At 41.3% G+C, this 143277-nt stretch overlaps 9 protein-coding genes and 1 long non-coding RNA gene across 13 annotated transcripts; 8 read left to right on the top strand and 2 right to left on the bottom strand.

Moving 5' to 3' along the window:
* Positions 7150-8124, bottom strand: LOC102175911 (putative olfactory receptor 2B8). Its single transcript, XM_013974062.2, is given in 1 exon segment — positions 7150-8124. A coding segment is annotated over 1 exon segment (975 nt).
* On the top strand, positions 11179-15091 carry LOC102175817 (patr class I histocompatibility antigen, alpha chain G-like). Its single transcript, XM_018038641.1, has 5 exons — positions 11179-11196; positions 13212-13413; positions 14029-14301; positions 14944-15011; positions 15071-15091. The coding sequence occupies exons 1-5, from the start codon at positions 11179-11181 to the stop codon at positions 15089-15091; spliced, it is 582 nt and encodes a 193-aa protein (XP_017894130.1).
* On the top strand, positions 21811-29027 carry LOC102175539 (olfactory receptor 1F12-like). The gene is made up of 2 exons (XM_005696801.2): positions 21811-21825; positions 28077-29027. The coding sequence occupies exon 2, from the start codon at positions 28086-28088 to the stop codon at positions 29025-29027; it is 942 nt and encodes a 313-aa protein (XP_005696858.1). The 5' UTR covers positions 21811-21825; positions 28077-28085.
* On the top strand, positions 34661-47919 carry ZNF165 (zinc finger protein 165). The gene is made up of 4 exons (XM_018038520.1): positions 34661-34738; positions 41848-42332; positions 42859-42997; positions 46931-47919. Exons 2-4 carry the CDS (start codon positions 41922-41924, stop codon positions 47836-47838), a joined length of 1458 nt encoding a protein of 485 aa, XP_017894009.1. The 5' UTR covers positions 34661-34738; positions 41848-41921; the 3' UTR covers positions 47839-47919.
* On the top strand, positions 54747-62528 carry LOC108633410 (zinc finger protein 239-like). Of its 3 annotated transcripts, none has more exons than XM_018038527.1 (3): positions 54747-54998; positions 59168-59303; positions 61007-62528. In XM_018038527.1, the coding sequence occupies exons 1-3, from the start codon at positions 54960-54962 to the stop codon at positions 62029-62031; spliced, it is 1200 nt and encodes a 399-aa protein (XP_017894016.1). In that variant the 5' UTR covers positions 54747-54959; the 3' UTR covers positions 62032-62528. The 3 variants fall into 3 exon arrangements, with proteins under 3 accessions (XP_017894016.1, XP_017894017.1, XP_017894018.1); XM_018038528.1 differs by lacking the exon at positions 54747-54998 and adding an exon at positions 55303-55418; XM_018038529.1 differs by lacking the exon at positions 54747-54998 and adding an exon at positions 55328-55343.
* Positions 61983-80564, bottom strand: LOC108633417. Its single transcript, XR_001917054.1, has 3 exons — positions 80464-80564; positions 65918-66137; positions 61983-62070 (listed from the first exon to the last, which is right to left on the bottom strand). It is a non-coding gene; the product is annotated as an uncharacterized LOC108633417 (long non-coding RNA).
* ZSCAN16 (zinc finger and SCAN domain containing 16) lies at positions 67321-76171 on the top strand. The gene is made up of 4 exons (XM_005696721.3): positions 67321-68867; positions 69635-70104; positions 71591-71729; positions 75511-76171. Exons 2-4 carry the CDS (start codon positions 69718-69720, stop codon positions 76029-76031), a joined length of 1047 nt encoding a protein of 348 aa, XP_005696778.2. The 5' UTR covers positions 67321-68867; positions 69635-69717; the 3' UTR covers positions 76032-76171.
* ZKSCAN8 (zinc finger with KRAB and SCAN domains 8) lies at positions 87226-128747 on the top strand. The gene is given in 13 exon segments (XM_018038550.1): positions 87226-87563; positions 94850-95361; positions 96008-96149; positions 99810-99901; positions 100240-100363; positions 101864-102793; positions 110926-110931; positions 116092-116767; positions 120851-120911; positions 120979-121133; positions 121135-121251; positions 121253-121323; positions 127204-128747. Coding segments are annotated over 12 exon segments (3393 nt in total). The 5' UTR covers positions 87226-87563; positions 94850-94944; the 3' UTR covers positions 127806-128747.
* On the top strand, positions 123345-135405 carry LOC108633266 (zinc finger and SCAN domain-containing protein 23-like). 2 transcript variants are annotated; one of them, XM_018038540.1, is made up of 4 exons: positions 123345-123533; positions 124385-124904; positions 125182-125311; positions 135326-135405. In XM_018038540.1, the coding sequence occupies exons 2-3, from the start codon at positions 124465-124467 to the stop codon at positions 125228-125230; spliced, it is 489 nt and encodes a 162-aa protein (XP_017894029.1). In that variant the 5' UTR covers positions 123345-123533; positions 124385-124464; the 3' UTR covers positions 125231-125311; positions 135326-135405. The 2 variants fall into 2 exon arrangements, with proteins under 2 accessions (XP_017894029.1, XP_017894028.1); XM_018038539.1 differs by lacking the exon at positions 135326-135405 and adding an exon at positions 127045-127126.
* On the top strand, positions 135799-143203 carry LOC102177207 (zinc finger protein OZF). The gene is made up of 2 exons (XM_018038530.1): positions 135799-136438; positions 139778-143203. The coding sequence occupies exon 2, from the start codon at positions 139932-139934 to the stop codon at positions 141126-141128; it is 1197 nt and encodes a 398-aa protein (XP_017894019.1). The 5' UTR covers positions 135799-136438; positions 139778-139931; the 3' UTR covers positions 141129-143203.

Consider the following 143277-nt stretch of genomic DNA (forward strand, 5'->3'; position numbering starts at 1 on the left):
AGTATTCCAGCCTAGAGAATTAAATAGACTGTATAGTTTGGTTCAGTTCAGTCATTCAGTCCGACTCTTTGTGACCCCAGGAATTGCAGCACGCCAGGCCTCCCTGTCCATCACCAACTCCCAGAGTTCACTCAAACTCATGCCCATCGAGTCAGTGATGCCATCCAGCCATCTCATCCTCTGTCATCCCCTTCTCCTCCTGCCTCCAATCCCTCCCAGCATCAGAGTCTTTTCTAATGAGTCAGCTCTTCCCATGAGGTGGCCAAAGTATTGAAGTTTCAGCTTTAGTTCTTTCCTTCCAAAGAACACCCAGGATTGATCTCCTTTAGAATGGACTGGTTGGATCTCCTTGCAGTCCAAGGGACTCTCAAGAGTCTTCTCCAACACCACAGTTCAAAATCATCAATTCTTCAGCACTCAGCTTTCTTCACAGTCCAACTCTCACATCCATACATGACTACTGGAAAAACAATAGCCTTGACTATTTAGTTGAGTTCAGTTCAGTTCAGTCACTCAGTCGTGTCCGACTCTTTGCGACCCCATGAATCGCAGCACGCCAGGCCTCCCTGTCCATCACCAACTCCCGGAGTTCACTCAGACTCACGTCCATCAAGTCAGTGATGCTATCCAGCCATCTCATCCTTTGTCGTCCCCTTCTTCTCCTGACCCCAATCCTTCCCAGCATCAGAGTCTTTTCCAATGAGTCAACTCTTCGCATGAGGTGGCCAAAGTACTGGAGTTTCAGCTCTAGCATCATTCCTTCCAAAGAAATCCTAGGGTTCATCTCCTTCAAAATGGACTGGTTGGATCTCCTTGCAGTCCAGGGGATTCTCAAGAGTCTTCTCCAACACCACAGTTCAAAAGCATCAATTCTTCGGCGCTCAGCTTTCTTCACAGTCCAAGTCTCACATCCATACATGACTACAGGAAAAACCATAGCCTTGACTAGATGGACCTTTGTTGGCAAAGTAATGTCTCTGCTTTTGAATGTACTATCTAGGTTGCTCATAATTTTTCTTCCAAGGAGTAAGCGTCTTTTAATTTCATGGCTGCAATCACCATCTGCAGTGACTTTGGAGCCCAAAAAAATAAAGTCTGACACTGTTTCCACTGTTTCCCCATCTATTTCCCATGAAGTGATGGAACTGGATGTCATGATCTTCGTTTTCTCAATGTTGAGCTTTAAGCCAACTTTTTCGCTCTCCTCTTTCACTTTCATCAAGAGGCTTTTTAGCTCCTCTTCACTTTCTGCCATAAGAGTGGTGTCATCTGCATATCTGAGGTGATTGATATTTCTCCCGGCAATCTTGATTCCAGCTTGTGTTTCTTCCAGCCCAGCGTTTCTCATGATGTACTCTGCATATAAGTTAAATAAGCAGGGTGGCAATATACAGCCTTGATGTGCTCCTTTTCCTGTTTGGAACCAGTCTGTTGTTCCGCGTCCAGTTCTAACTGTTGCTTCCTGACCTGCATACAGATTTCTCAAGAGGCAGGTCAGGTGGTCTGGTATTCCCATCTCTTTCAGAATTTTCCACAGTTTATTGTGATCCACACAGTCAAAGGCTTTGGCATAGTAGAGGAGGTCAAAAGGAGTCGGATGCTGACTGAGTGACTTTGACTTTCACTTTCAGGGGAAGGGAGGGACTAGAAGTTATTCTAAAGGGGTAGCACAAAGGATATGTGTGTGGTAATAGGATAAATCCATATCTTGATTGTGATGGTACATACAGGAAACTAAACAGGGAAAAAATTACATAGACTTAAACACACATATTGTACCTATGTCAGTTTCCTAGTTTTTAAATGGTTTTATAGTTGTATAATATATATACATAGGAGCTTCCCCAGTGGCTCAGAGGTTAAAGCATCTGCCCGCAATGCAGGAGGCCCAGGTTCAATCCCTGGGTCGGTAAGATCCCCTGGAGAAGGAAATAGCAACCCACTCCAGTATTCTTGCCTAGAGAATCCCATGGAGGGAGGAGCCTGGTGGGCTACAGTCCACGGGGTCTCAAAGAGTCGGACACAACTGAGCAACTTCACTTCACTTCACTTCATAGTTGTATAATGGGCTTCCCTGGTAGCTCAGCTGGTAAAGAATCCACCTTCAATGGAGGAGACTCTGGTTCAACTGCTGAGTCAGGAAGATCCCCTGGAGAAGGGATAGGCTACCCACTCCAGTATTCTTGGGCTTCCCTGGTGGCTCAGATGGTACAGAATATGCCTGAAGTGCATGAGACCTCAGTTTGATCACTGGGTTGGGGAGATTCCCTGGAAGAGGGCATGGCAACCACTCGAGTATTCTTGCCTGGAGAATCCCTGTGGACAGAGGTGCCTGGCGGGCTACAGTCCGTGGGGTGGCAAAGAGTCAGACATGACTGAGCAACTAAGCACAGCACAGCATAGTTATATAATATAAAATCACTGGGAGAAAATAGATCAAATTTATCCAAGACTTCTCTCTACTAACTTTGGACTTTCCTGTCAATCTGTATTTATTTCAAAATAAAAAGTATAAAAAGAAAAAAGACTTGAATAGAAAAAGAATTAGAGAATGAGAAAAAGAGGGACAGACAGAGACACAAAACAGCAAGAATGGCAAAGAGAGAGAAAAGGAGAGAGGAAGCTGTTCAAAAGGGTAGAAGTTTCCTCAGTCATGACATACTGGCTCCAGATCTTCTCCCCTCCCATAAACACAATGAATCTACACTTTTACACAGAAAAACTTCTTCAAAAAGAAATGTGGAAACTAGCTGGATGAATCCTATACACAAGGTGAATAGGACAAGCCCAAACTAAAATCATTAGAAGACAAAAAAATAAATAAATCATTAGAAGAAGCAGAGACAAAATCTCTATATAAAACCCACCCTTGGAGCCACAATAAAGAAGCAGGTGGGAAGACACCACTGTCAGTTTCTCCTGGAGGAACAAAGTGCCCCACATCAGGGACCCTAACTTTGAAGACTTAACACCTGGGACATGACCCTCCAAAACATAGAGCTCTGAAAGCCATGAAGCTTGTGTCCATGAAATCCATGAGGCTATAAAGAACTGAGAAACAGTTCTTAACAGGCTCACCCAGACTCACTGTGGCTGTCTCTCCAGGGAACAGCACACAGACACAGACTGAAACCTCCAGCTTCTCCCTGAAAGAAGCCTATTTCCTTATCCTAAAAGCTAAGACTTCTAACACATATCTAGGGGTCAACTGCAATCCTCACCAAAACCTGAGATGCCAACAGGTGCCATCATCATGCTCTCCCTCTGTCCCACCCCAGGTCACCAGTGTCTCTGTGAAAGGAGCTTGTGCACCTCTGTGGCCACCCAGGTTTTGTGGCTGCTGCCAGAGGACACACTCCTTATCGTGTAGCCCAGGCCCCTGCCAGGGCTTGCATTCCTGAGTCCAACAGGACAGTAGCAAACTAAAGAAAAGCTCCTAACTCTCTGCCTGTGCCCCGCAACTCCCCCCTGTCCTCCCACTTAGGTCTAAATGTGGAAGGAACTGACAGAAACTCGCATCTCCCAGTCTTCTGAAACAGGTAAGAGGGTAACAAGTAGGAAGGCCAGGAGTCTCCAATTGGAGGAAATAGGCTGCAAGTGCCAGACATTTTTTCTCACTCCCTTAAGAGGGAGAGGAAACAAACTAAAAGTGTCAGACTTTTTTCTCTTAAAATTCTCTGTTGCCATGACGACACCTTTTTCCACCTAAATTTAACTTTTCTCAAACCTTGAGCTAACGCACGCATTTTTCTTATGGAAATGTTTTTCTTAAGCTATGTTCATGAAACCATGTTATCTTGCTTTGGAATTTGCCTTTCTTCAAAATGGTTCCACCTAACACTAACTTTTGGCTGATAATCACTCAACAAACCGGTATTCATATCAATTGTTCTATGGCTGGGGCATGACACACCTCCTGCCACCCTATCTCCAAAATGCATATTGCGGGAGAGGGGCCTGGTGAAACTCCATCAGCCTTCAGGTGTCTCTCTTATCTGATCAATACCTTTCTAACAGACAAAAAGCATCCTGCTAAACACTAGCAGGGGGGCACTCTCCATCCCCCTTCTGATGTCTATGTCAGAAGCTTTCTCTGTCCCTTGTTATACTTTAATAAAACTCTGCTATACAAAAGCTCTTGAGTGATCAAGCCTGGTCCCTGGTCCTGAAGTTAAATCTTCCTCGGAGATCACAAATCTCACATCATTCACCATTTCCCATCATTCATAAGTGGTATACTTACATATTTGAAGTTATTACCTGATGGTCCAACTTCCAATCAGACTCTATCTAGATTCTGACTGAGATCCTCCGCTTTAGAACACTAAGAGGTCTTAACAAACCTTCAAATGTTGGGAGCCACTAAGAATAAGGTGGAGCAGACATATTCCACAACTGTTGACAAGCTACGCCCCTGCCTGAGAGAGAAAGCGGGGGACAGAGACAGTGGTAGACAGAGAAGGACTCTTCTTTAAGCTACTGGATTTTCAGGGTCATCTTCTTATAGCAGCTTAGCCTTTAATTCAACTAATAGAGTTTTCCTCTCACATCTCTGGATTTTCCTCCCAATCTCATGAAGAGTCTTAAAATTCTCTACTACCCAATCATTAAATGTTGAGCTGCCTCAACCTTGGTCTTCAGTCTTCTTTCTCTAAAATCTCTCCTCATGTAATGTCCTTCATTCTTTTGGTTCCCAGGAGTAATGACCATTAGCAGTTGCCAGAAAATGAAAATAGAATCTGGGTAATAAACTCTAACCTTCTTTTTGTCTCTTCCTTGGTGCTTAGTCTTGTTTCGCTTTCTCATAGGGTACCTGGTACAGAGGCATTGTGCCCTAAACTTCAGCTCATTGTTTCCTAAACTGTGTGCAGAAGGGCTGTGAATGACAAATTCTAGATGGCGGCAGGAGGCCGTGTGCAGAGACACTGCACGTGGCACTGGGGTGTGGAGCCACAGGCAGGGCAGCTGCGCCTGCCCAGGGAGAACCCTGTGACCTGCTTCCCAGTGATGAGAGACCCCAATCATGCAACCTGAGGATGGGTTGTCCAGCAGAGGGCATATTCTAGATGGTGAGCTCCCATTTCTCATTTTATGACTAAAGGATAAAACTTCCTTTTGCTTCTACTTTTTTTAAATAGTATTTATTTTTATGTATTTAATTGACTGTGGCAGATCTTAGTTGTGGCAAGCAGGACCTAGTTGCCCAAGCAAGGATCAAACCCAGGTCCCCTGCACTGAGAGTGCAGAGTCTTAGCCACTGGGCCACCAGGGAAGTTCCTTCCTTTGCTTCTGAGCTGACCTGTCTTGTTCTATTGGCACAATCAACACCCAGCAGAAGGACCATTTTTAGGGCCCAATTTCGAAGGGTTGGTAACAGTTGCAAATGTCTTTGACAGTCAAAAACTACAAAATTCTTATTTATGATCCAGAACATTTTTATAGGACCCCAGACTCTTGGTCATAGCCTAGGCTTTCCCAGAAAAGAGAATTTGAAACAAAGGTTTATGCACAAGCACTTAATGCAGAATGAGATACAGCATCAGGAGTGAAAGAAAGGGAACACAAGCAGAAGAAAAGCGGACTTGTCAAGGATACATTATCAAATTTGCTGTTAGTATGAAGTAACTAGGTGTTCAATCACGTTTGTCCCCCTGAAGCACGTCTTAGGAGACATCCAACAGATCCCCATCCCAGGAGAAAAAAGGAGAAATTATCTGCTCATCAGCCCCCATTTCCCCTTAGTCAAATCTTCACTCTGAATCTGAGCAGTTCCATGTAGGGCACTTGCTGGTGACAGACCCCTCTGTGTCCCCACTTACTGCTTTGTTCTCTGTTTTTTAACGTTTGGCCATGCTTCATGGCATGCGGATCTTAGTTTCCTGAGCTGGGATGGAATCCTCCACCTCTGCGGTGAAAGTGAGGACTCTTAACCACCGGGCCAACAGGAAAGACCTCCCACTGATTGGACTTTTTCTTTTGTTTTTGCTATGCTCAGTCTTTGTTGCGGCTCTTCCTTGCTCCATACAGGCTTTGTCTAGCTGCGGTGCAAGGGCTTCTCATTGCTGTGGCTTCTCTTGTTGGGGACCACAGGCTCTAGGGCATGCCGGCTTCAGTAGTTGTGGCTCATGGGATCTAGAGAGCTGGCTGGGTAGCTGTGGTGCACGGCCTTAGTTGCTCCACCCCATGTAGGAACTTCCTGGACCAGGAATGTAACTTGTGTTCACTGCATTGGCAGCAGGGTTCTACCACTAGACCACCAGGGAAGGCCTTACTTATTGTTGACTGGGAAAAGAGGAAATACACTGTGACCTCCTAGACCCTTCAAGCAGAACAAAGAACAGACCCTAACAGTTACTATTTATGGAGGTAAACAATGCACAAAGAAAGACAGGACAGGCAAGCCGGAGTAGCCATATCTTAAACAATAAATCATTCACAAGGACTTGGAAATTGGCCTTCCCCATATGAACATTCCAGGCCATCGTACTGGAAGATAAGAGACCACATCAAAGAGATGGAAGCCATGACAACTGTAGCAATCTAGATCAGGAAGCCCTAAGTAGACCCAGAAGCCTACTGCAGGCATTTGAGTGAGTCCAGCCGAGACCAGAAGAACTGTCCAGCTAAACTTAGCCCAAATGCTGACACACATAATGGTGAGATAAATTAATGGTTGGTGTTTTAAGCAACTAAGTTTCGAAGTGATGCGTTATACAGAAGAAGCTAACTGATATCTACCCTTTGACATCTGAACACATGTGTTGGAGCAGCAACAATTCTTAGGAAATGATAAAATGTTAATATTCCTTACATCATTTCAGTGGTTTCCTGTTCTTATTTTGGCTGTGATTTCATGTAATATATTCATATGTCATTTTGCAAATAGATGTGGAAATATGTACCTAAAAGGGAGTGCAAACAAGAAAAACCCTAGAACTTTAAAAACAATAACTACAAAGCAGATGCTGTCGGAACACTGAATCAGTGTCTCTGGAAACTGAAATGAATACATGAACCTAGAATTTGAACACTCACTTTTCAAAAGGAATGAAATAAACAAATTCTATTCAGAGTTGCCAAAGGAAATTTTAGATGACTCATGGGACACACATATATATCTGAATAGTTCTGGTGTTCAAAGTCTTTCCATTAAACTGTCCTCCTCAGCCATCTTCTGGAGTCAGAGTCCTTCCAAAGCACCTTCTTCATCGCTCCCTTCACATCCCTGTTCCTCAGCGTATATATGAGGGGGTTGGTCATGGGGATAATGACAGTGTAGAAGAGAGACATAAACTTGTCCTGATCCTGAGAGTTGTTGCTGCTGGGCTGAAAATACACATAGATGGCTGTGCCAAAGAACAGGGAGACCACCGTGAGGTGCGATCCACATGTGCCAAATGCTTTTCTCTGCCCTGCAGTGGACTTTATTCTTAAGACCGCCCTGACAATCTGAACATAGGAGAACATGATTAATGAAACAGGTGTGAGAAGAATGATGACACTGCCAATGAAGGTCACATACACATTCATAGTGGTGTCAACACAGGCAAGTTTGAGAAAAGGAGGGATCTCACAAAAGAAGTGGGCTAATTTATTTCTCCCACAACGAGGTAAAAGGAAGACAAGCGCTGTCTGCAACAAGGAGTTGGCAAAACCAGTGATCCATGAAGCAGAAGCCATCAGGGCACACAGACGAGGGTGCATGATTACTGTGTAGTGAAGGGGCTTGCAAACAGCTGCATAGCGGTCAAATGCCATAACTCCTAGGAGAATACATTCTGTACATCCCAATGCCAGAGAGATATACATTTGAACTACACAGCCACCAAAGGAGATGGATTTGTCTGCTCCGCTGAGATTAACTAGGAGCTGTGGAACAATGCTAGTTGTGTAGCACATGTCCAGAAAGCTCAAGTTAGACAGGAAAAAGTACATTGGGGTGTGAAGATGTGGGTCCAAGTAGGACAATGCAATGATGGTTGTGTTTCCCAGCAAAGTGAAGATGTAGAAGATCAAAAGGACCACAAAGAGGACTGACTCAAGTTGAAGCCTGTCAGAGAAGCCCAGTAAGATAAATCCAGTGAAGGAACTTCCATTTTTCTGTTCCATCCTTTGTTAGCACATGGTTCCTGTCAAATCAAGCGTTTAGCAATGTATTAAAGGTATCTTCCAAAAAAGCGAAGAGATGAAGAGGAAAATCTATCATGTTCAAAGACATGGTCATGTGATTTTATATGCAACTATTTGAATAAATGTATTCATTGAAATTGATGTATCATAAATCAATTAGTTCTTTACTATTCACAAAAATTACATATTGAATTGAATATAAGAAAATAATAATAATAAAATCAAGTCATGAACCTTGGTTTGCATCAATCATAAATATAAAATGCCTGTTTTGGATTGAGTTTAAAGGATGAAAGTATGATGATTATTTATGTACATCTTAGAGAAAGTGGGAATGAGGGAAAATCAAGGGAGAGTGATTAGAAAGAGTAAGAAAATGTAGACAAAGGGAGAAACTTTATTTTAAATATGTATCTCATAATTCTACATAACTTGATTTGCACATACCTCGCATGTAATAGAACAATACAAAATGATCTCTAAAATGCATTCAGATATAGAAATTTATGAGCTAGAATGTACTTTTACAAAGGATTGTATTACATTCAATGTATCACTAAGATACTTTCTCATAGATACATTCTGGGAAAAGTTATCTCTACTCCTAATGCATTATATTTGTGAATGCTATATCCTTGTCTTTTTGTATAGTAGTAAAAAATTAATTGCTCAGAGCCTGAAAATAGTGCTTAAATTTTGTCCTTGAGATACCTAAGATTTCTATACCAATTCAACAAGAACTCCAAAAATTTATTCACTGTGCATAATCAGTTCATGGGCTTCCCTGTTGGTTCAGTGGTAAAGAAACCGCTGCCAATGCAAGAGATGCAGGAAAGGCAGGTTCAGTCCCTGGATCGGGAAGATAACTTGAAGAAGAAAATGGAAACCCACTTCAGTACAGAGAATCCTTTCAGGCTACAATCCATGAGGTCAAAATGAGTTGGACTTTACTTAGTGACTAAACAACAAAAGTAGTCACTTCACAACAGAATTTCAAACTCCAGCGACCAGAACTTACCTCTTCTTTCTGCTGATTTCAGTTTCATATATTGCCGACAACTAAAATGCCTGCAATTCCTATAGGAGATAGGATTATTCACTATCAACATTCTAATGACAATGAAGAACACATAAATGAGGAGGCAATGGATCTATCACAGCCTCAGAAATAACACTTCTAATCACTATGGACAGAGTTTGGCCAGGTTGGGGAAAAGAGGCTGAAATGGGAATTCCTTTGCATGCTGTTTATTGAGTGAATAAACAAGACAAAGAGAATCAGGGAAGCAAAACAGAGCAGACAAATATGTTAAGCAAGGATGTGATCTCAAATGGAATACATGAACATGATCCCATAGAAAGCTGGAAAATGAGCTTTTTCAGAGCTATCTGCTGATAAAAATACTGCGTCTTCACTTACACAATCACTGCTATCCACATGCTGCTACCTGAGTGTTTCAAGTGGGGCAGAAAAGAACTGAATTTTAAATTTAATTTTAATTCAGATAAATTTAAATACCTATTTATATAGATGTGACTAGTTACTACTATACAGAATAACAAGCTGTGGAGCATGCGTTGTGTCAGATTTGGTTCCACCTTGACAAAAAGGCAGCCTTTTATAAATCTCACTAGTCTGTCATTGACTACAAGCTGCCCCAACCATATTCAGAACTTCTAGCAATGTGGCTCCATTCAACTGATGGCAATTTTCTAAAGAAGGAAAGGGCTGTGAAGCTGTCAGTCAATACTCATGACACATATGGTGTGGATCAGTGCAGCAGCCAGTAGAAAATATCTGAGCTGGACACTGAAACATTCACAAAAAATGAGGGTCCATTCATACAAAATGTACAGTCCATTCATAAATGTGTGCAAGGAGGAAGGACGGTCACCAGCGTACATTACACATCACCTTGTCATTTGCCTAATTTACCAATAAATTAAACCTTCAGATCACCTTTGCTGACCCATGTTTCTCCTCTCAAATTGGTGTTTCTCCTCAACTGAAGAATGATCATTTTTCATTAACAATAAATTTTAAAATGCGTTGACACAATAACCATGAAATGGACATTCATTGTTGTAACTGCAAAACTAGTGTGTGGAAAAGTACACATGTTCATTTCTTTAAGAAAATGAACATTTTAAAATGATAGATATTGACAATACACTTAAAGAAACCTTCTGTAATTCCAGAGAAAATAGGAGCTGAGGAAAAAATGAAAGTGTATAGTCTAATATGTTCACATTCACATATATGCTATTACTCAATTACTGAAGGACATGTTTTATGACAGCCAAATATCCTGAATTTAAATTGCTCCATATATGCATACTGAGACATAATGAATACACTACAATAGGATGAAATGTCTAAGAAAAAAATGTTGCCTTCCATAAGGAACAGTTAAGTTCTTAAAGTTGGTGAATTTCTATAGGAATTTCTGTTTCTTTTACCAACTGACATGTACATTACTCAGTGTAACCTTTAAAGAACACTTGCAACTGAAAACAAGCTAACTTACCAATTCCTAAAGTGCTACAGAGATCAAGTTCCAGTCCTCTCAGTGTTATTCACTTTATGTGAGTGTCCTAAGCTGGTTCCCTACCTCATTTCCAGTTCCTGCCTTTAATACAGTACTGGGCATTGGAACCTGGGTATGTAGACTAAGGATGCAGGTTGCATGCAGTGAGCACATAAGTTGACTCTATCAGCATTGGAATATCCTTAAGTTTTCCTTAAGTAAGAAGATGCTTTCTCTTGATAACTTCAAATACCTTCACAAGGTACTGAAGATGAGCATTGTGTCTAGCTGGTAGGATGACATAGGAAGGCAATTTCAAACTCTCAGGATTCCTTCTGAATATAATGTTTGGCTCTATGATGGAGAGCTCATTATGAAAGCATGAGATTGGCATGAAACTGCAGCAAAACTAGTCTGGTGAAAATGGTTTACCTGGCTGAAGTCTCTGGGGAATGTTTGTCCTGTACCATTAATTAGCTGATGTTGCCTAGATGCCCAGAGATGACAATCCTCAGGGAAAATGAATATCAAGGAGAAAGTAAGAGGAAACTTAAACTGCCTCTTTTATAACTTCTCATAAATGACAGAGCTCAGATAATTCACTAAACTTCCCAGTTATCTTAGCTCTCCTCTTTTAATGGCCTAGATATTTTACTAAACACTTTAGACTTTTTTATACAATTGCAAAAAAAAAATTCTCCATATATAAATAAGAACTCATCGGTCACTTAATTTTAGATGCAAATTAATTTTTATCTAATATTCATAACCAACTTTTAGGGGTCACAGAGTTACCAATTCAGTTCAGTACAGTTTAGTCGCTCACTTGTGTCCGACTCCTTGCTACCCCATGAACTGCAGCACACCAGGCCTCCCTGTCCATCATCAACTCACAGATCTTACCCAAACTCATGTGCACAGAGTCAGCGATGCCATCCAGCCATCTCATCCTCTGTCATCCCCCTCTTCTGCTTCAATCTTTCCCAACATCAGGGTCTTTTAAAATGAGTCAGCTGTTCGCATCAGGTAGCCAAAATACTGGAGCTTCAATATCACTCTTTCCAATGAACACCCAGGGTAGATCTCCTTTAGGATGGACTGGTTGGATCTCCTTGCAGTCCAAGGGGCTCTCAAGAGTCTTCTCCAACACCACAGTTCAAAAGCATCAGTTCTTCTGTGCTCAGCTGTCTTTACAGTGCAACTCTCACATCCATACATGACTACTGGGAAAACCATAGCCTTGACTAGACGGACCTTTGTTGACAAAGTAATGTCTCTGCTTTTAATATGCTATCTAGGCTGGTCATAACTTTCCTTCCAAGGAGTAAGTGTCTTTTAACCAATTAGGCAGTGTCTACCTAATCTTTAAGGTAAATATATTAAAGGTCAACCTCTTGAGAAACCTGTATGCAGGTCAGGAAGCAACAGTTAGAACTGGACATGGAACAACAGACTGGTTCCAAATAGGAAAAGGAGTACATCAAGGCTGTATATTGTCACCCTGCTTATTTAACTTCTATGCAGAGTACATCATAAGAAACGCTGGACTGGAAGAAACACAAGCTGGAATCAAGATTGCCAGGAGAAATATCAATAACCTCAGATATGCAGATGACACCACCCTTATGGCAGAAAGTGAAGAACTAAAGAGTCTCTTAATGAAAGTGAAAGAGGATAGTGAAAAAGTTGGCTTAAAGCTCAACATTCAGAAAACGAAGATCATGGCATCCGGTCCCATCACTCCATGGGAAATAGATGGAGAAAAAGTGGAAACAGGGGCTGACTTTATTTTTCTGGACTCCAAAATCACTACAGATGGTGATTGCAGCCATGAAATTAAAAGACACTTACTCCTTGGAAGGAAAGTTATGACCATCATAGACAGCATATTAAAAAGCAGAGACATTACTTTGTCAACAAAAGTCTGTCTAGTCAAAGCTACTGTTTCTCCAGTGGTCATGTATGTATGTGAGAGTTGGAGACATGGGCCTCCAAAACATACCTCTGAAAGTCAATGCAGTTTGTGTCCATGAAATCCATGAGGCTATAAGGAACTGAGAAATAGGCTCACCCAGACTCACTGTGGCTGTCTCTCCAGGGAACAGCACACAGACACAGACTGAAACCTCCAGCTTCTCCCTGAAAGAAGCCTATTTCCTTATCTTCAAAGCTAAGACTTCTACCACATATCTAGGGGTCAACTGCAATCCTCACCAAATACCTGAGAAGCCAACAGGTGCCATCATCATGCTCTCCCTCTGTCCCACCCCAGGTCACTGGTGTCTCTGTGAAAAGAGTTTGTGCACACATATGGCAGCCCAGGTGTTGTGGTTGCTGCTAGAGGGCACACTCCTTGATCACCTGGTTCAGTGGCCTGCGCTCCTGGGTCCAACAGGACAGTAGCAAAAAAAGAAATAGCCTGTAACTGGCTACCTGCACCTGCCCACCCAGGGCTCAATGTGGAGGGAACAGAGAGAAACACCCATCTCCCAGTCTTCTCCTGAAACAGGTATCATTGCGTATTTGAAAAGCTATTGTCTCAGGTTTTGGTAGATTGCCTATGATGGCAATGATTACCTTGCCCTGAATGAGGACCTGTGCTCCTGGACCGCAGCGGACAGGGTGGCTCAAATCTCCAAGCTCAAGCTTGAGCAGGGCGGTGCTGCGGGTCACAGTAGGAACTACCTGGACGGGGACTGCAGAGGGTGGCTCCACAGACACCTGGAGAACAGGAAGGACACACTGCAGCATGCAAGTACAGGGGGCGCGAGGCCTCCCTGATCCCCCCTAGGGCTGGACCTGGGTTCCAAGGAGAAGAAAGTGGGTCCTTGTAGAAACAGGGCCCTGGCTTCTCGTCGGGAGAGGGAGAAATCCACCCAGGTTTTCATATTCTGTACAAGAGAGTGACTCACCAGTGGCCCCACTTCGCTGAAGGACAATTAAGGAATCCAGTCTCTTTAGGGAAGAAGCAGGAACCCATCCCTGAGATAACTGGTCAGCGGTGTGCCTTCCCCCTGTGTGCCATCTTGTGAACCATGACTGTCTCTCAGGGCCAGGTCTCACCCTAAGAACATGTTTGGAGGCCTGACTCCAGCTTTTCTGAGTCATTCAGCCTCCACCCAAGTCAGGACCATGACTCTGTATTCACTCCCTTACATGGTACCTCATACCTTGGCTCTCACCGTGACTCCAGAACTTTCCAAGGACTCCAGAACATGCCCAGACCTCCGAGTTCAGGCTGGTATCTGGTGTTTGTGCTGCTTCTTTTCAAACCCACTGTCCTGTTTATTCTCAGGATGGTCACAGGATGCTGCTTCAGGGACCCATGGAGGTAACACTAAGTGGGAATTTTCTGATTCATCCTCCATAGACCCTCCAAAGACACATGTGACCCAGCACCCCATCTCTGACCATGAGGTCCCCCTGAGATTCTGGGCTCTGGGCTTCTACCCTGAGATCTCACTGACCTGGCAGCATGACATGGAGGACCAGACCCAGGACATGGAGCTTGTAGAGCCCAGGCCTTCAGAGAATGGAACCTTCCAGAAATGGGCAGCTCTAGTAGGCCCTTCTGGAGAGGAGAAGAGATATACATGCAATGTGCAGCACAAGGGGCTTCAGGAAACCCTCATGCTGAGATGGGGTAAGGAGGAGGCTGGGGTGGAGCTTCTTCTCAGATAAAGCTGGAGCCTTTCTGGACCCCTTCAGCAAGGTCTGGACTCAAACCTGAGGTCTGGGGCCCTTCTCTTTCCTCCACAGAACCTCCTCAGCTCGCCGTCCCCAACATAGGCAACCTTGTTAGTCTGTTCTTCTCGTGGTCACTGGAGCTGGGATCTGGGGGAAGAAACGCTCAGGTAGGGAAGGGATGGAGGGATCTGAGTTTTCTTGTATCACTGGGAGTTTCAAACTCAGGTAAAAGTTTACCTGCCTGGTTTTTGGAAAGTACCCTCCACACACACATGTGGATTCTGAACTAATGCTAACACTGACCCTTTTGTAAAGTACATGTGAAAATGTAAGACAGATTTTTCACCTTGTAATTCCAATTGGGGGCCTGTCTCTCAGCACATGAAGATCAGAGGCTAGGGTCCCTGCTGAGGACAGACCTCCAGGAGGGCAGTTGGTCCAGTCATCCCAACAGCACCTTTCTTCAGTCTCCTGATTTTGTCCTGGATTTTGGCCACATTTCCAGAAAGTTCTGTGGGTTCCAGGATTAGGGGGTTCCTCTAGGATCTCATGACTCAGTCTTCTCCATGGCCTCTCATGAGATATTTTCTTCTTGCAGGTGAAAAAGCAGGGAGCTACACTCAGGCTGCAGATAAGTATAGAGGGGATGTGATTCCTGAGACCCGTGTGAGAGTGCAGACAGGAGGCCATGGGGGACAGACCCTCCTCAAAATTCCTTCTCTAAGTTTCTCTCCTGTGGATTCTGACCACATCCTGGTTTTGTTCTCCTCCAGGCACTGACGGTGCCTAGGGCTCTGATGTGTCTCTCACGGTTCCTAAAGGTGAGACCCTGGGGCAGCTAAATTGGGAGAGGAGTTGGGGCAGAGGGGACACACTGGGTGGCGGGGGTCTCTGAGTGGGACATGTGAGCGTGTGGGGGGCTGTGGAGAATGTCAGCCCTTACATGACCAACCTGAACTGGTTCCTGATTATTTTCTCTCACAGTGTGAGACAGCTGTCTTGTGGGGACTGAGTGATGCTCTGTCCCATTCTGTGACATCAGATTCCGGGACCCCTCTTTCTGCAGCAGCATCTGAATGTGTCTGTGCTCCTATTAGCATAACATGAGGAGTTGGGGAGACTGGTCACCCCTGCCCACCACACCCCCTCCCCACCCTGACCTGTGTTCTCCTCCCTGATCCACTGTCCTGTTCTAGCAGAGACAGAGCTGGACCCTCTCCATCGCTGTCTTCACTTCGTGTGCACTGAGTAATTGTGTCATATTTCCTTTGAAAATAAAATCTATTTATATGAAAGTTTTTTCTAACTGGTGCTGTGAAGGTTTGTAGGGATAACAAATGAGAGGCTTCTAAAGTTTGAGAGAGAAAGTACATGGAAGCGATGAGAACCTTCCAGAATTTTTATGCTTGCTGTGCTCAGTCTGTTGCAGGAGGGACAGGAGGAGGCTGTGAGGAGCTGAGCATGGTCAGGGCCTGTGCCCAGCCAGTGGTCAGTGTATCGTGGCTTTATGTGGTCAGTCTTGGCTGGGTCATCTTCTCAGCTGCTTTGTCTTTGTCCTTTCAGTGGCTCCCTGTCCCACCAGGACCTGTGTTCTTGTGAACTCGAACTCACCTGGGCCTTGTTCTGTCTCTAGGACCATAGGCAGTCAAGATTTCCCATAACCAGGTCAGCCTAGCTCATGCTAGGTCCTGCCTGCATGCCTTTCTTTGTGTTTATGTGTTTATATTTTGCTTATTTCATTTATTTTTGAATAATGACTGTTCTTTTTCATGTGTAGAGTTCTGGTCTCATTCTGCCTTGGGTGTCCTCATCTCTGACTGCAGCAGGAGTCATTTTCACTAATGATTATCCTCACAAGACAAAGAGGTCCCTGCGCACAGGATCTCAGTGGTATCAAGAGAGAAATTCTCATCTCTCCCAACTCTAAGAGTGTTTCCTGGATTCCTCTTTCCATTCTTTCTGCATCCTTTATAAGGAACCAGATTTGGGGATTAGCATAGAGGACGGACCCAGTTGTTTCACATTTTGTCTTAATTCTTGCTGGATTTCTACCTCCTCTGCATCTTGGTCCTCCCTCTCTGCCCTTAGATCTAGTAATCCTAGTGCTGGCTCCAATCCAAGCTCATGGGGATTTATAAAGCAGCATCTAATAGATTCACAGTAGGTTGGAATATAGGACATACAAACCTGATATCATCTTTTCTGAAGAGAAATTATCATTATGTGTAGAGTGCAGACTGATCTGTGTGGGAGGGATGGGAGATCAGCCCTTGTGGGGAAAATACAAGCAGCACTGACATCAATGCGAATGGATGTTGTGTTGTAGCGGCCAAGAGGGAGCAAGTGGCCTGAGGTCACAGTAATAAAGACACAGTCTCTAGAATAGGGAGGCACTCCACACTGATCATTCATTCAACTGATATTTGTTGTGTGCCAGAGAAATGACACACTATTTTTGCATCTAGAAAACCTCAGTGGACTAACAACAGACACACCTTGTTGGCCTTGTGAAGTGTGTTCTGGTGAGAAGGGGCAGAGTGAGCCTAGTAAGTGAGGGAATGTTTACCTTAGAGGTTAGTAAGTGTTTTGAGGAAGCATATGTGTGTAGGAACAAGGAAGGTGGCTCTTTTAATCATGTGGTTAGTGTGGGCCTTATTGAGAAAGTGACTATTGAATAAAGATGTGAAGGACATGAAGGAATGTCCACACAGATGTCAGAGGAAGTTCTCTCTGGGCAGAGCAATCTCCTGTGCAAATACACGAGGGAGGAGAGTGTCTGTGTTCAAGAAAGAGCCAGGAGGCAAGTGCAGCTGGAGGAATGAGGAATTGAGATCAGATCCCATGTTTCACCAGATCATATAGACCTAGATGATATTACAAGGGTGTTGATGTTGTCTGAGTAAGATGTGGATTTCATAAGATGCTTTTCACAGAACACAATCCATTGTGACTACTCTTTAGAAGCTTCAGTCTGGCTGCTGTACATAATCAGGAGGTGACAGGTGAGTGATGCACTAAAGGAAACTGTAGGAAATGGTGAAGTGACCAAGCTGGAGATGCTGGTGCTCAACTAGACTTCTCATTAAATCTAGACATTTGGGAGTAGAGCCTGAGAATCTATATTCATAACAAGTTTGTGGCTGATGCTGCTATCAGATCACAGATTTAGTAGTAAGGATATAGACAAGGATTCCCACATGGCTGTGCACCAGCCTCCCCTGTAGGACTTGTTCATAAGGGAATCCTGGACTCCATGCCCAACACTCTGAAAAGCTGGGTCTAGGAGGAGACCTGAGTATTTTGTAAGAAGCCTGACAAGCAGTCCTCATGCTTACTCAGGTTTGGATCTACTGAGGCTTGTGATCAGAGAGTGATCAGGATGGGGAAGGGCTTAAATCCACATTTAAATGGGAAGAAAAAGTCAAGACATTTTCTGGGTGATACATGTTTTCTCTTCTAAGCAGTATAGGGATCTGGACATTTTAGAAAGTAGTCTGATGTCTTAAAGTCTCTGAGTTGCTAAGAGAGCAGATCTAAATGACGGACTCTGAGATGCACATAAGTGTCCCTTCCTCCTGGGTTCACACCTTGTGGACTCTCCTCCCCTGAGTGTGGGTGGAAGCTGTGACCTTCTTCTGACCAGTAGAATATGGCAACAGGGACATCACTCCTGAGATTAGATCACAGAAGAGCAAAACCCCATCTTGCTGGCTGATTTTCTACTTGTCTTCCCTGCTTGCAATCTCTGATGAAGGAAGCAGCTGGGCTGGAATCATAATTGTTTCACAAAACTGAGGTCAGCCCCCTACCAACATCCAGCAGAATACTAAGGCCTCCAGTCTAACAGCTCAGAGGAAGCCACTTAGTGTTCTCCCTTCAGGCAGCCCTTGCCTTTCTTGAAGACAGACACGCTGCTTTCTCTTTACAACATAATGTCAAGTTCTCTGGCGATCCTAGTTACTTTCCTCTAGCTCCATCCAGGAGGCCCCGGAAGGGAGCAGCAGGCAGGGTGGGAGGAAGTGCTGGTGAGCAGGGGTGTGGCCAGACCCCTCCCTGGAGAGATGTTCCCAGGGAGTCAGTTGGAAGAAGAGCAGTCAGGGCAGTGAGACGAGAAGGAGAAGAGTGAACACCCCTGGGACCTCAGGTCAACATGAGGCTGTGTTTCAGGCTGTGAAATATCACAGTGATGAGGAAACCCTGCACGGCCCCTGCTGGTCATCCCCCTTCAGCATCTGGAAAGTCCAACTCACACCCCGGATGCAAACACCCCTGATGCCCCACAGCCCTGATGTGAGCCCCTCTTCCCCCACCTCCAGTGAACACACTCCATCAGCCAACATAGGCCCAACTCTCCTGTCACTTCAGACCCTGAGACCACCTGTAGTGAGTGTGGGAAACACAACAGACTCCCTGCAGGTCTCAGAGCCCAGAGGGGAAGGAAAGTTGTCAAAGCCCAGAGGAGATGACCCTTAGTGAGGCAGGTGGACAGTCTACGGGAGTCAACACAGCAGAATAAGTACACACTTGGGCTCAGTGGTCAGACTGTTTCATTCGAATCGTGGCTCAGCCAACTGACAGTAAGTCAAGCTCCCAGAGATCCATTTCCTTGTCTGCAAAATGGGCTTGAGAGCTGTCCCTATCTCATGGACTCTTATGAGATTTAAATTAATTTATGTAAATACTTGAAAACAGTACCTGACATGTTTATTAAGGGAGAATCCTGGGAAGGAAGAGAGCCCAGGCATGTGGCTCCTGTTTCTTTCTCCAAAGAGGATGAGGATAACTTCTCCCAACACTCATTATCTCAGCCTCTTCTTACTTGTGTGCAGAGAGAGAGCAGTCCTGTCTCTTATATCCCCTGAGGAGAGGGGCACCAGGAGAGGCCAGGATGGGCCAGAATGAGAAAGCATCAGAGCAATGGACAGCCACATACATTACAGCAGTGGGAAAACACAGCTGTATATTGGTCATTTTTCAGTGCATATACAGCTCTTGGAGTACAGCATCCACACATTTCTGAGTGTTACCTCTAAGCTCACACATTACCTGAGGCTTTAAGAGGTCCTTCCAGGAGCTTCCCTAGTGGTCCAGTACTTGGGAATCCATCTGCCGATGCAGGAGATACCAGTTCAGTCCCTGGTCTGGGAAGATCTCATATGCCACGGGGCAGCTAAGCCTGTGGTCACAACTGCTGAGCCTGCTTATTCTGGAGCCCTGTTCCGTGACAAGAGAAACAACTGCAGTGAGCAGCCCGCATCAGTTCAGTTCAGTTCAGTTCAGTCGCTCAGTCGTGTTCGACTCTTTGCGACCCCATGAATTGCAGCACACCAGGCCTCCCTGTCCATCACCATCTCCAAGAGTTCACTCAGACTCACATCCATTGAGTCCATGATGCCATCCAGCCATCTCATCCTCTGTCGTCCCCTTCTCCTCCTGGCCCCCAATCCCTCCCAGCATCAGAGTCTTTTCCAATGAGGCAACTCTTCACATGAGGTGGCCAAAGTATTGGAGTTTCAGCTTTAGCATCATTCCTTCCAAAGAAATCCCAGGGCTGATCTCCTTCAGAATGGACTGGTTGGATCTCCTTGCAGTCCAAGGGACTCTCAACAGTCTTCTCCAACATCACAGTTCAAAAGCATCAATTCTTCGGCGCTCAGCTTTCTTCACAGTCCAACTCTCACATCCATACATGACCACAGGAAAAACCATAGGCTTGACTAGACGGACCTTAGTCGGCAAAGTAATGTCTCTGCTTTTGAATATACTATCTAGGTTGGTCATAACTTTTCTTCCAAGGAGTAAGCATCTTTTAATTTCATGGCTGCAATCACCATCTGCAGTGATTTTGGAGCCCCCAAAAATAAAGTCTGACACTGTTTCCACTGTTTCCCATCTATTTCCCATGAAGTGATGAGACCGGATGCCATGATCTTCATTTTCTGAATGTTGAGCTTTAAGCCAACTTTTTCACTCTCCTCTTTCACTTTCATCAAGAGGCTTTTTAGTTCCTCTTCACTTTCTGCCATAAGAGTGGTGTCATCTGCATATCTGAAATTGATATTTCTCCCGGCAATCTGATTCCAGCTTGTGTTTCTTCCAGTCCAGCATTTCTCATGATGTACTCTGCATAGAAGTTAAATAAGCAGGGTGACAATATACAGCCTTGGCGTACTCCTTTTCCTATTTGGAACCAGTCTGTTGTTCCATGTCCAGTTCTAACTGTTGCTTCCTGACCTGCATACAGATTTCTCAAGAGACAGGTTAGGTGGTCTGGTTTTCCCATCTCTTTCAGAATTTTCCACAGTTGATTGTGATCCACACAGTCAAAGGCTTTGGCATAGTCAATAAAGCAGAAATAGATGTTTTTTTGGAACTCTCTTGCTTTTTCCATGATCCAGCGGATGTTGGCAATTTGATCTCTGGTTCCTCTGCCTTTTCTAAAACCAGCTTGAACATCAGGGAGTTCACAGTTCACATACTGCTGAAGCCTGGCTTGGAGAATTTTGAGCATTACTTTACTAGCACGTGAAATGAGTGCAATTGTGCGGTAGTTTGAGCATTCTTAGCCCACATACGTACATACGTACATACAGCTAGAGAGTATCCCCTGCTCTCTGAAACTAGAGAAAGCCCATGTGCAGCAACAAAGACCCAGCACAGCCAAAAATACACAAAATTCAAAAGAGAGAGAGACCATTCCACTGTTACATTAGCTGAGTGCTTCACAGGGATGGATATCTGATAAGACAAGTGAGTCCTGACCATGTGATGTCTCACCTCCTTTGCCCCAAATGGGTCCTTTTTTATCTCAGGCAACACTGATAGATCACAAATTTTAAGTCCAAGGACAGCCAGTATTGCTGACAGAGTGTTGCAGGCAGGGAAGATAAAGCTTATATTTAGTGAATGTCAACTCATGCCAGAAAAGGTTATTTGTTATTCATGTAATAGTTGATATTTGTTGTCTCAGGGCCTCTTGGGGGAATAATGTGTTCAATCCTTCTTGAAAGGCTATTAACAACTTCCACATCTTATAATTCCCTGAATCTCCTAGAGAATTGTCTGTCAGGTACATTATCCCCATGGTTGCCACTGGGAAACCCACAAGGGGATGAAGTAACTATTACTAGAGTGGAGGGAGCTTGTCAAGATTGGGTTCCCAGAGGCTACAAAGAGCTATAAATTTCAATGTAGGGAAGCCGACATTGTGGTCACTCCAGTTCTTACTAAGCCAGCCATATGTTCTGCAAGAACCATTCCATCTCTCATCCTTGTATATCTAGGGGGTGGGAAATGCAATATGCTCCTGTTTTTGTTTTCCCCATTAGCCTGGAGGCTGACTTGGAAGAGAAAGTCTCATCCCAGAAGGTTACTAATATGAGCTTCTGGTAAGTGCGATAACCTTTAATTGGTCAAAGCCACTAAGAAATGAGTCAGACTTGGAAATGAGCACTATGTGACTCTCTATCTCTTTCTGCAAATCTACTTTTTCCTTCCCAAGCTGCAGACAGGTTTCCTTTGCTATTCAGTCCACACAGCTTGAAGTGGCAATAGATTAAATTCTCAATTTTCGTATCTTCTCTGCCCAAGAACTAACCCTACTTCACCTGGCCATCCCCCACCACCCCTCAAAGACCCCTGAGTGAAAGGGCAGGGACTTTGATGGAAAGATGGAGATAATCACAGGGCCATTTTCTCTTGGAGATTTTTCTTTAAGCTGAAGAAAAGGATCTACACACTAGAAGTAGCTACTGACAAGGTAGAGAGGCCTTCTACATTTTAAATGCAAAGTGGTGAAAGTCATTGGTATTTTGGGACCCAGAAAACTCAGGGCTGCATCAACACTAGTCACACTGGCAGCTCTGAGAGCACTGGTGCCTGACATAGCATCATTTTTGTCAAAGCAAGCACTGGCAGAACAGTAGTGATGAGTGACTTAGATCAGAAGGGGAAGAAAATAGAGGGTTCTATCCACCAGGCTGAGGGAAAAGAGTTCATGTGAGAACTTTCTGGGGACTCTAAATATAAAAGGTGGCAAATGATAGAAGCAGAAATTTCTTTTGTGCCAGCCTGATGTAGAGGTGAGGGAAATTACAGAGAGAAGAAACTTCCCAGGAAAGACTTTTAATAATTTTCCCCCTTCTGCTTCTTGCAAAGCTCAGAGCCTGCCTTCCCCTCCATCTTTGCCCACTTGATATTCCATGGTGAAATGTTGTAGTCTCCACAGATATTAGAGAACACTTTTCCAGTGAACATTTTTGAATGCCCTCTATGTGGGAAGAGCAATGCCAAGTGATATGATACAACTCTATCCTGTGTTTCCTGAAACTGTATCAGCCTGAAGCCCAAGAGTGATAATAAACAACAGGCTGTTTTTTCATCTACTATTACAATCCCTGCAGTCTAAGGAAAATTGCTTTAATTATTTCTGGCAATTCCCCAGAAGTTCTTGCATGAGCTCTGTGTTCTCTGGAGTCCAAAGAACCAATGCCTTTCTCCATTTTGCCTATCTGTATGTAGAACACCTCTCTCTTTCCATTAAGTTTTATTAATCAATCATTTAAAAATTAGTTGAACAGAATCCCTCCATTTTCTTTAGTTTCTGCCACAGACTCTCCATCTTTTTGGCTAAGACATAAGATAATGGGACGGGTTAAAAACCAATAGTAGAATCAAAGATGTGTTGTCTTGCATTCTCTGGCATGCAGCTCATTCTACCCCAGAATCAGTCTGTCTTTATAGGCAAGTATAAGTATTGGCTTATAAAACTGAGTTTCCCTATACAAATATAAAATCTGAATAAAATCCAGTCCATGTGCTCTCCAAAGTATCTTACAAGTGAAAAAGAATCATGAAAACGAAAGAACAAATACATAATTATTTATATTTATAGATCTTCCCTGGTGGCTCAGACAGTAAAGAATCCACCTGCAGTGTGGAAGATCTGGGTTCCATCCTTGAGTTGGGAAGATCCCCTGGAGGATGGCATGGCAACCCACTCCAGTATTCTTACCTGGAGAATCCCCATGGACAGAGGAGCTTGGTGGGCTACAGTCCATGAGATCACAAAGAGCCAGACATGACTGAGCAACTAAGTACTACACATATATATTTACATGTGCGTGTTGGTCACTCATGTTCAACTCTTCAGGACCCCATGGACTGCAGCCCATCAGTCTTCTCTGTCCATGAGATTGTGCAGGCGGGAATACTGGAGCAGGTTGCCATTTCCTCCTCCAGAGGATCTGTCCGACCCAGGGATCCGACCCACATCTCCTGCATTGGCAGGCAGATTCTTTACTACTGAATCACCTTGGAAGCCCGTATATATTTGAATAGTGTATATTTTATATATTTATTATGTATATTTTATATATAGTCTCAATGGCTACTTAGCTTAGAATAAAAGTCACTATAAAATATGCATTGAAAACACATACTTCTATATGATATAAGAAAGAACTTCTTAAGTTTTTAAGAAGTATATTCATTCACTCAACCAATACATGTTGATTGCCTCCAGTATGTCAGGAGGCGTAGTGATTAAAAAAAAAAAAAGACAGACAAATGTCCTGATCTTATAAATCATCTATTTTATTGATGCAGATTAGAAAATAAAGAAGAAATTATTTTTTAAGAAATAAGAAAATTCTTGATAGTAATGAATGACATGAAGAAAAATGCAGGGCAATGCAATAGAGAATACCTTGAGGAAAAATTCAACTGAGGCAGTCAGAGAATTTCAAGACAAGAAAAGCCAGATAGACATAAACTTTCAGTGTATGTTAGGAAATTCTAAGGACGAGAAATTGAGCATGGCAAGAGAGAATGCTAGAGAGGTAAGAAAAGGATTATGAAGAATCTTTTATGCCATCATAAGGAATTTGGAATTGGAGTTGAAGGTAATCGAAAACAACTAGAAGTTCTTAAGAAGGGAAAGGGAGGAAATTTTTGTTTTAGAAAGATAATTCTTTTGTTGTTGTTCAGTCAGCAAGTTGTTTCCAGCTCTTTGTGACTGCATGGACTCCTCTATCCTCTGCTATCTCTGGAGTTTGCTTGGACTCATGTCCATTGAGTCAGTGATGCCATCCAACCATCTCATCCTCTGTCAATCCCTTCTCCTCCTGTCCTCAATCTTTCCCCAAATCAGGGTCTTTTCCAGTGAGTCGGCTCTTCACATCCAGTGGCCAAAAGTTTGGAGCTTCAGCACCAGTCCTTCCAATGAATATTGAGAGTTAATTTCCTTTAGGATTGACTGGTTGATCTCCTTGCAGTCCAAAGGACTCTCAAGAATATTCTCCAGCACCACAATTCAAAAGCATCAATTCTTTGGTGCTCAGCCTTCTTTAAGATCCATCTCTCACATCTGTACATGACTATTGGAAAAACCATAGCTTTGACTATTTGGCCTTTGTCAGCAAAGTGAGGTCTCTGCTTTTTAATCCGCCATCTAGGTTTGTCATAGCTTTCTTTCGAAGGAGCAAGCATCTTTTAAATTCATGGCTGCAGTCAACATCCACGGTGATTTTGGGGCCCAGGAAAAGAAAATCTGTCACTATTTCAACTTTTCCCCTCCTGTTTGCCAGGAAATGATGTAACCGGATGCCATGATCTTAATTTTTTCACTCTCCTCTTTTACCCTGATCAAGAGGCTCTTTAGTTCCTCTTCACTTTCTGCCATTAGAGTGGTATTCTTTACAAAATATGAAAGAAAACTTGAAAGGAGGAAGACTACAGGAAGTAAAATGAATTTTAAGTTTATTACAAGTATTCAGATGAGAGATGATGAAAGTCTGACATAGACAGTATAATTAGGAATGAAGAAAAGGAATATGAGTGTGAGAAAAGTGAGAATCAATGGAGCTTGGTGATGCACTGGATGAGTCAAGGATAATTCTAAATTTTCTGGCTTTTATTGAAAGCTCCTTAAGGGTAGAGACCATGCCTTTCTTGTCACCACTGTTTTTCAGTGCCTAAAACAGTGTGTTAATTTGTGGTAGATGTAAATATATATTTATTTAATAATAAGATTCTTCTTCCCAAAAAGCAATATCAACAAGACTTAAGAATTGATTAGATGTACAGGTTAACGAAAGGTAGAAGTCCTGGGATGAGTGCCAAGTTTTCTTTTCTTGAATAACTGGATACACTGTGGTGCTATTTATTGATAAAGGATACATGAAGAGAGGAACAGTCTTCAAGCAGGGAGGAGAATTTAATGGATTCAGTTTGGGAAATCTTAGATACAAGTGTCTATGATATCCAAGTTGACATTCAAAGAGCACTGGGAATATGAGCCTGAATATGAAAGAAAGTTGCACTAGAGAAACAAATTTGGGAGAGATTGGCATACAGATAGTATGAAACCCAGGGGATGAATAGACTCATCCACAAATATCTGTAGGATGAAAAGAAAACAAGGCGTAAGATGAAAACCAAAGAAATGTCAACATTTCAGGGATTGTCAAAAGAAGTAAATTCTGCAAAACAACTGGAAAGAAATAGCCAGAAAGATTAGAGGAAATCTGAGAATAAATCCAGAGAGGAATAGAATTTCTCTAGGAAAGAATCCTAAGAGGTCTAAAAACACAAGGACTGAGAAGTGTCCACTGAATTCTTTCAAGAAGACTTGGCAGAGCAATTTATTGGAATTCCTGGGGCAGTAGACAGAATGACATGTGATGGGAAATAAGTAGGATGTGGGGAAGTCAGTTCTGTGAGGGGTTGTGTCATGGAAGAGAGAGTCAGGAAGAAGCCAGAAGTAGTCACGAATCTGGAAAGGGATGTTGAAGATGGAAGATACTGAAGCTGAAAGTATGGGTCCAACAGAGCAGGAGAACATTCAAGTTATAGAAGAGAGAAGGGAGTTTTAAGAGAAGTGGGAAAGGGGGGGAGGGACATATGTGGAGGTGTCAATCTTTTCAGGAAAGAAAGATAATGCTTTTTTGTAAAAGGAGGGAAGGGGGAAAGGAAGGATAAATGGAGATGCAGACAAGTTTTCTGCATCATGTCAAGAAGTCAGGCACATCCATCTTGCAGTGGTTTCTATTTTCTATGAAACTACCATAAGTGAAGTAATTGATGTGAAGGGACGTGCTGGAGTAAAAAATTTGAGAAGATTTAAAACAGTCATTGTAAAGACAAGAAAGAAACCTGCTTTACCCCTAGTCTGGTTTTGTCAACCATAGTTTGCATTTTTTGAGTAATCATTATTTGCTAAAACCTTTGCATACACCAACTCATTTCATTTTCACAACAACCTTTAAGGCAGGTGCCATTATTATATATGAGAAAATTAAGATTTAGAGAGGTTAAGTGACCTGGGGTCTCGTTTCACTGTGGCCGGCCTCAGAGCCCACACTTTCCAGGATTTTTTCTGTCTCTTGGAGAGTACTCCATTCTTCTGAAATTATTCACATGTATATGTGAACATTTGTCCTCTGAATTATTTTCTATGACAATTATTTAATTTTCTTAATTATTTAATTACAGTATTTTCCGTCCACAACCTGATTTCAAGTTTCTTGCATTAGGAGCTTTGTCTTCTATTATTTCGTGTTTTCTATAACTCCAAGAAATGCAGGAGCACAAGTATTAACAACATTTTATAAACATGAAGCCTTTTTTTGTAGTTATAGTTAAAATATTACTAAACTATTAAAAGAGAATCTTTTAAATCAGCCATATTTGGACATAACTTTCTGTATGTGTTCCTCTTTACCCTTATCTACTAAAGAAGAACACACAGTGTATTATATAACTACATGTGCTATATAACTTTTAAAATTATTTATAAATATTTTCCTGTTTCTCACAGTGTTCAAGTAAAATAATTTTTGGAGGTTTAACTTTTTAAACTTGTCAGGCACATTACTATGTTTTTTCTTTTTATCTTAAAAATATAAAATAGTTTGTTTACATCTTATGAATCCTAAATGGTAGATGTCTGACTTATTTCCAAGAACAATGGTTCATATGGGGTTGGACAAAAACCTGTAAAATAATCATCATTTAAATCTCCATGTTTGGCATAGAGTCCTTTAGTGTGTCAGACTCACAGATATGTTCCAACACACAGCTGACAGGCAGCCACACAAAATGGAGAATGTGCAACAGTTGGTATCAACATGGAAAATAGGAAGAGAGTCTTTGCCTACTGTGGGGAGATATACAGAGACCCTCCGAAACCTCACAGGAGGAAATGTTCCAATAAGTAAATCAACTAAAGAAATGGATGGTCATGCCTAAGGTCCACTGACCTTGGGCTTCCCTCGTGACTCAGACAGTAAAGAATCTGCCTGCAATTGAAGAGACACGAGTTCAATCCCTGGGTTGGGAAGATCCCCTGGAGAAGGGAATGGCAACCCACTCCAGTATTCTTGCCTGTAGAAATCCATGGACAAAGAAGCCTGGCAGGCCACAGTCCATGAGGTCACAAAGAGTCGGACATGACTGTGACTAACACACAAGGTCCACTGAGGCTTGGTAGAGAGCATCAGAGAGAAAATAGCATGGCCTAAAGAGAAAATATTTAGTAAATGAGACAAGACTAGGTGAGCATGTAAAAAATGAGAAGGAAACATTTTTTTTTTCTGTCAAAAATATTTCATCCTCCAGGACTTCCCTGGTGGTCCAGTTGCAGGGGGCACAGGTTTGCTCTCTGTCGGGGAAGTCCACTTGCCACAAGTTGCAGCCAAAAACAGAGTCATCCTCTGGTCTTCATGCAGATACATTCAAGTAATGGAAAGGCAAAACCAAACCAGCATCTCTGAATTTCTCCTCCTGGGTTTCTCAAGTTGGCCAGAGCAACAAGAGCTATTTTTTGCACTTTTCCTGTGTCTTTACTTAGCAGGGCTGTTTGGAAACATACTCATCTTGCTGGCCATTTCCTCAGACCATCGCCTCCACTCTCCCATGTATTTCTTCCTCGCCAATTTGTCGGTGGTGGACCTCTGCCTTCCTTCATCTACAGTACCCAAGATGCTCCTGGACATCCAAACACACACTCAGTCCATCTCCTATCCTGGCTGCCTGGTTCAGATGTATTTCTGTATGATGTTTGCCAATATGGACAATTTCCTTCTCACGGTGATGGCCTATGACCGTTATGTGGCCATCTGTCACCCTTTGCGTTACTCCACCATTATGACCCAGCACCTCTGCATCTCCCTCGTGGGTGGACCTTGGGTGATTGCCTTTTTGAACCCCCTCTTGCACACCCTTATGATGACCCATCTGCATTTCTGCTCTAACAATGTCATCCACCATTTCTTCTGTGATATCAATGCTCTCCTCCCTCTATCCTGTTCTGACACCAGTCTTAATCAGTTCTTGGTTCTTGCTGTGGTGGGGCTAATCTTTGTGGTACCCTCAGTGTGTATCCTGGCATCCTACAGCCTCATTATCTCTGCTGTGATGAAAATTCCTTCTGTCAAAGGAAAATTCAAGGTGTTCTCCACCTGTGGATCTCACCTTGCCTTGGTCATTCTTTTCTATGGAGCAATCACAGGGGTCTATATGAGTTCCTCATCTAACAGTTCAACCGAAAAAGACACAGCAGCATCAATAATTTTCATGGTCATAGTCCCTGTGGTCAATCCCTTCATTTACAGCCTAAGGAACAATGAGCTAAAGAGGGCTTTAAAGGAGATTTTAGGCCAGAGCAAAATCTTCTCCCAGTGATTCATTCTGGCTGAGTTCAATAGGCGGTGAATCCTAATGAGATCATTATTTTCATTCTCATCATAATTGAAAAACTGTGACAAAATACCTACTTTTGCTTTATTGACTACTCCAAAGCCTTTGACTGTGTGGATCACAACAAACTGTGGAAAATTCTTCAAGAGATGAGAATAACAGACCACCTGACCTGCATCCTGAGAAATCTGTGTGCAGGTCAAGAAGCAACAGTTAGAACTGGACATGGAACAATAAACTGGTTCCAAATCAGGAAAGGAATACATCAAGGCTGTATATTGTCACCTTGCTTATTTAACTTATATGAAGAGTATATCATGCAAAATGCTGGGCTGGATGAAGCACAAGCTGGAATCAAGACTGCTGGGAGAAATATCAATAACCTCAGATATGCAGATGACACCACCCTTATGGCAGAAAGCAAAGAAGAACTAAAGAGCCTCTTGCTGAAAGTGGAAGAGAAGAGTGAAAAAGTTGGCTTAAAACCCAACATTCAGAAAACTAAGATCATGGCATCTGGTCCCATCACTGCATGGCAAATAGATGGGGAAAGAGTGGAAACAGTGACAGACTATTTTGGGGGGCTCCAAAATCACTGCAGATGGTGACTGCATCCATGAAATTAAAAGATGCTTGCTCCTTGGAAGAAAAGTTATGACCAACCTAGATGGCATATTAAAAAGCAGAGACATTACTTTACCAACAAAGGTCCATCTAGTCAAAGCTATGGCTTTTCCAGTAGTCATGCATGGATGTGAGACTTGGACTATAAAAAAAGCTGAGCACTGAAGAATTGATGCTTTTGAACTGTGGTGTTGGAGAAGACTCTTGAGGGTTCCTTGGACTGCAAGGAGATACAACCTGTCAATCCTAGAGGAAATCAGTCCTGAATATTCATTGGAAGGACTGATGCTGAAGCTGAAACTCCCAATACTTTAGCCACCTGAGGCAAAGAGGAGAAGGCAATGGCATTCCACTCCAGTACTCTTGCCTGGAAAATCCCATGGATGGAGGAATCTGGTAGGCTGCAGTCCATGGGGTCGCTAAGAGTCGGACACGACTGAGCGACTTCACTTTCACTTTTCACTTTCATGCATTGGAGAAGGAAATGGCAACCCACTCCAGGGGACGGGGGAGCCTGGTGGGCTGCTGTCTATGGGGTCACACAGAGTGGGACACGACTGAAGTGACTTAGCAAGATGCAAAGAACTGACTCATTTAAAAAGACACTGATGCTGGGAAAGATTGATGGCAGGAGGGAAAGGGGTCAACAGAGGATGAGATGTTTGGATGGCATCACCGATGCAATGGACATGAGTTTGAGCAGGATCCGGGAGTTGGTGATGGACAGGGAAGCCTGGTGTACTGAAGTCCATGGGGCTGCAAAGAGTCAGACACAACTGAGCGACTGAACTGAACTACAAAATACCTAATTAAGCTTGACACCTACCTCACTTTGCTACAAACTCTAGGAATGACATGATCATAGGACTTATCCACTTGAGTTCCCTAAGATATTAATAATGTGGCAAATATTTAAGTCTCTGAAAATCACAATACAAATATGCAATCAGCAGTAAAGTGCATCATTAAGACATCCCATATGGCTAGGATTAATGCAGGAATATGGGGAAAACATAAAAGATAATTTTCCTAGGACTGCCTAGAGTAGACAGGAATAGGTAATTACATTGTCATTCATGAAAAACAGTAGAGAATAAATGGGCTATGTAATGAAAGTTTCAAACCATGACTACAAGTTGAGGTAAGAAAAACAAAGATATTAGTAAAGGCTTAAGAGGTCAAGTAAGGCTTCAGTGAAAAGACAGTACTTTAATCTGGGGCTTAACCACAGATGAGTTTTACAAAGGAATAATGAAAATATTCAAAATATATGAGGAAGAAGTTTAGGTAAGGAGGACCACGGTGTGTATGAGCAAATGTATTGACTAAATTAACCTTAATGCAGTGAAGGGTCCATATTGGGATTGGTGAGAATGAGGGATAGATTATTTCTAACCCCAATGTTATATTCATGTTTTACAGCTATATTGCATGCATTTCCTATAATCAGTCTTTATTCCTTTGTGTTAAAAATAAGATTTATATCTGTTGTCTATGTGTATACCTATATATCTTCATGATGCTCTACAAAAAATTACCTGGGAGGCTATTAATTATAAATTTAAATTTTAAATTTTTGTGTGGTTATTTACTCTGCGATATGCATAGAGTTGCCTATATGGGTAGACCCTGCCAGCAATAGAAAGCATATGCCCTTGTTAATTTTGATTTAAAAATCATATCTGATTTAACATTTTCTGTGTCCATAATGTTCCCCAAAGCTCTGCAAAGAGCATTGTTCCATAGGCCATAAGTCCCATATTTTAAGTCAAACCATCCAAAATATTTCCTCAAAGCTGGTTTTTTAAAATGTTCAATCATTCTTTATGACGTGATCGCTGAGAGACAGAAATAAAGATAAAAAGATAAAGATGAGATAAAGATACAGGTTTTTTTTCTTAAAAGACATCCTGCTATAAACGTGTATTTACTTATGATAAGAAGACCTTCTACAAATTACCTTTGTGGTTTTTACTCTTTTATGATGAGAGAGAGATCAGAAAAATTTGTTGGAGCATGTAAAGATCAATGCAAATAACACTGGTGCAAAGACAGAAGCAACAGCAAAAATCAACCAGTTCACAATTCCCTGTCTCTTGAGATATCTTTGTGGGTACCAGATATATTAGTTGCAAATAAGAAATCAATTATTCTTAATTAAACAGAAAGCTTAATGAAAAAGTACTGTTCATAATGAACTCATCAGGAATTCATAAAAGTGCTGGAAGGGTTGGAGAAGCAGACTATCGATATAGGAAACTGAAAGAAATGGAAACGTGCTCTTGGATTGGAAGAATTAATATTATTAAAATGGTCACACTGCCCAAAGCAATCTACAGATTTAATGTGATCCCTATCAAATTACCCATGAAATTTTTCATATAAATAGAACAAATAATCCTAAAATGTATATGGAGCCATAAAAGACCCGGAAGTGCCAAAGCAATGCTGAGAAAAAGAACAAAGCTGGAGGCATAACCCTCTCAGACTTCAGAAAAAACTACAAAGCTGCAGAAATCAAGAGTGTGGTATTGGCACAAAAAACATGAGGATGTGGAGAAAACAAAACCCTTGTACACAGTTGGTGGTGTAAATATAAACTGGTGCAGGCACTGTGGGAAAGAGTATGGAGGCATCTCAAAAATCTAAAAATTGCCATATGACCCAGTAATTCCACTCCTGGATTTATATATAAACAAATCAAAAAAACACTAATTAGAAAAGATACATGCACCTCAATATTCATAGCAGCATTATTTATAATTGCCAAGATGTGGAAGCAACCTAAGTGCACATCAATAGATAAATATATAAAGACTATATAAATACAATGGAATACTACTCAACCATAGAAAAGAATGAAATTTTTTTATCATTTGCAGCAAGGTAGATAGACTTGGAGAGAACTATGCTAGCAAAATATGTCAGACAGAGAAAGATAATATATATCTTTTATCAGAGAAAGATAATATATAACATGTATATGCAAAATATACATCTGTGTATATCACACATGTAAAATCTAAAAAATAAAACAAACTTGTTAGTAATAGCCACATATTCTGGGAAACAAACTCACTCAGAGGACAGTGCAGATAGTGGAGTGCAGTTTATTACACTGGGGGGCCCAAGGCAGAGTCTCCTCTTAGCCAAGGACCCCGACCAGCATTTGTGAAAATCTTTTATACCCCATGTATACGTGTCTGAACCCACCACCCCAATTTCCTTGAGACTTACATAAAACAAAGGAAGGGTAAATACAATCACAATAACCCCATCATTCATGTGTTATGTGTTCAAACAGTTAATAATCAATAAGACTTTATGATCTGTCTGGAAGCAGGGGTGATTGTTTTCTTTTAATCGATGAGTAACCTGGATGTGATCTTCAAGATGCCCCTGTCCAGAGGGGGTCTTATCTTTCTATTGTAGTTTCCATAGACACTAAGCACAGAGTTCAGAGTCCATTGGAGAGGTGGTCAAGCATGAACAGCATGAACAGACCTAAGATGGAGTCCAGCTCTGTCTGTTTCCTCCTTCAGTATAACAAAAACAAATAGACTCACAGATATAGAGAACAGACTAGTGATTACCAGCAGGGAGAAGGGAGGGAGAGGAGCAAGTTAGGGGTAGGGAACTAACAGATAGATACTACTATATATAAAATAAAAAAGCTACAATGATACATTGTATAGAACAGGGAATATACTCATAACAACAGAATATTTTACAATTATTATAAATGGAGTATAACCTTTAAAAATTATGAAATATGATGTTGTACACGAGACATTATATTGTAAATCAACTATATCTCAATTTTAAAATGTTTAATAACTAACTAAACAAGAGATGATAGTAGAAGGTCCACGTGATGGAGAAATGATATTCTGATTTAAATATATATATGTAAAGAAGGCTGAGCGCCGAAGAATTGATGCTTTTGAACTGTGGTGTTGGAGAAGACTCTTGAGAGTCCCTTGGACTGCAAGGAGATCCAACCAGTCCATTCTGAAGGAGATCAGCCCTGGGATTTCTTTGGAAGGAATGATGCTAAAGCTGAAACTCCAGTACTTTGTCCACCTCATGCGAAGAGTGGACTCATTGGAAAAGACTCTGATGCTGGGAGGGATTGGGGGCAGGAGGAGAAGGGGACGACAGAGGATGAGATGGCTGGATGGCATCACCGACTTGATGGATGTCTGAGTGAACTCCGGGAGTTGGTGATGGACAGGGAGGCCTGGCGTGCTGCGATTCATGGGGTCGTAAAGAGTCGGACACGACTGAGTGACTGAACTGACTGAGTGATATATATATATATATACTTGATGTATCTGCGTTCCACCCAGGAGGATAACACAAGGATTCGGAAAAAAGGTTTCCTGTAAATCCAAAGGTGGAGTTTGAACCGTTTCTCTGCTGCGTGAGCTTTCATTTCAGGGCTCTAGACTGAAATGTCCTAAGAGATCAGTCCTTTAGGGTGTTCATTGGAAGGACTGATGCTAAAACTGAAACTCCAATACTTTGGCCACCTCATGCGAAGAGCTGACTCATTTGAAAAGACCCTGATGCTGGGAAAGACTGAGGGCAGAAGGAGAAGGGGACGACACAGGATGAGATGGTTGGATGCCATCACCGACTCAAAGGACATTGGTTTGGGTAGACTCCGGCAGTTGGTGATGGACCGGGAGGCCTGGCCTGCTGCGGTTCATGGGGTCGCAAAGAGTTGGACACGACTAAGCAACTGAACTGAACTGAAATGAGATGAGACTGAAATGGGCCCATTAAAAAGTTAAGGATGAGGCTCACGTGAGATGTAAAGGCAAGCTTACTGCTACAGAGAGGAGAAAAATCATCCCCTCCGCGCTCCGAGAGCTCCAACACTGGCGAAGACGCCTGGGAAATGGAGTCCCAGACCCTGAGGATACCGGAAGGCTTCTGGGAAGTGCAGTCCAAAGTCAGCCCGTCTCCTGCGCAGCCTCAAAAAGTCTCTGTGAAAGGAAGCCTTGAGAAGTCGTGCAGCGCCGTCCTATCACCGGAAGTGTCCGATCGGAACCAGCCCTGTGGGAGAGGTGAGTCCGGGTCTGGGGACCCAGGTGTCCGGTCCTTTGTCTCCTTTAAACACCCAGTCCCTATCATGTCCCCTTCGGGATTGCAACAGCCCTGTGACACTCTGGACCTGGGACCTTAGAGGAATCCCGAGGAAATGTGGAACTAGGTTTGGCCTTGGGAAAGCGTTTGCGCCGGCCTGTATCTGGAATGGATAGGGGTTTCCACAGTTACCCCGCCGCGTGTGACGTCATCGTTGAGCGCTGAGAGGGCGTGGTTTGGGGGACTGCGGGCCTTCCGGCTGGCTGAGATTGTAGGGTCACTGGGAAAAGAACGAGGCGGGAAAGGCGGCAATCTGTCTCGGGTCGACTGCGTTCTGCCAGAAGAAACTGTCTCAGGGTCCGCCCCAGACTCCTGCTCTCCTCCTGGGAGGAGTAACCCGCCTTTTTGTACGAAAAGTGAGACAGCTCCGGCATCCTCATGAAATTTATTCACACAGTAAATATTTAGTATTTCCTGTGTACTGGGGATGCCTAGAAACTAATATTGAAACGAGTATCACGTTCTAGAATGAGAGACCAGACAGCAAAGCAGGCAAGTTAGCCAACTAACTAAGACCGGAAAGTGCCTCAGTGTGAGAAACATATGGTGCTGTGAGAGCCTTCATCATCACGCAGTGAATCCCCTGTTCCACTCTGTGACCTCTACTGGAGGGATAGCCCCCCACACCTCATACTTCTACCTCATCGTACACACCCGGAAGCTACCCATCCACCAAGAACCTACTCATCCAAAAAGAAACCTCCACTTTACCAGTTCCCCAGCATAACTAATTACTCCTTACTCTCTTTGCCAAACCTCCAATGTCACTAATTACTCCTTACTCTGTTGTGATATTTGTTTACATATTTGCGTAGCTCCTCTCGGCTGCCACCCCTGACCTCGAACGTGGGGTAGCTCCCATCTATTTCTTTATTGACTATTCCAAAGCCTTTGACTGTATGGATCACAATAAACTGGAAAATTCTGAAAGAGATGGGAATACCAGACCACCTGACCTACCTCTTGAAAAACCTACATGAAGATCAGGAAGCAGCAGTTCAGTTCAGTCGCTCAGTCGTATCCGACTCTTTCCGAACCCATGATCGCAGCACAACAGGCCTCCCTGCCCATCACCAACTCCCAGAGTTCACTCAAACTCACGTCCATCGAGTCAGTGATGCCATCCAGCCATCTCATCCTCTGTCGTCCCCTTTCCTCCTGCCTTCAATCCCTCCCAGCATCAGAGTCTTTTCCAATGAGTCAACTCTTCGCATGAGGTGGCCAAAGTATTGGAGTTTAAGCTTTAGCATCATTCCTTCCAAGGAACACCCAGGACTGATCTCCTTTAGAATGGACTGGTTGGACATGGAACAACAGGCTAGTTCCCAAATAGGAAAAGGAGTACGTCAAGGCTGTATATTGTCACCCTGCTTATTTAACTTCTATGCAGAGTACATCATGAGAAACGCTGGGCTGGAAGAAGCACAAGCTGGAATCAAGATTGCCAGGAGAAATATCAATAACCTCAGATATGCAGATGACACCACCCTTATGGCAGAAAGTGAAGAGGAACTAAAAAGCCTCTTGATGAAAGTGAAAGTGGAGAGTGAAAAAGTTAGCTTAAAGCTCAACATTCAGAAAACTAAGATCATGACATCCGGTCCCATCACTTCATGGGAAATAGATGGGGAAACAGTGGAAAAAGTGTCAGACTTTATTTTTCTGGACTCCAAAATCACTGCAGATGCTGATTGCAGCCATGAAGTTAAAAGACGCTTACTCCTTGGAGGGAAAGTTATGACCAACCTAGATAGCATATTGAAAAGAAAGCAGAGACATTACTTTGCCAACAAAGGGCCGTCTAGTCAAGGCTATGGTTTTTCCAATGGTCATGTATGGATGTGAGAGTTGGACTGTGAAGAAAGCTGAGCCCCAAAGAATTGATGCTTTTGAACTGTGGTGTGGAGAAGACTGTTGAGAGTCCCTTGGACTGCAAGGAGATCCAACCAATCCATTCTAAAGGAGATCAGCCCTGGGTGTTCTTTGGAGGGAATGATGCTAAAGCTGAAACTCCAATACTTTGGCCACCTCATGTGAAGAGTTGACTCATTGGAAAAGACTCTGATGCTGGGAGGGATTGAAGGCAGAAGGAAAGGGGACAACAGAGAATGAGATGGCTGGATGGCATCACCAACTCGATGGCCATGAGTTTTGATGAACTCTGGGAGTTGGTGATGGACAGGGAGGCCTGGCATGCTGCAATTCATGGGGTTGCAAAGAGTCGGACACGACTGAGTGACTGAACTGAACTGAACTTGCTTAGCTAGTTTTATAATGCTAATCCTACACAGTGACGGTAAAGCACTAGGTGCTCAAAAAATGTTTACTAGTTTGAGGTTATTAAGACATTTGAAACCCAACTTTAGGGAGAATATATCAAATCCTTGCAAATTAGATTATTTTTATCTAGAGTTGTGGGCTGTTTTAAGTGGATAAGAAGTGATTAAACATCTGAAGACAGAACTTTCAGCTATCTGAGGGGGTAACATATGTTGTAGAATGAGATAATGCCCATAAAGTATTAGGCCAGTTCAGTTCAGTTCAGTTGCTCAGTCGTGTCTGACTCTGCGACCCCATGAATTGCAGCACACCAGGCCTCCCTGTCCATCACCAACTCCTGGAGTTCACTCAAACTCATGTCCATCGAGTCAGTGATGCCATCCAGCCATCTCATCCTCTGTCATCCCCTTCTCCTCCTGCCCCCAATCCCTCCCAGTATCGAAGTCTTTTCCAATGAGTCAACTCTTCGCATGAGATGGCCAAAATATTGGAGTTTCAGCTTTAGCATCAGTCCTTCCAAAGAACACCCAGGACTGATCTCCCTTAGGGTGGACTGGTTCGACCTCCTTGCAGTCCAAGGGATTCTCAAGAGTCTTCTCCACACCACAGTTCAAAAGCATCAATTCTTTGGGGCTCAGCTTTCTTCACAGTCCAACTCTCACATCCATACATGACCATTGGAAAAACCATAGCCTTGACTAGACGGCCCTTTGTTGGCAAAGTAATATCTCTGCTTTTGAATATGCTATCTAGGTTGGTCATAACTTTCCCTCCAAGGAGAAAGCGTCTTTTAATTTCATGGCTGCAGTCACCATCTGCAGTGATTTTGGAGCCCAAAAAAATAAAGTCTGACACTGTTTCCGCTGTTTCCCCATCTATTTCCCATGAAGTGATGGGACCAGATGCCATGATCTTAGTTTTCTGAATGTGGAGCTTTAAGGCAACTTTTTCACTCTCCACTTTCACTTTCATCAAGAGGCCTTTTAGTTCCTCTTCACTTTCTGCCATAAGGGTGGTGTCATCTGCATATCTGAGGTTATTGATATTTCTCCTGGCAATTGATTCCAGCTTGTGCTTCTTCCAGCCCAGTGTTTCTCATGATGTACTCTGCATAGAAGTTAAATAAGCAGGGTGACAATATACATCCTTGATGTACTCCTTTTCCTATTTGGAACCAGTCTGTTGTTCCATGTCCAGTGCTAACTGTTGCTTACTGACCTGCATATAGGTTTCTCAAGCGGCAGGTCAGGTAGTCTGGTATTCCCATCTCTTTCAGAATCTTCCACAGTTTATTGTGATCCACACAGTCAAAGGCACTGGCATAGTCAATAAAGCAGAAATAGATGCTTTTCTGGAACTCTCTTGCTTTTTCAATGATCCAGTACTACCTGGTAAACACTTAACACATCTAGAAAACATGACAAGAAGTTAAATTAGCTCTCTATATCAAAAGAATGTCCCAATAAATTAGTAAGAATTGAGACATACATCATAGCTCCAACCCCCCCCCCACTTTCCTCCTCTGTCACTGCTAAATTTTTACCTCATTTACACCCACTCAGACTCTTGTTTTCCAAGATTCAGTCTGAGCCTATGAGCTTCATTTCATACTCTCAGAGAATTATCCTCAATATTTAAGTTCCCTTTCCATAGATCTTATCTAAACTTGTATTTCCATTCCTAACTTCTTTCCATTAAAATCTCTTAATATCTTTTGGAAATGTTTTTCTAAGTGGATGTCTCATTGGCATCTAAAATACGGAATATACAGAGCAATAGGAAACTCAAATTTCTTTATTTCCCCTTTTATCCAATAAATCAACAAAAGTGAGAACTTAAGAATAAATATAAATAATGCATGGTCCTTAACCTCATGGGGCTCCAATCAATAAACATAGAAAATAATAGAAGATTATATTTGTTTTATCCACAGATGTTATGTGTTAGGAACCTAGAACTCAAAGTCAAGTTAATGAATTCTTTCTCAGAAGTATTAGAATTCTTAGTCACTCCAGTTACACCCTGTAAGCTGGTCTCACTATCAATCTGCTGTTCATTCACACTTTCTCAGCTTTTAACTCTCCCTTCCTTTTTGCCTTTCTGGATCTTTCTTATCCTTTATTGTTCAGGTTAAGCCCCACCACCTGTAGGAAATATTTGCCCACATACACACACATTCTCCCCCTACCTCAGAACTATTAAGCTATTCAGTGTCTCTACCATACAATCTGTTCAGTACTTCAGCTTTCAACATTTATCAAACATTTTCAGTGTGTGTCATGTGAAGCAGGTTTTGTTATCTAAATGTTCCGTATCCATGTGTGTTTTGTGTCATTTCTTTCCAACTCTTTTGCAAACTCCTTGGAAACTCAAACACTATTTTTTAAATTCCTTATATCTGTACGTCAGAATACAGAAAATCCAGGCATATCCCATATTAACTAGATCAGCATCACCATAGGCAGAAGGCCAAGGAATCTATTTCTAACAAAGTTCTCACATGACAGGCAGTGAGCCCAGTTCTGAATTCAGACTTTCTTAGAAATCACTGCCATATAACTTCTAGCCCAATGCTTTGCCACGTTAAGGTCTTAATAAAGTATATGTTTGTGCAACAATCAGTAGTCAGCTTGGTGAAATATTTAGTAGGAGGACCTGAAAGATGGATATTTGCCTTTCACTAGGACTTCACTTCTAATTACTTTATTCAGTTTTTCAGTTCAGATGCCAAACAGACCATTCCCAAGTGCTGCTAAGACTTGAGGAACTGATATCTAATGATAAGATTCACAAAAGATTGATAAGCAGGTCTTGGTGCAGTTTATTATGCTTTACTGGTAATCTAATAGGCCTCAATATCTAGGGCATGGACTGAGCCATTAAACTCGGAAGGCAGAGAATTGTTGAGACAAAAGGAAACAGGTTTATCTAAGATTTTGAGAGAAGCAGCTCATTACACTGAAATTGTTAACCACAGCCTTTAAGGAAAGTTACCTGATTTTTATTATTTAAGAGATGTCTTAGTAATCCTAGTTCAATGTTCTGAATAATTATAACATTCTAAGCCTGTGTTTTCCCCACACTTTGAGGACAGTTGCCTCTTTATGTTTATGTCCTATTATGGTCTATCCTAGAGATGAACAATATATTTATCTCTACAAACAGTATTTTTCAGGCCATTCTGCTCAGAAGCTTTCCCTGGCTCCCCAGTGCCTGAAAGATAAACTCTGAATTCATGAGCTTGACATTTGAAGCTTCCTCCAACAGAACCTTTGTCTCTATAATTTATTTATGCAAACCTACTGACATTTTGCCTTCCCACCTGTGTACCTACCATTAACCAGTTGTTCAAGGTGTTCCTTGCTTGTAATTTCCTGTTTCTCTCTCTCCCAACATCCTAGTCAAATTCCATCCGTTCATCAGAAGTTAGTTTTTTAATTAAGCTTTTCCTGACCATTGAAACCTACTATGCTCTTTTCCATCCCCAACTTATTGAGTACTTCTGTCATTTTTCTCTTTTTTGATGGTTATTTTTCTTTATGAGTAATATATAATTTAATTGCATGTGACAAAGTAACATTTATTATATGGAACAACAGAGTGGTTCCAAATAGGAAAAGGAGTACATCAAGGCTGTATATTGTCACCCAGCTTATTTAACTTATATGCAGAGTACATCATGAGAAACACTGGACTGGAAGAAACAACAGCTAGAATCAAGATTGAAACATCAATAACCTCAGATATGCAGATGACACCAGCCTTATGGCAGAAAGTGAAGAGGAACTAAAAAGCCTCTTGATGAAAGTGAAAGAGGAGAGTGAAAAAGTTGCCTTAAAGCTCAACATTCAGAAAACGAAGATCATGGCATCCGGTCCCATCACTTCATGGGAAGTAGATGGGGAAACAGCGGAAACAGTGTCAGACTTTATTTTTTTGGGCTCCAAAATCACTGCAGATGGTGACTGCAGCCATGAAATTAAAAGATGCTTACTCCTTGGAAGAAAAATTATGACCAACCTAGATAGTACATTCAAAAGCAGAGACATTACTTTGCCGACTAAGGTCTGTCTAGTCAAGGCTATGGTTTTTCCAGTAGTCATGTATGGATGTGAGAGTTGGTCTGTGAAGAAAGCTGAGCGCCGAAGAACTGATGCTTTTGAACTGTGGTGTTGCAGATGACTCTTGAGAGTCCCTTGGACTGCAAGGAGATCCAACCAGTCCATTCTGAAGGAGATCAGCCCTGGGATTTCTTTGGAAGGAATGATGCTAAAACTGAAACTCCAGTACTTTGGCCACCTCATGCGAAGAATTGACTCATTGGAAAAGACTGATGCTGGGAGGGGTTGGGGGCAGGAGGAGAAGGGGACGACAGAGGATGAGATGGCTGGATGGCATCACTGACTCAATGAACGTGAATCTGAGTGAACTCCGGGAGTTGGTGATGGACAGGGAGGCCTGATGTGCTGCGATTCATGGTGTCGCAAAGAGTCGGACACGACTGAGCGACTGAACTGAACTATATTTATACTGTCTTATATTTAATGTCTGTAATTTAAGTTATCTTATTTTTAAAATTAAATTTTAAGCTGCTTTTAGGTGGAAATTATGTAACAGTTGTTAGTCCACTAAACAGGTATTTCAGTGCTTTTAAATGCCCAGCCAATTTTTGTATAACGGAGAATGACTGTTTCTATGATGTGATCTTTTGTCTTCCTGAACAGTAATAGTAATCTTTTTAATCCCTCAGGAGAGTTCTTAAAACTGAAAAAGGCTCTTCACAGAGCAGAAGTGGGATTCTGATAATACAGTTTATATTTCAAGATGGCAACTGAATCAAAGAAAGCTGCAGCTCAGAACCTTCAGGAGGATGAAGGACTTCTGATAGTGAAGATGGAAGAGGAAGATTTTGTCTGGAGGCAGGGTGCTTGCTTACAGAGGAGTGATCCCCTCAGGCAGGAGCTCTGCCGGCGGCTGTTCCGGCAGTTCTGCTACCAGGATTCTCCCGGGCCCCGAGATGCACTGAGCCAGCTCCGGGAGCTCTGCTGTCAGTGGCTGAAGCCAGAAACCCAGACCAAGGAGCAGATCTTGGAGCTGCTAATTCTGGAACAGTTCCTGGCTATCTTGCCAGGGAATCTGCAGGCTTGGGTGCGTGAACATTACCCAGAGAGTGGAGAGGAAGCAGTGACCCTACTGGAAGATTTAGAGAGAGGCACTGATGAAGCTCTACTCCAGGTACAAAGGGGTTGGGGGATCTAAGACCTCCAGGATGGATGGAGTCCCACATAGGGAGAAAAGGACCTGAGATTGAATATCTAGTGAGCTTTGTGAAAAAGAAATGAAAGTGAAGTCGCTCAGCTGTGTCCAACTCTTTGCGACCCCATGAACTGTAGCTTATCAGTCTCCTCTGTCCGTGGGGTTTTCCAGGCAAGGGTACTGGAGTGGGTTGCCATTTCCTTTCTCCAGGGGATCTTTCCAACCCAGGGATTGAACCCGGGTCTTCTGCATTGCAGGCAGACCCTTTCCCATCTGAGGCAGCAGGCTCCCAAAGTGAGCTTTGTAGGAACTCTTATTTAGCTCAGTGTGTATTTATGTCTCCTTCCCTCTCTGCTAGGTACTATGCTACCTTTTATGATTGAGGCAGACTTAATTCTTCCTTCCCCAGTTTTGTATAACTCTGGAAGATTCTCTTTGGTTTGGGAAGATGTTTAATTCCAACTGAGATTCTCTCATATGCCCAAATGAACTTTGTTTTTCTCAGATTCCAGTCTGTGGACGTGGACAAGAACCATTCAGGAGAAAAGTGGCACCTCCTGGGCCAGCACTTAGTGTCCAGTTCCAGCCAGTGGACACCACGGCCCTTCCTGGTTCTTCAGAACCCCAGCTCCTACTGGACTGTGGTAAGGAGCAATGCTCTATGTGGTACATGTCCCTGAAGTGCTGGGACAGTGAACCTCCCTTCTCAGACTATTCTTAGTAACTGTAGATGGTCCTTTCCTTTATTACTTAATAAGAAATAGAGAACTCTTTTCCTTTTGTGTCATTGGCCATCCAAAATAAGAGAGAGAGAACTTTGTTTTTTTATCCAGAATGTCTCCTTTTTCATTGTTCTTTTAGAATATTTCTAAAACATGAGATGTTTTCATCTCATGAGCTAATTAAAGGAAAGAAAATGAATGGGTTGAGAAAATGTCAGAGAATGAAAAAAGAAGCAAAGTGAAAGAAACACATGCATAGAAATAAAACATGTTAATAGGGAAGCAGATATAATGATAGGAAAAAAGAGACAAATATGTGATAATACACTCAGAAATAGAATATAATTCACAGATACATAGAACAAGATCCATTTTATTGCCTTTTTATTTTACTTTTGGTTTCACAAAGCCCTCATGCTTTTATAGGCCATACTTGTGCTGACTACCTCCATAGAATCCTCTTTGCTATTCTAAAACTCATTGTTTAAAAGGTTCAAGGACTCAGTATCACTTTAGGTGTATATGGTCCCAAAAATAAACCCAAGAATAAATTACAGTACTTTTTAAGATTACCCAATTTCTGCTTTCGAGTTTGTTCTGGAAACATTTCCATCCATCTCATCTAAAGCTGTAAATTTTCCCATCCAAAGACCAGTACTGCCTAACCCCTTCTCCTATCCTAGCTTATTCTAGACAAAGGAAACCTATAAAAAGAGGGGCAGCTTGAATTCCAGTTTAATATAGAGTCATGAGCACAGTATAGATTGATGAGCTAGAAGGTAGGATTTGTGAGGAGTAGATCATAAATGAGTCTGAAGAGCTCAGATGTGTTGCAGAGATTAGGATTTCTAAGTAGGATGTAAGAATGACAAGCTTTAATGACGATTAGTCTGCTGAGGGTATTTAGGATGACTAGGAAGAATAGGTCTGAGTGAAACAACAGGAGGCTGTTACAGCTATCTGAACAGGAAGTGGTGAGGTTCTGGAGTAACAGAAATGTAAAGAAAGGTATATACGGGACATTTAGCAGAAATGAAAGTATTTGATTATCCATGAAAGATGAAGAAATAGAAAGATGGATTAGATAACAGATGGATGGAGATTTTCCCCACCACATACACATACCTCGGAGTCTTTATAATTTTACTTTTCTCTCTGCGTCTATGTCCTCATATACTTTCTTTAAAACAGTGCCTCCCTTTCACCCTCTAACAGTAGAAATATAGACCTAAAGTTCCCTAAGATCCTTCTCAGTCACACTTCATAGTTCTCTCTTCTTTGTTCCCCCCACCTCCATTCTTGCTGGTGATGATCCTCTTCCTAGTCTTTTCTATTGTCTGCTCATCTCACATGTCTGTTTCCTCTCTCTGCCAACTACTGCAAACATATGCTTTTACCAATTATTCTTTCTCGTCTATCCTCTTCCATCACTCCTCTCATTTGAAAGGTCATGTTTTTAGAGTAACCAAATAATGGCTACTATGTGACTATGATTATTTGTCTACTATGATTATTGTACTATTATTATTGAGGGTTCTTGAGGCCGTTTGACCACCATCTTCTGCAGTTGGTTGGCTTTGCAGATAAAGTCGCTATTCCTTTCCCCAACACCTCATCGCTCTATGGATTGACCTGTGTGGGACGGGAAGTAGGAGCTTGGACTTGATCACAAACTTTAGCAATGCCAGTCAGGGCTTTGCTGCTAGAGGCCAGCAGGCAGGTTGCACAATTTTAGGGTAAGGCCCTCGCAGCTGCAGGCACCACTTGTTGAGAATCTTCCCCTTCAAAATCCCCTGAAGCAGCACCAAATGCTTGCAGCAAGAAATCCACAGACTTCTAGGAACTGAAGAACTTGACCATCCAGTAGCGTGAGTCGCCCTCAGTGGACAACAGGGAACACCCTCCCCCACATAGTTGGGGTTTTCCTCCACCAGGCCAACCAATTTGTTTTGCCTTTGACTGAGATACCCTGTTGGAGAGGGCACTTGTTGGACTCTACCCGACTTGAAACCGGTTTGTTTCCTTCTACTCTGTTCATTCTTGTTGGAATGTGTGTTTTTAGTGTTGGGATTTGTCTGTGCTTTTGATGCTTTGTTGTTCTTGAACTTTTAAATATGGGAAATACTCCATCTGTCCCTAAGGAAAGCCTTTTGGGGGGTTATCTTAAATAAGTGGGCAAAATATAGCTGTGAGCCTATGACTAAGAAAGAGATGATATTCTGACAATGTGTGGCTCCAACATATATTAGGATCAGAAAAGTGATGATACCTCAAGGGCTCACTCAGTTACTATACAGTCTTGCAATTGGAATTGTTTTGTGCAAGGGCAAGGGGAAAGGGTGAGATTCCCTATGCACAGCATTTATGCTATTACATCAAGAGGAAAAGAAGTCAGATGACTGCCAGCCTACAGTGCAGCAGTCTGAAAGGAAACCCAAGAGAAAATCTGTTGTATGAAAGGGAGCAGGAGAAAATGAGAGTGAGGGCATGTTATGTCACACCTTAAATCCCACTCTGGCCAATATGGCTCCCCTACCTGACCAGGTAACTGTTCAGATTGCTCCCATGCCGCGGACCTACTCACTCCTTTCACATCTTCATCTTTTCCCTACTTATGGGGAATGATTAGAAGTTTCTATGTTAATCCCTGGGGCACAGGCACTTAGTTTCATATCACCATCTAAGGCCCCACAGGGCACTCAGTTTGAACAGGGAGCCACTTTCAAAACGGGGCAATGTCTCTTGAGCGGATATTCCATAGGAGGCTTTAAGGCAAAAGGCCAACCGGATGTCTATGGATGCACAATCCATTCTCAACTTCAGATTTAACTGGAAAAACCATAACCTCCTTTCCTGAGAGGACCCACACCGCCTGACAACTTTTCACTTCTGTCTTTGCCATTCACCATCACTCTCAGGTGGACATTCACACCCTTATGAATTTGATGGTGACTGAGATTAAAAGGAGGATGGTCATTGACATAGCTAGAGAGGAAGCGTGCCAGCTTCATCTAGTGGACCTAGATGGAACTCCAGAAGCAAATGAGGCAGTTCCTACCAGTGAGCCTCACTGGGATCCTAAAAACGGAGACATGCCACATCTAGAGCATTACAGAAAGTGCATCTTAGCAGGTAGCTAAGCAAAAGAGCTTAAACAAAATTCTGGAGATACCAAAAAGCTCAGTGAGGATCCCATTAGTTTCTAGAAAGAATTTATCAAGCTTATGGGCACTGCATTGATGGAGACCCTAAGGCCCCTGAGAATATGATGGTAAACACAACCTTCATTGGGCAAAGTGCATCAGATATAAGAAGAATGTTACAAAAGTTAGATGCTGCATTTGGAATGAACCCTTCTTAGTTAGCAGATGTGGCTTTTAAAGTTTTCAATAACAGGGAACAACGACAGAGAAAAAAAGATGCAAAACAGCTGGCAGGGGCCCTGGATTCCTAGAAGGAAAGTAACTAGAAGAGAGGTAAGCCACAAGGAGAAGGCAATGGCAACCCACTCCAGTACTCTTGCCTGGAAAATCCCATGGGCAGAGGAGCCTGGTAGGCTGTAGTCCATGGGGGCACTAAGAGTCGGGCACGACTGAGTGACTTCTCTTTCACTTTTCACTTTCATGCACTGGAGAAGGAAATGGCAACCCACTCCAGTGTTCTTGCCTGGAGAATCCCAGGGACAGGGAAGCCTGGTGGGCTGCCATCTATGGGGTCACACAAAGTCGGACACGACTGAAGTGACTTAGCAGTCAGCATGATTATTATAACTATCTTGGGTGTATGTCAAAGTTTTACCTTCTTTTAGTTCAGCAAACAGGTATTTTTCTCTTTATCTTTTCATCATTTTTTTAGATAACAAGAGTGAAAACCGTGAATCCATGCCAAAGCTGGACATGTATGAGAAAATGGAATCACAGAAAATTATATCAGGAAGAATTTCAGAATTTGTGTCAGAAGGATCTGCTGAGCCTCAAGACATCTGTAAATCTGCAGGCAAGATAAAGAGGCAGCAGGAAAAAGACTCAGGGGAGTCTCGGAAATCATCATCTACTCAGGATGCAGCTTTCAGTAAAATCCTCACCCACAAAAATACACCTACAGGCGAAATAATAAGCCATGATGGCTGTGAGAGAAACTTAAATCTGAACTCAAATGAATTTACACACCAGAAATCTTATAAACACAGTATCTGTGACCAAAGTTTCAAATGGAATTCAGATTTTATTAAGCATCAGAGAATTTATGCTGGAGAAAAAATTCACCCATATGGAAAATCTCTGAAGAACCCAAACCTTATTAAACATGCAGCAGTTTTCACTGGCGAGAAGACCCATCAGTGTAATGAATGTGGAAAAGCTTTCAGACACAGCTCAAAGCTTATTAGGCATCAGAGAATCCACACTGGAGAGAGACCCTATGAATGTAATGAGTGTGGAAAAGGCTTTGGGGGGAGCTCAGATCTTATTAGACACCAGAGGATTCACACTGGGGAGAGACCCTTTGAATGCAAAGAATGTGGGAGAGCATTCAGCCTGAACTCACATCTTATCCTGCATCAGAGAATTCACACCAGGGAGAAACCCTATGAATGTAGTGAATGTGGGAAAACCTTCAGAGTGAGCTCACACCTTATTCGACACTTGAGAATCCACACTGGAGAGAAACCCTATGAATGCAGTGAGTGTGGAAGAGCCTTCAGTCAGAGCTCACACCTTAGTCAACATCAGAGAATTCACAAGAGGGAAAACCTATTCATGTAAAGAACTTAAATTCATAAGGAAATAGAACAGGAAAAATATTGAATAAATAATAAATATCGGTTGAGATGAATGACTGAAAAACCAGTATCTCTTTATTTTCTCTCTCATTTTTGTTTGCTGTTCTGCATATAATCTTTACTGCCATGCGTCTACTTGCTAAAGTCAAACCAGAAAAGCAAAATTTGGAGGAGGCTAATAAATGAGTCAGGCTTCCCTGGTGGCTCAGTGATAAAGAATCTTTCTGCCAGTGCAGGAGACACAGGTTTAATCTCTGGGTGAGGAAGATCCCCTGGAGAAGGAAATGGCAACCCATTCCAGTATTCTTACCTGGGAAATCCCATGGACAGAGGAGTGTGGTGGGCTAGTGTACATGGGGTGGCAAAAGGGTCAAACACAACTTAGAGACAAAACAAAAATAAGTTAGTCTATGGCAATGAAAATAGAAAAAGAGAACTCTTGGGAAATAACCAGAATTACAGTGTGGGGGAAAGAAGGTAAAGAGAGCCTGATCATTATCATTAACTCTAGTTAATGATTCTCATAAGAAGAGGTAGGCCAAGCCTCAAAATGGAATAGTTTGAGCAAGGTACTGCAGAACAGTGCTTTTAAAGTATTCCTTTGAAAAATGAAGATACAACAAAACTAAATTAGTCATGTCAAAAACGAGGAGGTATGCAATGGTGGCATTCTAGTATGTAAGCCAAACTCTATGTCCAGCGGTCATGCCAGGAAGTACACAACCAGAAGAGCACTTAAAGCAAGAGGCCATAATCCTGAGATTGAAGGAAGACAGGGAGGGAGTAGAAGCAAATTAGGCAAGAGCTGGGGTTAAAGGTAAGGAAAGGTGTTCAAATTGAACTAAACCTTCGAATTTGGAGGACATACACAGTAGTATAACCAGGACTTTACTGTCTTGCTCTGCGGGTTTGAGGCACCTTCCTGGGGTGGGAGTATAGTGTTCTGGGGAGCTCTTTTGGCAGAAATAGGGTTCTCTGGCTACTAATAACTGTGGAAGAGGACTGAGGAAGTTAGTACTGCAAAACTAGGTCCTGAAACTATTTCATTGCTGCTGGCTACTCTCTCCAGAAAAGCCCAGGAGGAGAGTATAGAAAGGGCTGGTATCTGAGAAAAGAGTGGAGAGGAATCTGCAACAAGTTGGAGCTCTACCAATGATTTCAGGATATAAAGGTAAATCCTGCTTTACTTATTTTACCTGTTTGATGAGGTACCTTTTTGCTAATGTGAGAAATAAAAACATTTAAGGTCTAAATATTAAATTTCATGTTTTTATATGAAAACTAACTAGAAACAGAACTTTACGTTAGAAATATGATAATCTAATGAACAAAATTTTCCATGAAGAGGCTTTATGAGAATAGCAATTGTGTTTCAATGACCTTGAACTATAGGATCTAGATAACCCAGTATTTTGTTTTAAGGTAATGTTGAACTCACAATTTCTTTTTACAGGCACTAGGATGATGTATCCTATCACATGACTGTACCTGTGGCTATATTTTCCATTTTATTTCCCATTTTATAGTTGAGAAAACTGAGCTGTAAAATAGCGGACACAGGAATACATAGTAAACAGTGGAAGCAGGATATAAACATATATATTATTCCAGAGCCCTAGTTCTTAACCTTGACTATGTCAGTGACAATATAACTACAGATATAAAATCAGAAAATACAGTACTGAGGGATTACCTGGCTGTCTAGTGGTTAGGACTGGGTGCTTTCACCTGGGGCAACCGCATTCAGTCACTGGTCAGGGAACTATGATCCCACAAGTCTTGCCACACAGCAACACAACTTCAAAGCTGGGGGGAAGGGCTTTCTATATTATCCTTTTAGAAGACTAATTGGTGATACATTCCAAAATCATGGTGGCAGTGGGGACCTGGTAGGCTGGGCTGACTTTGCCCTGGAGGCCCCAGGAAACAACCACCAAGAGCATCTTCCTACAGAGGCCAGGCAGCTGTAGCCACTGTGCCCAGGGTTAGCAGGCTTCTGGCGGGCTTGCCAGGCCTAGGCCTGGAAAGGGGTAAGAGCCTGTTTCCCAAGGTTTAACTTCTCTCAGGGCTGCTATAAGATGTGAGATGAGGCCAGCAGCTGTAAGTAGGGGCTGAAACTTCGAATACACAGCCGCTTTCCCACCCACCACCCTAAAATCACACACACATACACATACACACATGCACGCACACACGCGTGCAGAGACCCCTGGGAGAGAGAGGAAAGAAGACCCTCCTCCTTTGCTTCTGTCCTCCTTTCCCTCCAGCAGCGGCTATAGGAAGCTCTGTCTGTCTTCCAGAGATGTTGGCAGAGGCACCTTGTCAGTGGGGAGTGTGTATTCACACACAAGCATGCAGACCTGTCTGTTTATGTTGCTAGCAAACATCTGGACATAATTTGATCACTTACTGATCATGAGCAGAAATCTTATCTGTAGATTTATTTGTAGTGGAGAACATCAGCATGCTTGGTTTGGTATTTTTAATCTCATCACTTGTGGCCAAGCTTCACATTGTTTCCATATTACAAGTTGTAGTGTCTGTCTTACCTAGTTTATGCTTTTTGTCACATGTGACAATTCACCAGAATTGTCAGTTTTCCTTTTGAATTTACATTTTAATGGTTCACTGAATTAACATTTTAGTGGTTCATTTGGTGGTTTTCAAGATGACTAGTCTTTCACCTCAGCTAAAGATTTCAATAGGGATTTCTCTAAATTAATAATGATGTATTTCACCTTAGAAATGGCACCAGGGCTTCCCTGGTGGTCCTGTGGTTAAGAATCCACCTTGCAATGCAAGAGACACCAGTTCAATCCCTGGTCTGGGAAGTTCCCTCATGGCACGGAACAACTAAGCCCGTGCCCCATAACTACCAATCCTACATGCTACAGCTACTGAAGCCTGTGTGCCCAAGAGCCTGTGCAACAAGAGAAGCCACACTGGCTGCAGTCTTCTCTATTAAATATCAAAGGGAATAGAAAAGTCTCCAACAGTGAAAGAAGAGGGCAACACTCGGGGCCATGAATATAGGCAACATAGGAAGAAATGTAACAACCAGGAGGTAGCTGCTAGTCAGAACTTTAGGCATTTCTGTTACCTGGAGGCACCTTGATGCTGTGAGGCTCTGAACCAGCTCTGGGAACTTTGCCATCAGTGAATGATGCCACACCTGGGAATAGACTCTGGAGCTGTTAGTGCTGGAGCAGTTCTTAATCAGCCTGCCCCAGGAGCACCAGGCCTGGATGTCAGAGCATCAGCCAAAGGATGACAAGGAGCCAGTGATCATGTTGGAGGATTTGTAGAAAGAACTTGATGAAACAGGACCGCAAATGTGATTAAATAGGGGAACATTGGGGAATGAATGTCCTAGCCAGAGAGAGAAGCATCCATACTACCATGGAAGCAGGTTGCAGAACTCAAGTTTCTACTCACCCTGACTAGATATGATAGTCACTGTGTTTTTACTTCCTCTTGAGGATGGAATAAGACTGTGCTCACTCTTTCTTTATTCTGTGCCCTGGGAATTGTTCTCTAGGATGTCTTTCAAAGGTATTAACTCTAGTTCATTCATTAAGTCTATCACAATCCTACCATATCTTGTTTCCAGGCTGTAACCAGAACCTGTGAATTCCAGGTGAAATTTTGTCCACATTTATCACCCATTTCTTTGAAGCCTGCTCCACAATTGCCTCCCTTGTAAGGTTCCTCACTGTCTGCTAGATGTGTGGTACTAGCTTCAAAGCTGACTTATGCAGTCACACAGTGCCTTACAGCTCAGAAATGTCCTGCTTTCAGAAAGTCATGAACTTGGTTTAATGCCCTGTTGTCACAGTCTTGAAATTCTGAACTTTATCTTTTAACTTGTGTTTTGTAAGTGAAGTAAAATGGGACAACAGAGCATGTGCCTGAGCAGAGGATTTGCCCCCATTCACGTGTAGCATTTATCATCCCCCATGAGCACAGAATTCCAGTGGACCCATAATTTGTGGGAGTTCAGCAAGACTCAAAGTGAGTATGAAGGAGAGAAGAACAGACTACTCTGAAATGTGCCACTTTGGAATGTGAATTATTTTAAGTTGAAATCTATCAACCCAGAAGACTCAGGAAATACTTTCACCTCTCCCTTAACTAAGTGAAAGAATTTAGATAGGGAGCATGTGCTTAAAAAAAAAAAAGAAAAAAAAAGTTATTATCAGAGATAACTTTTTTAATCTGAAAGACCTATCTATATATGGCACGGCAAACACCTAGTTACCAAACATCTGCTCTTCTTATCCTGTGAATTACCCTCCTGCCCTTTGAAGCCCAGACCCCTATTCCATTCATTAAGTCAGGATGGCATATAAGCCCCTCTTATTTTCAGGGCTCCTATACATACAAATTTTGATTTGTTTTTCTCCTGAGAATGGTATATGTCAATTATAAGACCAACCAAAGAACCTAGAAATGTAGAAAGAAAAAATTTCCCCCAACACCTGTTTCCTACTCCATTTACCAACTGAAAAAGCCTGCAGAGTGGAAGCATTCTGTACAAGTTACAGCCCATCAGCTGTTGGATTTTTCCAGAAGATTCTGTTCTCTCCCTGGGTTCCTAATTTTCTTAAAGAAACCTTTTGGGGTGTCTGCCAAAGAAGTTTGAAGCGCTCATTCTCTGTGGAACTCACAACAATTAAACTTTATTGTGCAACAAATGAATTGCCACTCTGTTTAAGACAAAGGTGCAGGAATAACAAAAATGAATCTCACTTTTTTCTGGTAGTTTCAAGTTCAGTCACTCACTGCCTAGAATAAAATGATAAGGATTCTTGCCTAAAGGTAAGAAATTGAATTACCAAGTGGTTTTTATTGTAATTCTTATGAAAACAGCAAGTTACTTTGTGTTGCATTGTAACATTGCAGTCAGTGTAATATTTCCTAATTCATCACAGAGTTAGGTAAGTAAGGTAGGCATGAGCAAGGAGGGTTGCCCTTGCTGAAAAGGATACAAGCTAGTATCAATGTAGAGACCTCTAAACCTCTTCCCAGACACACCCAGGAGAGCTCCAAATATGCTACAAAATAACCACAGAGATTTTTTCAACTCTAGCACATGTGCCCTAGGTATACAGTGGATACAAACTAACCACAGGAACTTCCCCTGAGTAACTTACTCAGTTAGGTGCCCATTCAGTTCAGTTCAGTTCAGTTGCTCAGTCGTCTCCGACTGCAACCCCATGAATCCCAGCACACCAGGCCTCCCTGTCCATCACCAACTCCTGAAGTTTACCCAAACTCACTCCCGTCCAGTCGGTAATGCCATCCAGCCATCTCATCCTCTGTCATCCCCTTCTCCTCTCACCCTCAATCCTTCCCAGCATCAAGGTCTTTTCCAATGAGTTAACTGTTCGCATCAGGTGGCCAAAATATTGGAGTTTCAGCTCAAACATCAGTCCTTCCAATGAACTCCCAGGACTGATCTCCTTTAGAATGGACTGGTTGGATCTTCTTGCAGTCCAAGGGACTCTCAAAAGTCTTCTCCAACACCACACTTCAAAAGCATCAATTCTTTGGCATTCAGCTTTCTTCACAGTCCAACTCTCACATCCATACATGACTACTGGAAAAACCATAGCCTTGACTAGCCGGACCTTTGTTGGCAAAGTAATGTCTCTGCTTTTGAATGTGCTATCTAGGCCGGTCATAACTTTCCTTTTTCATTCTCTTCTTTAACCTTCATCAAGAGGTTTTTTAGTTCCTCTTCACTTTCTGCCATAAGGGTGGTGTCGTCTGCATATCTGAGGTTATTGATATTTCTCCCGGCAATCTTGATTCCAGCTTGTGCTTCTAGCCCAGCGTTTCTCATGATGCACTCTCCATAGAAGTTAAATAAGCAGGGTGACAATATACAGCCCATTAATGGTTCATAAATATTCTACACATATATACATCTGATTATAACAGACTGAATTATGGGAACAGATAAAACAGATGTGCTGTTATATAACTTGCAAATATCAATTGACCTTGAGCATATGCGTATTTGCATTCCTTTTCATTGATTGGTGGCAGGTATAAGCCCTATTTTGCACAGGGCAAAAAAAAAAAGAGACAGGAAGCCAAGGAATATGCACTTCCCTGATGGCACAGATGGTAAAGAATCTACCTGCAGTGCAGATTCCTGAATTAGATCCTTGAGTCTGGGAGATCTCCTGGAGAAGGGAGGGGCAACTCACTCCGTTATTCTTGCCTGGAGAATTCCATAGACAGAGGAGCCTGGCAGGTACAGTCCATGGGGTCGTAAAGAGTCGGACATGACTGAACAGCTAATACATAAGGAGTATGTGGAGGCGACCTGCTCCTGTGTTTTGAGAGTCTGGTCTAATAAAACATCTATCTGCTTGAGCTGAACTGAGCTGTAACTTGCCTGTTGCTTTGAACTATTTAGTCCGTCCACGAAAAAAAATAAACCAACCTGACAACAGTACTCCTGCGAACTACTAGTATCTCTCATTTGTAGAGGAAATGGGTTTATTAAAGTTTAGCCAATAATCCGGACAACTCAGGATTCCAGTACAACTTGCCCAACTCCATATCAGAAGTTTCTAAGCACTCGCTAGTCCGTGTCCCCAGCTGGACTCTAAGCTTCTTAGACCAAGAACAATCTCCTTCCTGTACTTTCGCTGTACTCCTGGCGCCTATTATAGTACTGAACAGCGCCTAACCAACATTACATTGCATACAGCTGAAAGAACCATGTAACAGTTTCATTTTTAAATGTCACACATTAAGCCTGAAAACTGTCATTTTAACTTGAGCAGCGGTGGTCTCTGGCTTTGCAGCCCTCACTGTGGCCACGTCGTAGGGAACACAGGACAGGTCTGGGTCACGCATGCGTGGTGCGCATCCTGTCCCTGGCTGTGCTAACTTGGGCAAATCACTTTGCTCTTTGCTTGTTTCTGGGTTGTAAATTGAACGAACAACACCGTACTCATCAATGATCCTTAATCCTTTTCCTTTCCTTTCCTCTCCCTGCGGGTCAAGACTGAGCGATTGTGCTGATGGCAATGCTGCGGACACATTCTGGTTGAGTGATGTGTCTGCCTGGTAAATATATTCAAGTTGATGGAGGTCGGGACGGAGTGGCGGATGCTGTCCAGAGAGGTAGGCTGGCAGGGAGGACGCGAGTACTCGGGTCAGTGAATAGGAACGGAGAAGTGGTGGTCGGAGGGGAAGCACGCCTGGGAATGTCCCTGCCTGCCGCCCCGAACAGGACAGGGCCTAGGAACTCAAAGCCTCGGAGCTGGCATTCAGATCCTCTTTTTAAGAGGAGGAGAGTTATGAATCAAAACGCCACAGACATAGGTGTCCCCATGTGCAGACTTCGCGGGGGTCTCGGCCACACTACACGGCTCGGACCTTTCCTCCGAAGCCGCCGGAAGCGGGGGCGCGCGGCCGGGCAGGGTTCACGGACGCACTTCCGCTGGCGGCAGGTCTGAGGCTGGATCGGTGAGTGCGGCCGCCTCCCTTGGGCCGGGATAAGACTGGCGGGAAGACAGCCAGACGTCGCGGCGGGACCCCCAGGTCGGTCGGGCGCGGGTCGGGGGAGTCACTGCCTTGCTCTGCCGGCGCTGGAAGTGCCGGCAGAGACTCCACAGGAGCCCGCCCCGCTGCCGGCCAGCGCTCCAGAAAGTTTCTGAGACTCGGACTCCTGGGTCACTAATGTTAATCCGAGGAGTTCTATGAGGGCCATCCGTTTGTCCAACTCGGCCGCCTACTCCCGGAAGCCTTTTATGGTCAGCCTTGTGGCTTAAAGGATACACAGACAGTCAATACTTTCCGAGGCTGGCACACCGTGATGTGCCAGTGCGGTAAACGGGAAAGGGGTTTGTAGTCTGGATGGTTAACTTACTATATTGTCTTATTCGCTCGAAGATTTAAACTAGTAGAAGACAACACGTGTAAGTGGACTCCATATCCTTTATCTTGAGTTATTCCTGAAACAGTCTTTCTCCTGCGGCTGGTAAAGTGGAGGTGTTTACCAAAGCTGCCCAGTGAGTAAAAGATGCTAGGTGCGGAGAAGGCACTAGAGGGCCTTCTTGCGTGGTCCTCTGTTCTGTGTCCGGAACCCTAGAAGTGTCATGCCTGGAGCCAGCGGCTGGGTGACCAAGTCACAGTGGTTAACTGCAGCACTCAAAACTGAGGTCTTACTAAGTGCCAGGCACTGAATTTAATTTATTCTTAAAAAGACGCTGTATAATAAGATCTGCTGTTTAGTTAATCGCATTGTAACATTTTTCTGGTTTTGGAATTGTGCTGTCGTTATATAAGATGTATGTTAATATTACGGGAAGCTGAGTGAAGGTTATAGGGACTGTTGTGTACCTTTTTAAAAAAAATTTTTAGTAAGTTTAACGTTATTTCAAAATGAAACATTGTTTAAAAGCCTCTAGGTAGCAAGTTAAAAAAAAAAAAAGCCTCTAGGTATTTTTACAGAGGGGAAGAGTTTGGAGATGTTGCTGCTGCTGCTAAGTCGCTTCGGTCGTGTCTGACTCTGTGTGACCCCATAGACGGCCAGGCTCCAAGCTACCACGTGTTAGAAAACATGACAGTATTCAAGCCGAGGTCTTTTGGAATCCAAAGCCTAGGCTCTTAATCACTGCCCATCATGCTAATCAATTGTTAGTCCACATTTCCCTAAATCCATCAGTTCAGTTCAGTCGCTCAGTGGTATCCGACTCCTTGCGACCCCATGAATCGCAGCTCGGCCAGGCCTCCCTGTCCATCACCAACTCCCAGAGTTCACCCAGACTCAGGTCCATCCAGTCAGTGATGCCATCCAGACATCTCATCCTCTGTCATCCCCTTCTCCTGCCCCCAATCCCTCCCACCATCAGAGTCTTTTCCATTAAGGCAACTCTTTGCATGAGGTGGCCAAAGTACTGGAGTTTCAGCTTTAGCATCATTCCTTCCAAAGAAATCCTAGGGCTGATCTTCAGAATGGACTGGTTGCAGTCCAAGGGACGGACTCTCAAGAGTCTTCTCCAACACCATAGTTCAAAAGCATCAATTCTTCGGCACTCAGCCTTCTTCACAGTCCAACTCTCACATCCATACATGACCACTGGAAAAACCATAGCCTTGACTAGACGGACCTCTGTTGGCAAAGTAATGTCTCTGCTTTTCAATATGCTATCTAGGTTGGTTATAACTTTTCTTCCAAGGAGTAAGCGTCTTTTAATTTCATGGCTGCAGTCACCATCTGCAGTGATTTTGGAGCCCCCAAAAATAAAGTCTGACACTGTTTCCACTGTTTCCCCATCTATTTCCCATGAAGTGATGGGACCAGATGCCATGATCTTAGTTTTCTGAATGTTGAACTTTAAACCAACTTTTTCACTCTCCACTTTCACTTTCATCAAGAGGCTTTTTAGTTCCTCTTCACTTTCTGCCATAAGGGTGGTGTCATCTGCATATCTGAGGTAATTGATATTTCTCCCGGCAATCTTGGTTCCAGCTTGTGCTTCTTCCAGCCCAGCGTTTCTCATGATGTGCTCTGCAGATAAGTTAAATAAGCAGGGTGACAATATACAGCCTTGACATACTCCTTTTCCTATTTGGAGCCAGTGTGTTGTTCCATGTCCAGTTCTAACTTTTGTTTCCCGACCTGCATATAGGTTTCTCAAGAGGCAGGTCAGGTAGTCTGGTATTCCCATCTCGTTCAGAATTTTCCACAGTTTATTGTGATCCACACAGTCAAAGGCTTTGGCGTAGTCAATAAAGCAGAAATAGATGTTTTTTTGGAACTCTCTTGCTTTTTCCATGATCCAGCGGATGTTGGCAATTTGATCTCTGGTTCCTCTGTCTTTTCTAAAACCTGCTTGAACATCTGGAAGTTCACGGTTCACGTATTGCTGAAGCCTGGCTTGGAGAATTTTGAGCATTACTTTACTAGCGTGTGAGATGAGTGCAGTTGTTCAGTGGTTTGAGCATTCTTTGGCATTGCTAAACCCATAGGCCCTGCTTAAGTCTCCTATTACATGGAAAACTGAAAGCATCTATACCCACACAGCCTGCTACCTACGCTAACATAATTTTAGTATTCAACTGTCTTCCCTAAGCGTGACTTCACCTTTCTATTTCTTTATCAACATAACTTTACTTGCCCTAAAAGATAAAAGTTACTGATAATTATGTGTTTTAACACCTTGGCCCTCAATCCATTTTTGTGAATATCAAACACTTCAACTTTCAATAAATAGGATTTAGACTTTTCAAAACCTTCAAGTGAAAATCTTCACCTGTACTACTGTATCACTAAACTTGCCCAATTCTTATCCTGCCTTGAAAGATCTGCCCCCCAAACCTCATAAATATTCTGACTTTGCCTTCTCCCCTAGGAGGCACTAGCAAGACTATCAAAGTGCTGTCCATCTCTCATAAGAATAAACTTAGCTTGGCCATATCAACTAATTGTTTGGCTGTTAGTTGGAGGAATAAGGCATCCAACAGTATTCCCAGTATTGTCAAAAATGTTGTCTCTTGACAAACATTCCTTCTACTATTTAGAAAAAGGTATGAATTGCCTTAAACTTCTATTTTTTACATTTTATTTATTGAATTCTCTTTAATTTAGGGTTGAGCTTCCTTTTTCTTCTAGAACAGAAAGATTGAACTTAGTGTGTGAACTCAAATGTTGAATCAGCCTTCCTATCTTTTTAACTGTGGTTTCTGTAACCCTAGGAGTGTGCCGTAAAGGATAACACTTGTAGCAGCAATCCTCCTCTTGGCCCATTGGAGCAAGAATGGCCACTGTTTTCCTTCTAGAGGTTCTTAAAGAGTCAATAGGGGCTCTTTGAAGTAACTAATAAAAAAGGGCATGCTGGGAATAAGAAATCTGGCCCAAAAGAGAGCAGCCAAAACAACCACAAGTTATTCCACAACCACTTCCCATAGTTCTGCTACCAAGAGACTCCGTGGCCCTCTGCAGTCTTGTGCCAGCTCTGGGTATTCTACTATGAGCCGTGTAAGGCCTGAGATACCCACCAAGGAGCAGACATTGGACTTGGAGGTGCTGGTGCAGCTCAGCCATACTGCCTGAGGAACTGCAGGACTGGATACAGAAGCAATCCAGAGAGTGGGGAAGAGGCAGTGGCTATGCTGGAAGATCTGGAGAGGAAGTTAAATTAATCAGGCCAGCAGATAGGAAAGGGCCCTATGCTCAGTGGAGACAGAGTTGGGAAGTGGGCATCCAAGCTGGTCCTTTGTGGGATCTCTGGGGATCATTTACTTGTGGGCCCTTCAGTTGCCTAAATGAGCTTGCTTATCCTCAGGTTTCAACCCACGCTTGGACACAGGAAGCACTTTCTGAGACATCAGTACCTCTGGATCCAGCTAAGAAAGCAGCATATCTCCAGCCTCACACCATGGAAATCCAGCTTCAGGACCCTCAACACCAACAGGATTGTGGTTAGTGTTGACACGTAGGTCATATAGCTCCCCTGAAGACCTTAGAATCGTTCATTATTCAGCAGATGTATATTAAGTACCTGTTATATTCCAGGCACTGTGCAAGGCATTGGGTATAATAAACAGAGTGGACATGATCTGTTTTCATGGAGCTTACAACAGTCTGATGACAGAGGCATTAAACAAATAACCACACAAATAAATATGCTGTGATAGATTGTATATGGGGAGAGAGATATGTCAGAGGCCTCTTTAAGAAAATAACGCGCTGCTGCTGCTGTTGCTGCTGCTGCTGCTGCTAAGTCGCTTCAGTCATGTCCGACTCTGTGCGACCCCATAGACGGCAACCCAAAAGGCTCCGCCATCCCTGGGATTCTCCAGGCAAGAATACTGGAGTGGGTTGCCATTTCCTTCTTCAATGCATGAAAGTGAAAAGTGAAAGTGAAGGTGCTCAGTCGTGTCCCACTCTTCGCGAACCTGTGCACTGCAGCCTACCAGGCTCCTCTGCCCATGGGATTTTCCAGGCAAGAGTACTGGAGTGGGTTGCCATTGCCTTCTCCAAATAGCATGCTAACTAATCCTAAAAGTAGAATAGGAATCAACCAAGTGAATAGTAGAGGTGGAAAGCATTGTAGGCCAGAAGGGCATGTGCAAAACCAAATGGGAAAGAAATTGGTGGGTTTGAAAGATGGCCAGTGTGACTGTCTCCAAGCTGTCTTTTCCTCCATTTAGCGTCTTTTGTCACACAAAGCAAACCACTTTTCCCTGCATTATTTCTACATGGTTATAAATTCTGCCCTTTACTCTGGGCCCTAAAAATGTGATTACTGCAGGGAGAACATGGCTTGAATGGGATAATCTCTCACTTTTTTTTTCAGAAACTATTGATCATTGAGGAAGTGGCCGCATCTCTCACCCTGAAAGAGTGGGGGTTGTTGGGACTCTACTCAGAGGAACTTCTGTAGGAAAGACAGGCAAAGGAATTATGTGATCATGCTTTCCTTGGATGAGGTTAGATGGGAGGCTAGGGTCTGCTAAAGAACCTTCTCTGTGTTAGTGCTGTTTTCTTGAGAATTTCAGTCTCAAATAACCCACAGAGTGTACTTTCAGATTTGACAGATTCCCAGTGTTCTTTGTAAGAAGAGTAATAATGTCTCTGGGAGCTAAAGCAATTTCTGTCTCTTTTATCCTGTGTGTCTAAAGTCTAATCTCCTTGTTCTGCATGTTTGGACATGTGATACTTCTCTTTGGCTGATCTCTCATGTTTTAATATTCCTAGAGGTCTTCCCATTATTCCTTAGAACACTCTGCACAAAGTTGTTTCATGCTTCCATCTTGATACCTGCCATTGCTGGCTTCCTGTCTTGTTTTGTTACTCCCACAGTTTCTGCCCTTTCATCCCTCTCTACCCAACTTGTGGTCTCCCTGATGAACCCACTCTTATCTGAGATCTTCTATTGTTTACAGTGATTATTCATTGGATCCCTCTTCATCCTCCCTGATTTTTCTCCACTCTTTTCTTGAATCACTCCCTCCCCGTCCAGTGGCTGCTAATCTTCTCTTCCTTTGCCATCTCCCGATTTCCTCTTCAAATGTTGTAAAGTCATTTTGTTAGTATGTTGAAGCTGTGTATGTCTAATAAATGTTTCATTTTATTTCCTATATATTTCAGTGACATTTGAATACTGTGTTTTTTACTTCAGGTGATGTGATAAGAATAAAGAAAGAAGAACCTGATGAAAAGCAGGAACTTACTGTAGATATGGAATCCCAAGAAAAGTTATCAGACCAAATCAATGGAGAGGCTTTTGAATGTGGAGAAACCCAAGATCATAAAGGATGGATGGAAAGATATCAGAGAAACACTTCAAATGAGAAGAGATACAAGTGTGATGAATGTGGGAAAAGATTCACTCTAAAGTCAAGTCTCATTAGACATAAAAGAATCCACCCTGGAGAGAAATCCTATTCATGTAATGTATGTGGCAAAACTTTCATTCAGAGCTCAGAGCTTACTGACCATCAGAGAATACATAGCCAGTTAAAACCACATCAGTGTGATGAGTGTGAGAAAGGCTTTTATTACAGGGCACATCTTGTTCAGCATCAAAGGATCCACTCTGGAGAAAAACCTTTCCAATGTAGTGAGTGTGGGAAAGCTTTTCATTATAGCGCAGGCCTTATTCGACACCAGAGGACCCACACAGAAGAGAAACCATACCAGTGTAATTACTGTGGGAAAGCTTTTCATTACAACTCGGGCCTTATTCGACACCAGAGGACCCACACAGGAGAGAAACCTTACCAGTGCAACGACTGTGGGAAAGCTTTCTGTCTGAGCTCACACCTGATACAACATCAGAGAGTTCATACTGGAGAGAAGCCATACCAGTGTAGTGAGTGTGGGAAAAGCTTCAGCCAGAGCTCAGGCCTCTTCCATCACCAGAGAAGCCACAGTGGGGAGAAACCATATGAATGTGATGAGTGTGGAAAGGCTTTCAGTCATAGTTCAGCTCTTGTTGGACACCAGAGAATGCACAGTGGAGAGAGGCCCTATGAGTGTGATGTGTGTGGGAAAGCTTTCGGCTATAGCTCACATCTTCTGGGACACCGAAGAATCCACACCGGAGAGAAGCCATATGAATGCCATGTGTGTGGAAAAGCTTTCCGGCAGAGCTCACACCTCATTGTACATCAGCAAATCCACACTGAAGAGAAGCCCTGGTAATGTCCAGAGTTATGTAGAATTTTCCATCTATGCTCATTCCTGTGGGACATCAAAAAAGCACAGCTAGATGTAGGGAACTCTGTGATCACTATTGCAATTTCAGCAGTCACTCAGAAATACTTATAGAAGCTGAGATAGACAAGCACCTGACAGTTTACCAAACAAAACACTGATGTTCTGCCACTGAGCACATCATGTGATGAACTAGGACATTGGAAGGGTTCATTTCATTATTCTGAAACTTTTCTTCTCTGAAACAAGTGGCTCCAGCAATCTAAATGTTCTGTTAGACATATAACGAGATTTTAGAGATTACTACTGTTTCTTTTCTCCTTCCCTTTCCATTCTTCCCTCTTTTTTTTTTTTTTTGGCTAAAGTATGAATTTAGAATTAACATCTGATCTACACTTTAAAAAAAACTATGAGTTTTTGGTTAGCTTGATAAAATATATTAGCCTATGAACTATATACACTAAAAATATTGTGTACTACAAAAGCCATTGGAATAATATTCCAATAATAATATTGGAATGAACTATGACTTGCATGGGTAGGATAGGTTAGGGGTGGTGGAGCAAGATTTATCTTGCAATTTCCCAGTGACCTTTTGCATCTTAAATCAGAGAAAGCAAACAGGCCAATGGGTTCTATTTAGCCTGTGCATGCATTTTTCTCACAAATTATGATTATATCTTGGTAATATAAAATTATTGCCATTACTTAAAGAGATTTTACATAAAATCTGACTTTCCAGATTCTCTTACAAAAATGCATGATGTGGCAACACCAGGCACCACATTCCCATGTGGGAACAATTGGCTAAACCTGACTATTGTCTAGCGAGACATGGTCCCCACTGCTACACAGCTTCCTACTGTCTTATATACCTCCCTTCGTTCATTTTGCCTGTGTGACCCCTACCGCTGCCTTAAGGATTTCTCAAGGAGGCTTCAAGGCTCTAGGTCCCTTACCACCAAAACAGCTTCACTTTAATTAGTTTTATATATTGGCCTCCCAAATAAGATGTCTCTGAAGATTTTCTGCTAACAACAGTTTGAAGATTTAAATGATAAATTTTAAAATGTAACTTGAGCACCTTAAGGTAGAGGAAAGCCACTTTAAAATTTTCTTTAGATAGAATTTATAGGTAATCTATTGAAAGTCAATAATAATAGCTTCTAAAGAAAAGCTCTGACAAACCTAGACAGCATATTAAAAAGCATAGTCATTACTTTGCTGACAAAGGTCCATCTAGTCTATGGTTTTTCCAGTAGTCATGTATGGATGTGAGAGTGGACCATAAGGAAGCCTGAGTGCTGAAGAATTGATGATGCTTTTGAACTGTGGTGTTGGAAAAGACTCTTGTCAGAGTCCCTTGGATTGTAAGGAGATTGAACCAGTCAATCCTAAAGGGAATCACCCCTGAATATTCACTGGAAGGACTGATACTGAAGCTCCAATACTTTGGCCACCTGATGCAAAGAGCTGACTCATTAGAAAAGACCCTGATGCTGGGAAAGATTGAAGGCAGGAGGAGAAGGGGATGACAGAGGATGAGATGATTGGATGTCTTCACCAACTCAATGGACATGAGTTTGAGCAAGCTCCAGGCAATGGTGAAAGACAGGAAGGCCTTGTGTGCTGCAGCCCATGGGGTCACAGAGTCAGGCACAACTGAGCGACTGAACAACAAAAACAACAAACCAAATTCTTAGAGAGCAGTTAATCAGGTGAGATGAAAAACAAAAACACATATGAAGAGAATCAACATTTAAGTGAAAAATTGAAAAAATGCAGGTCCAAAAGTAGAGATCATTTGGAGAAGAGAACCGTTGAAATGTGAAGCATTCAGTAATAGAAGCAGCTATGGGAAAGCAGTGGGTTAAGGTCTGAATAGGCAAGCGGGGCGGGGTGAAAAGAAAAAGCAGTTAAGAAAGGAAAAGATGAGGATAAACTGAGAGAAGGAAAGCAGCAAAGAGAAGTTAGGGGAAAGGGGGAAAGGTCAGAGACATTCGAAAAACAAATTTCAAATAGGAAATGGAAGCAATGAAAACAGAAGTGAAAAGGCAGTCTATAAAGAAACGTGAAGGGGAGATTGAGGATTTGCAGAGGCTGGTGTACTTGCTTTGATCATGGATCTCCCAGTGACAGAGTAATAGTCAATCCTTTATTTCCATGCCATGGAGGCCAAATCCCTCATATGAAAGAACCAAACCTGTATTCACTAATGTCTTTACGAATCACTCAGGATCCTGGCCCTGTGTGGGTCTCTGAGATTTGAGACACAGGACACTTCTCTTTTCTCTACCATACTCTAAGCCCCAGCTTGAACTCTGCTCAGCCTGGACTCTACCTTCTTAGCAAAACCAACAAAGCAAAAGGATTCTCTTGAAGAGCAATAATATATTCTTGGCCTCTCTGGGATGCATTGTTGTTCAGTCACTTAAGTCGTATCCAACTCTTTGGGACCCCGTGGACTGTAGCCTGCCAGGCTCCTCTTGTCTGCGGGGTTTTTCCAGGCAGTAATTCTGGAGTGGATTGCCATTTCTTTCTCCAGGGGATCTTCCCAATTCAGGGATCAAACCTGCATCTCCTGCATTGGCAGACTGATTCTTTAGCTCTGAGCCACCAGGGGAGCCCCTCTCGCTCACCTAACCAACCACAAATCATTTTCTTGGCTCTATTTTCAGACAATACCCAGGATCTTGCCACTTACCACTCCTACTGCCTCCAGGCTTGCATATTCCATTAAAGAGGGAAAAGCACGTTGAGAGATAGTAATACCCATTATGAATTAAATAATATCTGCAAAAGGAAAAGCCCTTCGCAAACTATGATAGTAGCTACCATTTGTTGAACGCCAGTGTCCCAGACACTATACCAGGCACCTTATTATATATCTCATGTAAACTTTCCATCTCTTCTAGGAACACTATTATATCTCAAACAGTGTCTACATATAATTTTTAAAATGAAAAGTTTTATTATATTACAGTTAAGCAGCCTACTAAAATATTTATAGAATAAGATCACACAACTATTTTAAACATTTAAAGTAGCAAAAATTGGAAGTAAATGACCACAAAATGTCAACAGTAACTGCATATAGGTGATGAAAATAGATTCCTTTTGTTTCTATTTCTTTTATATTCCAAATGGAAAAGTTAGAATTTATCTATACATGTAAACTTTTTAAAAATTAAAGTACTACAGAATATCTGAGCCTTCCTGGAGATGATTTTTTAATAGTTTTGTGTTTGGGTTTTTTTTTTTTTTCAGTTTAAATATTTAAATATTCAGTTTAAATATTTCAGTATTGACTTATGAATGAATTTTGGAACTAATGGTTTTTCATTAAGATTTTTAAAAATTTTGGTAGCATACTTATTTCCTCACCTGCTATTATTTGATGAGAAGATACTGATACTATCTGATGAGGAAACATTGATAATTTTTCTCTCAGTTGGATTTACCATGGGTTTGTTGTTTTTATGGGCTTGTTTACAAAGATTTCATTCTTAGATTTATTAACATGACTTTTTTCTAATTTCTAATTCATTTACTTCTTTTATCTTGATTTCTTCTCTAACCTTTTCCTTGGGGGTTTCTTCCTCATTCTTTTTCTGATTTCTTGACTTGAATTCTTGGTTCATTTTGTTTCTGTCTGTCTAAATAGTGAAAGCAAGTGAGTGCATATGTCTACCAAGACTGATTTAAGTTGTCAACTATGTTTTCTGGGTTTTTATTTTGCTTTGTTTTGTTTTGTTAGTCTTTCTGGGAGATAAACTAGAGAGGGAAGAGGGAAGGCTTTCCTTGTCATACACTGTCTGCTTATGTCTTGGTAAAGAGGTCAGAGAGGCTTTATCCCAGCAGAGGAAGGACATACCTAAGCCAACAGCAGAGACAGGATTTTAACAGGATATCGGTGACAATGGTTGGAAGCCTCATTTTGCCTGGTGTTCAACCACTCAACCACAGCCAGTGCTCCAAGGTACTGGTGAGTTGATTCTCTGAAGCTGACAAGTGACTGAAGCCAGGGGTATCTGAAGAATACTCAGAACTACTCAGGAAGTTCATGGCCTGTAGTGAGGTTTGTGTTTGAAAACCTGGTAAAAGAATTTGATAGAACAAACATTAAATAAGGAAGGAGAGACATGCTAATAGTCCATCATGCACTGAAGGGGAAACAAAAATATTTAATCATTTTCTAGGTTTTCTACTTGCTCAGTTGGCTATGTGAGACATACTATGCAGAGCAGGGGTTATCCTTTGTCTAAATTTTATAAAGCTTACTTGATAATTCATTTCTACACCCTTTCTAAATGTTCCACCTAGGTTTACTTGATTACTTATATTTACCCTTCAGAAGCACAGGGAAGTTGGATCTGATTTTCATCTTAAAGGAGTTACATTCTTTTACAGGATAACTTGTCAGGCAAAGAATTTCAGAGAGAGAAAAGAGATATTGCAAGCAGGAAAATTATTTGCAAGTTGTGAAAAATAAGGTTTTAAAAAATATTTTTCTGTTTATACCATTATTAGGCTTTTATAAAAAAAAATTAAAAATGTAGTGTATTAAAAAAGTGTGGGTTCTCCGTAAGTTTATCCCAAGTGATAATCATTGAGAACACAATTAAGATGATTATTTTACAAAAATGATGATATCATATACTGTTTGTTTACTCATATGCCTTTAGCATCTTGTAGTTTTTACTTCTAAAAATGACTGGGCATGTAGAAACTTAAATTCCCAAATGTTAGATGTTTGGGTTTTCCAATATGAAAAATGTTTGTGTACATGTTCAAACATTTGTAAAACTATTTTATATGGATAATTCAAAGCTAAGTTGCTGGATCAAGAGGTATGAACATACTAATTTTAACAGCTCTTGCCTTCCAAAAATATACAACTAACAGTGCCTCTATTTCCACATACTTTTCAATATTGAATATTCTCAATCTTTGTCTTTCATAATCTTTAGGGTTTTAGAAATCTCATTGTTTTAATATAAATTCTTTATCAATTTTGAATACATTTTAACAGTTGTTTATCAAAAACTGTTCCAAAAATGCTGACTTACGTCCTTTGCCAATTTTTCTATTGGCTTGTTCATGTTCTTTTCTTTTTCAGAGATCTTTGCTTATTAGGAAAATTTGCCCTGTGTCTTTGAGGTGTGTGGCATATTGTGTGTGTGTGCGTGTGTATGTGCGTGTGCACACACACACACTGAGCTTATATTTTAGGAGGTTTTTTTCCCATAGAAAAATTCTAAATTTTTACATCACCAGTTCCATTTATCTTTCTCTTCTTGACTTTTCAGTTATGTCTTTAGGGGTTTTATGCCATACTTAGAAAGGCCTTCCCCACTCCAAGGTAGCAATAGTTTCACACTTAAAAGTTCATCTTTAACACAGCAGGCAGAGAAATCTGTAATGCCTAAGTCTGATCATGCTACTCTTCTGCTCAGAAATTCTGAATGGCTTCTCCTTTTGGAGTACAAAGTAATATCCCTACACTCACTGACAATCACATTTCTCTCTCTGTACTCCCAACACCCTTTTGTTCCTTCAGCTCCAGACACAGAAATCTCCTTCCTGTTCTTAGATTATTTCAAACACAGTTCACTCTCGGCCTTTGCGTTTTCTAACCCTCTCCCAGAAACACCTTTGCCCCTGATGGCTCATTTGCTCATCTTCCTGAGTCTTTGTTCAGAAGTCCTTGGTGATCACCCTATTAGAATTGCATTACTACTTCATTCTCATCCCAAACTCCATATTTTCTTTATTTTCTCCAAAGTACTAACATCTACCCCCAACAATATATTTTTCTTGTTTATTGCCTGCCTCACGCCCCATCCTTTCTGCCACCCACCCCCCACCCCGAATTATAAATTCCATGAAGGCAAAGGCATTGTTCTGCTTTAAACTACAGTTCCAGCTTGCAGAACATTGCCTGGCATGGTAGGTGAATAAGCAATATTGTGAAAGAAAGAGAAGGAGGAAAAAAAACACCTAAGCTTTCTTATGTATCATATTGGTAAAGACCAAAATATTTTGTAACATTATGTTGACAAGTATAGGTTAACATCACAAGTGGGTTCCAAGATTAGTAATTTGGCGGTAACAAAAATACAAATGCTCCAACTCTGCACTCTAGTAAATCCTTAGCTCTAGAAATATATACTATGGATATACCCTTATACACAAGAAGTTATGTGCAGGGTAATTTATTGAAAAAGAAAACCTACATAACCACCAACAGGGTCATTATTAATAAATTATGGTATAGTTGAACCCTATGTGATTATTTTTCTTTAAAAGAAAAAAGAGCAAAATGAAATGTCTTTTATGTACAAATTCCGGAATCAATTAGTAGAAGGAAAAAAAAAAAGTTGCAGAACTGCTACCATGTGTGTGTGTGTGCGTGTGTAATTTACAATGTATTAGTTTTCGGTGTATAGCAGTGATTCAGTTATTACATATATATATATATTCTTTTTCAGATTCGTTTCCACTGTTATAATTCTTTATAAATATTGAACCCTGTGAATGCATTACATATTCATATTGTTTAATAATTGAGTCAAAAACTTTGAGAGAGAACTTTAAAAAAAAAAAGGCAAAGAAAACTTCAGCGAGCGCTTAAGTCCCATAAGTCAAATGTTCACAAGTGGGATCCTCCACAAGCTAGAACTGACTCCTCCACCGAGGCGAGGCTTCCTAGAGCGGCCCGGAAGTGCCTGGCTGATAGTAGCGGAGCGTCGATTGGTCAGTCAGTCTTTGTTCGGGCCGCCCCAAAGGACGCTAGCTGTCACACTTGTTCCTCCAGGCGTGAGGTGAGTCTCTCCCGGCTCCTAAGTGGAGGAGGGGACAGGGCACAGTTGTAAGCAGCAATCCGCTCCCCACACCTCCCCCTTCCAGGCTGCCCCTCCAAACAGCTACGAGGGAGGACTAGGGCCGACATGCCCGGAGGACGGAGCTAAAGAGGAACACTGATTGTCAGTTGCTCTGCGAGGGTACTCTTACAACCCTCTTCCTGAATTGGAGCATGTACCCCACAACCACTGAATCCTACGGACCGGTCCACCTCAGGTTGTGGAATGAAAAAGCCTCTTAGCAAAGTTATTAATACTCAGCGTTTACTCAATGCTTGCTGCTAGGCCAAGGGCTTTGCCTACTAATTTACACATCAACCCTATGAGAAACCTGAGAATTTTTACAGATGAGGATCTAGTAACTTGCTTTAAATTACACAACAGCCCAGATTCAAATTCATGTTCCTGCTTCAGTGTTCTTATTTACAGCCTCATATCAGACTGTTTGGGCTTCTCTGGTGGCTCAGACGGTAAAGAATTTGCCTGCAATGCAGGAGACCCAGGTTCAGTCCCTTGGTCGGGAAGATCCCCTGGAGAAGGGAATGGCAACCCACTCCAGTATTCTTGCCTGGAGAATCTCATGGACAGAAGAGCCTGGTGAGCTACAGTCCATGGGGTCGAAAAAAGTTGGACATCACTGAGCAACAGATTGTTTACTCAGTTCTGGTAGCTTCCTTTTATTAGTGTTTGTGTTCACAGCAGTTTTTGTCATTTCTCTATGGCAATAGGTTTTTCTCTGAGACAAGATTCTGAGAGATTCCCCTTGACTCAGTCCCAGATAGAGGAATAATCTCCTGAAAAACAGCCCAGAATGACCACATTTCTGGAACATGAAGAACAAAAAGGACTTCTAATAGTTAAAGCAGAAGACCATTACAGGGGACAGGACTCTATCTCACAAAAGTCCAGTCCTCACAGAAGGGAACTCTTCAGGCAGCACTTCAGGAAGCTCTGCTATCAGGATGCACCTGGACCCCGTGAAGCTCTTACCCAACTCTGGGACCTTTGCCGCCAGTGGCTGAGGCCAGAATGCCACACAAAAGAGCAGATTTTAGACCTGCTGGTGCTTGAACAATTTCTGAGCATTCTTCCCAGGGACCTGCAAGCATGGGTGCAGGCACACCATCCAGAGACTGGAGAGGAGGCGGTGACTGTGCTGGAGGATCTGGAGAGAAGGCTTGATGAACCTCGAAAGCAGGTGGGAAGGCGGTGATCATTTGGCTGTGAGTTTTCAGGGTATATGCACCCAGCCAAAGCAACAGGTATATGCAAGAATACCTAAAAATATTTTAATATGTTACTCTAGAGAAGAACAAGGCTTAGGGACTGACACTGCCCGTGTCAAATAACTGAAGTGTGACTGAGTAAAAAGAGACACTAGGCATATTCTATGTCAGTTTGGAAGGCTAGGATCAGTGAGAAGCTATAGGAAGGCAAATAGGTGTCAGGGGAAAACAAAGAATCTTCTAACATTCATGGTTACCTATACACAAAATGCTTCCCTGGTGGCTCAGATGGTAAAGAATCCGCCTGCAATGCAGGAGACCTGGGTTCAATCCCTGAGTTGGGAAGATTCCCTGGAGGATGGCATGGTAACCCACTCCAGTATTCTTGCCTGGAGAATCCCCATGGACAGAGATGGCTGGTGGGCTCAGTCCACGGGGTAGCAGAGTGGGACACGACTGAGTGACTAAGCACAGCACATACATAAAATAGGCTACCTTGTAATAAAAAACTCCCCTTCAAGGAGGGGTTCAAGTAGATAACAAGGATATTGCAGAACAGCACTGTCTAATTGTGACCCATTCACATTTAATACCTATAATTAAATATACATTTAATATATGGTCATTAAATATAATGTGAGCCATATATGCAATTTAAATTTTTAGTAGCCACATATGTGAAATTAAATATATTTACCCAAAATATGTAATCATGCAATCAATATTAAACATGAGGTATTTTAATTCTTTTTTTTTTCAGTTTTCAAATTTTGCTATGTATTTTACATATCTCAATTTGTATTAGCTATATTTCAGGTGCTCAGTAACCACATGTGACTAGTGGCTATCATATTGGACCACACAGTTACAGAAGCTGCTGCTGCTTCTAAGTTGTTTCAGTCGTGTCTGATCCTGTGTGACCCCAGAGACAGCAGCCCACCAGGCTCCTCTCTCCCTGGGATTCTCCAGGCAAGAACACTGGAGTGGTTGCCATTTCCTTCTCCAATGCATGAGAGTGAAAAGTGAAAGTGAAGTCGTGTCCGACTCTTTGCGACCCCTGGACTGTAGCCTACCAGGCTCCTCCATCCATGGGATTTTCCAGGCAAGAGTACTGGAGTGGGTTGCCATTTCCTTCTCCTAGTTATAGCAGAAATGCCCCCACTTGGTGGAAGTTGAGTTCAATGATATTTAAGGTATCTCAAGTCTCAAGAATATGATTCTGGGCCTCTGCAGATCACTCTTAGAGACACTGAATTTTACTCTTCAGTGTCCTGAAGTGTAGATTAGCCTCTGTCTCTTTGTTTTTAGTCATTATTGCCATTTGCAGTTAAATGATAATGTGTCCTCTTTTCTGTGGCCCTGGTTCCTGGCACATGCTTCTTCTGATCTTGCTCCAAAGTTCTTTCCATTCTTTCACAAAATCTACCTTACACACCAAACATACTTCATTTTTCCCAGGTTCCAGGCAATTCAGAAAGACAGGATGCACTTTTGGACAAGTTGGCCCCCTTGAGAAGGCCACATGAGTCATTGACTATCCAGCTTCATCCCAAGAAGACCTGGCAGGAGCAGAAATCTGGGGAGGCCCAAAGGAATGGTAAGTTGTAGACGTTTGTGTATATGAAGGAAGAGCTGGTTCCTTAGATGAGCTTCCTCATTTTCTTTTCCTTTTTAAGTTTTTCTGCTTGTCCTTCACTTCATTGTGGAAGATTTTATCTCCCTTCCTCCCTTGACCTTATCATTAGACTTAGGTGCTATTTTTTAATGAGTCTTATGGGCAGGAGTTTCAGGAGGTAGAAGCTGAAAGATACAGACCATTTTAATAAGCTTTAGTAAGCTTAACTGTGTGGAATCTTCACTTATGTTCTGTAAGAAGCCATATAATAAGTTTCTCTCACCTTTGGGAGACGACAGGACATGCACTTATAAAATAGTGCACAATAATAATTAACATGTCAACATGCTAAATTCTATTATGTATAACACAGAGGTTATTATTATGATGATTAATGGTTTGTCTGTACAAAACTTTAAATTCTAGATGGTCTTTCCTTATGTTTTTATACAAATACTTCTGGACAGTTTCACTCTACTTCTCATTAATGTAAGTCCAGAAAAATACACACTTCCTATACCTAAAATTGTAAAGGTTTACATATGTGCTGCTACCAAAATAACATTTCAAGGGAATACTATGCAGTTAAAATATGAATTGTATTTTCTAATTCTAATCTACTGAAAGATGCCTCATGAAATCTAGCTATCCTGTGAGGCCTGTGGATTCTTAGGGAAGTCCATTTTGTCTGCATTGAACAGTGTGAATATTACTTTTTTCTAAAGTGCCACCCTAGCAACTTTTTTAATCTATATACCCCCCAATCAGGCTCCCTACCAAACAACAGACAAGGAAAAAACAAAACAACTACCCCCTCTCCACACACACACACACACACAACCCTGTAGAAATCACAAGAAACACGTTTGAAGAAATGCCTCTCAACTTTATTAAAATAATATAATATCTGGTCTGAATCCTCATTTTACAGTTGAACAGATATACCCACAGTGGCTGTGACTTTTCCAGTTTCCATAGGAGTTAGAGGGAGAGCTGGGGCTCCTGCCTACTAGTCCAGAACAATATTTTAAAACCATCATGGTAATAACCCAATATAGCCAGTGTCTTTTAAAATAAATTTATTATTAAATAGACTTTTTTCTAAAGGATCTTGTTTTAAAATTTTCATTCTATCCATATCAGCAAGATTATGAATAATATCTGTTGGCTAGGGTAATGAAACTCATCTCTGTAAACATAACTTGGAATTATAATTGAGGTCATTTAATACAGAATTATCTTCATATATGAGAGAACTTGGAGAACTGAGTGTCTTGCAGTTCTTTCTAACACATTGTCAGGTATTTCAAAGGAAACTTTTTGGATATGCTATTAACCCACAACACTGACTCTCTGGTAGCAGTAAGTGATAGTCTCCCTAACTTTGTTCCTATTTCACTTCACTCAGCATTTAACCTTGTCCTTTCCCTCTAGACTGTCAAGCAAGTTGTACATATGGTAATCAGATGGTTCTTATGGTCATAACCTCATCCCAGTGACCAGCAGGACTGGGCTTATCTGAAATGATAAGGCAAATCATGGATGTGCCAAAATAAAATTGGAAGAATAGCCCTGGTAGAAGATGCAAAAACGAAATAATCCTAATCTTGTCTCTGAAATAGGATCTCCTAATATCATATTAGCCTGGGATTAGCTGGCAATTGGAAAAGATACATCAACAGAGCCATGAAACTTCAGTTGGCCAAGTAAACTGCAGGTCCCTAAGATGAGAAAAGTTCACATTTGACAGTTTCCATATAATTTTCTTTACATTGTTCAATTGCAAATATAATGGAGAGGGTTATAATTTGAATTGCTAACCCTATATATTTTTTTGTAATTCTTTTGAAGTCCTGGTGAGGGATTTTCTCCAGACTTTTCTTGAAGTCATGGGAGAAAGATTCATCCTAAAGACTGGTAGATTCCTCTGAAGGTAGTAACTGACCACAAGTGCGAACTTTTTGTGCTCTTTAAAAAAAAAAAATCATCAGTAAGCCACCAAAAACCAACTGTCAGTGCCTCCAGTATGTCGAAGAAGCAGCTGAGCCAAGGTGTTGATGTTTGAAAACACTTTCTTAATGGAATGGTGGCATCTGTAACTTCCATGATTTGCTTAACGATCATTAACCTATTAATACTAACTTAGCAATACTTCAGCCACACATTATAATTTTCCACATGCTTTATCATACATTTCCTTATCTGATCAAACAGTAGATAAGGAGGAAGGTACAGAGGTGATATGGAACCAAATGGTTATGATCTGCCAACATTTAAACAGTTATCAGTAGAGCCAGGACTGAAACCTTGACCTTCTGACTCTAATCCAATCCTTTTATTCTAGCCAGAGATAAAATGGTATTTAGATTCCTAAACAATATAATTTTAGAGCAAATAACCAAACTTTTTTTTTAAAAAACTATTGCCTGATTAAAAATATGTATTGTAAAGAGGAAGGTAAAATTTGAGGAAGATTTGGTAGCAAGAGGACATTGTGATGACAGTGAAAAGTGAGGTTCACTCAGTCCAGAGCCAGTGTTTTCCACACCCAGCCCAGGCACTGAAATGTTCTGGTAGGTCTTGCTGTTTCTCCTGCTATGCTGAGTGGACCACTGAAAACCATGTGATTAAATGATTGTTGCACAGTTGGGATTCCTAGACCTGTTGAGATGGAGGTTTCAGCATAGCCAAACAGGTGACATCCAACATTAGACCACATAGGATTACCCCCTCCAAATCATTAAAACACCTAGTTCCTTATAAAATTTATTGAGTACTTGCTGTGTGTCAAGTTCCATGCTAAGCTTGGGGTTGAGGATATGGGATCAGGAAGAGGGAAAAGAGCACATCCAATTTAGGAGGTCAGGGAAGACTTCCTGGTGGAGACAGCATTTGAGATGGACCTTGAATAATAGGTAGGTCAGTGGCTCTCAAAGTGTGGTCTCTAGACCAGCAGAATCTATCATACCAAGAACTGCAAATTCCTGGGCTGCACTCCAGCCTTATCAGATCACAAGCCCTGGTGGTAGGGAGTCCAGCGATCTGTTTTGTTAAGCCATCCAGATGATTCTGATGCACAATAAAGTTTGAGAACCACCAAGCTAGGATTTAGACAAGAGGAGATGATAGCGAGGACATCAGTTTCAGAAGAAAGGATTCAACCAAGAACATATGCCAGACCATCTACTGTCACTTTCTGCTTATCTTCCTCCCTCTGTTTATCCTGACCTGCATGGTTTCTCTCCGCTTTTAGCTATTATTTATACACACTTCTCTCTCTCCTACTCAGTACATTCCTCTCAAATCCCTCATCCCATTACCCTCTCCAATCACTTTTACTTGGTTTTACTCCCACTTACTACCTATGTTTCAGACCCCTTAAATTTCTCCCAAAATACCTCCCTTGCCTTCTTTGTTTTCTAATCTCTCTGTTTATCCTTCTTAATTATCTTTGGTATATCTGGAGTTCCCATTTACCACTCTGGATTTGCACATGATTGCCTTGTCCACATTTTTGCTTTTTCTTCTCCTCCTAGTTTATTCCCAATTAATAATTCTGATGTCATTCTTAGTGGTCTCTTTGTAAATTTCTTCCCTATATTGCCAATATATGTTTTGATGGTGCCAGTTATCTAATTTGTGCATTGTATGTGATTTTTCATTTTTATAACATATTTTTAACATTTGCATGTTCTTTATTCCATGGGTTTCTGCTTCTCAAACCTAGAATAGGACCTATTTGTATACTGTACATTTGTTACAGGTGATGAAACCAAGACTAAAACTGAAGAGTTGTCCCAGATGGAAGATAAATCCAAAGACATGGAATTCTTTGGGAAGATAAATGACAGACTTTACAAAGATATTCTTCAGTATCCTGAATCCAAAGATGCTTTTGAAAGTGAGGGCATTTTCGAGTGGCAACAGAGGAAAAGAAGATGCTATAAATGTGATGACTGTGGAAAAAGTTTCAGTCATAGCTCAGACCTTAGTAAACACAGGAGAACGCACACTGGAGAAAAGCCCTATAAATGTGATGAATGTGGAAAATCTTTCATTCAACGCTCACATCTCATTGGACATCATAGAGTACACACTGGGGTGAAACCCTATAAATGTAAAGAATGTGGGAAAGATTTCAGTGGGCGCACAGGTCTCATTCAGCATCAGAGAATCCACACAGGTGAAAAACCCTATGAATGTGATGAGTGTGGGAGGCCCTTCCGTGTAAGTTCAGCCCTTATTAGACATCAAAGAATTCATACAGTAAATAAGCTCTATTAATATGGTGTAAGTAACAAAAGTTCTTTAGTCACTCAGGCCAAACTAGTTATCAGAGAAATCTACCTTGGAGACCTTGAGTATCCTAAATGTAGGCAAAGCTTCAATCATCATTAAAAATTTCTCTGGCACCAAAGAATCTACCTGAGTAAAATTTCCTTTTATTTCTAAATTAGTCTTAGAGTTGTACACCCTCGAAGTCTTAACATGAAAAGTAGTTTGGAGCATTAAGACCATGCTACCCTTTTTTAGTCTGATGCTGATTCCAGATTGTTACTACAGTGTCTACCATCTGATCTTGACCAGAGGGCAAGGATAAGAGTTAGGGAGGTACAGAAAGATTACAGGGCAGAGACAGCCTGGAGTGATAGTGGCAATAAAAGAAAGTCCAGTGGGACCTGGGATAACTGTTGCCATAAGGCAAAGGAGGCATGATGTTAAAGGAGATCTAAGTAGTTGTTAGTACCATGAAGGATTAGTCAGTGCCCTAGTAAGTCTGTAGAAACCCACAAAAAATTGATGAGGATGCAACCAGTTGGAAAGAAGAGCTCTGAGTCCAATGACAGCCACAGTTTCTGGAAATGAAGATGTTATATGTTAGACACTGTAATCCAGAATCACTGGGTTCTAGCAGAGAGCCATCCTGGAATGATGGCACCTGTTCTAAAAGAACCCTAAACATGGAAGGCAGTTTCTCAAATTGTTGTGAAACCTGTGTCACTTCTCCCATCATTTTTGGAGGGAGGCAAGACCTTGCAGTTTTCATGAACTAGTAGAACAGACAGTGACAATTAAGAGGTACCTAAAGGAAGTATGGGGACAGTTCTTTCAGACACAGGTGAGGGGGTGGTTAAACTGGCGATTCTGAATGAGGAACCAATAGCTATGAAGGGAAGAAATGGCTGACGGTTGGGGAGGAGGGCATGTCAGAGGTATGCACAGGCATTGGTGAAGAGAGAGGAAACAAGACAGAACAGAAAGGGATAGAATGAAAAGAGAATGATAAAAAAGGAATAAGGGTATAGGGAAAGGAACAAAGATAAGAGATGGTGATGGGGAAGAGAAAAGGGTGACAATTCTAATATTGACATCAATTATATTTGAAACAGTGGGGTACATGTCACAAGCCATGCAAAGGTGAACAGATCAGCTTATCCCAAGGTCATTGAGTCATACATGCACATGTTATTTATGTTATCTTTATTGAGTCTGCAGTCTCATCCTGAGCATGAAATTATTTATTTGTAGTCTAACCAAAAAGTCCATCAACAGTGAAAACCTACTAGAAGCTTTGAAATGCTTCAAAACAACCTGTTCTCCCCTTAGTAATATCACGAGAGAGATTAAGGTTCTAAAAGAATAGATCTCTCAGTCTTCCTTACTCAAATCCTCTAGAGCACAGTTTCTCAACCTTGGTTTTACTGACATTTTCACCCAGACAATTCCTTGTGAATTTGTCTCTGCACTGTGGGATGTTTAGCAGTTTCCCTGGCCACCAGCAGCGCCAACTTGTGACAAGCAAAAATTTCTTAAGAGATGCAAATATTCCCTGAAAGGCAAAATCTTCCCCCTACCCAACCAGCCTAGTGAAGAATCACTGCTGTGTAGGAAAATACTGTTCCACATCATATAAGATTCAACTTAGAAATATATATGACCAGCACTGCTAGACCATTTTACTACCCCACAAAATGATTCCCAAAATACCTAAAATCTATGCAGCACACATGCTAAAGTAGTCTACTTTAGAAAGCCATACCTCACTTAGTTTTGAGCACCAGAGAAATCTGTCCTCAAATATGACCTGTATAAAGAGCTAACAATTGAGTTTTTCTAGACCTTCTTCCCTCTACCATACTTCTGATACTACCCTCTCCTTTGCCCCTTTTGACCCAACGATGAACAGACATTTTATCCTTTAACTATCTGTGCTGTCCAGTACAGCCACTAGGTACATGTGACTATTTAGCACTTGAAAGATGGCTATGCAACTGAGGAACTAAATTTTTTTTCACTTTAATTTAAACTTAAAAACTGATACTCAATTCAGTTATTGGAAAACCTTTAAGTATGTTTAGAGTAATTTGTGTATAGGAATCTATTTTTTCCACTGAATTTTATGCAGTCTCAATCTAGATCAAGTACTTCCAATGAAAATTTAATAACAATTGAGATGTGTAATAAGTGTAAATACTGACTTTCAAAGACTTAGTATGAAAAAAGGTATTAACTTTCACTTATAAGTTTAGATTTTAAAATAATATTTTCGATATACTGGTTTAAATAAAATATATTAAAATTAATTTCATATGTCTTTTAACATTTTTAATGTGGCTACTAGAAAACTTAAAATTACTAGGTGGATCACATTACATTCCTGTTTATTGGACAACACTGATCAAGATCTCATTCTCGGGGCAGGTCCCATTCACTTTGTTCCAAACCACCTCAATTCTGTACATCTAAGTTCTGCTGTGCCAAAGACTTTATACCTATTTCTTTTTATTCATTAATCCAATAAGTATTTGCTTAGTGCATGCTGTGTTCCAACCCTCTCTTCTAGGTATTGGGGCTATAGCAAGATAAGATCCCTACTTACATAAGCCTACATTATAGTAAAGGGAGACAAGACATATCAAAGAGGATTAACGGTATGTGGAATATAAACAATGAATTGAAACAGAGTGACTGACTACTACAAGTAATCAGAAAAGGCTTTTCTGGAGAGCTGACATATTAACTGAAATATAAATGTCCAGCCTTGGGAAGTTCTGCAGAAGACCATGCCAGGCAAAGGGAATAACTAATACAGCCTGTATGGTAAGAATGAATCTGATGTGTTTACAGGAAATGAAAGAAAGTCATTGGGTCTAAAGCATTGGCTTAAAAGAAATGTGGTATAAAGTTGGGCTAAAGAGGTGAGCAAGGGATATGTATTCTAAGCATGGGGCACCACTGGAAGGGACATGATCTGATTTATCTTTTTAAAAAACCCTTCCGGCCCCTTAGGGAACCAAGAGTGAGAAAAGAGCAGAAGTAAGAAAACCAGTCAAGAGCCTACTGCAGTAACCCAGATGAGAGAAGGCAGTGGCACCAACCAAAGTGGACATGAAGAGAAATAAACAGAAGGTATATTTTGGAGATAAAGCCAGAACAATTTGCTAAAAGAAAAGAATGGTATAGACCCCCTAAATTCTCACACAAAAAGATGTTTAAATACTGGGTTAAACATTTGAAATTCCATTTTTGTACAGTCAAATATCAGCAATTTCAAATGACAACTTAGTAGAAACAAAATAAGAACAGAGAAGAATCTAGAGAGAAATGGAACAGGAAAAAGGACTCTGAAATTGTGTGGGGGCCTAATCAATTTGTGAAAAGAAAATCTGTATACTTTTCTCCTTAAAACTCTCTGTGGAAGGCACCCTTTGTTAAGCTCTTTGTCTAGACAGAAATTGCCAACAAACCTGATTCAGAACACTGCTATAATAACATGTTTCAGTACAAACTTTCTTCTGGATTGCACATTTCCTAAACTGATAAAATCAGGTTATCAATGAAAGGCAGTAGAGCAGAGGTTGAGAGAAGACTACCTGGGTATGAATCCTTGCTTTTCCTGTTTCTAAGTATATGACCTTGGCATATCTATTTTCTGTGCTTCATATCCCCCATCTGTAAAACAGTGGTAGCATGGTGTCTGTAAGGTCGGACCCCGGGGGCCATGATGGGCCGCCCCTCCTTCTCCCTCCGGCCGGCGAGAAGGTCCCTAACGGAGGGAGGCTCCCGGATCCCGGGGACCAATGACAGCACACTTCGCCGCTAAAGCCGCCCCACCCCAGCCGCATAGAAAGACATACCAGCCCGCGCCGGGGCGAACCGGCAACCTATCAAACCCCCATCCACTGAATCCTGCCATCCCTCGCAGCGTGCATATATAAACAAACTTCTAAGGCGGCCCAGGCGCGCGGACATCCTCGACCTGCCCCGTTCGGTTCGGGAACCCCGCCCGGGAGCGCTTCGCCATTAAAGCCTGTTAGACATTCTTTTGGTGTACCTGGTCGTCTTTTACCTAACAGTGTCTACCTCAAAAAGTAGGAATTACACAAGGGACCAAACGTCTTGGGTTTAGAACAGTGCGTGCACATAGTAAATATTGTTAGTATTAGGCTAGACCAATAGTGCTGTTTAGTCTTTTTGTTCATCAAAATGCATCATGTTCAGCATTTCTTCCCCTCAAAGCTGCTTAAATTAGTTGAGTGGTATTTTATCTTCATGAATTCACTGCAGCAACTGTTGCTGTTGTGTATGTGTTTTCCGGCAATGTTAACCATTACCCTAATTCTGAACTGCTCCGTAAATACCTAACCCAATCCCAGCCTGGACGATCCCACCCGACGGAGAGCACCATCCGCGTCGCCCTCACTTGGGCACTCACCCACCAGCCCTCGACTCCCGGCGGTTTCCAGCCCCTGGCGCTGGGCCCAGCTCACAGCGCCGTTTACCCGGTCGCAGAGGCCGACCCGGGAGCTCTGGAACCGTTAGCTACCGGAAGTGGCCGGGACGCGCGAGAGCGCGAGGAAAGGGGCTGGTCTTTCCCGGATCCAGAAGCACTGAGGTTGGCGCCTGGGAAGGGGCTCAGGACCCCTGGTTGGGGAAGCGGAGAACCGTTTGAGGGATCCAAGAACTCCGTCATTTAAGTGGGTTCTTGGGAGGGAAAGGAAGTAGGTCATCTTTCCAACATGAACTTGAAATAAGTCATGTTCTTCTATACCATCCTGTCTCTCATTTTCGCTGTTTTACACACCTCATTTTTGGATTCCTAGAGAAGGCTTTCTGATTAAAGTGAAATCTGAGCCAGACCTTGAAGGATGGACAGAGATAAGTGCAGAGTAGTAGGAAGTGTACTTCTAACAGAAGGGTCAGTATGAGCAAAAGTGTGATACTGAGTGAAATAGCAGATAGGAGAATCAAGCCACCTTCTATTAAGTCAGACATTAAAGAGATTTGCAGAAATGTGAAATGATTCCACCCCTTTTACTTTTTTTGTAAACACAGATAAACTTTATAAAATATTAAAGTAACATAAAATATGCTACCTAACATGTAATGGGTACCTTACTGTTATTTTAAAGAAAAACTTTAATTCCTCAGCTTTAATTTCCAACACAGCAAATCTTGTTTTATGTGACCCATGTAAACAAACTCTTTGGAGTCCTCACTAGTTTTTAAGACTATAAAAGGAGTCATGAGACCAAAATATTTGAGAATATGCTATTCCATACACTATATGAAGTGATGCTTCTGAAACTAAAATGTAGAGCAACTATGGAAAATGCAGGAACACCTTGAGACCCTAGGTGTGGAAAATGTTTGGAGTCTTACTAGAAACATGTCATCAGCTTATACAAACAGGGAAAGTATGAGTGACCAGAGTCTTTAACATTTTTTTTTGTATTCTGGTGGGTCTTTCATTGCTGTTGGACCTAGTGACTCAGGAAGTTAAAAATATGTTCTAAACCCTGGTGTGGCTAATTCTAGTAGTGATTTTAAAGGGTTAAAAGTTTATTTTTTATAGTAAGAAGTCAATAGGTGTTGAGGTCCTTTAATGGACCGGAACCTGGTGGTTGGGAGTCGACCAATAAGAAAGTAAAGGAGAGAGAAAGAGGCTGATATTCCTTGATTTACACAGAAAGTCAATAAAGCCCCCCCACGGGGCTTGCTCTGTTCATGAAGGCCTCAGGAGCCATCTGCATGGGGTGAAGGTGCAGAGCGCCTTCTCGAGAGGGTCTTAGAAGCCCGGGCAGGAAAGTGAACTCAGAGAGACTCTGAGCTCCAGGGGATCAGCCTGAAAAAGAGAGAGAGGGAGAGAGAGGGAGAGAAAGAAAGACACGGGGACCAGAGCTCTGATGGAGCAAAGGTGTTTTAATCAACATAGTGTGGGCACATATACTATCTTACAAGGTAGTTATTTTCAGCAAAGATAAAGGTTAAAATTCCAGACTTACAAAACATAGGCGATCCATATTAAAGAGAGAGAGTTGTAAACAATCACTTTTACCGTATGGTTCACAAGAAGGAAGAGGGTGCTTGTCACAGTATAGAAAAACTAACGAAGGAAATGCCTGGATCCCTCAGCTCCCGGGAGAGGCTTGCCTCTCCTCTTAATTCCTGGGTATTCAGGAATTAATAAGGAACAGAGAATTCCTGACAGATACAAAACAGCACACAGGAAGCCTCCTGTTAAATGCTTCCTGACAAATAGGTAATATATCTGTACTTTAATAATTCAAGAAATGGTAGTATTAACATGTTATTTTTAAATGTGGAGGTTAATTAAAAAAGTAAACAGAAAGAGTTAAAGTGGTTGCCTCTGGGGAATAGATATTGATAACAAAAGGGAAGAGTGAGGCCTGATCATAACTTTCCTTCCAAGGAATAAGCGTCTTTTAATTTCATGGCTGCAGTCACCATCTGCAGTGATTTTGGAGCCCAGAAAAATAAAGTCTGACAATGTGTCCACTGTTTCCTCATCTATTTCCCATGAAGTGATGGAACCAGATGCCATGATCTTAGTTTTCTGAACGTTGAGCTTTATGCCAACTTTTTCACTCTCCTCTTCCACTTTCATCAAGAAGCTTTTTAGCTCCTCTTTACTTTCTGCCATAAGGGTGGTGTTATCTGCATATCTGAGGTTATTGATATTTCTCCCACCATCTTGATTCCAGCTTGTGCTTCTTCCAGCCCAGTGTTTCTCATGATGTATTCTGCATATAAATAAGCAGGGTGACAATATACAGCCTTGACGTACTCCTTTTCCTATTTGTAACCAGTCTGTTGTTCCATGTCCAGTTCTGTCATGACCAAGATAATCACGATGGTGTGATCACTCACCTAGAGCCAACATCCTGGAATGAGAAGTCAAGTGGACCTTAGAAACTATCTCTACAAACAAAGCTGGTGGAGGTGATGGAATTCCAGTAGAGCTATTTCAAATCCTGAAAGATGATGCTGTGAAAGTGCTGCACTCAATATGCCAGCAAATTTGGAAAACTCAGCAGTGGCCACAGGACTGGAAAAGGTCAGTTTTCATTCCAATCCCAAAGAAAGGCAATGCCAAAGAATGCTCATACCACTACACAATTGCACTCATCTCACAGGCTAGTAAGGTAATGCTCAAAATTCTCCAAGCCAGGCTTCAGCAATACGTGAACCGTGAACTTCCAGATGTTCTAGCTGGTTTTAGAAAAGGCAGAGGAACCAGAGATCAAATTGCCAACCTCTGCTGGATCATCGAAAAAGCAAGAGAGTTCCAGAAAAACATCTATTTCTGCTTTATTGACTACCCCAAAGCCTTTGACTGTGTGGATCACAATAAACTGTGGAAAATTCTGAGAGAGATGGGAATACCAGACCACCTGACCTGCCTCTTGAGAAACCTTAGGCCATTAGGGGTCCATTAAGGATTCATGAATATTCTGCATCTAATTATAACATAGAATTATGGGAAGACATAAACAACACAACTTGCTGTCATATAACATAATTGTCACCCAGCCTTGAGTACATGCCCATTTGCATTCCCTTTCATTTATTGGTGGTGGGTGCAAGCCCTACTTTGCACTGGGTATAACCAAAAGGAGGAGACTGGAAGTATAAAATAGGGAAACCAAGAGGGCTCAAAAGGAAGGATAAGGAGTGTTCCTTTAGGAGTGTTGGACTAATGGAAGATCTATCTGCCTTTGTCTGTTTTTCTACTTTTTTTGGTCCATTGCTCCAGAAAAAGAAATAAACCAACATAACAAAATTTTTTGGATTTATCCATGTTGTTCATCTATCAGTGCTGTACTTAGTTGCTGAGTTGTGTCTCAGTCTTTGTGACCCCATGGGCTATAGCTCACCAGGCTCCTCTGTCCATGGGGATTGTTCAGACAAGAACACTGGAGTGGGTTGCTATGCCCTCCTTCAAGGGATCTTCCCAACCCAGGGATTGAACCCAGGTGTCCCACATTGCAGGCAGATTCTTTACCATCTGAGCCACCAGGAAAGCCTTATCTATTGGTAGCTGCTTTTAGTTTCTGACTGTATGATCAGTTTAGTTTCTGTTGTATGATCTTAACAGTATTTGATTTTCTATTCTCCTTTTGATGAACTAATTTGGGCCTATTATGAATAATTATGAATTATGAATAAAGCTTCTATGGATTTTATGGTTTTATGTCTTAGGTAAAAATACCTAGGGGTGAAATTACTGGGCTATAATGTAGGCATTATTTAACTTTATTAAAAATTGCTATTTTTCAAACTAGGTGTACAATTTTACACTCTCACTAGCAGTGTATAAGAGTTCAGTTGCTTCATATCCCCACTTCACTTCAGTTCAGTTGCTCAGTCGTGTCTGACTCTTTGCAACCCCATGGACTGCAGCATGCCAGGCCTCCCTGTCCATCACCAACTCCCTGAGTTTACTCAAACTCATGTCCATTGAGTCGGTGATGCTGTCCAACCATCTCATCCTCTGTTGTCCTCTTCTCCTACCTTCAATCTTTCTTCAGTGTCTTTTCCAATGAGTCAGTTCTTCGCATCAGGTGGCCAAAGTATTAGAGTTTCAGCTTCAGCATCAGTCCTTCCAACGAATATTCAGGACCGATTTCCTTTAGGATGGACTGGTTGGATTTCCTTGCTATCTTATATCCTTTCAAGCACTCAGTATTGTCAGTCATTTTCATTTTAGCCATTCTAATGGATGTGTGGTGGTCTTAATTTTATATTCCCTTGAAGAATAATGATTTTGAGTACCTTTTTATGAACTTATTGTTAATTCATATATCTTCTTTGGTAAAGTGTGTGTCCATAACTTTTGCCTATTTACATTTGTTTTCTTATGATTGAGCTGTAAGAGTTCTTTACATATTCTGATTACCAGTTGTCAGAAATATGTATTGAAAAAATATTTTCCATTCTAAATGGAATATTTCCATCCTAAATATTTTCCATTCCATTTTTCATTTCTAAATGGTGCTTTTTGCTTAGCAGAAAATTTAAATTTTAATGAAGTCAAATTTAGCAATTTTATCTGTTATTATTAGTGCCTTATGAGAAATCTTTTCTTAGGTTACAACACTATTTCATTTCTACTATCTATGTGTACAACTTTTATTTTAAAAATTGTTTTTTAATGTAAAAACGAAACAGAGCATAGCTGTAGTCTGTTGACAGTTATTTTCAGTTTTCATCTCTGGTGGGAAGCAAAAACTATGAAATAACAAAAGTGTTTTGAAAGAGTTGAAACACTGTAACTTCTGTGTTTATTGTTATTTGTTTTATTGTGATGATTAGCTGACAAAACTCTCAAGCAAATCAAAACTACTAAGGCTTAGTCTTGAGGACAGACAAGATATTTTTAAGTTAAGGTTGGGGACTGGATAGAAACATTGGTGGTGGTGGCTATCAGCAGGATCAGATAAGGAGGGAAAATAAAGATGGAGATTGGAGGGGCACCTGAAAATCCAGCATAAATGGATAGTTTAAAAAAATGTTAAAAGAATAAAAAATGGGGGACCAAAACACCAACAAAAGTAAGACATTTTTCATGTGAAAATAAATCAAGGAAAACCTCCTTTAAAATGGAGTCAGGAAGCCCTGAAGGAGAGCTCTCACGCATGTCCTACTATTACAGCCTGAATAACCAGTAAGGATAAGGAAAATAAAAATTATCTTGCTGCTGCTGCTAAGTCACTTCAGTCGTGTCCGACTCTGTGCGAACCCATAGACGGCAGCCCACCAGGCTCCCCCGTCCCTGGGATTCTCCAGGCATTTCCTTCTCCAATGCATGAAAGTGAAAAGTGAAAGTGAAGTCGCTCAGTCGAGTCCGACTCCTAGGGACCCCATGGACTGCAGCCTACCAGGCTCCTCCGTCCACGGGATTTGCCAAGCAAGAGTACTGGAGTGGGGTGCCATTGCCTTCTCCTAAAATTATCTTAACAAGGTCCATTTCCGCTTATATGGAATTCTTTGTATAAAAGTCTGTCTGTCACAACTTCTTATTCATGATAAGAATATGTTTTCTTCTGATACGAGAGGACATTTTTCACAAGGGAATTTCCTCACCTGCTTTTAAGAAGAGCCCTCCCTGCCCCAGCGGCAATGCATTGACCACTGCTTGCAGCTATTAAGAAACGGCCATAACCTCCTTCTTCTCCAGCGAACTTTTATTCAAGACAGCCCAACTAATAAAGTTGGTCTTCCCTTTGTTTCTTGATCTTGCCTCTGAAATACCACGCCTTGCGTGACCCAAATAGCAATTCTCTGCTTTTCCTGCACAAACCCATTTTGCTGTTAAAATAATTGGCTGTTTGATTTTGAAGGCCAGCATCCACAACCACCGCCCCCAAATCCTATGTAGTCTAAAAAGTTAAAACTTTAAGGGTGTATAAGGAAAGAACATGGATTTGAATTTGGGTTTTTCTAAATTTGTGGTATTGGAAATAGGGTCTACAACTTAAGTTTATGTCACAGATTATGTCATAATCCTAAACTTAAGTGAAGTCGCTCAGTCGTGTCTGACTCTTTGCGACCCCATGGGCTGTAGCCTGCCAGGCTCCTCCGTCCATGGAATTTTCCAGGCAAGAATACTGGAATCGGTTGCCATTTCCTTCTCCAGGGAATCTTCCCAACCCAGGGATTGAACCCAGGTCTACCGCATTGTAGGCAGATGCTTTTACCGTCTGAGCCACCAGGGAAGTCCCCTAAAGTTAATCCTAAACTTAACTCAGTACTAAAAAAGCTAAACTGCAAAGCAGGTTTTGTAAGAGACTGCAGTTCACTAAAATAGGAAAGGGTGGAACATATGTAAAGCCTCGAAAGAATTCATATTTCCTATGAACCATGATAAACTGGGATTCCTCAAGAAATTTGCAGTCTACGTGGGAAGATTGGATATGTTTATAGAGAGAGAACAATAAAGTGCAAGCATATCTAACCCGGCCAAACGCAAGTCTAGTTAGTTAGCATCATAAGGATCCTTAACGTACATCCTCCACCGCTACCCCCAACTACCACCTGCTCCCAGCCTTGGCCTCCGCAAGCCCTCAGATCATCTTCCGCGGGACCTTTAAGTGCCCAGCGAGCGTGCGCAGCGGGGTCGTTGGGCCAAGTGCGCGAGGCGGAAGTGACACCACAGTCCGTTATGCCTCACAACTTTCCTGGCGCCTTATAGCAGCGTGCAACCCTGCGACGCGTAGACGAACTAGGACAGCGAGGCCTAGCGTTCGGTTTTCAGGGGCGTAGTGGCCCAGTTGGCTCATTGGTCCGACCATAGAGCTTTCAGACCTCCAGGATTCCTAGAGAGCTCCCGGAAGTGGCTTGGGGCAAGATGCATGTTGGCCGGCGGTGTGCCTCCTCACATCTAGAAGTTAGGGGCTGGAGGGTCCTGCGCCGGCTGCTGCGTTCGCACCTCTCTTCTTGCAGCCGTTCCTGTGGGTCTGTACACCGTTTGTAGCATCCCTTCCCCAGCGCGGGCCGCCTCTGGAATTCACGGTGAGTACAGTCCGGCCTTGGGCCGTAGGAAACAGGAACGCTTTGTGGCCAGACCAGGCCGCTGCTGAGGACAAGCCTGAGGGGTCTGGAGAGGGACCCTGAGCCGAGATCTGCGACCCGGGGTGATTCGGTCGGTTAAGGGTCACTTTGGTTGCCAGCGCAGGCCGAGTCCGCGTGCCCAAACTTTTTGCTAAGGAACCTTCAGTGAAGATACGCTTTCTTCATCGCTAATTGTTTGTGGTGTTATTTGCAGTCAGTCTTATTTGTCTTAAAATAGAAAACTGTCCCTTTGTTATCTTTTATTGACCACTGTCCACTATGTGAATTGTTTTTATTTAACAATTTTGCATTTCCGTCGCAATTGTCATTAAAATATATATACATATAAACTCCCAGTTGTCCTTGGAAACCTGTTTTTCCTCCTTAGTTTGTTTTGCTCTCTGTAGTGTATTCAGAAAATGACAAGTGTGTTGACTGGATAATATACAACGAAGCAGTTTTGACGACTTCGCGGTAATATAAAATTCAACCTTATTCAGAACACTTTGTTTATTAAAGCTAGTTGGAGCAGATGCCTGAAAACTTTAGGAGGGGCCCCATTTCCAATACTCAGGTGACTCATGAATAGTTTTTGTCACTACCACTTCTAAAAAATACATATTTCTGTTGTTTGATTAGTTCAGTTAAGTATATTTATGCAGTAATCATAGTTTTAGCAAATGCATACATATTTTGAATTCTGCTGTAGTTAAGTGTAAAATGTGGATGTTAAAATATTCAACTGACACAACTTGAGATACCTATAAAACACAGTGTTTGCTTCACCTTGATTTTTAAAGCCTGGAAAATACCTTTGCTTGGTTTTATTTTCAGCTCCCAAACATCCCAAATTAGACTTAAATTAGTCTAAAGGAAGAAAGCATTCTTTCTTCATCTATTAAAAAGGTAATGGTGTTAAAACGTGTCTTCAGTAGTTCACAAGATTATTGCATTAAAGATGAGAAGAAGCTTTAAAGATTTTTTTAATTTCCTAAATCAATAAAATTGATGAAGTATTCTTAAAAGAGGATTAAGAAGCAGTCTTTATCCACACGGTGCTTACCAACTTACATACAGGAGTATATACACAAAACTGAGAGGAAGGTGTTACATTTATAATGGACTAATTTTGTAGTACATATCTTTGTACTTGGTTATAGGCTGTAACGTTCAAAAACTGTCTGATTGAAGAGGGACGAGACCAAAACAGGAAAATTAGCTACTAAAAAGAATAATCAAATGGATAATGGACAAGATTTGTTGGTTGATGTGGTTTGAAATATGAACAAACCTAATAGTTAGATGACTCCCATCAGTTTCACTGTTGAGATTTTTTAAAATATCGTTTAGTATTATACTACTATTTTAAAATCAACAATGTAAAGTTCTTGAATGATGCACACTTAACATTGAAACTTTTTATAGCTAAATATTGATGAGTATTGATTATAAGGTGGAAGGTGGCCAGTAGTTCAGTAATTAAAGATGAACCTTGACTTTAGGAAATTCGTAAGAAAACATGGTAAAACTATAACTATGCATTCAAAACAATTAGAGCTTAGAATTCATGTCCCATAGTAATGAATTTATTAACTTTTTATTTACTTTTTAAATGACTTATTTTAAAAACCATGGATGTTGGTCCTGTGTGTTCAAAACAAAAGTGTCTGTCTTTACCCTTTATCTCTTACCCTCCACAAAATCTCAGCCTTTTGCTGAGACTGGGAGATTTCACTCTTTCCTCAAATCTATGTACCAGGAAATTCCCCCACTTCTCTGTAAAGTTATTATCTATGAATTAAACCCTTTGTTGTTAATCACCATATTTAATCTTATCTCTTACTCCTTGGTTTCTCCATCTGTAGTTTCCTCACCAAACTGTTGTTACCAGTCTGTCTTGATTTTAAAGATAATTTTTCAAATTCTCTTCCTTTTCTGTCCACACTCTGTAAGTAGGGATTCTTAACCTTCCTGGAGTTCTTTGGAGGATGTTTGATGTATGAACACTGAAAATGTAAACTTTTGTGTGTATGGGCTTTTTTATGGAAAAAAGTGCTGTGTTTCATTAGTTTGAGCAGCTTTGAGCCAACCCTACCCTACTCTCTTGGCCTCAGATTCCTGAAAGATAGAGACGCTGACTTGAAGACTCATGTCAGTAACAATATGTAATCTGATTTCTAAGTGCCAGTCTCTTCTTTCCCTTGGTGGACTACAGATCTGTGATTTTATCTTGATATTACCATTTCTTGCCAGTTGCTTTTGGATATGCCTCCTTTAGTTATGCTATTCTCTATTCTCTACAATGCTGCCTTCAGTTACATTTTCTCCAGGCCCTTGTCCACGATGTTGCCATTGTGATCTTTCTGGCCTACAAATATATAATAAGTTACAAAGAGATACAAAGAAAAAGATCACTGTCACAAAAACCATGACCATGGGCAGATATTTGCAGTACATACTCTATGCTCTGCCAAGTCACTTCAGTCGTGTCCGACTCTGTGCCACCCCATAGACGTCAACCCACCAGGCTCCCCTGTCCCTGAAATTCTCCAGGCAAGAACACTGGAGTGGGTTGCCATTTCCTTCTCTAGTGCATGAAAGTGAAAAGTGAATGAAAGTGAAGTCGCTCAGTCGTGTCCAACTGTTAGCGACCCCATGGACTGCAGCCTACCAGGCTCCTCTGTCCATGGGATTTTCCAGACAAGAGTACTGGAGTGGGGTGCCATTACCTTCTCCAGCATACTTTATACAATGTGATAAATCCTGTGCCTAGACCTTGCAAAAAATGACTTGGCAAAAATGAGCACCTTAATCTTCCAGGGTGGGGGATGTTGGCAGCTGAGGAGTGGGGGCAACAGGGAAGACCTGATTTAAAAGGTCTGAGACCTTTAAGTTAGAGTTCAGTGATTTCTGCAACACTAGGGTTTAACAGCCATAACACTGACACTTTTAACTAGATCATTCTTTCTATGGAGAATTATGTTATGCATTGTAGGATGTTTAATCACATCTCTGGCCTCTACCTACTAGCTACTAGTAGCATCCCTTCCCAAATGTTTCCAGACATTGCTAAATATCTGGGATATGAGAGGAATTGAGACCCACTGAGCTCTACAGCAGAATGGAGATAGGAGAAGGCCACATTTGGAAAAGGCTGTATGAAGGAGAAAGAAAAGAAAGTGCAAGTGAAGTAGCTCAGTCATATCCAACCAACTCTTTGCGACTCCATGGACTGTAGCCTACCAGGCTCCTCTGTCCGTGGATTTTCCAGGCAAGAGTACTGGAATGGGTTGCCAATTCCTTCTCCAGGGGATCTTCCTGACCCAGGGATCAAACCTGGGTCTCCCACATTGTAGGCAGATTCTTTTACCCTCTGAGCCACCTGGGAAGCCCTGTAAAGGAAAGTTTATAGCAGATAAAGCAAGACAGTTAAAGGGCCTTGCTTTCCGTGCTGAAGAGTTAAGTTCCTTATTGAAAGATGGCGTGCTGCGATTCATGGGGTTGCAAAGAGTCGGACACGACTGAGAGACTGATCTGAAGTAAGGAGGTGAGTTGTATTACGTATGTGTTAAAACGGTCTCTCTAGCAGTGTATTTAGTTTGATAGGGCTGCCATAACATAGTACCACAAACTGGATGGCTTCCGCAGAAATTTATTCTCCCATAGTTATGATGGCCAAAAGTCCAAGGTCAGTGTGATAGCAAGCTCATACTCCCCTAACTTCTGATTGTTACTGACAGTCCTTGGCATTCCTTGACTTGAAACTGCATAACTTCATCTCTGCCTCCCTAGTTACATGACTGTCTTCTGTCTTCACATGGCCTTCTCTTTGTATGTGTCAATCTCCATTTCTCTTCTCTTATTATAAATATACTAGTCAATGGCTTAAAGGCCTACCCTATTCCAATATATAAAAGTGTCTGCCTACAATGCTGGAGACCCGGGTTTGATCCCTGGGTCGGGAAAATCCCCTGGAGAAGGAAATGGCAACCCACTCCAGTATTCTTGCCTGGAAAATCCCATGGATGGAAGAGCCTGGTAGGCTACAGTCCATGGGGTCGCAAAGAGTCACTTTCACTCCAATATAACCTCATCTTAATTTGATTAAAACTGCAAAGACTCTATTTCCAAATAAGGTCACATTCACAAGTACCAAGGGTTAGTACCTCAACATATTTTTTTTTGGAGGGACACAATTCAACCCACAATAAGCAGCTTTATGGAACATGAAGAAAAGCATAACCAAGGGCAGAGAGATCACTTACCACTACTACTGCAGGCAAGAGTGATGCCAGATACCAAAGGTGAAAGCCGTAGGCGTATATCCCACAAAGAAACAGGCCCCTGTAATTGAATAAGTCTAAAGACTCGGGTCTTATATGTAAAACTTAACTGCTCAACAAATACAATACAGTCTGTGTTGAGTATTATAAATAATAGCCCTCTAATCTTCTTCTATCAATAAGAAAAAAGATAAGGATCTCTACTCATAGGAAATATAGAATTAAGTTAGAAAGTCAAAACTCCTTTGCGACTAATAATACACAATTATGGCAAAAATAACATTGAAGTGATACTTGTGTAACAGATATGTAGACTAAGAGGGAAATCACTTCCAATTGGAATCATTAAGAAAGGATTTTAAAGAAGAAAGCATTTTATCCAGTCCTTTGAGAACAGGTAGTTTGAGTATTAATGAAAGAAATTAGAAAACTTAAATAAATAGACATACCATGTTTATGAGATGGGAAACAATACTGTTTAGATGTTACTTGTCTCTCAACTGAACTATAGAATCAACACAAATCCTATTCCAGGAGTTTTGTGTGTGTTTTTTTTTGTTTTAGAAGACAGTTATAAAATTTATATCAAAAGGCAACAGAACTAGAAAAACTAAAATAATTCTGAAAATGAACAACAAAGTTAGAGGACTCTTAGTAGTTTATTTCAAGATTTAAAAAGCCACAACTGTCAAGACAGTTCGTATTGGCGAAAGGAATAACATATACATCAGTGGAACAAAATAGAGATCCCAGAAGGAGATCCACACACACAGTCCATTGATTTTTGACAAAGATACAAAGACAATTCAATATGTAAAGTTTAATCTTTTCTGCAAATAGTGCTGCAACAATTTGATATCTGTATGAACCTCCATCCATACTTCAAACTCTGAACAAAAACTAACTTAAAAGCGATCATAAACCTAAAAGTAAAAATTTAAACTATAACCTTTGAGTCCTTGGATTAAGCAAAAACTTCTTAGATATGGCAACTATAGTACAATCCCTAAAAGTTGACAAATTAAATTTCAAAAAATTTTAAATTTCTGTTCTTAAAAAGTCACTGTTAAAAGAATGGAAAGGAGGAGATATTTGCAAGTCATATTTCGTAAAGGACTTTTATCCAAAATATGTAAAGAATTCTCAAACGTCAATTATTTTAAAAAATTGAATTCTAAATATAGGAAAACGTCAAAGAAGATGCAGTTGTCTCTTGGTATCCATGGGGGATTGGGTCCAGGACCCTCTTGGATACTAAAATTTGTTGATGCTCAAGTCTTATGTAAAATATAATAGTCTTTGCATATAACCTACGCACATCCTCCTGTATACTTTAAATCATCTCTAGATTACTTATAATCCCTAATAAAATACAAATGCTTTGTAAATAGTTGGTGATATGTGGCAAATTAATGTTTTGCCTTTGGAACTTTCTGGAACTTTTCCCCCCCAAATATCTTTGATCCATGATTGACTGAATCCAGGGATATGGAACCCATGGATTTGAAGGACCAATTATATGAATGGCAAATAAGCACAGGAAAGGATGCTCAGCATTATTAGTCAGTAGAGAAATGCAAATTAAAACCTTATGAAATACCACTATGTCTTTTAGAATACCAAAATCTATGTGTATGTGTATATCTATATGTGTATGTGTGTGTTTCAAATGCTGGTCAGAATGTAGAATAATTGCAGTTCTCACATATTGCTAGTGGAATGCAAAGTATTATAGCCACTTTGGGAAACAGTCTGGCAGTCTCATAAAGTTATCCATATACTTACCTTATGACCCAGCAGTTTTTTTTTTTTCTGGATATTTACCCAGGAGAAATGTTCACACAAAAATTAATATGCAGATACTTAATAGTGGCCTCATTGGTAATCATCAAAAACTGGAAGCAACTGAGATAGTCTAAACTAGAGAATGGATAAACATTTATCCATATAAGGAATAGGATAGGCATTGCTAGGTGGCATTGGTGGTAAAGAACCCACCTGCCAATGCAGGAGACATAAGAGACACAGGTTCTGTCCCTGGATTGGGAAGATCCCCCAGAGGAGGGCACGGCAATCCACTCCAGTATTCTTGCCTGGAGAATCCCATGGACAGAGGAGCTTGATGGTCCTTGGGGTTGCAAAGAGTCAGACACGACTGAAGCAAATCATCATAGGAAGTCCACTGGTGAATGCTTGCCGTGGTGCCGTGCTATAAAAGGAGTAAACTGATACATATACTAACGTTGATGACTCAAGTACAATATGCTAGAAGATATGCCAGACTCAAAAGGCTACATACTGTATGATTTTATTTCTAAAACATTCTGGGTCATTAGTTTGTGGGACTAGATTTGGGGATTGCAAGTGTTGATAGGGCATCCAGTTTCCTTAAAGGTGCAGGACCTGTGCCCTAGAGAAGACTTTACAGAAGTTGAAATAAAGTCCATAGTAGAAGTTAGTGTGGAGACGAGGGGGTTGGGAGTGGGGTCGGGGCGTGGAGCACATGTGGGATAAGGAATGTTAAGTGGAGAAGAGGAAAGTGTTAGGACCTTTCTTGACAATACCTTTAGCTGTATTATGTGGAAATTAGTCTCTTGTTGAGAGTGAGGGGCAGATTAAGAGCTGCAGTGTGTCAAAACGGTATAGCTGGTATAGCAAATGCTGAAAGGAATCAAATCAGCAGCACTGAGTGTCAGATGAGATTAAATATGGAATTTCAATTAGACCCAGTCTACATGGTTTCCTGACGTTGTTTAGCCATGTTCCACATCCCCAGGAGAGAAAGCAGAAGGAATTCCCAGATGGAATTGGCATGGCAGAAGGCTAAGAAGGCAAGGAGTTATTTCTGGAGAGGATCACTTAAATGACATCCATGTCATGGTAGGGAACTTGTTAAGATATCTCAGTAAATTATTGTGACCTTTGGCTTGCCTTTACACTATTTGTCATTTTCTGTCCCCAAAGAAGTACCCTTAAAGAAGAGGCCCTCAGAAGGTTCTTCTCTTAAGAAGATAAAGAAACTTAGTAGAAACGAGTCTCCTGAGCTTTTCTGGCCCTAAATGGCAGCAGAATCAAGAAAATCTTTAGCCCCATCCCCACCAGACCAGGTTCCTGAAGAGGACCTAGTAATTGTCAAGGTAGAGGAAGATCATGGTTGGGACCAGGAATCAAGTCTACATGAAAATAACCCTCCTGGCCAAGAGCTGTTCCGCCTACGCTTCAGGAAGTTATGCTACCAAGAGACACTAGGACCCCGAGAAGCTCTGATCCAACTCCGCGCACTTTGCCATCAGTGGCTGAGGCCAGATTTGAACACCAAGGAGCAGATCCTGGAGCTGCTGGTGCTAGAGCAGTTCTTGACCATCCTGCCTGAGGAGCTCCAGACTCTGGTGAAGGAACATCAGCTAGAGAATGGAGAGGAAGTGGTGACCCTACTGGAGGATTTGGAAAGGCAAATTGATATATTGGGACGGCCGGTACGTAGAAGGAGGTGGGCATGCTGTGACTGTGAGAGTCCAAGGAGCTGGGTGGAGGGACATTGATATAAAGTGGGAGAATAAATGCTGAGCATGAGTTTTGTTACAGGAGAATGAAAATTGTTATAGTGTGGCATGGCTTCCATCTATAGAGTTCTTTTTATTCTTGTAAAGGATATAAATCCATTTTTTTTAATCCTCATAACATTCCTGCAGTTGTATTATTGTTCTGTTTGCCAGATGGGAAACTGATGCATAGAGAACTTATTTTCCAGGGGCAACCAAATAACTAAAGATAGATCTGAGGCCAGAACTCAGATTTCCTAGTTTCTTATTAAAAATTTTTTCCGCTGAAGAGTACTGCTTTAGGTTGCTGTTTATCATTCTTCCCCTTTCTTGAGAGTACAAAGTATCAGCATTTTGTGCATCAAGGAGGGCATCAGCAGAAATCTTTTTCTTCAGTGCTAAGCATAAATGATGCCTTTCTGTGCCAGTCAGCATGTTTGTGTTCCTTACTGCCCCTTGGAAGTAATTAAGATTCTGCTTTTTCCTTCCCCCATATGTATTCCTTTAGATGTGCTTTTTCTTACATTGTTCACTTCATTTCTCAGAGGGATTCCTTGTAATGCAACTGTCTTGTCTCCAGGTCCCAGCTCGTGCACATGGACATAGGGTACTCTGGGAGGAGGTGATGCATTCAGAATCTGCACCAGAGCCTCCAGATACTCAGCTCCAACCTGTGGCAACTCAGCACAAATCTGCAGTGCTCCAAGGGCCACATGATAGAGGTGAGGAACCAGATTTCACTGCTGAGGAGTTAGGAAGTGAAAAGGAAGAAAGTACATTCAGGATACGTGTCTAGTTCCTTGAACCAAGAACTAGAATCTGCTGTTTACAGACTGGTCATAAGATCTGATTTAAATTTCATCTAGGCTTCAAATACAGACTGTCAGTCCCAGTGGTAAATTCAAGAACAAATGAAAGAATTTGGGGATTTTATAGCTTCATATGTTTCTGTTACCACAGTGTATTTACTGCATAGGCATAGGCATTTTTAGATTTTGTTGGTATCACATGCCATTTTATTTGTATTTCAATATATATTTTATTAAACAAGAGCATTTTCATAGATACCTCAATGAATTGATCACAGTTAGAAAATATTCATATTTTGCCAGCTGTCCCAAAGTGTTTCCAGAGTCTAGTCCAGGATCATACTTTGCAGTTAGTTGTCCTGTCTCTTTACTCTCCTTTTACTTGGGATAGTTCCTCAGCCTTTCTTTGCCTTGCATAATCTTGAATTTGTGAAGATTACAAGTCAGTTATTTTGTAGAATGACAACAATTTGAGTTTGTGTGATGTTTTCTCATATTTAGATTCAAATTGTGTCCATGTGGCAGGAACACCTCACAAGTGATTTTGTATCCTTCTCAGGAATATGACAGGAATTTGTCTATTGTTGGTAGTGTTTTTTTCAGTGACTTACTTAAGGTTGTTCTTGCTAGCCTTTTGTTACTGTTTGTCCCTTTGTAATTAATAAGTAATTTCTGGGGATATACCCTTGAGTACAGACTATCAGTAAATACCCTGGTCTTCATCAAACTTTTGTTGCTGAAACACTAGTTTTAGTATTTGTTGATGCTCCTTCATTGAATCAATGATTGCTAAAGTGATTATTTTCTATTATTTTCTATCATTGTTGTTCAGTCGCTAAGTCATGTCCAGCTCTTTGTGACCCCATAGATTTCAGCATGCCAGGCTTCGCTGTCCTTCAGTGTCTCCTGGAGTTTGCTCAAATTCATCTCCATTGAGTCAGTGATGCCATCTAACCCTCTCATCCTCTATTGCTCCTTCTCCTCCTTTTGCCTTCAGTCTCTCCCAGCATCAGGGTCTTTTCTAGTGAGTTGGCTCTTCACATCAGGTGACCAAAGTATTGGAGTTTCAGCCTCAGCATCAGTCCTTCCAATGAATGTTTAGGGTTGATTTCCTTTAGAATTCACTGGTTTGATCTTCATGCAGTCCAGGGGACTTTTCAAGAGTCTTCTCCAGCACCATAATTTGAAATCATTAATTCTTTGGCGCTCAGCCTTCTTTATGGTCCAACTCTCACATCCATACATGACTACTGGAAAAACCACAGCTTTGACTAGACAGACCATTGTCAGTAAAGTGGTCTTTGCTTTTTAATATGTTGTTCAGGTTTGTCATAGCTTTCCTTCCAAGGAGCAAACGTCTTTTAATTTCATGGCTGCAGTCACCATCTACAGTGATTTTTGGAGCCCAAGAAAAGAAAATCTGTCATTGCTTCTACTTTTTTCCCTTCCATTTGCCATGAAGGATGCCATGATCTTAGTTTTTTGAGTGTTGAGTTTCAAGCCAGCTTTTTCACTCTCCTCTCATTCTCATCAAGAGGCTTTTTAGTTCCTCTTCACTTTCTGCCATAAGGGTGGTGGTGTCTGCATATCTGAGGTTGTTGATATTTCTCCCAGCAATCCTGATTCCCACTTGTGATTCATCCAGCCTGGCATTTCACATGATGTGCTCTGCATATAAGTTAAATAAACTGTGACAATATACAGCCTTGTTATACTCCTTTCCCAATTTTGAACCAGTCAGTTGTTCCATGTGAGATTGTAACTGTTGCTTCTTGACCCATATACAGGTTTCTGAGAAGACAGGTAAGATAGTCTGATATTCCCATGTCTTTAAGAATTTTCCACAGTTTGCTGGATACACACAGTCCAAGGCTTTCACATAGTCAAGGAAGCAGAAATAGGTGTTTTTCTGGAATTCCTGTGCTTTCTATATGATCCAGTGAATGTTGGCAATTTGATCTCTGGTTCCTCTGCCTTTTCTAAATCCGACTTGTATATCTATAAGTTCTCGGTTCACATACTGCTGAAGCCTAGTTTGAAGGATTTTGAGCATTACCTTACTAGCATGCGAAATAAGCAAAATTGTCCAGTAATTTGAACATTCTCTGGCATTGCTCTTCTTTGGGATTGGAATGAAAACTGACCTTTTCCAATCCTGTGGCCACTGCTGAGTTTTCCAAATTTTCTGACATACTGAGTGTAACGCTTTAACAGTATCATCTTTTAGGATTTTAAATAGCTCAGCTAGAATTTCATCACCTCCACTAGCTTTGTTTGTAGTAATGCTACCTAAGGCCCACTTGACTTCACACTCCAGGTTGTCAGGTCTAGGTAAATGACCACACAGCCATGGTTATCTGGGTCATTAAGATCTTTTTTGTATATTTCTTCTGTGCATTCTTCCTTTCTCTTAATCTCCTCTACCTCTATTAGTTTCTGTCCTTTATTATGTTCATCCTTGCATGAAATGTTCCCTTGATATCTCCAGTTTTCCTAAATCTCTAGTCTCCCATTCTGTTGTTTCCTCTACTTCTTTGCATTGTTCATCGAAGAAGGCCTTCTTACCTCTCCTTGGTATTCTCTGGAACTCTGCATTCTGTTGGGTATATCTTTCCCTTTCTCCCTTGCTTTTCACTTCTGTTTTTTTCTCAGCTATTTGTAAAGCCTCCTCAGACAACCATTTTGCCTTCTTGGATTTCTTTTTCTTTAGGATGGTTTTGGTCACTACCTCCTGTACAATGTTTTTACATTTATTTGTTTATTGTAATGGAGAGTGTTCCCTTCTTCCCCCATTTTATTTTATTCATTTTTTTATTTATCAATATGTACTCATAAATTCATTTTTTTTCTTTCTGTTATTTTCTATATTTTGATGCTTAAATTGTCTCAGAGTTGGCCATGGGAGGCCTCTTCCATCTGACTCCTGCGTCCTATTGAGTTTTCTCCATCATTTTTGTGAATTTTCTTACTTTTTTACAGAACAAGATGTTCTAGTCTCATATCATACTTGCACTGTGTTTCTTATTTTTTTATCTGTGTGGCTTCATAGTTTAAATTACTAGATTTTTAATGTTTCTAAAACAATTCTAATACCTGTTGTGCAAGACACAGTAGTCCATTTTGATTTTTTTATTACCCTGTCTAATATCTATAGGAAGCAGATACTGGCAGTCATAGTAGACATTTAAAAAAAGTGATAGCATTAGTAGAGATAAATTGGTTCCCATATTCAGTTTGACAAAAGATTAGGACCTAAAGAAATACTGTGTACAAGCACAAGAATGGACTACAGCTTTGATGGTAAAGAAGAAATTGTAAAGCAATTCCAGTTAGGAAACCAATAAACATTCTATTTTTGACACGTTAGCTTCAAGCTGAGTGGACCATCAAAGTACAGGTGTTTTGTGGGCAACCATAGGTATGGACACATAGTCCAAGACTAACAGAATTTCATATGCAAAATCTCTGGCGTGCATATCTGCTGAAATATACAAAATTTTGGAATGTGTTAGTGCTTGTTCCTATAACCATAGGACAAGGCTGGTCTCATTCATAGCTCCTTTCTCCTCTCAGCCATATCAGTTTCACAGAGTCCTACCCTTTCCCAGAAAGGAAGTCCTCGAGACCAGGAGATGACAGCTACACTGCTTACAGCAGGGTTCCAGGTGAGTTGTGCTTCTTCTCACTGAAACCTCATAGCTCTACTCAGAGTGTTTCTGGCATCTATCCCATGTCTAGACTGTCTGTAGCAGTACTCACTTAAGAACTTGCTCCACATTCTAATGCATAGAGACAGACTGATCGTTGATTCTCTCCCCCCCCACCCCCAACCCCCAGTAAATCTGATGCATTTTCCTGCTCTTCCCAGCTAGCTTCGCAGATCCCTTTACATGGTACTTTCTCATGTCATGATCCTCTCCACCCCTGATGGGTCTCTCTGATACTCTGGGTTTAAGCTGTGGAAGAGTCCCAGTCCCCAAATGAACATCTTGTTTTGTTTCAGACTTTAGAGAAGATCGAAGACATGGCTGTGTCCCTAATTCGGGAGGAATGGCTTCTTGATTCATCCCAAAAGGATCTGAGTACAGATAACAGGCCAGAGAATTACAGAAACATGTTCTCCCTGGGTAAGGAGAGCTCTGGTTGTTATTGTTAAAGATCTTTTGTTTATGTGTACAGTAGCTTTGAGCTTTCTGAAAGACATAGTTGAGTTTAAACTCAGGATCCAACAGAGAGAGAAAATATTGAGACTTCTGGAGTTCTGAAAGGAAACTTTTGTGGCCACTATGGAAAATAATATGGGGTTCATTAAAAAACTAAAAATAGAATTACCATATGATCTAGCAGTCCCACTCCTGGATGTATATCCAGAGAAGACAGATGCTTTAATTTAAAAAGAAATGCACCGCCGTGTTCAGTGCAGCATTATTTATAATAGCCAAGACATAGAAGCAACCTAAGTGCCCATCAGCAGATGAATGAATACAGGTGTGGAGGTTGGGTAGGTGGGTGTGTGGGGGTGTGTGTGTGTGTGTGTGTAATGGAATATTACTCAGCTGTAAAAAGAATGAAATAATACCATTTACAGCAACATGGATGGACGTAAGAGATCATCACACTAAGTGAAGTAAGTCAGAGAATCTAAAAATAGTGAAATCTAAAAAATAGTACAAATGAGCTTATTTACAAAACAGAAACAAACTTATGGCTACCAAGGAGGAAGGTGGGAGGAGGGATAAATTAGGAATATGGGATATATGGGTTTAAGATACACACTACCATATATAAAATAGATAAACAACAATATTCAGAAACTGTATTCAGTATCTTATTTTTTTTATATTCAGTATCTTATAATAGGCTATAATGAAAAAATTTTTAAAAGAGTATATATATATATATATATATATATATACACACACATATATGTGTAACTTAATCACTGTACCATATACCCAAAGCAAACAATATTATGAATTTCCTGTACTTCAATTAAAAAAAAAATAACCAGAAAAAATTAATTTTAAAAAATAAAGGGAAACTTTTTTACTCTCTAATCTAGGACTTATCTTACAGTTTGTAACTGAGTATTTGTCTCCTGTCCACGTACTAACCAGGCCCAACCCTGCTTAGCTTCCAAGATTAGATGAGAGCGGGCGCATTCAGGGTTGTATGGCCATAGACTGGGTATTGGTCTCTTTGCCAGTTGGATACTGAAATCTTTTGGTGCTCTCTGCGTTCATGTAGATCTCTCATACTTAGACCCATTGTGCTCCTCCTTTTTAATGACTGGGGCTTTTTTCATTCCTACTCCACTCATTAGATCTTTTTATAGTTCCATATTCCTTGTCACTTCCCAATTTCTGCTTCTCCTCAGGGGATCCCTTCTCTACTTTAGTCCTCCTTCCAACAGCCCTATTTCTTGATGGCACTTATTCCCTAGTTGGTATATGTGGTACTTCAGTTTGTCCCTGCTCCTTTCTCCCCATATTAACGAAGGCATTTTGGAGACAGATGGAAGCTTTCCATTTACTCTTAACCTCCATGTGTCTTTTTCTTTCCTCTTTTTCCTAACATAAAGACTAGGAAGTGACATTCACTTGATGTTAATTACATTTTTATTCCAGGTGGTGAGACCAGGAATGAGAACAGAGAATTAACTTCAAAACAGGTAATATCTACTGGAATCCAGCCACATGGAGAGACAGCTGCCAAATGCAACGGGGATGTTATCGGGGGTCTTGAGCCTGGAGAAGCCCGAGACCTTCTGGGCTCATTAGAGAGGCAGCGGGGAAATCCCACCCAAGAGAGACGACATAAATGTGATGAATGTGGGAAGAGCTTTGCTCAGAGTTCAGGCCTTGTTCGTCACTGGAGAATCCACACTGGGGAGAAACCCTATCAGTGTAATGTGTGTGGTAAAGCCTTCAGTTACAGGTCAGCCCTTCTTTCCCACCAGGATATCCACAACAAAGTAAAACGCTACCACTGTAAGGAGTGTGGTAAAGCCTTCAGTCAAAACACAGGCCTGATCTTGCACCAGAGAATCCATACTGGGGAGAAGCCATATCAGTGCAATCAGTGTGGGAAAGCTTTCAGTCAGAGTGCAGGCCTTATTCTGCACCAGAGAATCCACAGTGGGGAGAGACCCTATGAATGTAATGAGTGTGGGAAAGCTTTCAGTCATAGCTCACACCTCATTGGACATCAGAGAATCCACACTGGGGAGAAGCCCTATGAGTGTGATGAGTGTGGGAAAACTTTCAGGAGGAGCTCACATCTTATTGGCCATCAGAGAAGCCACACTGGGGAGAAACCCTACAAATGCAATGAGTGTGGGAGGGCCTTCAGTCAAAAGTCAGGCCTTATTGAACATCAGAGAATCCACACTGGAGAAAGACCCTATAAATGTAAAGAATGTGGGAAAGCTTTCAATGGGAACACTGGCCTCATTCAGCATCTGAGAATTCACACAGGGGAGAAACCCTATCAATGTAATGAGTGTGGGAAAGCCTTTATTCAGAGGTCAAGTCTCATTCGACATCAAAGAATCCACAGTGGAGAAAAATCTGAATCCACAGGAGTTTAGGGAAAAACTTCAGTCGTACATTCGGCGTTAATTCAACATTAGAGGAACCATGTGCTGGTGAGAGGTCTTTCACTGTAAAAAAAAAAATGGCAGAAAGTTCAACATCATTACAACCTTATCTAGGGTCAGATTGATAGGGGTGGCAAAGTTAGAATAGCTCTTCAGTAGTTTGGGTCCAGTGCCTTGATACAAATTAATTAGCTTGACTATCTTAGGAGGTGTCTGATAGAATGGAGCTCCTGATGGTCTGATCCTTTAGAAGCTTAAAATAGCATTAGAGAAAATTGCTTGTGTGGCTTGAGGCACTTAACTTTGTCTTCTTGGTGAGTAGCTGTAGGTTTGAGAGTAGCTACTCCTTCTAGTTCCTCTGCTTCTTCCGATCTCCTGTGATCCCTATCTCCCATTTATTCCCCTAAAGGTGCATTTTGTGTTCCTAATCTGATCTAAGAAGCTGTTTTAGAGTTTGAAGCAGCCTCTGTATGAGACTTACACTTATATTTAACTTTCTGAGCTCCTTGTTCTAGGGAAATTTTTATAAACACTTAATGTATTTATGCTTAAGTGTACATTTTATTTTATTCTAATGCTCCTGCTAGTGGAAATCCATATTCCCATGCAAACTCAGAATGCTATATTTTTAACAGCACTCCAGCATTTTTCTTCATATATCACCTTCACTGACTCCCCTGAGTCACTGAGCATCCATACGTATCCTTCACCACCCCCAGCCCCAGTACCTGTGTCAGCAAAGGAAGTGGACGCGTTAGTGATGGTTGTGGGAATGATGCAGAGAAAGAGGTGAGTGGAGACTCAGCAGCAGCAGCTCGGCTGCTCTTGAGCTTGGATGGCTATACCTTTTGGTAATTTGACTCTCCTTTCCACCTTCCCACTGTACACTGTGGTACAAATAGGTATTTATACTATCTTCAATAAGGCATCACATGGGGAAAAAAGACAGAGGTGCTTGAAGAAGACATAAAAATCCTGAAAAGAATGTACACTCATCTCTTTTGGTCCATCACAGTACTGCGCTCTCAGGTTCCTGTCAGTCTGCACAAACCCCCTGACTGGATGGTCTGCCACTCTTGCTTTACCTTGAACCCACCTCCTTAGATGGCCTCAGCACCTCAGTCACTCTTTATCTGTTTCTTGCCATTAGCTTTATGTGTCTACAGTGTTCATCGGTTGAGTACTTCACCTAACAATTCCTCTTCTGAATTCTGGTGCATTCCCTCTATAATCTGGCAAAGACACAATATTAAACTCAACATCACCAGGCACTATAATTCATCTTTGAAGCTTTCAGTATACCAAGGCACTATAATTCATCTTTGAAGCTTTCAGTATGTATAAAGTGATAAGGCTGGTTTAAAGCTACCACCAAGAACTTACAGAAGAATCCAAACTTGGGTTGTCTTTTTAAATTGGGCAGTTCTAGCTATTCTAGTAGTACTGTTATTCCAAGTACTACCACTCCTCTAGATATTTGGAACACTCTCAAGATTCCCATTTAATACACCATTCAAGAAAAACACTATAACTCTTTGAATTTCATCTTATCTTTGACCATCTGGTTATGCACTTATTCACTATATTTGGAATTGAGTAACTTTTAGCTATTTCCAAAATCACATTTCAGAATGGGAATTGATTCCATTAATCTTATTCAGAAGAATATGACATACATTATAATCAAAGTTCCAAGAGAAATTATACATTTTCACACTGTGACTATCCTGAACAAGGATTGTACTTACTAATAATGTTTTATGATTAATGTTTTTAAAAGTCAGTCATAAAATAATACATCATAGAGGTCTGCCTTTTGGATCATAAATTTTTCCCTGTAACATCCCTCTGTACCCCACTATGGCCCATATTGATTACTAATCACATCAGAGTTATCTACACCTATTTCACTGAGCCATTGATATCCACTTGTCATTTGTCATCCTGGTTTCCTTGGTTAACTTTTTCAAAGCAATGCTTTTCATTATCTTTTATCTTCTTCTCTTCTCTCTCTGCTTCTCCCTCTTGTTAGCCTATAGATTACTATTCCTAACTCCTTTGTACTTGAAATTACAAGAAACCAGAAACAAATCCAGTTGTCTCTAGATCTTTGCTCTCTGCTTCAGTTGTGCCTTACTTCTGTAAAGTACTAATTCTGCCTGAGGCCAGTGTTACCTGTGTACTAATACTATATAGGATGGGTGCGTTGCAGAGGGAGAGTGTGTGTACGCATGTGCGTGTATGCACACATTCCTCCCGAATAGTTCAGAGGAACAGTAGTCTTCCAGTGAAAGCTGTTAGCACAGCACCGTGGTATTGAAGTGACTGTAGATGTACCAGCTAACATCTCTTTACATTACTCAAAGTAATGTATAGCCAGATTACTTAACTCTTAGAATTACTGAGCATCTGGCAGAAATTCAGAGAAAAGAAAATATGACCAGAAAGATGAGTATTATACTGGAATGCATCTGAGAAAAGACTATAACTTGACAGAACAATATATGTCAAGGCTGATTCAGCACACCTATAGATGTAGCCAAATAGTTTAAGACAGCAGAAAAGGGCTCTTGTTTCTTTGTGGGCATAAGTAGAAGTCCTTTCTTGGTCTACAGTTTTCACTCTTAGCATTGGTCAGTCTGTAGGACCTTACTTTGAGCTCCTAACTATGAGTGACAGCACTAAACTCCTTTATCCTGCAGATTCTATTTTTATACTTGTAAGCTGAAATTAACTGTTCACCAGTACTTACTTCTCCCATCCTCAACTTTTTAAGACCTGGCATAATAAAGTGGTTCTTCCATAACAGTTGCCATCCAACATGGTCCTAGGAGAGACATCTTAGGTTTCAAAGATTTTCTGCATTGAGTAAGGTGGTCGTGGTTGATTCCCATATGGAACAGTTAGTTTTTATTTATTGAGCACTTACTATGTGCCAAACCTTAAGTTATGTATTTCTCGTGCTTATGATAGATATTTTGATATGATATCCTCCATTTTATAGATGAGGAAACTGAGGCTTAGCTGAAAAGTTAACTGGGGAAGGAAATATGCAGTATAGTGCAAATCCATTACAATTACTGGAAACTTGGTTGAAAATGTCATTTTGGTTTATTATTATATCATCTTTAAATGTTGATAATTTTGGTGCTTTGTAGTATTAGAAAGCTAAATTCTACCAGTAAAACATGTTTAAAACTTGGAAGGAAAAGCAGTAACTTATAACTCAAATACACTTCTCTCTAAACTGCCCCAGGGAAAGTGGCATTATGGGGGAAAATGGAATATCCATGTCTTAGGCCAGGCAAATAGACATTTTGGATGACAACAATAAGTTCATCTGCAGCATAAGATGTGTAAAAGCTTCAATTTTAGTGCTCATTTCCAACTACCATTTTCTTATTCTATCATTCATGGTTTTTCAAACATGTCATCTGTTGTTAAACCCCATTTCCTCATTAATGCATTCTTAAAACTCATTTTTGGCTTTTGTACTCACTCCACTGAAATGTCCTCAGAATCACCAGTGGATAAATATTAATGCCTTTTCTTAGCTCTTATCCTTTTTTTTTTTTTTTTTTTGGCCAACCCAGATAATATGTGGGACCTTAGTTCCCTGACCAGTGGTTGAACCTGTGTCCCCTGTGATGCAGAGTGGATACAGAGTCTTAACCATTGGATTGCCAGGAAAGCCTCAGTTCTTGTCCTTATATTTCATAATTTTTGAATTGACCCTGCATCTCGGGAATTCTCCTTTGAGAACTGGTTGATTTTCTTTACTTTTAGCTTTTCTCTATGCATCTTTTTTCCCCTCCTCTCCACTGGAAAAAATATCCTTGTCTTAATTTTATTCACTACTTTTTCTATACTCCTCTTTATCCATTTGGATTATTTATACTTCTGTATTTCAATAACTTAATATTTTCTACCCTATGGGTTGTCTCTTAACTTGTGAACTTTTCCAAAGGTACTTATATAACTTGGTATTTGCAGACAGGACTCATTACTGTGTCCCCAAACAACATTTTCCTTTTAAATAGGCATCTTTGGTTAACATCTTTATCCTTAACAGACTCACTACCCTTCCTATTTCTTATCCCAGTGTTTGAGTGGTCTTTTAGTCTTTTTCTGGTTTTCACTGTTCATGTCCAATATCTTGTTAAGTTGTTCCAATTCTTAGTTTTCTCCTTGAGGCTGGATTTTTTTTTTCCTTCCCATGTTTCTGCCATTTCTTCGTATCCTTCTCTGCAGATCCATATCATCTGAGGCCCAGGTTATTGAAATTCTTGCTTTTCAGTTTCCTTGCTCCCAACATCCCCACCTTGTTTGCTTCCAAGATTGTCCTCCTCAAACTCCATTTTTCTGATGTCTCATTTCACAAGATAATCAAGATAGTTTTCACATCAGGTCATTCCTATCAGAGCAGTGATAGGACCTTGTCCTCTATTACCTTGTCCTCATGTTTAATCTGCCTCAGCCTCATTTCTCTCTAGCATATTCACCTTGATTCATCATTCACTTCTGTGACCTTCCACTGATGTCTCTTATAAAGCCCTTGCCTTTGTGCCTTTTTCATGCTGTTCTTTTGCTTAGATTTCTCTTCGGCCCCAGCTCACGTTCATTACTCCCTTCAAAGCCTGGCCATTATATCTTCTGAGTGAGCTCTCCCTGATGATTTCACCTCACTGAGACCTCCCTAACTCTGTGCTGCCTCACCACTGATCCTTTAAGTTTGTAGTGTGGTCCATGTACTTACTAATATGTTGTTTTGTAATTATTTTCTAGCACTCTGTATTGTAGTTTCATGTTTGTATTTATTTCCAAAATTAAATTGTAAGCTCCTTGAGGGCAGGAATAATAACTTTTACATTTGTATCTCTGCACCCCTTAGTGCCTAGTACAGTGCTGAGCACATAGTAGGCGTTTAATAAATGCTTGTCAAATTATTGTGTGCATTGTTTATGGTGCAATATTTCTATCTACAGAAATATTTACACTGCTTTCAAGGATATATGTCTTCATTTTATGCACAGACCCATTTGCATTATACATCAATAACTGCGTTCAAGATGGAAGACAAAAAAATTTAACGTTAGGGTATGTGTGAAAAGTTGAAATGTGAAACTTCATTTGTTCAGATTTGTTTGTTGGTTAAGAAGGAAAATAGGAAACTCTAAAGATTACTGCTTATCATTGCAAAAGTGCTTGAAAATAGGCTTTTTGTGTCTCAAGTAGACCATTGGTTCCTAACTGGAGAAATTTAGCAATGTCTGGAGACAGTTTTGGTTGTACTATCAAGGGATGACTGGGATACCAGTGGCATCTAATGGATAGAGGCTAGAGATGTTGCTAAACATTCTGCGTGCACAGGACAGCCCCCACAAAAGAAAACATTCCCAAACTTCCATATGTTTGATAGTGCCTGGGAAACCCTGGTCTAGGTATATTTAAGGTATATAGCAAAAAGAAGAGAGAGAAAATACTAAATTTTTTTTTACTATTAGAAAAATCAGCTATGCCAAGCTTTATGAGAATCTGTTTATATATTTTGTAGTCTGTAATATTATGAAAGCCTCAATGTTTGGAGTTCACAGCAACATGTATGTTTTAAGGTTGCTCTCAGCATCAGATCTGCCTTCCAAAGTGGAAGGTGTTGTAGGAGTACAAGTCTAGTTTTAGCCTTCTGTATCTTGTTTTTTCCCGTAAAATGAAAGATAAAACACTGGGGCCTCTTTAACAGGGAGCCTACAAGTCAAAGATTTAGCTTTGGGGACAACACATGACCCTTCACCACCCCTTGGGCAGCCACTATGACCCTTCACCACCCCTTGGGCAGCCACTAGACAGGAATGACTGCTAACTTCCTAAGAAAACCCAAACAGACCCACATGAAGTTTTTAACATACTCTCTTAATCCTGCTTAAGAAGATACTTGTAGGGGGAAATATGGCTAGTCAGAAATACAATTAAGAAATTAAGTAGTGTAAAAGACAACTTTTTAAAAACTAGCCTCTTTTTGCAACTCAATGGTACTTTTGACACATTTTAAAAGGATCAATCTCAGAGTTAGAAAAATAAGTATGTAATACATCAAAGAAATAACTGCTCTGATGTGTTTAATTAGTCTGTAGAATGCTAGGTTTGGAAGTGACTTGAAATCATTTTCCAGTCCATTATTCTGTAAGGGAAGGTCCTAAGAGGTCATGTGGCTTCCACCAGGTGATCCATTAAGTTAATGGTACAGGTCGAAACAGAATCCAGGCTTCCGGAGGCTTTGCTTCTTTGACTAGTTATGACCCTTGTTTTATGTTCCCGATTCATACAGTGCCATAGAATGTATTCATACTTGGTGCCACCTCTTGTAGTGTTTCATTTTAGGAATCATTACTTTTATCAGCTTGTATGTCCAAACCAGTACACTGGTGTCTTGAGTTCTTTAATAAACGCCTGAGTAGTCCAAGGGATTTTGCATTATTGCAACCCCTTTTTGAAGGTCTTGCTCTCAGGTCGGTCCGTAATCTTGGAGAAAGCACATAGGATGTGCAGTATTTGGCATTCAGAACACTAACAATGAAAACCGGAGCTCCTGCCGTCCAGTGTGTCGGTTTAGGAATGCGCGACTTCACTTTCATGCACTGGAGAAGGAAATGGCAACCCACTCCAGTGTTCTTGCCTGGAGAATCCCAGGGACGGGGGAGCCTGGTGGGCTGCCGTCTATGGGGTCGCACAAAGTCGGACACGACTGAAGCGACTTAGCAACACTGGAGATGTCCTTTCCCAGCTTCAGTCTTTAAATTCCAATATTCAAGGCTGGTCCTACCCTGGGTAAAATCAGGAAGTAGAAAATCACCTTTGTGACGGGTGAGGCAGGGATTGCGAATTTTGGGAAAACGGGTCAGAGGCTCTCGCAAAAATAAGCAAGGACGAAACCTGCAGCCAGCCCCCGAACCCACGACTACCAGTCAGGATGCAAGCGAGGCCCCGCCCCGGAAGTAATGAGAGACTTCCGCCCACGAGGAAGTCTCGGAGCTGGTTGCTTCTCTGACTACAGTAGGGCCCTTTGCTCTTGGACGGTAATGTGGTGGGCACTGCTCAGGTGCAATCTCTTGGATTCCCTCTCCCTGGACGGGCCGGGGTGGATCGTGGGCGTGAACCTCGAGAGGCGGGACGGTGAGCAATAACCCCAGATGCAACCTCCCGGGGAAGGGTTTTTCTTAACGATTTACTGCTGCTGGAGTACACATTAGGAACTACTTTTGGGATTATAACCCCAATCTTTCCTGAAGTCTTCAGAGTTTTATTGAACCACATTAACAACGTGTACACCTGGTACATTTGGAATCAATGCCCACCAAATCCCTCAGCTTGCCATCCCAAACAAAAGGGAGAAACAGCAAATGATTGGAAATAAGTACTAGGAGATCTGAATTTAGGAGAAGTTTCCTCTTCCACAACTGCATTCTGTGTCCACATTTCCCTTAGAATGCAGAATACGTCTTTATTTCAGCTTGGCAATAAATGATGGCCGTTCCCCTTTAGCAATAATTTTTCCGTCCACACCTGGGCAGACCCGCTTTCCATCAAGGGCAGTTCTGTTCTCTCCTAACACATCCCTCCATCTGCTCTCCCAGTAGTGCCCCCAAGGCGATGGCAAAGAGATTCCTGTGGCACAGGACCGCGCCTGCTAATCCCAGTCTGTGATCACATAGCCCTTTGCAAGTTAGCCCCTTATTTGACATGGCTTTTTACACACACACCCCTCCTTCCATAACTCTCGGTAATTAGAGTAACAGCATAACAGCTGTGGCAGTCTGCTTTCTCTTTGAGTAAATTAATGTTTCTTTTACAGAAGCATTGCAGAAAAGGGAGGCCCTCTCGAGGAATCTTACTGAATTGCAGACTCTCCAGTTACAAGAAAGCTGCCTGTCTGAATTTTTAGAAGAGCTGCTTTTGTTGGGTCCAAAGATTCTGTTACTAGAAAACTCTGCTCTGAGCTGGCTCCTGCAGCTCATTTGACAATGACTGAGGCCAGTTCCTGACTCTTCTGCTGAGTAATACCAGGTCTGAGAATGGGAGCCACATTGTGGGAAGCGGGTGGTGAGAGAGGGTTTGGAAAGGTGGCTAAGTTGGAGGACCTCAAGAGGGAGTTGGATAAACCTAGAAGATAGGGCAGCAAAGGAGAGGTATTTATTGTTATCTTAAAACTTTTAGCCTGTTAGTGATTCTTATTTTTCCCTACATTTTAGGCATGCAAGTCTAAAGTTGGACTGTCTATGCTTCCACTTCCTCATCTGTAAATGATGATAAAAGCACCTGCCTTTTACATTGCATGAACATTACGTAGTACATAAGAAGTGCAATCTAGATATTTGTTGTACTGATTTCTCCCTCTCCTTACTTTCCTGGAACTTGCCCTACTCTGCTGATTTATTTGGTTATACGGTGATTCTCTTGTAATTTCACATGTTTTTTTCTAGGTCCCAGTTCTTGCACACAGTAAAGTGATCTATTAGTAAACGTCGACTCTGGCAGCAGCAGGAGAACCACAGTCTCTCCAGATCCTAGCCAGGAATATACCATTGAAATATTAATTATAGGGACCCTTCTTCCTATAGTAATCTCCCTACTGGAGAATTATTAAGTGTTAAAACTTTGACATTCTGTAGTTTTCTGAAGATCTGGATGTAAGATCTCCCTTACATCTATCTTGCTCACCAGTGCCACACTTTAATTATTGAGGCTTTGTAATACATGTTTAAAATTCTTTAGAGCGTCTGCTGATAGGGCCCACATGCTACTAAGTCACTTCAGTCGTGTCTGACTCTGTGCAACCCCATAGACGGCAGCCCACCAGGCTCCCCTGTCCCTGGGATTCTCCAGGCAAGAACACTGGAGTGGGTTGCCATTTCCTTCTCCAATGCATGAAAGTGAAAAGTGAAAGTGAAGTCACTCAGTGGTATCCGACTCTTAGCGACCCCATGGATTGTAGCCTACCAGGCTCCTCTGTCCATAGGATTTTCCAGGCAAGAGTACTGGAGTGGGGTGCCATTGCCTTCTCCGAGGGCCCACATAGGGTCTCATTATTAAGGTGGCTCATTATGTTGACTTCGCAAACAAAGAATAAAATCACAGTGATCCTTGAGACTGACCAAACTGACCAAACAACATTCTGATTTCTCACTAACACCTACCTTCTCAAAGCTATGAAACCACCAGTTTCCAGACCTCCAGCTATGTGACCACAGGACTCAACTACAGGCTAAAAATTAACCATCCCTTCAGAGAATTTTTCATTGGCAGGGTATAAGAGAGACCCCATCAGAAAGGGAGGACACTGGTTCTCTTTAAGGGCCAGTCACTCTGTCATGTCCCTCTAATAAATTTCCCTCTTCTTTCCTGACTTCCCAGCTCGCTTTCTTTTTCTCTGCACTTGCCTTACAACTGCCCCTTCATTGCCCTTCTTCTTCAGCTTTTCCATGCAGAGTCTTGCTTGTTTAGTTTTCTATATTAACTTTAAAATCTACTTATTTAAAAAGTCATATTTTATTGGAATAGTGTTAAGTTTACAAACCAATGTAAGAATTACTTTCTGAGACCTAAGCCTTGAAGATCCATTCGCTGGTTCCCCTGGGTGGCAAGTGAAAGGAGTAGGGACTAAACAGATCTAGGTTCAAATTTCATCTCTGCTCTCTTATTAGTTGCCCAACCTCAGAAAATTTATCTGTTTCTCAGATTTCTTATATATGAGAGGATGACTGTAACGTCTCCCCTGCAAGTTTATGTCTGTGTGTGCTCAGTAACTCAGGTTTGTCCCACTCTTTGCGAGCCCATGGATCGTAGCCCGCCAGGCTCCTCTGTCCATCGGATTCTCCAGGCAAGAATACAGGAGCAGGTTGCCCTTTCCTCCTCCAGAGGATCTTGCCCACCCGGGACTGAACCCAGTCTCTTGCGTCTCTTACATTGGCAGGCAGTTCTTTACCACTGTGCCACCCAGGATTAAAAGAGCTAAAAAGCCTTAAATGCTTTTTTTCTATATAAATAGAATCTTTTCCTCTCTTGCTCCTTTCAGACATTCCTCTCACGAAGCACTGAGAGGGAAGCCTCCAGGATCCTAGAGCGGACGACTTGGTGTCTGGGGCGGGGTTCTGCGGAAGTCGACCTCAGGAGGCCACTGCAGGCATCAAAGGCCTCTTGGTTCGTCAAAGCACGGTTTTCCGGGTGAGACTTCTTCGACTTTCTCCTGGGTGTGGAGTAAGCTCTTGGGCGAAGGACCCCCGAGGTGGGTGGTTACTAAGCTCTCCACCTGGTTGTCGCAGAACTGCCCCTCACTCTGCCGCCCCTCCTCTCTCTGCCTCTTCTTCCCACACATCTCCCTTCTTTTTTACTCCCTTTTCCTTTCCCTCGTCCCTTTTTTCTGTCCTTTTCCTCCGACGCCTTCTTTTCCTGTCCTTTCCCTCCTCCCTGTCCTTTGGGGAGGACACACTGGCCATACTGGCGCTGGAAATTCCCCTACAACGTCTCGGAGGCCCAGAGGACTAACAGTCGCTGGAGCTCCTCTTCGCTTTTCTGGCAAAGCCCTATTTTTGGGTGCGAGGAAGGGGAGTCGGAGAATGGAGGAGATCTTTTATCTTGACCCTGTGTCCCCAGCTCTGCTTTGTTGTGATAACTTTATTAGCTTACCGACACTCGACAGTTTTATTTGGATGTTCTTGAAATATTTTCATTTGCCTCAAAGAAAAAAACTCAGCTTAGCTGAACATTCATGAAAGTTCCTTTCTTTTGATATCTACATTGCATTTCCCCTCCGCCTCCAGCTGTTTTCTTCTGTTTAAAAGATGAGAGCAAATATCCCTCTTTTTTCTTGATACCTTTTCTTTGACATTAAAAATGTTAAAGTAACTGATAACAACATCAGAGAGGTACTTTATACATAGTTATAGCCTTAAGATAATTCAGAAAAATATTGTATTTATTGTCCTTTATAGTTGCCTTAAGTCAATGTCAGCAATTTGGGGCTCAGAGGAAAAAAGACAGCGCACTGAAGCAGCCACAGGAAAGGCTAATTCAGGTGTGAGCAAGCTACAGATCAAAGGGGCTTTGGGTAGGACTAGGAGTTCTACATGTTTTGCTAAGGACAAAGCAACTTGTACCATACGACGCTCCATGGTAACCGCATTTCTGGACTTTGGGCAAAGGTTCATTTGTATGTGAACTGTGCACCAGGTGAGCCTTTTTCAGTATTGCCAAAGAGCTACTTACTGTTCAGAGAAACTTGATAAAACAGCATCACTTAGAAATAAACGGCACAGTTCCTAAGCCATGTGGAATGTAGTGTCCATGTGACAATAAACTTGTGACTGATTTGTAGGTCTTGAAACTGAATTAAGGAAGTTAGAGGCTTAAAATATACATGTTTGTGTAAAGAAACATTAGAAAGATGCAGGAAACTAATAAAATTGGCTACTTGTGGAGGTGGCAAACAGGGAGAATCAAGGTGGAAACAAGTTTTTTTCTGTATCTTTTTAGGTCATTTTGACTTTTGAATTGTATATTACCTGTTCAAAAACACAGGCAAATTTTTTAATAAAACTTTCGGAGTAGTTTCTGAGATCTGGTCATTTTAGATTTACAGAAAAATTGTGAAAGTAGTACAGAGAGTTCTTATATCCACCCCCACACACACACTTAGTTTCCCTATAGTTAACATCTTACCTTATGTAATATATTTATCACAACTCTTGAGTTACTATTGCATATTATTATTATTAAAGTTCATACTTTATTCACACTTCCTTAGTTTTTACCTAATGTCCTCTCTCTATTCTAGGATCCCAGCCAGCATACCATGTTACATTTAATTGTCATATCTCCATGTGTTCCTCCTGGTTGTGAAACTTTCTCACACTTCCCGTGGTTCTGATGACCTTGACATTTTTGAGACATACTTGTCAGGTTTTTTGTAGGATGCCACTAAATTGAAATTTGACTGATGTTTTTCTCATTACTATACTGAGGTTAGAGGTTTGGGGGCGGAAGATCACAGAGGTGAAATGCCATGCTTATCAAGAGTTCACACTGTCAACTTATGACTGTTGACACATAAAACAACTTGTAAAATGGAAAAAGGCAGAGGATGATAATTTATGGAATTTGAGTTTGAAACAAAAGTTTTATTAAGCTTGGAAATAGAACTGATGAAGTATTGTTGTCAGGGTATAAGAGAGTGGGAACCATCCAACACGTTATCTACACATTGGTCTAAATTACAAAGATGGAATGGACCCTTCTTTGGAGAGATGGAGGATCTATTCTGTCACAATTCCAGAGGAGACAAAACATCCCTGTTGCTAAAATGCTGTCTGCCGTAGCCTCATCAGCTGTAGCAGTAACAGTGTTAGCAGTAGACAGAGCTTATTTAATCACTGTATCTCTCTTCCAGCACAAATAGTGTGGACGTGTGAGTGGTAAAACAATGATGATGTTATTGTTGTTTTCCCAAATGAATTCAGTATCGGTTGAATTTCTAATTTTTTGCCTTCTCTATTCCTGTGTTCCTTCATCTGTTCTACTATCTGCAAATCTCTTCAATTCCTGTCTTGTTTCCCAATTTAATTAAATGTGAAAAAAAGTCTTTTTAAGTAGAAACTATGTTATTTTATATACTCACTTATAGCCCAGATTTTGTGTTTGAGTTGCCTTTTTAAAGTATATATTTAAATAAATAGTCAGGTGTTCATTCCAGTTTTGTGGTAGTACCAAATGAATAAAAACATTTGATTTGACCATATTTGATCGGTGTGTCCTAGGTTTGTGGAACATGTTTGAGAGTCCTAGTTAAGTCTTTATCACATCATATTGCTTTTTTAAGTTGCTCAGACATATCTGACTCTTCCAAACCTGTGAACTGTAGCCAACCAGGCTCCTCTGTCCATGGAATTCTCCAGGCAAGAATACTGGAGTGGGTAGCCATTCCCTTCTCCAGGGCATCTTCCCACCCAGGGATCAAACCCAGGTCACATTGCTTTAGCTGCAGGGAATAAATCGCATTTGAAAGGTGTGTTTATTGTTTCAGGAATCAAGGCCAAAGGTATGAACAAGGTGTTAATTCTGAAGGGAAGATTTTTGTAAGGATGGATCCACACCAGAAGGTCCCCAGCACATATAATGGGGATACTTTACAGATTCCTGAGAATGAAAAAGCTTCTTATAACTGATATGAGGACCAATTAGAAAGTCATGGGGCGAGGTCTGCAGAAGAAAGACGGTATACATGCAGTGAATGTGGAAAGAAGTTTGCTCAGAGCTCAGGCCTTGTTCGACATCAGAGAATCCACACTGAAGAGAAACCCTATGAATGTGATCACTGTGGAAAAGCCTTCAGTGTACGCTCAACTCTCACTGTGCATGAAAGAATCCACACTGGTGAGAAACCCTATACTTGTAATGAGTGTAGGAAAGCTTTCAGTGTGAGGGCACACCTGATTATACATCAGAGAATCCACAATGGAGAGAAACCCTATGAATGTGATGAATGTGGCAAAGCATTTAGTGTGAGCTCAGACCTCATCAAACATCAGAGAATCCACTCTGGTGAGAAACCTTATGAGTGTGATGAGTGTGGGAAGGCCTTCAGTGTGAGTTCAGCCCTTATCAAACATCAGAGAATCCACACAGGAGAGAAGCCATATGAGTGTAAGGAGTGTGGGAAGGCCTTCTATGTAAACTCAGCCCTTATTAATCATCAGAGGATTCATTCTGGAGAAAAGCCCTATAAGTGTGGAGAATGCAGAAAAGCATTCAGCCAAATCTCAACGCTTATTCATCACCAGAGAATCCATACTGGAGAGAAACCATACGAGTGTGATGAGTGTGGGAAAGCATTCCGTGGGAGCTCTAATCTTACTAAACACCAGAAAATACACGCTAAAGGAAAGTGTGATCAATGACTTACATGGTGAAGACATTACAAATGGCTTTTTTTTTTTTCCCCAAGTCAGAAGTTGTCACCAGAAGAAGGGTATGACAAAAGTTAATGCTTTAGTTGACACTTCAATTTCTTGGAATATCAGAGAAATGAGAAGTCAGTGAAAAATGACTTCACCATTATAATGATCAACTCATTCTCTAAAATCATACCGACTTCTGAGAATGCAGCTTTACAAATCATAAGGTAAATAATGTAGTTTGTTGTGGTTTAGTAGGTGCAACCTCAGTATTTCCAACATAATTTTTATTTTTTTATGTGCAAACATTTTGTTGTTATTGTTGCTACCAGTTTATAGATGAAACATTAAATTTTGAAATTGGAAGTGATGTTGGTTGGTGGAAACTAATATATCCTCTTTGAATCTGGAAATATTGGAGTCTTTTTTTGGTGCCGTCTTGGCAGTGAGACAATCCCCACACCTGTCCTGATTCACCTGACCCTTGCCTGCCGCTGTTCCATGGATGAGAATAAAAAGCACTGCAGGAGACAGCACTTTTTTCTTGTTGGGCCTCTTGCTAATGCTATTGCAGTAAGTAATTAAAGGCTTGACTGTGTTTCATTTTTGCTTGTGTTATAATGCAACACATTCTCACTGCTCTAGGATCCAGTCCAGAAGAGTATTTCTGCCTTGAATATGCTACACTTATGGCAAAAGAAAAACAGAGGTAGGACCACATGATGACTTTTAAAGCATCTACTCAGGAAGAGCATATGTCATTCCCCTTAGGTTTTGTTAGGCAAAGCAAGTCAGCTAACCAAGCTTTTTTTCCCTATCCATATGGTCAAAAAAAAGTAAAGCTTATATAGACGACAGTGAATAACTACGGAAAGTAACATAATCTGTCTCGTTGAAATAGTGTATCTACCATTTTGGCCAATGTTTATACAATGCTTTCTGTGCCTGGGCTTTCTCTGAGTGCCTTATATGTGTATTTTTCTCAATAAAAAAATAATGATATGACATACATACTACTATTCGGTAAGTCCCCTACATATGAACCTTCACATTGCAAACTTTCAAAGATTTGAACACGCATGCACATGTCCAGTTGATAGCTTACGATGAATGGTGTTGGATTCGTGATCTCCAAAGAAGAAAATTTAGTTTCAGGATCAGGGACCAGGCTTGACCACTCGGCTCTTGTGTGGCAGAAGTTTTATTACAGTAAAAAAGGACAGAGACAACTCTGACATAGACATCAGAAGCAGGCAAAGAGTGCCGCCTCACTTGTCTTAGCAAGAAAGCTATATACTTTTTCAATTATTACAGTAAATCAAAAGAATGTCTCCAAGATTGTAAAGTTCATTCCCACAACTTACATTTAAGATGACAGGATTAGAACTAACAATAGAAATGTCTTACTAGACCAACTCCCACAATTTACATTTTAAGATTACAGGATTAGTCAGAAGGTTCTCAAGAAGGAGAAACATGACTCTTCAAGAGCTCCAGACCCCTTTCCCCTCCTCCTTCTCCTCCTCTGGGAGGGGGAGGAGGAGGAGGAGGAGGAAGACCCTCCTCCCCCGCCCCCCCCACCCCCGCACTTCTTACCTACCTAACAATTGACTTTCTCCCAGTCATGTAAGGTAGTTCACCTGTCTGATGTACATTGTCATGTACGTGCATCCTCTACAAGTGGTTATGCTTTTGTGTACTTTACAGTACTGTATAGAGTACAGTAGTATAGTATCTTTATTTCAAGCCCAAAACGTCCAGAAGCAAGCATAAAAGCAGCAGTGGTATAACTGTTGCTGTACTGTACTTTTCAAGATACTGTACTATAATATTAAAATGTTTTACTTTTTGTTTGTTTTTTATGTATTTGTGTGGAAGGTATTATAAACCTATTACAGTACAGTATTATATAGCCGACTGTTAGTCGAATACCTAGGCTAACTTTGTTGGACTTAAGAACAAACTGGACTTAAAAACATGCTTTTGTATGTAGGAACTCATTTGTATGTAGGGGACTTAACTATACTCCCATTTTACAGCTAAAGAAATTGAGAAACAGACATTAAGTAATTTGTCCAAGGTCATGCAGCTAGAAATCGTTTAGCAAGGAATTGAAACCAGAAGTTTAGCTTGACAATCTTTTCTCTTAACCACTGTGCTACACTATGAAAGTTTAATCTGAAGGTTGTTTACGTACTACAGTGGGCCTTAAAAGGTTGGGAAGGTCCCTTGGAGAAGGAAATGACAACCCACTCCAGTATTCTTTCCTGGAGAATTCCATGGACAGCGAAGCCTGGTAGGCTACAGTCCACAAGGTCACAAAGAGTCGAACACAACTGAGTGACTAACACACTGTGCTGGTAAAAACGTTAAAGTCTTTAAGTCTTCTTCAGTCTCAATCTGGGAGAAGGCAATGGCAACCCACTCCAGTACTCTTGCCTGGAAAATCCCATGGATGGAGGAGCCTGGTAAGTTGCAGTCCGTGGGGTAGCTAGGAGTCAGACACAACTGAGCGACTTCACTTTCACTTTTCACTTTCATGCATTGGAGAAGGAAATGGCAACCCACTCCAGTGTTCTTGCCTGGAGAATCCCAGGGACGGGGGAGCCTGGTGGGCTGCCATCTATGGGGTCGCACAGAGTCGGACACGACTGAAGCGACTTAGCAGCAGCAGCAGTCTCAATCTGTCTTTACCTCTAAGTAACTTTTAGAGTTAGTCCATTTAGGATTACTTAGGCTAATCCACCTGGCTGGGTCTCAATTTTATATCCTTAAAAATAAGGAGAGAGGCCAGGTATTCTCTGATATCCCCTACAGCTTTGAGATTTTTATAATCTCTCCAAATAGATTGTAAAATGCTTTGTTATGTGATGACTTCTTTTTTAATTTACTACTTCATGTATTGTTATGTTCACAAGAGCTCTTGAATAAATGAATCTGCACGAGTTCCTCCTTTCTGCCTTACATTAGTGATAATACTAATAATGAGTAGTTTACATTTATCTAATCTGTTCCAGGTACTTTTTCAGGCTCCTTAGGTTAAATTATTTCATTTAAAAGTTTAGATGCTATATTTAGAATAAAAGCAAAGCTGAAAAAAAGAAAATTGCTCTAAACATCCCTTTTGAGATCTTAGAGCACAGTAAAATAAACCCAAGAAACAAAGAAGAAAATACTGAAAAGCTGCAATTAAAGGAAAAGCAAGTGTATTTTCTTACTTAGAACTTAAGCACAGAAAGATTTTTGTTTTTTGTAACTTCTCTTTTTAGGCTACTCTCACATATGTCACATTTGATACTTTTTCTGCCTCTGGGGAAAAGGTGCTAATATCATGATCAACCTGTTCTTTCAGATGGTAACTCCTGGCCTTAAACAAGGAGTTTATTTCAAAGCAGAATTTTCCAGAAGTCTAATACACAAGGAGATGTTCAGAAGATCAAATGGGAACATCATCAGGGGCTCCACATTGGACAAGTTCATAAGCTTCTGAATAATTTACCCAAGTGAGGAAGGAGCCCCTTTGTGGACACACAATTTACTTTGCCTCAAACCAGGGAGAATAGCACTTGGATAAAAAGGCCTAAGAACACCTGGGAGAATTTACCCTGAATTTCAGTCCCTTGTGGCTCAGCTGGTAAAGAATCTGCCCACAATGTGGGAAACTGGGGTTCAGTCCCTGGGTTGGGACGGTCCCCTGGAGAAGGGAAAGGCTACTGACTCCAGTGTTCTGGCCTGGAGAATTCCACGGACTGTATAGTCAATGGGGTCGCAAAGAGTCAGACATGACTGAGCGACTTTAGCTTCACTCAGTCTTGTCAGTGCTCCGGGTGTGGGAAATTGTCCCTTCAGCTTGTGTAGAGTTTCCAACTTCAACTGTAATAAAAGTAGCAGCCACTCATTGTAAAGGGAGTGGAAGTCAGTCATTCAAAAATACCCCTTCCCTAATAAAATGAACCCTGGCACCCCAGCAGCCCTGACCAAGCACCAGCATGTCCAAAATTAAGGAAAGCCTTATAGATCCTCAACTTGGAATGACCTTTGTGTAATCCAAGTCTCATTAAACAACAGAGAAGTCATCCTGAGAAGAGTCATGAGAATAAAGAATGTGGCAAAACCTTCAGACACTGGAATGATATTGACAGACAACAGAGAACCTTTAGGGATATCTTCAGTGTCAGAAGCCTTCTGTATGAGCTTATACCTCATTAAACGTAAGCAATTTCATTTTGGACAGGAGCCTTATTTGTGTCATGAGTGTGGCAAAGCCTTTAAGTTCTGTGATAGCCTTGCTAAACATCAGAAAATCCACACTGAAGAGAAAACTTAGCAGTGTAAAGAGTATATGGATTCATTGTGTTTCAAGTCTGGTCACTCACCAAAGAACCCACAGTGGAGAACACCAGTATGGATATAGTGAGTGGGGGAATGCCTTCATTTGGAAGCCAGAATTTATTACCAGAAAACCCATAAATATTAAAATGTGAGAAGACCTTCACTTAAAAACTCAATCTTATGCACTGGAAAATCCATACTGGAACAAAACCCTATGTATATCATATATACATTATTTTGTATGGATATGTATATAACTGAATCACTGTGCTGTACACCTGAAACTAAACATGGCATTGTAAATCAACTATAATAAAATAGATTTTTTAAAAAAACAAACTGGAGGACTTATCTTGTGGTCAATGGTTAGGATTCCACCCTTCCAACGCAATGGACATGGGTTTGATCTCTGGTCCAGTAACTAAGATCCCACCCACATGCCATGCAGTGCAGCCAAAAAGGAAAAGAAAAAAGATACTGGCATCTGAAATAGATAAAGAACTCCTAAAACTGAACAATAAAATAATTCAGTGTTTTAAATGGGCAAAAGATCTGAACAGACACTTCACCAGAAAAGATACACGAATGGCAAATGATCATGAATAGATGCTCCAAATCATATGTCATTAGGAAATTGCAAGTTAAGATACCACCACACACCTATTAGAATAGCTAAAGTGCTGCTGCTGCTGCTGCTGCTGCTGCTGCTGCTGCTGCTGCTGCTAAGTCGCTTCAGTCGTGTCCAACTCTGTGCCACCCCATAGATGGCAGCCTGCCATTCTCCCCCGTCCCTGGGATTCTCCAGCAAGAACACTGGAGTGGGTTGCCATTTCCTTCTCCAATGCATGAAAGTGAAAAGTGAAAGTGAAGTCTCTCAGTCATATCTGACTCTTTGCGACCTCATGGACTGCAGCCCATCAGTCTCCTCCATCCATGGGATTTTCCAGGCAAGAGTACAGGAGTGGGGTGCCATGGCCTTCTCTGAGCTAAAGTGCTAAACAGTAACAACTCCAAATGCTGATGAGGATTTGGAGCAACAAATTCTCATACATTCCTGGTAGGAATCCAAAATTGTGCAGTCACTTCAGCAAACAGTTCAGCAATGTCTTACAAAAGTAAACATACTCTTTTACTCAGCGGTTTTCACTCCTTGGTATTTACCCCAATGAATCGAAAACATGTCCACAAGAGAACCTGCACAAGGGTGTTCTTAGAAACGTTATTCATAATTGTTAAAATGTGGAAGCAAGCAAGATTTCCTTTAGTAGTTTCATGAAGTAACAAACTGGTACATCCAGATAATAGAATATTCAGCAGTAAAAAGAAATAAACTATCATGCCATGAAAATCCATGGAGAGAGACTTCCTTCCCTGGTAGTTCAGTGGTAAAGACTCCGTGTTCCCAGTGCAAGGATCCTGAGTTTGATCCCTGGTCAGGGAACTAAGATCCCACATATTGCATGGTGTGGCCAGAAAAAAGAAAACTCATGGGAAAATATTATCTACTTTTTGCTAAGTGAAGGGACCAGTCTGAAAAGGCTACAAACTGATTCCAACTATTAATACATGACATTGTAGAATAGGCAAAAGTATGGAGACAGTAGGAAGATCAGGGCTGTGGGGGTTGGAATGTGGGAAAGATGAATGTGTGGAGCATAGGGAAATTTTAGGACAATGAAACTGTTTAGTATGATACTTGTAACAGTTGATGCATGTTGTATATTTTCCAAAACCTGTAGAATGGACTACACAGTTTATAAATATTAACTATGGACTTCAGTTAATACTTTATCAATATTGGTTCACTAACTGTAACAAAGATACCTCACTAATGCATGTATGTAGCCAGGAAAGGGGTTTGGAGGTGACATATGGGAAGCTTTTTCTATAAACCTATAAGTAAGTACTCTTTAAAGACTATAACGTTTTTTAAAGCTATTTTTCAGCAAAAAGACATAACTGGGAATAAAAAGGGAAGTGGGAGCCAGTATCTGGTGTTCATATAACAGCTCATACCCAAAATGTAAAAAGAACTTTTCACTCATCAATAATAAATACACTATAAAAAGGGCTCGTAGCTAACTCGCAGCAACGTTGTGGGCGATTTAACCTTTATGGATCGGCTCGGATTTCTTCAGGAGGCAGTGGGAGAGAGAAGGGAGTAAAAATTCAATTGCCAGAGTCAAGTGCTGCGCCCACCCTGGCCGAACCAGGAGAAGGTAGCAAAACCCGCAATCAAGATCATAGAGAGGACCATGCCTCCGGGTTCCTAGGCGGGCACCGGAAGCGGCCTCGCGGTCCCGGTCGCCTTTTGCTCTGTGGTTCTGGGTTCCTGGTTGGTCCGGCGGGATGGTGATTATAGTTTTCTCTTAACTACTTGCCAGAGCTAGTCCTGGGGAGCGCCAGCCATCCCCAGAGCTGCGGGTGAGCGGTCGTACTTCTCAGCCAAGCTGCAGAATTTCCAATCTCTGTTGTCCCTAGAGGCAGAAGTGGGACGGGGAGGGCTCTTTGCAGCGTGGGTGTCCTGTTCTCCCCCCAACAAGTGCACACGGTGCTTGGTAATGAGCGTCAGTGACTATTTGTTTCTATCGTTAGATTTGGATTTGTCGCTGTTTTTTTTGTTTGTTTGTTTTTTAACTTTATAGTATAGCACAAACGACTCAGATTTTGCTTGCTGATTCTCTTTATTTCATACACTATGGATGCTGGGGTGTCTCATCCGACGGAGAGGTGCTATTGCTTTACTCCCTGAACTTGGAACTTGTGTTTTACTCCCCTGTATAAGTAACTTGATTCCGCTAAAGATGATAAAGGTTTTACCGGAAAAATAACTTTGACTCTGCTCATGTGCTTTGACTCTACAGGAGTGTCCCAAAACCCATCCCTTCCTGCGGAGCAGTTCTAAGAAGGGATGGTAGGTTATGAATATGCATGGAAGAAAGCCTTGGCAAATATGGTGATCCCACAGCCTCTGGCTCATGTGCTTTTCTTCCTTTAGTTTTTATAAACTAAAAAGTCTTTAAATTCTAAGAATGTGGCCTTATTTCCCACAATAGAAGTTCTGATACTAATATTTATGTCGCATTTTGTATATCAGCAGCAAAGTGCACTTTCTCAATAATTGTTATCTGTTTTTGTGGGTCTCAGGAATATTGTCTTACAATATTCCACTACTCAGGAATATCACCTTGGCAGTGAGTCTGCATTACTAATAACATAGGTTCTTGACTGCTCTGGTTATTTTGCTGTTTTAATAGTGGGTTCTTCTCCCACAGGAGTGCTCTGATTCTAAGGTTCTTCCTGATTCCTGGGATGTAAGCCAAGTGAATCCTATCCTGAGCCATTGCAGTCTAAGATGTCCACCAAGTTGAGAGAGGATCCAGTCTTGACTCCTGTGGTCGACACTCCAGAGGAACATGAGGGTCTGAGAAGAGTGAAGGTAGAGGAAGAGGAGAACCATACTTGGGAGCAGAAGCCTGGACAACTAGGGAATGTGCACACTTATGAGGAGCTTCTCTGTCAGCGCTTCAGACAATTCCGCTATCAAGAGGCCCCTGGGCCTCGAGAGGCGCTGAGACAGCTCCGGGAGCTCTGCCAAAAGTGGCTGCAGCCTGAGCGGCACAGCAAGGAGCAGATCCTGGAGCTGCTGGTGTTGGAGCAGCTCCTGAGCATCCTGCCAGAGGTGGTTCAGGCCAGGGTATGGGAGTATCATCCAAGAAGTGGAGAGGAAGTGGTGACTGTGCTAGAAAATCTGGAGACAGAACTTGAAAGCAAAGGACAACAGGTGGGAAAAGGGTAATCCATTGTTCATTTATGAGCTCACCAGGGGTCTACCAGCAAAGACAGGAGCCATGAGTAAGCAAGAGGAGAGGGACTTATGACCATTATTTTCTGGGCTGAAGCATTATCTTTCTGTTTTCCCTTTAAAACTCTGCTGATTAAGACACTGGTTCCTTTATTCTGCTTTCTATACCTGTAAGAAACTGTATTTTTAATCAAACTCTGAGGTTTAGTTAGCTATTGCCATCTTTCTGGTCCTTTCATAAAACCAGCTGTACTGGTATGTCCTTAGGTCCAAGCCAGTGCACATTACAAACAAGAAGTGCTCTGGAAGGAAGTGAGACCTGCAAGCCTTACAAATCAGTCACTGATCATCCAGCTAAAGTGTGATCCTTGGGAGCACTTTCCCCTGCAAGAGAATGGTAAGCTTTACACCATGAATCTTTGTGATCTTTTAAAGCACTGAGCATAGCATCTGCTAAAAATAGTATTTCTGATGGGGGAAAAAAAAGTGGTATCTAGAAATATCAGAATAAATTTAACACCAAAGGTTATTTACAAAGTGAGCATATCTAGAGTTGATTTCATTTTGAATTGGGCTATGTGGTATTTTTTTAACTGGGCTGTTATAGTGGTTTACAATTGTGTGACTCCAAATTATCATAGAACAATAGTGGTAGTTTATATTTTAAAAAATCAAGTACTGTAGAAAGATATAAAATGAAAATTAAAGTTCCATTCCCAAGAATTAACAACTGTGGGCCTTTCATATACAATCTAACCAATCCAGAGCCCAGTCCCCCAGCCATCTCCTTTATCAAGCTTTCACACACCAATCTTATCAGTAGAGGTATTTTATTCTTTTTAATGTTAGTTTTCTGTTGCATACATGTATTGTAATTAATTTAATGGTCTTCTACTGATGTACATTTAGATTTTTTCCAGTATTATTGTTATTTTAAACAATGATCAGTGGATGTCTTTATGTAAAAATCTTTCGGCCATTGTGTGAAAATATTGAAGGAAAATATTTCTATAAATGCAGTACGAAATTAACAGTCACTAGATTAAAATAGGCTATTTATTACATAGGCAACAAAGTTATAGTGACTACCTCAGGAAAGTAAAAAGGTGATGGAGAAGGAATTGGGATTTGGGCTTTTTACTTTTATGCCTTTCATACCATTGAAAATTTTACCTTAAGTATCTATTCTTTTTGTAATAAAAATAAAGAGCACAGTCTTTAGATTCAGATTAACTCCAGGCCAGGCTAGTCATGTGATCACAGACCAGTTATTTAATTTCTGTGTTTCAGTTTCTGTTTCTATTACCTAGCTTATTGTGTTACTGTGAGCATCACCACAAACTGACTGATCATTTGGTGTTTTAGCTATCTATTTCCATGGAACAAACTACTCCAGAACTTAGTGGCTAAAAGGAACAACCATTATGTTATCTCTTACAATTCTGTGGATTGATTGGGATTAAGAGAGTGGTTCTGCTGCTGTACGTGATATCAAATGAAGCTGTAGGTATTGAGGACTTGCCTGGACTATGATGCTCGAGATACTTCACTCACATCTCATAGCTTATCAGGAGATGGCTAGAAACTGGGCTTAGCAAGATTATGAGATGGATGGGCCTCAGGTTATCTCATTCTCTCAGTCTCCATGTATCTCTTTAGTGGAGTAACTAGACATCTTAACATGGTAACTCAGGGATCTCAAAAGCATCTTTTAAAATCTTAGTCCTTGAACTGATATATCATCACTTTCACCATATTCTGTTGGATAAAGCAAGTCACAGGCCAGCCTAGATCCTGTGTGGGAAGGGGTTGGACTACACAAGGGATAAATACAAAAGGGTATGTTCATTAGGGACTCTGAAGACTCTTGGGAAATTTACATTTCATTCCTGCCATTCTGAGTTTTTAAATCTGGACTGAGGCCCAAAAACCTTTTATTTATTTATTTTTATTCTCTAAGACTCATAAGTACAGTAACTGTCAAACCGTTAGGATGATAGTTCTTGATTATTTATCACAATCCTTGATGTTAATAAGCATTCAGTAATGTTATCAATAATTATTACTAACCTTACTTCCATACCCTTATGTGGGATATGCAACTCTTAAATAATTGACTTGCTCTTTCAGCCTATGAGGCCAGGAATACAACTGGTGAATTTGCCCCAAAGCAGATTTCTTCAGAAAGGAATTCACTGGATGCTTTCCAGGATCCAAAGTGTGGAGAAACTTTTCAATATAGGGGTAAATCAGAACACCAAAAGGTCAACCCCGCAAGAGTAAAACGACACAAATGTAAGGAATGTGGAAAGGCCTTTGCTCAGAGCTCAGGGCTTGTTCGACATTGGAGAATTCACACTGGAGAGAAACCTTATAAGTGCAATCAATGTGGAAAAGCCGTCAGTTATAAATCAGCCCTTCTTTCACATCAGGAAATTCTTAATAAAATAAAACGCTATCAGTGTAATGAATGTGGGAAAGCCTTCAGTCAAAACACAGGCCTGGTTCTTCATCAGAGGATCCATACTGGAAAGAGACCTTATGGGTGTAAAGAGTGCGGAAAATGCTTTAGTCAAAGTTCACACCTTATTGGACATCTGAGGATCCACACTGGAGAAAAACCCTTCAAATGTAATGAGTGTGAGAGGGCCTTCACTCAGAGGTCAGGACTCATGGAACATCAGAGAAGTCACACTGGAGAAAAACCCTACATGTGTAAGGAATGTGGGAAAGCTTTCCAAGGGAGCACCAGTCTTACTCAGCACCTGAGGATCCACACTGGGGAGAAGCCCTACCAGTGTGAAGAGTGTGGCCGAGCCTTCATTCAGAGGTCAAGCCTTGTTCGTCATCAGAGGATCCACAGAGGGCAGAAGTCTGTGTCTATATCCTAAGTGTAAGAAAGCCTTCAATCAGGCCTTACTGAACACTTTAGAAAGCTATGCTGAATACAGACTTAATCATTTTGTAATAAACTGAAGAAATTGGGAATGTGGTGTCTCCATTATCATTGTTATTCTAGATAGTCAAACTAGAAGACATTTTGGTATCATCCATCAGATTGAAAGAAGCTGGTAGCTTGTCACTGGAGCAGACCACATTTTGGGCTGAGTCTTTTATGGATCTGCTATTTCTTTCTCCCATTCTTTTGATCCTTCTCCTTTGTGGTCCTTCAGCACTTTTGTTCCTTGAAGTCACTATCATCACATACCCTGAATATCCTGATGACACAGTGACTGTCACATTTTGAATGGAGGACCACTGAGGCTGTTAAGTGTGCATACTGTGCAAAGGAGAACTTTAGCAGGATGAGTGAGGAAAGTGACATTGTTTTTAAAGTTACCTAAATGAGGGGTAAGCTAGGTACTTATTTAAATAGATAAGTTAAGTTTAAAAGCAACTACTCAATGACATAGCTTGCTGTTTTGTTTGCCTCCTCTTCACCCCATTGGTGAGAGAGGAAGTCCCACCCTAAGATTCTGGGGATGGCCAAACACATGACACCTGGCTCTGGACAGATGGGATTGACAAGAGTTTATTAGTCATGTGTACTCACAGCATAGGGCAGGAGGGCCACTTGGGAGCAGAATAAACAAACAGGAGCTTTGCGATACAGGCTTCATAGTAATAAGATGAGGTGATGCCTGGTTTCCTTGGGAGGATGTGATTGGCTTGTTTGAATAATTTCATTGTGGGGGGCAAAGTGGTGAAACCCAGTAGGTTGAGGACCAAGTAGAGTGTAGCTAGTCCAGCTGATGGGGAACTAGCCAAGTGGGGTCACTTCCTGCTGGGGGGAGGCATATACCGCAAGAGTGGTGGAATTGATGGTTAGGCTTTTGGTCCTTCTGAGGCTCAAAGAGGGCTAGGTGGCTCAGTGGGAAAGAATCCACCTGACAATGCAGGAAATGCAGGTTTGATCTTTGTGTTGAAAGATCTCCTGGAGGAGGAAATGGCAACCCACTCCAGTATACTTGCCTGAAAAATCCCATGGACAGAGGAGGCTGGTGGGCTACAGTCCATGGGTCACAAAGAGTTGGACACGACTGAGTACACATGCAAGAGGCTCAAAGATGTCAAGGCAGCATATGAAGTTTTAGGCCTTGCTGCTCACTTTGTCAATTTAGAAAAAAGGCAGTATTTAGGAAAGAGTTAAAATGTATATCTGTGCCCTCAAATTCTACTCTTTATTGATATGTCCTCTTTTTCCTCCCTCTTTCATTCTGAATCCCAGTGATACCCACTCCTCCAGTTACCCCTAGGAAAAAATCTCAGAAATACCTTTGACCATCCAGCATGACAGTTGGACTTGATTCTATATTGGTACTAGGATTGAAAAGACATCAGGTAGCAGAGTATCTTTAATGCTTTTCTTTCTGACTTTATGCTAAAAACCAGTAGTTATCTCAAGCTTAGCTCCATCACTGTCCCTCATACATAATCATCTGGATGTTTATGTCCTCACCATGCTTTAGTTTATCTTTGCAACCTTTGGAACAGGCAGTCTATAAAACATTGGTATTGTCTTCTACTTTGAATGAAATATACTTTCCACTGTTGTGAGGACTTGAGAAACTGGAAAGTTTATAAGGTAGAAAGTGTATAAAAGTGAGGTATTTCACTATATTCATATTTTTATGGGGATGATATAAATAAATAGCCACCCAAGAAAAACTCTGGGGGTGCTAGTTGTTCATTCTTACTACCATCATACCACTTCTATTTTATTCTGCCTTGTTTCACGGCTCAAGTAGAAAATACCTAAGAGCTATGAAATCTTTCATAAGCTGAAATGGCATAAAGCAGAGGGAATTATCTTAGGACGCATCTTGCTAACAGATGCACAGAATCGAGGTAAAGCACAGACACAGTTCAAAACTATAGTGGCTTAATGCTGAGATGCCGAGTATAGTTCCCAGAGAAGGAGCCAGTGGCATCACTCTTGCTGCTTGAGGTGCATGATGCCTTTCTACAAGGTTGGGCAGCAACGCAAATGCTCAATGTTGTTTTCACTTTTCACCTTTTTTTGGTAAAATCCTCTTCAACTTTATTTGGCAAAAGCAGATACTAATGTAGGTCTTTATTACAAGGCAAAGTGGCATAATGCAGATTTTCAAAAGGCAGGGGATACTTGTATCTCTTGATTTAGTTTAAATACAAATACTAAAAACATACTTTAAATGTCAATAATTTGAACTTTGTGGCCTTCCTAACCTTAGAGTTGGGGATGTGTTTACAAAGGATGTGTTATATTTATAACACACCTTTCCACAGTGACTTCCTAGTACACATTTCTGAAGATACTTTGTTTAAAGAATGGTTATTGCCTACAAATGTGTCATGCATTTTAAGGGTATATACAAGAAAAAAGATTATAATACAAAACAAAAAGGACAGATAAAGACAAAAACAATTCTGCCTGGGAGAATTGGGAAAGTATATAAAGGTGGACATTTGTCAGACGTTAAGGATTAGTAGGATTTTGGTATTTTAGTCAGGATTCTCAGAAAAATATATACATTACTTATTTTTTAAGAATTGACTCAGACAATTGTTCAGTTCAGTTCAGTTGCTCAGTCGTGTCCGACTCTTTGTGACCCCATGAACCACAGCATGCCAGGCCTCCCTGTCCGTCACCAGCTCCCAGAGTCTACCCAAACCCATGTCCATCGAGTCGGTGATGCCACCAGCCATCTCATCCTCTGTCGTCCCCTTCTCTTCCTGCCCTCAATCCCTCCCAGCATTAGGGTCTTTCCAAATGAGTCATCTCTTCCCATTAGGTGGCCAAAGTATTGGAGTTTCAGCTTCAACATCAGTCCTTCCAATGAACACCCTGGATTGATCTCCTTTAGAATGGACTGGTTGGATTTCCTTGCAGTCCAAGGGACTCTCAAGGAATTCTCTAATACCACAGTTCAAAAACATCAGTTCTTTGGCACTCAGCTTGCTTTAAAGTCCAACTCTCACATTCATACATGACTACTGGAAAAACCATAGCCTTGACTAGACAGACTTTTGTTGGCAAAGTAATATCTCTGCTTTGGCTCACACTGTTAGGTGTCTGTCTACAATGCAGGAGACCTGGGTTTGATCCCTGGGTTGGGAAGATCCCCTAGAGAAGGAAATGGCAATCCACTCCAGTACTATTGCCTGGAAAATCCCATGGAGAGAGGAGACTGTAGTCCATGGGGTCACAAAGAATCGGACATGACTGGATGACCACTTTTCTAGGTTGGTCATAACTTTCCTTCCAAAGAGTGTCTTTAATTTCATGGCTGCAATCACCATCTGCAGTGATTTTGGAGCCCCCAAAAATTAAGTCAGCCATTGTTTCCTCATCTATTTCCCGTGAAGTGATGGGACTGGATGCCATGATCTTAGTTTTCTGAATGTTGAGCTTTAAGCCAACTATTTCACTCTCCTCTTTCACTTTCATCAAGAGGCTCTTTAGTTCTTCACTTTCTGCCATAAGGGTGGTATCATCTGCATATCTGAGGTTAATGATATTTCTCCTGGCAATCTTGATTCCAGCTTGTACTTCATCCAGCCCCGCTTTTCTCATGATGTACTCTGCATATAAGTTAAATAAGCAGGGTGATAATATACAGCCTTGACGTACTCCTTTTCCTATTTGGAACCAGTCTGTTCTATGTCCAGATCTAACTGTTGCTTCCTGACCTGCATACAGGTTTATCAAGAGGCAGGTCAGGTGGTCTGGTATTCCCATCTCCAGAATTTTCCACAGTTTATTGTGACCCACACAGTCAAAGGCTTTGGCATAGTCAATAAAGCAGAAATAGACGTTTTCCTGGAACTCTCTTGCTTTTTCGATGATCCAGCGGATGTTGGCAATTTGATCTCTGGTTCCTCTGCCTTTTCTAAAACCAGCTTGAATGTCTGGAAGTTCACAGTTCACATATTGCTGAAGCCGGGCTTGGAGATTTTGAGCATTACTTTACTAGCGTGTGAGATGAATGCAGTTGTGCGGTAGTTTGAGCATTCTTTGGCATTGCCTTTCTTTGGGATTGGAATGAAAACTGACCTTTTCCAGTCCTGTGGCCACTGCTGAGTTTTCCAAATTTGCTGACATATTGAGTGCAGCACTTTCACAGCATCATCTTTCAGGATTTGAAATAGCTTAGCTAGAATTCCATCACCTCCACTATCTTTGTTTGTAGTGATGCTTCCTGAGGCCCACTTGACTTCACATTCTAGGATGTCTGGCTCTAGGTGAGTGTGAGTGATCACACCATCGTGATTATCTGGGTTGTGAAGATCTTTTTTGTACAGTTCTGTGTATTCTTGCCACCTCTTCTGAATATCTTCTGCTTCTGTTAGGTCCATATTATTTCTGTCCTTCATTGAGCCCATCTTTGCATGAAATGTTCCCTTGGTATCTCTAATTTTCTTGAAGAGATCTCTAGTCTTTCCCATTCTGTTGTTTTCCTCTGTTTCTTTGCATTGATCACTGAGGAAGGCTTTCTTATCTCTACTTGCTCTTCTTTGGAACTCTGTATTCAAATGGGTATATCTTTCCTTTTCTCCTTTGCTTTTTGCTTCTCTTCTTTTCACAGCTTTTTGTAAGGCCTCCTCAGGCAGCCATTTTGCTCTTTTGCATTTCTTTTTCAGACAATTGGGGAGCTACTAATTCCAAAATATGCAATGCAGGCTGGCAGGGAATGCAAGCAGGATTCCTATGTTACAGTTTTAAGGCAAAATTCCCTCTTGAGGATATCTCAGTTTTGTCTCACGGCCTTCAGCTGATTGGATGAGGCCCACCCATTATGGACGGTAATATCCTCTGCTTAAAGTCAACAGCTTGATGATGGGAAGTCCCAGAGCAGACCTTTGGTAGCCTTTATGCAGACTGTGCCCTGCTGGTCATCTCCCCCATCCGGATGGCCTCTGGCCAACTGCTGTTTGCCAGCCTCCTCACAATAAACTGTGGAAAATTCTGAAAGAGATGGGAATACCAGACCACCTGACCTGCCTTCTTGAGAAACCTGTATGCAGGTCAGGAAGCAACAGTTAGAACTGGATATGTAACAACAGACTGGTTCCAAATTGGGAAAGGAATACATCAAGGCTGTATATTGTCACCCTGCTTATTTAACTTATATGCAGAATACATCATGAGAAATGCTGGGCTGGAGGTAGTACAAGCTGGAATCAAGATTGCCGGGAGACATATCAATCACCTCAGATATGCAGATGACACCACCCTTATGGCAGAAAGTGAAGAGGAACTAAAAAGCCTCTTGATGAAAGTGAAAGAAGAGTGAAAAGTTGGCTTAAACCTCAACATTCAGAAAACGAAGATCATGGCATCTGGTCCCATCACGTCATGGGAAATAGATGGGGAAACAGTGTCAGGTTTAATTTTAGGGGGCTCCAAAATCACTGCACATGGTGATTGCAGCCATGAAATTAAAAGAGGCTTACTCCTTGGAAGAAAAGTTATGACCAACCTAGATAGCATATTCAAAAGCAGAGATATTACTTTGCCAACAAAAGTCTGTCTAGTCAAAGCTATGGTTTTTCCAGTGGTCATGTGTGGATGTGAGAGTTGGACTGTGAAAAAAGCTGAGTGCCAAAGAATTGATGCTTTTGAACTGTGGTGTTGGAGAAGACTCTTGAGAATCCCTTGTACTGCAAGGAGATCCAACCAGTCCATCCTAAAGGAGATCAGTCCTGGGTGTTCACTGGAAGGACTGATGCTGAAGCTGAAACTCCAATACTTTGGCCACCTCATGTGAAGAGTTGACTCACTGGAAAAGACCCTGATGCTGGGAGGGATTGGGGGCAGGAGGAGAAGGGGACGACAGAGGATGAGATGGTTGGATGGCATCACCGACTCGATGGACATGAGTTTAAGTAGACTCCGGGAGCTGGTGATGGACAGGGAGGCCTGGCGTGCTGCGATTCATGGAGTTGCAAAGTGTCGGACACGACTGAACTGAACTGAACTACTTCAATTCACAAACCTCTTCTCCATTTCTTGCCCTAGGATGGTTTCCCCAACTCCTGAACTTCCCACAGCCTTCTGAAATTTCCATTGCTTTCTGGCCCAAGCTCTTTACCACATCTGTACTTATTTCTTCTCTACCATCTCTATTTTCTTAGTGTTTCTTCCTGGTATCAGCATATTCACGAGGTCCTAAAGGATAGCTATCATGTTCCTTCCTTAGAGGGAAGGCGCAGTTCCCTTAGAGGGAAGCCCTGTTCTGGGCGCAGGACAGAGGAGATGAAAACACCCAAGGAAAAGGCAGTGGGGAGACAAACTGGTAACAATGCCGACTCCCAGCGGCCTACCTCCGTTAAGGAAAAGGACAATCATTTTTTTCTATGTCGTCACCAAGCACTCCTCCCATACACTTTCAGTATCCTGCCGGGTTCACAAGAGCAAGTGTCCAAAACATTTTTTTTTTTTAATAACTCTCAGAGATCCAGTAATTGGGTTTGGTGTTATCTGTCAACGCCTTTAGTCTTGAACAGCTAGAAATGAACATGTACCATCCTAGCACTGCAAGGTAACCAAGAGAAGCCGGGCATGTGCGCGGAGGCGGGTCACTGGGACACGCTCAGGGACGTGGCCTCTTGGAGACGCCGGAAGCTGGGCGCGTCTGAGCGTCCAGTTCCGGAGCCGAGGCCACTTTTTCTCGGGTTCAGCCCTGCGAGACCCCAGACTTACTGGGCCACATGGAACAGCCAGCACCAGCCCTGGTTCCAGCCCGGGGACACCCGGTGCCCAGAGAGGCTGGCAGCGGGCATCTGTCTGAGAGGCTTTGGAAAGGCTGGCCCCAAGCCCCTCAGACAGGACCCTGTCCTGGGTTTGGGGGGGGGGGTCCCCTTTTTGGCAACCGTGCTTGCCACGCTCTGACGAAACCAGGGCCACCACTACTGTGTGAACGAGGTAGAATTTTGCTCTCCATTTTGCAAGATTCACACGAAAACATGAGTAATTTTCTGGCTGTGATTCGTAACTTTTCCTTTCCCACAGGTTGGATCTTATGTACTCAAATGTGGAGAAACTGTGCCAAGTGATTAGAAATTTTTGTTTTAGGCTGGGGCTACATCCACGTACTTAACGCCGAATTTTGGAGAAATGTTCCATTAAGTGCAAGTCTTCACTCCACTCTTCCCCTGGCAATTATATATTTTTACTTATCTCCTTAACATATTATACACTTTTCATATTGGTTGTGTGTGTTTTACTGTTTCAACTAGAATGGACACTCTGCTAATGCATTTCAAACACCTTGAACAGTTTCTGTGCAAGGTAGGCTTCTAAAAAATATTTGTGGATTTAGTGAATTAATAAAATTAGTTATCTTGGTTACAGGTCGTCTTCTTTCTTGTGTGGGTTCTTCGAAGTATTTGCCATGTATCTCTTTATCATTTAATTCTTATTCCCCAGGGTGTCCTCAGAAGCCTTCAGTTGAAACTCCAGGCATGATGGCTGTGGACACAAGAAAGTCTGCTGGTCAGCTGTTCCAAGCCCCATGGGGTCAGCAGGGCCCTATGATGGTGACAGTGAAGCTGGAGGAAGACCACCCCAAGAATCAGGGTCTCAGCCTTCCAGAGAACCAGCTTCCTGCCCGGGAGATCTTCAGGCAGCAGTTTAGGCACTTCTGCTACCAGGATTCCCCTGGACCCCGGCTGGCCCTGAGCCGGCTCCAGGAGCTCTGCCATCAGTGGCTTAGACCAGAGACACACACCAAGGAGGAGATCCTGGACTTGCTGGTGCTGGAGCAGTTCCTGTCCATCCTGCCCCAGGAGCTCCAGGTCCCAGTTCGGGAGCATCATCCAGAGAGTGGGGAAGAGGCAGTGACCGAGCTGGAGAATCTGGAAAGAAAGAGAAATGTACATATTAGGAAGAGACGAGTCTGATGTGGTTGTGGGGAACTGGAAGCAAAATTTTCTCAAGTGTGGAGGCTCTGAGAACAGTGGGAAAACCTAGCATTTAGCAGGGAACTGAGCTGCTTCCTAAGCCAGTCCTGTAAGAGGGGGAAGGGTGGGAAACAGGAGATTCAGGGATGGAGTAAAGATGCTGAAGGCATTCTGTAAGTATCATGCTGTGTACTCTACTGGTCATTGCAACATTCACAGCAACAAAGAACTAGGTGGTATCACATATGGAAACTAAGTTCAGAGAGGTTGTTTAACTTAGCGGAGGAGACATAGCCAATAAATGAAGTGACAGAGACAGGATTTGATTAGACTTTCTGATCAAAAGGTAAGCATCACTTACCTTTTTGGCTACCCTTTAGCACCCTAAGGCCTTGGTTTCTCTTCTAGTCTCTCCAGGGATGTTTCTTGGAAATTCCTCTCTGAGGTTTAGTTCCTGTAAATTCAGGCCTAATGAGTGCCACTTGTCTCTAGGTTTCAGCTTGTTCTCTAGAACAGAAGATACTTTTGCAGACAATGACCCTTCAAACACTAGATGAAGAATCGTCATATACCCGAGCTCAGCCCCCAGCAGTCCAGTTCAAGGGTGAAAGACCTGAGCCCCTACCATCAGAGGAAACAGGTGAGGCAAGAATTTCTCTAGGAAATTTGGAGTGAAATGAAGTCCCCCGTTGGCTTTTTTTGTGAAGTATGACATGTTAATTCCTTGTGATGAGAGTTGTTAAAGGATATGACAAAGCTGACATTTTAGGTAATAATGATTAAAAGGTGATGTCATCTCAGAACAGCCTCTGTAGTATGTTAATTTTAAATATCCATAGTTGAATTTTCTGCAGATCGTCTGTAGCAGATGTTACTGTCAAGTATTTTGATGCTTACATCCTTAAGTAGACTTTGATAGGACATTAACATTGTGAAACTATATTGACTTTTCTGAAAGTTGCCTCTTGTTATTACCAGAGAAATATATATGCATTGTAGAAAGTTAGAAAATACAGAGTTGCAAAATAAGAAAACAAGCATAATATTCTATCATCCAGAGATTACAGTGACTTTTTATTATATATTTTAATATCTTTTATGTGCATGTATGTGTATACACACATTCCTTTCACTGAAAAGAGATCATTTCTGTGTGATATTTTGTAATCTATTTCATTCAGTTAATAATCTTCCCTTTTCCCTGGCAATACATTTTAATGTTATCTAAACTCAATGCAAATTCAGATTGGTCCATTTTTTCCAAAATGTCTTTAAAGCTAATTTGTGCAAACCAAGATAGAATCCATGGCTGTGTGAGACATCTGGTTGTTGTGCCTTTTAATTCTCTTTTACTTTAGAACAGTTTTCCTTTCTCATTTTCCCTTTCATGGCCTAGACATTTTCATGACCCTGGGCGTTTCTTACTCTGTGAAGCTTTCTGGTTGCTTCCTCACTGAATCATTTATTTTGCTGCCCATGTATGCTATATTTCCATAAAATGGAAAAAAGATTGAAAGACATGGCGATATGATCCCTCCACTGAACAGCTAATTTTTCCCCTTTATAACTGCATGGTGTCACTTTGGCAGTATGTGATTGGCTAGTTTCCCAGCAACAAAATACAAAATGTTTGAGAATTCTTCTATGGGTCAATCATTTTATTAAGTGTTGCAGAATGATTTTATGACTGTTTCATTCTTTCTATGTTATTAACTGTTAGTCTTCTTTATAGTGAACAAATCGTCAAATCATCTGTTTGATCACTTCATATTAGACAGTCAAGATTGATGCTTAGTTTCCCCCTGTATTTACCAATTTTCAAATTCAAGGAATGGTTTAATAGGCACCTCAAATGACAACATGGGATTTTAGGACTTTCTTTGTGTTAGTATCATTATGGGCTTAGTAATTTTCATTGAGTCAGTGTGCTTCAATCTACCACAGTTGCTACTTGTTTTAAAGCTCAGACTGATACATCTTTGCCTAGTTTGGATGTCTTCCACCCTGTTCCTAACTCTTGTTGCCATGACCCTATGAATTTTGAATCCTTGCTTTCTGAACAAAATTAATTATTCCATTCTCACCGTGTACTTTCCCTAGACCCAGATTTGGTATCAACCCTTTCTGAAGGAGCTTTAATTCTTCTTAATGGAGAAGGCTATTGAAGTAGAAAATCTGGCTGCTGGGAGTGTTCTTTTTCCCTCGGGTAACAATAGTTCTAGCACATTTTATGGGTGGAGCTAGATGTACATTTTTTTTTTCTAAAAATTATGAGTTCATATTGGTGTATTCAGTTTTGTTTTACCACTACAATGTTCCATTATTTTTCTATATCATGTTTTGTCTATGCATTTACTTTTGTTAATTCCTTCCTTATGTTCTCCCTTGTTTTTAAAATTTATTTATTTTAGATTGTAGTAGTTTGTATCAGAAGTGTTCCCAGGAAGCGTAAGCAAGGGGAATGAGACAGAAGAGAGAAAAGTGTTCCTAAATGAGCAGATTCTCTTGGTTAATTAGTTGTCCTTTTTATTTTTTAATTTTTGAGCTGGCTGGATCGATCTGTATATCTATTACTAATATAAATATTTGATGCTACAAATATTTCATTGAACACTGATTTTGATGAATCCCAAATGTTTTGAAATGTAGCATTTTTGTTATTTTCTAGAAAATCTGTAACGTATTTCTCCTTTGAACCAGTAATTGAAAGTTTTAAATTTTCTGATGGAAGGGCTTATTTTCTGATTTTGTTACTAATTCTAGATTTATTGTTATCAGAGAATGTTTGTGTTGTTTACACCTTTTGGAGTTTATTATGGTTTACCTATGACCCCAAAATTAGTTTTCATTAAAGGTCACTGCACATCTGAGAAGATGTTCTATTTTCCAGATACAGAACTTGATATACATGTTTATTCATAGATTTAATAATCTTGTAAATCTTCTGAATGTTTATTTTTTTGTCCATTTGGTGGTTTTTTCTAGACAGAGAAAGAATGATTAAAGTCTGTTATTTGTTTTGTCTCTTTATCTCATCTATAATTTCTGCTCTAGAAAATTTGTTCCTTTGTTATTTTCTATGTAATTATTCATGTCTGTTCCATGGTCACTATAAATTGTAATGTTTATTTATCATTATACTTTTCTTTGTCTCATTTCATGCTCTTGGCTTGAATCTCACCTTTTATCTGAAATTAAGATCATGATGCCTTTCTTTTTATTTGCATTTGCTCAGTTTTCTCTTGCTCATCCTTTATTCATAACTTTACTCAATCATTTTATCATAGATGTGTCTCTTATATATTTAGTGTAGTTGAATTTTTCTCTGCTCAATTAATGACCACAAAGTTAGCAATTAAACCACACACATTTATTATCTCAGTTTCTATGGGTCAGGAGTCTGGGTATGTGGCTTAGCTGGATCCTCCACTTCTGGGTCTCTTACAAGGCTGCAGCCAAAGATAGGTTCTCACCTGACTTGTGACTGAGGAAGGATTCACTTCCAACCTCACATGGATGTTGGCAGGATGCAGTTCTTTATCAGTCACACAGACAGAGGGCCTTCCTTCCTTCCTGGTTGCTGACCAAACCCAGCTTCAGTTCCTTGCCGCATGGGCTTCTCTATATGGTGACATTCTTAATCAAAGCCAGCAAACCAGGAAGGAAGGGTGTCAATAGAGAAAGTCTTATGGTAGGTAGAAATTATAGTCTTGGGTAATCACAGACGTGACATCCTATCAATTTTACCATACTCTGTTGGTAAATCAGCCATGCTTTATTCTTTCTCACTCCCACACCTGAATTACTCCCATTCCTTCTACTTGGCTCATCTGTTTCTCTGAATCCCTGACACTAAATAAAGAAAAGATAGAAAGTGCTCTGTTAAATCTGAAATAAACATTAAGCCTCCTAGCTCTCTGTCTGTTAGATCATTTTTGAGTTGCCTTTTCTCCTCAAATTGTGTGGTGTGTTGTTTCAGATGGTGAGATGAAGATTGAGAATTTGACATTAGAAGTGAAACAGGAACCTTGTGAAGAAACAGAATGGTATAGGGAGGGGTCTGATGGACATCATGAAACTATATGTCAGCATGCCATACAGAGAGGAGACAATGAGCCTAGTGAAAGTTGGAAATGCAGAATGGGGATGCCACAGGTGAGAAAATACATGAATGTGATGAATGTAAGAAAACCTTCACCTGGATGAGAGGCCTTCATAGGCACAAGAGGATCCACAATGGGAAGAAACCATACTCCAGTACAGAATTTGGGCTTCACAGCAAGGAAAAGCCTTATCAGTGTAAAGAGTGTGGCAAAGACTTCAGTCAGAAAGCAGGCCTCTCTCAACATCTCAAAATCCACATTGTAGATAAGCCTCATCAGTGTAATAAATGCGGCAGATGTTTTAGTCAAAGATCAGTTCTTTCAAAACATCAAAGTCTCCACACTGAAAAGAAGCCTTTTGAATGTATATACTGTGGGAAAACCTTCTGCCATAGTGCAGACCTCACTGAACATAAACAATTGCACAACAGAGAGAAGCCTTATGAATGTAATGAATGTGGGAAAACCTTCAGGCAGCGTTCAAATCTTACTGAGCATCAGCGAATTCACAGTAAAGAAAAACTTTTTGAATGTAAAGTATGTGGAAAAGCCTTCACTCAGTATGCAGGACTTAACCAACATCGGAGAATCCACACTGGAGAGAAACCTTTTGAATGTCCTGTATGTGGACGAGCTTTTAGCCGAAGCTCGGAACTTATAATACATCACAGAATTCACTCAGGAGAGAAACCTTATGAATGTGCTGAGTGTGGAAAAACCTTTAGAGTGAACTCAACCCTGATCATACATCAGAGAAGTCACACTGGGGAGAAGCCCTATAAATGTGATGAGTGTGGTGAAGCCTTCAGTCAACACTCAGGCCTTAACAAACACAAATTAGGAGGAAAGCACAGAAACCCTCCTAAACTAAGAAAATATACATGTGATGAGTGTGGAAAGACCTTCGCACAGTTAACTGGCCTGAGAAACCACAAAAGAATCCATACTGGGGATAAAACCTACCAATGTCCTGAGTGTGGCAAGTCCTTTACAAGGGGAGAGCATCTTATTGAGCATCAGGGGATTCACAACAAGGAGAAGCCTTATCAATGTAGAGAGTGTGGCAAAGCCTTCAGTCAGAAGACAGGTCTTAGTCATCATATCAAAATCCACACAGGAGAGAAACCTTTTGAATGTTCTGACTGTGGGCGAGACTTCAGCTGTAAATCAAATCTCAATAAACATAAGAGAGTCCATTCTGAGGAAAAATCCTATACATATAAATAGTATGGGAATGTCTATTAGGCAGAGAGCATTGCTAATCCAACATCAGAGAGGCCACATCCTGCTAAGCCTCAGCAGTGGTGTGAATGAGGTAAAGCCTAGAAGCTCAGCTCTGATTAGTCACCAGAGAATCCACTAAAATGACTCCTTGCCAAGATGTCTGGTGACAACTTCAAGTAGAATTAAGAATTTTTTTTCAATTGAGATGAAATGTTTCTTAAACTTCATTATTTAAAGAATGTCAGAGATACTGTGTTGAAAAGTTGTTTAAAGGTCATAAATGCTGGAAAAGTTGAGAATTTGGGAAAATAAACATCAATAAGAAATTCACCTGTAATTACCTTTGTTAAATGCAATGAAGTGTCAGTTAATACAATGAAAAGGTAAACAAGGGATTCTGTTTAAAAATTATTTTTTATACTGAATTCACAAGTTTTTATGTTTTGCTTTTTGAAATCATTTTGATTTCTGAGTAGCCTTAGCCTAGTCTAATGTTGAAATTGCTTTTCACCGTACCAGTTGCAGTCACTGAAATATCCAAAAGCTTGGAATGTGTGAGATCGGTTGTCTGTTTCTCTACCACCTTGTCTTCCTAACCAAGCCTCTGACCAGAACTGGGTGACCTGCAGACCCTTCCCAATCCTGACCTCTCCCCCGTGACACCCCCTCCCACCCCCCAAACTAGCATTTCCTGGTGAAAAAAGATGTATTACACTCTAAGTGATGTGGAGGGCATAAAGGTTTGGGACCACAGTACATCGAAATCTAGTGTGGCCATCAATGGCTAAAGTTCAGAGCACACATTTTTTTATTGTGAACACAGCTCCTTGAGCTCAAACAGAGGACAAAAGAGAAGAGGAGAAAGTAAGCCTTTCATTTCAGCATTTTCCATCTCCTACAAATTACATTAACACAACTGAAATCTCCTTCAGCTTCAGCACTGCCTATCTCACTCAGTTAATGTAGTGAGGGACTTTGCTGAAGTTGGTAATAGCTTTCAAGCACTGGAAGAATATTTCCTCAGTTTTATGACTGCACTTGACTTCTGTTGGATTTTATATTATTTATAGGGCAATATAATTCCCTGTCAATAGCAAGAAAATCCGGCCCAACCATGGTAAAAATATTGGTGTATTTAAGTCCATCTTAGGCTACCTAGTCTGCTGATTTGTCATTCTGTCGCTTTTCCACTCTGCTGCCTTTAATCCTCTGAAAATAAGACTCAAAACTTTGCTGTTCATGGAGAATGTTTCCCCTTGTCTCTTTTTGTAGTCGCTACCTCTCACTTCCAAGGTGAATAAAACTAACATTTCTCTTTTAGGCCAATGATATTTAACTGTCTTCAGGCTCCAGCCTATTCATATAAATACAGTGTTTTCTTAAATGGCAAATATGGAGCATTAAATGTTATTAAATGTTGTGTCAGTCCTTGAAGCCCAAGTCAAGTGTGACTCACTTGTCCAACACTTTTTTGAGATGTAATTTGTATATTCAGATCTACAACAAAATGATTCAATATTCATATATATTATGAAATAATCACCACAAAAATGTCTAATCAATATCCATCAACACAGATAACAAAATTTTCTTCTTTTGATAAGAATAGTTAAGATCAACCCTCTTAGCAACTTTCAAGTATGCAATACAGTATTAACTATAGTCATCATGTTGTATATTACATCCCAATGACTTTATTTTATAAATGGAAGATTGTACCTTTGACCCTCTTCACCCATTTCACCCCTACCCTCTCCCCCAACTCTGGCAACCACCTACCTGTTCTCTGTGAATTTTATTTTTTTCCTGTTGTTTTAGATTGCATGTATAAGTGAGATCATATGGTATTTGTCTTTCTCTGAATTATTTCACTCAGCATAATGTCCTCAAGTTGTTGCAAATAGCAAGATTTCCTTTTTGTTGGCTGAACTGTATACACACCCACATTTTCTTTATCCATTTATCTGTCGATGGGCACTTAGGTTGCTTTCATGTGTTGGTTATTGTAAGTAATGCTGTAGTGAACAGGGGGGTACAGGTATCTTTTTGAGTTGGTGTTTTTGTTTTGGGTAAATGCCAAGGAGTAGAATTGTTGGATCATGTTGATGAATCTCCATACTGTTTCCCATAGTGCAGTACCTATTTACATTCC

The sequence above is a fragment of the Capra hircus genome, chromosome 23 (genome assembly GCF_001704415.2).
Source record: "Capra hircus breed San Clemente chromosome 23, ASM170441v1, whole genome shotgun sequence".
Taxonomy (NCBI): domain Eukaryota; kingdom Metazoa; phylum Chordata; class Mammalia; order Artiodactyla; family Bovidae; genus Capra; species Capra hircus.

Excerpts from the sequence above, each read along its gene's own strand:
- LOC102175817 (XM_018038641.1), top strand. Across the intron at positions 13,414-14,028 it reads GGACACACTGCAGCATGCAA|ACCCTCCAAAGACACATGTG; the intron begins GTACAGGGGGCG and ends CATCCTCCATAG. Across the intron at positions 14,302-14,943 it reads AACCCTCATGCTGAGATGGG|GTGAAAAAGCAGGGAGCTAC; the intron begins GTAAGGAGGAGG and ends TTCTTCTTGCAG.
- LOC102175539 (XM_005696801.2), top strand. The coding sequence starts at position 28,086 with ATGGAAAGGCAAAACCAAACCAGCATCTCTGAATTTCTCCTCCTGGGT.
- ZNF165 (XM_018038520.1), top strand. The coding sequence starts at position 41,922 with ATGGCAACTGAATCAAAGAAAGCTGCAGCTCAGAACCTTCAGGAGGAT. Across the intron at positions 42,333-42,858 it reads CTGATGAAGCTCTACTCCAG|ATTCCAGTCTGTGGACGTGG; the intron begins GTACAAAGGGGT and ends TGTTTTTCTCAG. Across the intron at positions 42,998-46,930 it reads CCAGCTCCTACTGGACTGTG|ATAACAAGAGTGAAAACCGT; the intron begins GTAAGGAGCAAT and ends TCATTTTTTTAG.
- LOC108633410 (XM_018038527.1), top strand. The coding sequence starts at position 54,960 with ATGGAGGTCGGGACGGAGTGGCGGATGCTGTCCAGAGAG. Across the intron at positions 54,999-59,167 it reads GGCGGATGCTGTCCAGAGAG|GTTTCAACCCACGCTTGGAC; the intron begins GTAGGCTGGCAG and ends GCTTATCCTCAG. Across the intron at positions 59,304-61,006 it reads TCAACACCAACAGGATTGTG|GTGATGTGATAAGAATAAAG; the intron begins GTTAGTGTTGAC and ends TTTTTACTTCAG.
- ZSCAN16 (XM_005696721.3), top strand. The coding sequence starts at position 69,718 with ATGACCACATTTCTGGAACATGAAGAACAAAAAGGACTTCTAATAGTT. Across the intron at positions 70,105-71,590 it reads TTGATGAACCTCGAAAGCAG|GTTCCAGGCAATTCAGAAAG; the intron begins GTGGGAAGGCGG and ends CATTTTTCCCAG. Across the intron at positions 71,730-75,510 it reads TGGGGAGGCCCAAAGGAATG|GTGATGAAACCAAGACTAAA; the intron begins GTAAGTTGTAGA and ends CATTTGTTACAG.
- LOC108633266 (XM_018038540.1), top strand. The coding sequence starts at position 124,465 with ATGTCCACCAAGTTGAGAGAGGATCCAGTCTTGACTCCTGTGGTCGAC. Across the intron at positions 124,905-125,181 it reads GGACAACAGGTGGGAAAAGG|GTCCAAGCCAGTGCACATTA; the intron begins GTAATCCATTGT and ends GTATGTCCTTAG.
- LOC102177207 (XM_018038530.1), top strand. The coding sequence starts at position 139,932 with ATGCAGAATGGGGATGCCACAGGTGAGAAAATACATGAATGTGATGAA.